This window comes from Rhodamnia argentea, chromosome 3, assembly GCF_020921035.1.
Source record: "Rhodamnia argentea isolate NSW1041297 chromosome 3, ASM2092103v1, whole genome shotgun sequence".
Classification (NCBI taxonomy): domain Eukaryota; kingdom Viridiplantae; phylum Streptophyta; class Magnoliopsida; order Myrtales; family Myrtaceae; genus Rhodamnia; species Rhodamnia argentea.
This window is the reverse complement of record NC_063152.1, coordinates 4,300,929-4,419,890: the sequence shown is the minus strand read 5'-3', so window position 1 is coordinate 4,419,890 and position 118,962 is coordinate 4,300,929. Positions and strand designations below refer to the sequence as shown.

Sequence of the window (118,962 nt, the reverse complement as noted above, 5' to 3'; positions counted from 1 at the left end):
AACACCTTTTGACATAACAACAATACTTTGCTGTGGAACTCCAAAGTTAAGCATGATCAAGCTAGAGTATTATCTGGGTGGGCGACCTCTTGAAAAAGTACTTGCTTGTACAGTAAAAGACAAACCGTGAGGTTCAGTATGGGACAGGCCAAAGCGAACAATATCTCAAGTGAGTTAATCCAAAGATGTTACAATTATGATGGTGTGATGATCTACTGACAATGATCCCATCACTAATTGATCACATACTCAGATGAAGGGAAAATTACAAAAAAAATAATAATAAAGTCTTAAATTTATTGCAATTGTGTAGTTCAATTCTAAACATTTTGTATTTATACCAATTCAGTTAATCTGGCCCATTTTGACTAGAAAATCGCCCGCCGTCTTACGTGGCTCTGCCGGCTTTGATGTGGATAATTTTTAACAATATTTTTAAATTTTTTCCATTTTTTTTCTTTCTCTTTCTTTCTTTTTTCCTTTCCTTTTTCCTCTAGCCGATCGCTGGACCTTGGAGATCATCTAGAGGTGAGGCCGGTGAGATCGACCTTGCTAGTGGATTGTGAGGGCAAGCCTTGCCGGTGGCTACACGAGGCTCACCCTTGCCAACTTGGTGATGATGAGCCTGGTCCAACCCTTGGCGCCCAAGAAGGGAAGGAAAAAAAAAGATAGAGAAAGAAAAGAAAAATAGAAATTAATTAAAATATTATTGTAAATTGTCCACGTCAGCACCGACCGAGCCATGTAAAAATGGTCGGCGTCCATATTAGCGATTTTCTAGCCAAAATTAGCCGGATGGACTGAATTGGCACATATGCAAAATGTTTAGGACTCAATTGAAACAAATAACAAAAATATTTATGACTGAATTAGCACAATCGCAATAGGTTTAGAACTTTTTTTGACAATTTCTTTCCTCAAATGAGAACTTGAAGTTACACGAATCAAGAGTCTTTCGCTATTACTTGACCAAACTGGAAAGCACAATCACACGTTGTCAATTTGACGAAGCAAAACGGGTCTTCTTCCGATGTCTGGTGTCCAAAATCAGTTAAACTCGCACTATCTTTGGGAGTTATGCATTTCTATGGAGATGTTGTACACGTCTCAATTCGCCTACGTACTTTGACTGTACATTTGCGTTTTGGTCAGAATCTATATGTTAAGTTGTTAACCCACATGAACTTGAAAATCCGGTCGATCGGGTCAATGCTATCGCCTGTTGGGTCGGGTATCAATCACACACACTTGACATAAATAAAAAAAAAAAATCCTTTTTTTCCCTCTATGATTAAGATTAAAGAGGCCAAGAAAATACTTGTTTGTCTCTCGTTTTCATCGCTCGAAAAATCTATGCGTATGTACAATCTCGACGAAAATCTTTAGTAATCACATTCATATAAGGCGGACCCCGAGGCTGTGTTTGGTAAATGAAAACGAAAAAGGAAAAGGAAATACCTTTCATTTTCTCTTTTGGAATAACGATTTTGATTGCGATACTAAATTGTTAAAGATTTTGACTTGATTCGGAATTATTATGGATTTTAACATTCATACATTTTGAGAACTCGTTTTAAGAAAAGAAAAAGGGCAAAAATTAATTGAAAAAAAAGCAAGGATAGAAAAGTCATGACATCTTTGTCCATCATTTTTTTAGAAAGCTACTAGTCAACAAACTGACAAGATTGTTAGTTATTTTTTATTACATAATCTCCCAATTTTTTATTTGCCAAACTTTCTCCATCATTTCTCCATTCATCTCAATACTAAATTACTTGTGATTTTGTGTCGTCTTTGATGAATCATTGAGGCCAAAACCAATTCAACTGTCCCGGAATTGAATCGGCCGCTTTTTGGTTTTATCCAAGAACGGGATTTGGTTTTCAAAATCAAATAATTGACACTACAAATTATCTTATATGGCATACGACAAGTAAAATCTTGTTAGTCAGGTGGTTTTATTTTTCTACTTCTAGTTGGAGGTTGCAGGTCCTAGGGTCGAACCGGCTCTTCCACCGTAAGAACCAAAAACCAAGCCAATTAAAGGGCGGTTGCAATCGCACCAGTTCCGGCTCTAAGGTAGTTTGCCCTGGAACAAAGAATTTTGACATAAAAACCGAAAACCAAACCAATTAGGGCGATTTCAGAGTTTTGGAATCGAGAACTGAGCCGTTTCTTTCCTAAAACAATAATCGGGTTAGAACCGATCGAATCAGGCTAGTTTGGTCCACTCCTTAGATTGAATCGACCCAGTTCCTTCCCGCTAGACCGGGGACAAAGACCACCGATGAATAGAAACATTTCAAAGCATGTAAAAATATCCCACGCACGACTTCAATTCTCTTTGGGCCACTAGTATTCCGTGATCTGCTGCTTTTTGCCTTTTGCTTCCGGGAGGGGTTTCTGGAGGCAAATCGTTTGGCGTGCATCCCAAAAACGACACCGGTTTGACTTTGGAGGATTCTGTCTCTAACGATGATTCGGCGACGCAACACAAATCATGGAGTGATGAATGAACGCCACTTTCCTTTATTTGCGGAAAACGCCATTAGTTACTTTTGTTTTTTTTCCTTTCCCTATGCGTGTAGTTACAAAAGTTTTGGTTTGACACATAAATATATCAATGGAATAATGATACCAATGTGATTCATGAGCTTCAAATTTGTTTAAATGCGGTCTTTGGATTTTAGTCCAATATGCAGTGTCATCCCACAACTTTTGATTTGTTTAATATGACCTTTGAACTGTTGGTACATGTTCAATTTGATTTCAAGACCGACAACATTAAACATTTCCATAGTCTAGTAGCTAAATTATACATGTCCCAAAATTTCAAGAGACCACATTTAACAAATTAAAAGTTGAGAGACGACATTACACATTGAATAAATTTAAAGTTTAGTGATCATATTGTACAATAAATCAAAGTTCTGGGACCATTGGTATCATTTATTCTATATAAACCATCAAATGAGTACATGTAAAAGAGTGTGCATTTGTTCATTCTTAGGTTTCCAAAATCTCTCGTTGTGATAATGATATTCAAATGTCCAATTCCAATAAATCCTTTGGCGATTTTTCACATTCATGGGCGAGACCATGTCTATATCTGTATCTACATATTCATATCGAAAATGGGTTTTGTCTCATTTTTTAAATTTTCATTTATCTCTCACCTACATATTGCTTCAATATCGTATTGTCTGTTAGCCTTAAAGAGAGGGGGAAAAAAAGAGTAAAATCGACCAAAAAAGAAAAAGGCAATAAAGAGGAAATCGGAAAAAAGTTAACCACGTCCTTTCCCAAGAAAACTACATTTGGTAAAAGTCCTTTGATTGTCCTTACAGTGCAACAACCAAATCAGCAACTTCTTCCATATCTCATCTCGTTCTCTTTTTCTAAATTTTGTATGAATAAATGTTTATAGTTGTTGGAAGGGTAGCAGAATGTTCATTTCGAAGTTTGCTTCTTCGTCATTGTAGGTCTGTTTGACAACAAGTTGAATACAAACCAAACCTATTTTATGGATTACACCTTCTTCTTCTTCTTTCTTTTTTTTTTTGTAAATATACAAGGAAATGGAGAAATTGTCCATCAATTCTGAATCTAATGTATGAATGTAAATTCAGTCCTAAACTTTTTAATTTAATCAATTTAGTCCTAAATATTTGTGTGAGATTCCAATGTAGTTTTTCCGGTGAATTTTTGCTAGAGATCGCTAACATGGTAGTCCGGTCATCTTCGGCCGTCATACGTGGCACATCGCTGCTTCAACGGTTTCCAGTGAAATTGGTGAGAAGAGCTACACGGGAACTTTGCACAAAGATTTAGGGCCAAATTGACAAAATTGAAAAGTTTAGTACTGGATTAGCATCGTTCAATAGGTTTAGTAGCACCGATTGGATAATTTTTCTTATATTTTACAAGCTATATTGTGTGCGCTACATGCTGTTTGCGGGTTGCGAAACTCTGCTCCCTCACTCATGCGTCTCCACCCCCAAGTGAGAAGGGTGGCCACTAGGGCAGCCCCCAGTGGTTCCCTATATCAAACTGATTAACAAGCCAACGATATTCAAATTCTAAGTAAAATTTGGCTCGATCCGTCTCCGTTTTGCCAAACACCCCTAGGTTATTTAGCATATCATGCATCTTGATTTATAGCATCTCGTGCATCTTGATTTACTTAAAGTAATCTAACATTTATGCACTATGTAAAGTCTCTCACCATTGGAAGTGTAGTGCATTAGACTTGGTTTTGTCCAAATTCACAGTTTGTGCTAATTGCGTACTTAGACATATTTCTCATCGGTAATGTCATGTATTTCGAACGATAATATCAGCAGAACATTACATCTATTTGGTCTGTCAAATAAATCAATCTTTCGATATCATGATTATTATCCCCTTAATACGAAGGATTTTATTTTTATTGTTTTTATTAACAAATACTCACGTAATAACAGGGAGATTCTTATAAGATCTTACAAGACCCTCCTTTCTTATTAGCATCATCGAGTTGAAACACATAATAAGACCACGACGACCCAAAATTTAAGTGAAGTACTCTTTTTTTTTGGGCGTGTGTAATCTGCAGAACTATACAGTAAACCCTAAAACTGAACCAAACGAAAGCTCAGTTTTCACTTTCCATTCTTGTTCATCCATACCCATCAAGCGTAATCGCACATCCCATGGAGACAATAGACCCCTTTCTTGCACTTTATACCGCATCCGTTGCAGTTCTTGCGATCGAACATCGGATTCACGCAGTACCCTTTGCAACAGATCTCGTAGACCCGGCACTTGTGCCCGCACGCCCCGCAGTTCAGCCCGTCGGCCTTCACGTTGGTGCACGCCTTCTTGCAGCAATCCGGCCCGGGGCTGCTCTTCGCTCGGCACAGCTGCGGGAACTTGTTGCACGTCGGGGCCGCCGGCACCCGGGTCTGCTCTGGGAGGAACCGCCGCGACAGCATGTCCGGTTCGAAGCCGCCACCGTCGCCAGGATCTGTGGTGGCAGAAGCATTGGTGACAGCGACCACGGCAAGGAGAATGAAGAGGAAGCGCAGGAGCGGGCTCATGCTCGAGGGCATCGTCTGCTCCTCAGCTTCGAGCGAATGTGGAGATCTACTTTCGTGCTGCGAGGGTTAGGATAGGAACGTGAGAATTAGGGTTTCTTATACAAGAGAACAGAGGGAGAGTTGACCAGAAGAAAGGGGAAAGATGTGCGACGTAAGCCATGCGGGCATGCTTTTTTCTCTAATGCATGAGGCTGCTTGCGTTGCAATGAAAATCTCTGAAGAAGGGAAATGGTGGGATTGGATCAAGAGCATCTAGCTGCAATTCTGAATCCTCCCCCATAAATTCTGGGAGTAATATGTCAATTGGTTGAATCTATGTACGGTGAACGTTAATTGGAGTCAGCCTCCTCTTTGCTTAGGGTTTGAATTGCGTTGGAAGGTCAAAAAGAGAAGCTCGAATACTCGAAGGTAACAAATTGTCATATGTTACGTCAACTTGCGTCAAGTTAAAAGGGAAAGTTTACCGAAAAATTTCTAAAGCTAATTGATATAAGGTCACTACTCACTAGGAGTATAAAACATTTTGTATGGCGCTCACTTTAGTGGCCAAAGTTTTTGTCGATTCACTTCAGTGCCAAATCGGAGAAAAAATGATTACTTAGGTACCTCCGAGAAATTCCAGCAAAAAGTTTACACGACTTTTATAATAAGAATTTTAACATTACTTGGCATTTTTATATTAAAAACGAGTCCACGTGGACTTCCTAAATGACGTCGCGCGAAACGACATGGCTTGGCTTGCCTAAAAACAACGTCGAACGAAAACGACGTAGCATAAGCTTCTCTCACAATAGGCCGGAAAATTAGGGTTTTACACTTTGTTCAACGCTTTCGTTTTGTCCTAAACTATGAAGCTTTGTTCAAACGCTTGCGTTTTGTCCTCTCTCCCTCTCATTGTCGTTCGATCATCATCGTGATCGTTCGCTCACTTGCATGCCGTCTTTGTCGCTCTCGATCAGTCACTCACTGAAGGTTCGTTATCCTTTCAATTGACCTGAAATATTAGGATTCGCAAGGTAAAATTAGGGCTTGGAGGGAAAAATTAAGGCTCAAGGCTCGATTTACGGTTTATATTGGGGAAAAACATATAGACGATGTCGTTTAGGGATATATACGCTTACTGGGCACACGCTGGCGAGCATGGTAGGAGAAATTAACGAAATATGGCTATGCTATTTCCGGTTATGCAAATCGGAGTTGGCACTTAAAAGATTATTTTTTTAAACTTTTTTTTAAGTAGTACTCAAGTGATTGGAAAAAAAAAAAAACTTTTGGCACAAAAGTTAGCATTGTATGAAATTTTTGGCAATTATCGTTATGTCAAATTTATTTTACTTATGTCAATTCAATCTTTAACTTTTCAATTGTACTCAATTAACTTCTAAATCTTTTAACGATTTGTTCTTGTAATCTATCTGGCTAATTTTGGCCTCAAATTGTTGACATAAATATTGGCCGTCTTACATGGCTAGACCAGAGCTTATGCTTACAAATTTTTAATTTTTTATGATTTTTTTTGCTTTATATTTTTTTATTTTCTGTTCATTTTTTCTAGCAAGGGCATCGGGCCCTCGATGCGGTGGTCGGCCAGCAACCTTGTCGGTCCACAGTTGGGAAAAAGAAAGAAAGAAAAAGAACAAAACAAAATAACAATAAAAAATTTCAAAAATGTTCACGTCGGCCTTGTTGTGCCACGTAGACGATCAATGTCCATTTTAGTAATTTTCAGCCAAAGTTGGCTCGATAGACTATATTGGCAAATCGTCAAAAAGTTTAGCACTCAATTGACATAATTGAAAGATCTAGAATTGAATCGACAAAAATGTAATGATCGAGTCCTAGCTATGTTATGCCGGACCATTTGTAAAGCACAAAGAGCAAATGGTTGGACAACATTTTCTCCCTATTTAATGGGGCTATACTGCCTATACTTTCTGGACAAAGATAATCCATCATACAACCACGCACAGTACTTTCAAACACACATGAAATTAGTCGCCAAAAAAGAAAATTGAAGATATTTAAACTCCGCGCCACGAAATTTGTCCTAGATGTTGAAGCACATATTTTGTTTTCAGCGATAACATCGCCAAGTCCAACCATATCAACATATCAAGTTAGACATACCTTCACTCAAAAACTTAAACCAATAAATTACAAGCTAACTAAGATATATTAATTGCTCTACACCATATCAAATCACCGATGTGTGATTTCTCTACCACAATTCATACGATATATATATACACACACGCATATTGTTTTATCGTGAGCCCTGATTGTTTGGATCCCAAGAGGGTATCATGGTGAATTTCGACACAAAGTTGCCTCCTTGCTTTATGTTGAGACTTTCTTTTTTAAGTGCTCAACGACAATCCAGCCAAGTTGTTAGGGCAAAACCTGTAAATTTAGGTACGGTAAAGATTTCCAATTGGACAAGTTATGCACGATTGCCTATAATGTCTGCGTCCTCAACTTTTGGTAGTTGGCATAAGCAATTCGTTATCATATATATCTCAGGAAACAATTATTGTGAGAGATTCTCCACATTTTCGACAATTGGGCACGTATTTTTCTTGATTGTGCATATCCTCATTTTATTATCTTGTTACTTTAGATAATCATACTATAAAGTCTCTAAATAAATCATATACTCTTCATTATGATATGTACAGAAATTATACAATTCTATCTCATATATATTGATATCTTGGTATCAGAGCTAGGCGATATTGATGAATTTTTTGGTGCACCGTGCGAGCACTCGAAGCGCGCCCTCGCATCTCACATCATTGTCCTTCTACATTACTGCTGACACCCCTCTCTCGACTCGATTCTCAACATTATTCATCTCGTCCGATGGTGACGTCAGCAGCCACGTCATCGTGTTGTTACGTAACCTTCACACGCAAGACTCAAATGTCGTATGCAAACGTCGTATGCAAACGCATACCTGCTATGTCAACATTCACATTAGCATGTTGTAGGCTTGTAGCGTAGCTTGGACCTGTTAGACTTGATTGTGTATCTACCAAGTCAGCATTTTGTCACATAGCAGAGAGAGCTGGTTCGCGTGGTCTGTTAGACTTGTTCTCTACCATCGGTTGATTAGACTATTGATATGAGAGATGTATCTAGGAGATTCTTCATATCTCCATTGATTACACTCAATTATGTATCTCTCACGTATTTGTGTCACAGTATTGCAATATCTTGTTACCTTAACTGAGCATTTTGTAAAGTCTATAAATAGCACATATACTATAAAGGATTAATATTACGAAAAATCTCAAACTAGTACATCCGTGACAAATTTATCCTAAACTATTTTTTTACCATAAAAACTCCAAACTAGTACGTCCGTAACAAATTTACCTCAAATTATTTTTCTTTATCATCAAAAATCTTAAACTAGTGTACTTGTAATAAATTTATTCCAAATTAAATTTTTTGACCACGAAAAATCCCAAACCGATAGGCTTGTGATAAATTTACCCTTCATTAAATTGGGTTAATACCACGAAAAATCTGAAATTAATACATCTATGACAAACAGAGGGTAAAAATCCTAAAGTGGTACACTCATGAATTGTCACGTGCCATCTAACTCAGTAATTTGATGGTTAAATTTAACAAAAATAAATTGAGGCTAAATTTGTCACATGTGACCATATTGGGGTAAATTTTCACGTATGTATCGGTTTAGGATTTTTTGTGATAAAAAAAGTAATTTGGAGTAAATTTATCACGGATGTACCGGTTTAGGATTTTCTGTAGTATTAACCCTACTATAAAATACTATCTAGGCTTTGCAAGATGGCTATCTCGGTTAACAAATAGTAGTCAGATATGGATATGCTCAATCTTGAAAAATATGGAGAATTAAGGGAGATATGGATAATTTCCTAAATATATTTATGATGTGCCCTCAAACTTAAGGGGACATGAAAGAAGTAGATTGTGGAGGTTGATGTGTCTTAGTGAAAACATCAGTAATTTTATCAAGTGATAGTAGAAAGCCAATCGAGCAAGCTATGCGAACCTACTTAGTCTACTGAAAAAAGTATATGCTAAAAGTGTAGGTTGGGCATCAACATTCTAAGGTGGTTGTTGACGAGGCGGATATGCGTTTGGGTTTGACATGAATAGGCTACGCAACAAAAGACTAACGTAGCATATACGTGCTTTGAATCTTTGACGTGGCGGATACGAGTCCGACTCATCCAGGCTACACGACGGCAGGATGACGCAACCGCTGATATCCCCTTTTAATGAGACAAACAATGCTGGGGATCTACTTCGAGATAGGGATACTAGCGGTAAATAGGGGTAATCGGCTCTCGGTCCAGTCCGGTTCCCCTCAAGAATCGAGAACCGGACCGGTGGACTCGATTCTCAATTTTTCGAAATCGAGAATAGGACCACCGGTCCGATCCGATTCTTGAGCGGCTCCATTGAATCGGGCACATGCAAAAAAAAAAAATAATATGCATCATTCTTGACATGGAGTACATGAGCTTGGTTACTTTCAAAAAATAAAACAGAGTGTAACTAAGGGCCTGCATGGTAACCATTCTCATTCTCCGATTCCGATTCTGATTCTGATTCCGGGAACAAAAAAAGATGAGAATCGCGTTTGGTAACGCAAAAAAATTTGATTCCGGTTCCGGTCCCGTAATCAATTTTAAAGCCAAAAAAAGAAGCAAAAAAAAGTTGGTTCTTCAGAAAGAACCACTTTTACAAAACATTAAGGAAAATGGGATAAAACACAACATAACCCCTTTCTCTTCGTCACTTCTCCAACCTAAAAACACTTCCCTCTTTCTTGTCCGTCGTGGCTCTCAACTCACTCTCGCATCCGCCGCTCCTCGGCTCGACCGTCGCCCCTTAGTTCGACCGCCACTGTCCACCTCTTCGTAGCATGATTCCGGTGAGTTCCGCACGACCCTATTTTCTCTTCGTCTCCTTGCCAAGCTCGATAAGGGCATCCTTCCCCCAGATCGGCGAGGGCTACGCTCAGCCGAGCCCGATTAGGCCCTAATCGGGCTCGACCGAGCGTAGCCCTCGCCAATCCGGGCGAGGGTAGCCCTAATCGAGCTCGGCCGAGCGTTACCCTCATTCTGTGTTGTTTTTATTTTTGTTTGCGTGGTCGTATTTGTCTTCGTTCATGCGCTTTCCTCGTGCTCATCCACATCTATTCATTCTTTTTTTTCCTTGTTGGGAGTTTGATTCCGCAATTTTACTTGATCTCGCCAGCTTTGATGGTCTAGAGCTAGAATTTTGCGAAAGGTTTTCTTTTGGAGGTCAACTAGATGTTAAGATGAATAGATTGGTTGATTTTTTTTCAGTGGCTACTGGGTGAGATTGGCTTTAAAAATAAACTGTTGGTTTGTTGCGTACACGGACGACGAAAGAAGTCTTCGTCGTGAGGTTGTAGTGGCATGTTGATCGGAGCGATGAGATCGCGTCGGTTCCAAGATATTGCAATATGGGCAGGAATCTTTGCTGGGATTTATTCCGGAGAGTAGGCAATGTGCTTATATTGCGACCAATTAGTTGCTAAGTTTTGTGGTAAATGAAAAGAAAATAGACTAAAAGAGGTCTACTTCTACATTTCTCAAGTAGATTAGCTAAGTCATACGAGAATCCTTATACATGGAGCTAATTAGAGATATGGGTGTACCCGAACCGATTGAATAAATTTTGGGATAAGTGTCTGAAAATTTTCGGAGTGCTTTCGTTCTGCTATTAACAGGGGCTTCTAGTGGCCTGACTCTCATGGACTTTTACCTCCACTAAACCTCCCATCATTCTCCCTCCGGAATTCTAGAATGGATTTTGCTCTATTTCGATTACACTTCTGTTCTTGAGGACTGGAAGTTGACATTTATTTGACACATAAATTTATCAAATCTGTTATGAAATCTACATCTTGATGTTTAAATTCGTGTATAACTTTTTCATGACTTTTTGATTGTGGAAGAAGCGAGGAAGTACCTTGACTACTTACTTGCTGAACCAAACAACCTATCGATATAGGGGAATACGGGTGGGGATATTTACCTTAGCGGGAGATATGAATCATGTTAGAGAGAGAGAAGAAACACTTGATGATGCTCATATTTTGTGTTCGTCTCTGTTTGCTGTGGGTTGTGCTCGTATCCCTTTTCGAGAATTTGTTACAAAAGTTAATTTTGCTACGTGACATCGTTTTTGCAACGAGTATAATGTGTTTTTTTCTTTAATTTGTAAATGTTGAATACGTGTGTGGGTGGATACAAACGCAAAGTCTGAATCTCTATACCTTTTTCTTAAAAGAATTGTTTTAGTATTTATGTTACAATGTTATGACTATGTTATGGTTGCGTGTGGTAGTCATGGCATCAGAGAAAGATACATATAATGCAAAGTGGACCGACCATGTGACCAACATTTTTATAAGTTTGATGGTAGAAGAAGTAAAAAAGGGAAATCGCACCTTTTGTACTTTCAACAAAGTAGGGTGGAAAACTATACTTGCTGAATTTAATAGTCGGGCAAGACGCCAATATAAGCTATTACAAATGAAGAACAAGATGAACAAATTGAGAAGATTATTTGGCAATTTTAAGAAGCTTCTGATACAATCTGGATTTGGCTGGGATAATGTGAATAAAACAGTTGTTGTGGATGATCCAAGTATATGAGAACTTCACATCAAGGTATCATTTAACTTTTATTTATATTGTTCTAGTATAGATGTGTATTTTAAGAGGTTTGTTTGTGTTGCTGAAGTATATCATTATTGTGAAAATTGCGGGATAATGCTGACCGGGCAAAGTTCAAGAAGGACGGATTTCCTCAGCATTCCGCGCTGTCCATTGTATTTGGTAATACATATGCTACTGGCGAGCAAGCACTAGGAAATGCCGAAGATTTGGTGGAGTCAGAGGAAAGTGGCGATCATAGTGGTCATGCAGACGATGATCCAAACGACTTTGGTGAACAGCCCACCGATGAGGAAGTCTTTACAAGTGGACAACACAACTTGGATAGAACTCCAAATACCAAGAGGAGAAGAAAGAGTAAAGCATGTGAAATTTCCAACACATGCAAAGCCTTACAAGAAATGATTAAATCCAGGGCAAGTCAACAAAGTGAATTTGCTGCCACCTCACAAGTCACATTACCACCTGTAGACCCCTTCTCCATATCTGCTGTGATTAATCTCCTACTTAGCATACCCGAGTTGGATGCGGATCTTTACCATAAAGCACTGGAACGAGCAATGGATAGTACCACAAGGAGAACTTTCATCCAAACTCCAACCGAATTGAGAAATGGACTTCTCCAACGTCTTGAGTAGATGTTAGAAAATGTATCGGGGATTGCATGGGATTTCTATGTTTGGTTTTAATTTACTTTATGACTTATGTTACGATGTTATTTGGTTTTTAAAGATATTCATGTTGAGACTCTTTAACTTGTATGGTGGTATGGGTATGATATTTTCCTTTTGTGATTATTATATTTGATTTGCTTTCACTTTCCGATTTATGTTATTGGTTGTTATTAGTTTTTTTTTTCCTAGATATCTATATTAATGTTCTTGTATTTGTGTGATGGCATAGGTACTATGGAAGGGGGACAAAATAGCGAGTCCAATGGCCAAGTAACACCAGGTGATCATTACTTGGATGAGACCGATATTGACATAATATTAGCATGGTTGGGTATTGTTGTAATGGACATGTCCATGCATACGAAAGAACCTATTAGAGACAATCAATTATCGGGAGCCGAATGGGTAAGGGAGATTCTTTGTGGACATTCCGATAGAGTATATGAAGCCTTTAGATTGGAGAGACATATTTTTCCGAACCTATGTGATTTGATGAGGGTAAGAGGTTGGTTGAAAGATAGCCGTTATATTAAGGTAGATGAACAAGTTGGGATTTTCTTATCTTTGATTGGTCATGGTAACTCTAATAGAGATTTATGTGAGAGATTCCAACATTCGGGACAAACAATCAGCACGTATTTCACTAATGTGCTGAAAGCATTTTTGAAACTCACAAAAGAGATTATCAAACCACATTCATTTGATGATATTCCAGAGGAGATTCTTGTGGATCGTAACCATAGACGCTACTTCAAGGTATGATTTTCATAACTTTGTTACACCATCAAATACATATAGTTGGTAATCTTGTATAATAGTAGACTTTCATGAAATCGCAGGGCTGCATAGGTGCTATTGATGGCACTCACATTAATGCTTGTGTCCCTATGTCGAAGCAAATTCCGTATAGAGGCGGGAAAGGGACTACCACCCAGAATATGCTGTGTGTTTGTTCATTTGATATGAAATTTACTTTCGTGTATGTTGGGTGGGAAGGATCTGCGAACAATTGTCGAATCCTCTCGGCAGCACTAGAGACTCCTCGGCTACAATTTTCTCATCCACCACCAGGTATTTGCTTTGTCCATAACGAGTAATGTTCTTTACATTTATATTGCAACTGCATATCATAACAAATGTTTATATACCTTGTTATAGATAAATACTACGTGCTAGATTCTAGTTATGCTACACTTCCGGGATTTTTAACTCCGTTTAAAGGTGAACGGTATCATCCGAACGATTATAGGGGTAGAGGGAGACGACCCAGAACGGCAAGAGAACTGTTTAACCATAGGCACTCTTCACGAAGGAATGTCATTGAGAGGTCATTTGGGGCATTGAAAAATCGTTTTTTCCATTTTGAGACATATGCCTCCATTTACAGTTCGTAAGCAAGCACGTATTGTCATTGCATGTTGTGCTCTTCATAATTACATTCGTGACCAAGACAAGATGGACAAAAACTTTTCCCGATATGGTGATCCGGAGTACCCATGTGGACCTATACAAGAAGAGGTTGCAGATGATATTTTTCATGAGGAGGCCTTCGAGATAAACATGCTCAGGAAAAATATTGCAAATCAAATGGCAAGAGACAATGATATGGATGAAATTCCATGACTTTGTGTTTTTGATTTTTGTAATCTTATTTTTTTAGAACTTTGCAAGATTTATGTTTATTGTAGCAAGCAAAACATTTATTATGATACATTTAAGGTACAATCTACTAGTGAAAGTATATTCACTCATGTTTCATTTTTCTTTGGCTAATGTGAGCCAAGAGTTTTGTTATTTGATGTCTTCATTGGGCTACTAGAAATTCTCACTGTAGACTTGTGGACCATTGCCATTTCTGATCATGACACTCTTTGCCCTCATCTTGTTGGCTTGAGAGACCTTGTGCATGTAAGGCTAGGCAGCAACACTCTGAACAATACTAGTGACAGAGACTAAACAATTATGATAGAGATACTAAGAAGACTCACCAAACAGTTTTGTGTGAAGTTGGTATTTGGGTTGTTTTCTTTTCTTTGGTTTTTGACTTGATAAGGTATTCAAACATTTACTTCAACCAATCTCTAAAGACATGTCGTAATCACTAATTATGGTTTCATCAAGTTATAGAGTAGAGTGCCTAAATGTAGAAGGAGATAAAAAGTCGATGAAAGTCAATTTAGGATACTTTCATGGAGTTTGTCTTTGTCCAACTTTTTTTTTAATTACGTTTTCCGCTGCTCTAAGTTGAAATACATAGGCTACGGAAAATAGTTAATTTACCGTGTAGTGGAAAATTTAGTTATGTAGTTCATAATAATTATAAGATCACAAATTGATTATACAGGGCATTGACAATATGTGCGTCACATTGCTAATACCGTAGTTACATGACGCCAAAAGCCGAATAAGCTAAACAAAGAACCCGCATTTAATGATTTTGCTTCAAGTTTTTGACATGTTTGACTTTTGTTTGGGTTTAAACACCTCCTCCATATTACTCAGTGCAAGAATGGATCCACCTTCCATTATACTTGTCAAATTCTTCATTCGTATGCACATTTGAAACGGTTGAGCAAATGACTTGGCTTACATAATGTTGATTTCATTAGTTTTAGTAAAAAATTAAATCTAAGTGAAAAAATTAAATTATTTTTTTCAATTGACTTCAAACGTCGTCTATTCAAATTTGTATTTCATTTATGACAGGCTAAAAAAAAATAATGTATATTATTTTTTTTTTCATTTGACTGAAATGAACAAAATTAGGAAGAGAAACAGTTTTTTGAAACAGAAATTTTGTGCGATTATCAAACGCGTTTCTATTCCAGGAACAGAAATTTTTAGCGCTTATCAAACGCATTCTGATTCTCTAAAACTCATTCAGGAATAGAATCAGAAAAAATCATTTTAATCAGAATCGGTTCTCAGAATCAGAATGGTTACCATACGCAGCCTAAAAAGATTTCTACATAGGAGAATAAAAAATAAAGAGTGTCAATAGCTTCTCAATTTGATAAAATTTTTTAGACACTCTTAACAAGTAAAGAGATGGTAGCTTTTAAAAAAAAAATTCAATAGATCCGGTCCGAGCGATCCAATCTTAAGACCTTAGAATCGGGAACCGCACCGCTCCTTCTAGAATTGGGAACCGGACCACCAATCCCGGTCCCCGTTCGGTCCAGCAAGTCCGGTCCGGGTGGTCCGATTTGCTCACCCCTAGCTATAAGTGAAAAAGTAGATTACACAAGACGTGAGGTATACTCTATTTTTCTCGAGATTGCATAACTCTCATTATCGAAATTTAAAAGTCAAAATCATTCCACATAATTATAGGTATAAATTTAAAAAATCAGCACAAGAAACTATAAAGTAAATACTTGCTTTTACAAGTTAATTTTAGACGGAAAAGAAAAAGTTAATTTCATACATCCTTAGAGCATATTATTAACTAATTATCATTAGTTGAGTAATTGTGCTAAAAAGAATAAAATAAAAATAGCCGAGTGAAAACGCGACCATTGATGCGATCAAGACTCCAGAGTCCAGATGCCACATGCTCCACAACTGTGGTGAGATTGCGAATCGAACCGGGAACCGATCGGAAAATGGCCACGTCCTCGTCCACCGTCACGGAGGCCCTCAGGGCGGTGCTCCACCGGGTCGGCCAGGCCGCGGAGAAGTGCGGCCGCGGGTCGGACCGCGTCCGGGTGGTGGCCGTGAGCAAGACGAAGCCCGTCGCCCTCATCCGCCAGCTCTACGACGCCGGCCACCGCTGCTTCGGCGAGAATTACGTCCAGGAGATCGTCGACAAGGCTCCTCAGGTTCCGGACTCTAGCTGTTCCAAGTTTGATTTTGCCGCGTTCGGAGTTCCATTTTTGGTTGAGATGATGGTTGATTTTATTAAAACTCGGAGGCGAATCTCTCGAGTGCGCGGGAGGGATTTGGATGATCGGTGGTTAAAAGGGGAACTGAAGAATCTGACTTCGGTTTCTTCTACTGTGTTTGTTCTGAGCGGAGTATGTAGTGACAAGTTCGAAGCGACGCTAGTTAGAAGCTAAAGATGATCAAAGTCTCTGTTTTTCGGGGATTTGCTTCTATTAGCTTTGGCGATATGGAAATAGTATCGAGTTTTGCAAAAACGTATATTCTTTTCCAATTGTTAGATTCAATTCTTGATTTGCAATTGCAGCTTCCGGAGGATATCCAGTGGCATTTCATTGGGAATTTGCAGAGTAATAAAGTGAAGCCTCTTCTCAGTATGTTTCGATTAAATCCAAGTCTGGCTATTTTGCGTCTTCTGAATTGAGAAACATTATTGGGCACCTTTGTATTTGTATTTTGTTCTTTCTGCCTTCTTTCTGCCTCATTATGTCCCATTAACTCTTGGGTTCCGATCGCAGAAAAGAAAGATTCAGAAAACATTTTCCGAAAAAATGATCGCTTGTATCGCTTAAAATAATTAGTCAGTGGAAAATGTTTTCATTATTGACAACAGTTTATGTCTACTTGAGTTCCACACAGTGTATAGGAGCCACATTATAAAGCATTAGCAGTAATTGAATCTCATGGAGTTTTACTGATCCTCTGGAGAGACATTCGAGTTCAGTTCTGAGAGTAAGAAATTATGCTGTTGACAAGCTTGCCCTATTCTTTTTTCTTTTTTTGAAATTTGGATGGATCAGGTTGTCATATATAGTTGTAACAACTAAACTGCAATTATCTTTTGGTTATGAAAGGCAATTTCTCATATAGCAATTTGATACTATATCACCTACAGATCCTCTTTAACTGTAAATTGCTATTTGTGGGCTTCCTTCTATCATGTTAGAAACTTCATAAGTTTTTAAGGTTGCCCTGATACTGTTACCAATCCTTAGTTCTCTTTCAGTTGTTCACAATGTCGTCCCCAGTCCCTCTTTCATCTGATTGTAATGTCTATGTAACATGTCTTATTTTTGCAGCTGGTGTTCCCAATCTTGCGGTTTTAGAGAGTGTAGATGATGAGAAGGTTCTTAAATTCACTCCTTGTTATTTTTTTGAGGAATCTGAAGTTTGTGAATCCGCATCTGTATCTGGAAGGCTCTAACATAATTAACATTTGCCTACTACTCTGACACTGTCAGATTGCCAATCGCCTCGATAGTTTTGTGGCAAGTGCTGGAAGAACTCCTTTGAAAGTCTTTATCCAAGTGAATACCAGTGGTGAAGAATGTAAGCTATTTAATTTTCTGAATTTTTGTTGAACTGATAGGCCATAATTCTTGTCTCTCATGCTATGATGATATCTTCTTGACTACTTATAGATTAGGATAGAAGACATATCTTTTTTTTTAATGGATATTATAAATAGGGATAAGTGCACTGGAAGTTCTAAAACTTGTCACGAAAGTGCAATTGGGTCCTAAAACTTTCAAAACAATGCAATCAAGTCGTAAAACTTGTCAAGTTGGTGCAATCAAGTCCTAAAACTTCTTAGCATTTTCCGTTTGTTAAGTTTGATGGAGTTAGTGGAAAGAATTAATTGCATCAACTCGACAAGTTTTAGAACTTGATTGTACTTTTTGATAGTTTTAGGACTCAATTGCATTTTCATGACAAGTTTTAGGACTTTCAGTACACTTTTCTCTTATAAAATACTATCTTCTCAACTGTTTGTTCATATGGAAAACTGCAGTTTCTGATTTTTTTTGTTAGCAATTCTTCATGAGTAACTGATTTGCCCTTTGTAATGATTATCTCACGAGAACTATTCAGATATCGTTATGAATCCACTGCTAGTCAATTTCGTTTTGAGAGTTTGGACCATACATCCAAGCTGCTTCATTTTCCATTTGTATATGTCTATGTCGAACTCCTGTGTTTTGGATATCTTGCACTGCACCTTCTGTTTTCTAATTCCTAGAGGCAAAACACTTGGAAATGCTTGAACTCGGTGTAGAAGTCATTTAATGGATTGCATCCTCTAATTATTGTCGTCAACCAACAGTAAGACTAAGTTGCCAGTGTTTTTATGATGTATGGAAACTGCAAAATACCGTGGAGATATTTTCCTTATAAAAAAGGCATAATTTAGCTAAATCAACTTACTAAGTCAATACTTTTCTCTCTATATTAGGTTGCACTTTTTCTTCTCCTTGTCTCTATCTTTTCGTGATTTTCTCTCTCCTCTAAATATTAGCAAATATCACTTAATTAGAACAGTTATTCCTTGCATGCGTAAAATATTTTCTTTCAAAACTGAAAAATATAGTGATTGGGTTTTCCTTTTTATTTTGTAAAACAAGATTTAAATGAAGTGAGAAATAGATTGGCGTACAGTTTGTCTTAAGACGGAATGAAGGAAAGCTATTAGCATTATGGAGGGGCAGAATTCCTATGTTCCAGACTGTCATTTTTAGTCCTTTTCCCCTATACATATTTATATATTTTTATTTTTATATAATTATTTCTTTTCTCTCAATCGGTCTTGATTTTATTTTATTTATTTTTTGGTTCATAGACCGCCAACCTAACTAGTTTGGGATAAATGTGATGTTGATGTTGATGTTGATGTTGTTTTCCTTTTTATTTTGGTAAAATCTTACTGCATATTGGATTAGAAATGTGAAATTCATCTCTATGGGGTAAAATTATGTATACACTCGGGAGAAAGTTTGAGAAGTAATTCAGGTAAAAACTTGTGAGTGATAATTATGTCTACACCATTTAGTGGGTTTTTCTTTTAGACTTCTTTTTTGTTGGCTTAAATTTCTGAATCTTTCTAAAGAAGTGACGGACTTGTTCTTTTATTTCAACGTTGTGCATATAGATCCTAATCATAGACAATTAATTTTGCAGCAAAATCTGGTGTCGAACCCTCAGGTTGTGTGGAGCTTGCAAAACATGTGAACCAGAACTGCTCGAACCTGGAGTTTTGTGGTCTAATGACAATAGGGAACCTGGATTACACATCAACGCCTGAGAACTTGAAGGTGATATAACCTCTGACTCGGTTTTTGATGATTTGCTATTTTTTTTTTTTTGTTTTGGTCGGATAGGATTTGCTATTGAGAAGCTGACTTTTTACTGCCACTTAATAGTAACATTTTTTGGTAATTCTAGACATTAGCGAACTGCAGAAGTGAGGTCTGCATGGCACTTGAAATACCAGAAGAAAAATGTGAGCTGTCCATGGGAATGTCCGGTGATTTTGAACAAGCTGTAAGGAACCTTGCAATTCCCGATTTTATTGCTACAACTATTTCGCATATTGAGTAGGCATAACATGTGCATCTAAGAGATTTGTCAATGTCAGTTGCACCCGTAGACATAAACTTCTTCTGAGGCCTTCTCTACTAATTCCTGTCTAGCAAATGGTAATGCTAGGTTTTCCTTATTGTTTGCTAATTTATGCAGATCGAAATGGGAAGTACAAATGTAAGGATTGGATCCATCATATTTGGTCCAAGGGAATATCCTGAGAAATTAACGAATTAGTGTCCTCCCAGCATCCTGAAGATTTTGATCACTTGTACGTGTTTAAAAGCCTCGAAAAGTGTAACTTCTTCAGCATGGATGATCAGAATTACAGACCTAATGGTGAGAAAGGAGTTCTTTTGGATCAATTCATTGTTCCCTTCCATTGGGAATGGAAGAAGTTCTTGAAGCATCCTCATAAACTTTGGCTTCTCTGGCATTAATCTCTGAAACCAGGAAAGTGTTAAGTTCATTTTGCCGCATTAGATGTCTCTGTGTCTATAGTTCTCTTCAGCGTGGGAATTTGAAGAACCCTGATCATAAAGGAAGTAACCCGTCTTATTTTTGTGCGATAGACGAATATCTGCTAACTCGGTCAGATTTTGATCAATCATTGTACCTGCCAGACCATAAGATGGAGAAACATGCCATGCCAGACCTCTTAGATGAACTTGTCCCTGTGCCCAAGGGAGTGCAACGGGGCGGTTTTCTTAAGAACTTCGTTCTCATGCTCTGCATCGGTTCATTTTGCTTGCCGAAACATTTCATTCATTCACCGTGCTATATCTTTAGCTCGAGTCTATTCTCGTAACTTGGTTTTAGTTAAAACCTTTTGGTCACTCCGATTTATGTCGTTTGACTGGCGCGGTGTGTATATCGCAACTTTGGTTCGCAAAGTGTTAACTGACCGGTGGTTCTTTGTTGAATCACTTGTATATGTGGCAACTGTGGAAAACAGTCTTATAACCGCACGGGTTCTTCTTCTTCTTCTTTTTCTTCCTGCTGTAACCACCATTTTCGGCACATTCTAAGCATTCATGGCCAACTAAATCGCCACCGCTCAACTGATTCCTGATCCATATCATAAGTAGAGGGCGCGAAACGATGTTTGCACAGACGTGAAGTATATCATCATCGATCTTGGAAGGATTTCTTAATATGCTGACCCCATAGAACCGCCCATTTAAGTAGAGGACCCGAAACCACAAAGACCAATGCATATCCACGAACATATAAACATATAAATTTCGTGTGCCATTTTGAATTATTTGCTTGCGAAACATAGAAAAAGAAAAAGAGTTAAAGTCAGAGACTTTGAACTTCCAAACAAGGGGCAAAGGAACTTTTACCTAATCGGTTTAGCTCAGATGATTACGAAAGGCCCTCAACGAGGAAATAAGCATTAAACCTCTCTAAAATGCATTTAGTACGCACAATATGTTGATAACTGATTCTTAAATGATTTAGCACCATTTGTACCCGGCAATGGCATGGTGTTAGGTCCAATTTCCCTCTCATGCAACTTGTTTTGGGTCTCGTCGACTATGTGGATTGCGAGATGGTCGTGCACATTAAACTCTCGATTTCTAGGATGGATTTTAGGCAAGAGTTGAAGATTACTAGCTAACTGTGAATTTTTTTGACAATCTCAGATAGGTTTAGCTTGCGATATTAGCATCATGTGCCAACGAATTCGAAAGCCACTTGGAACTATGGCGTCCAATTCGTGCTTTGAAGAGTTAGTTGAAAACTACACAATTATGGGAAGAACTTTCCACATCACAAGGAGCAATTCTTGCTAGATGGCTCGTGACTTGACTACCGACATGCACCGCCACTTGGTAAAAAAAACCACATTTCGTATTGGCTCTTTGTAACATTTTACGAGACTGCCGACAACTATTCTAAAGTTGTGTGTTGAAGATACGGTTAGGTGCTCTAAAATTAATATTTGAGGAGGCAAATACGGAGACATTGAGATATTCGAACACGAAGGAGAGCACAGCGAGCATTTTGCATCGGTGGTCAACAATGGCAACTCTGCTGCTGGAGGAGAACGATAAGGCAGTCGCGAAATTATTGTACTGCATGCCTAGAAATGGAAGGAACACCATGGGTGTGGTTGCATTAACTCCTTACTTCAGACCCAACCCCACCCCACATGCTCTCAACCACAGAAGCTTTCCTCTCTCTCAACTGTGAATCTTACAAAGGAAGAGGAAACATGTAGCGGAAGATCATGATGATGAGGGTGATCAAGAAACGTCATTCACATGGAGCTTGCGTTTTTTCCGATCAACCCGTTGCTGTCAGCCTGTTTAGAGCGAGGGAAGTTTGCACGGAGCACACGCTTGTCGAGATGCACGTACAAGTCGGGTTACAGAAATCCCACGTCAGAGAACTTGTGTGATATGATGTGGAGCAGTCAATATATTCATGTTGGTTCATAAGGTGGGTTCAACCGGAGATGTTGACGGATTCGGACTTGAGCTCTCTTTTTAGCGCTTTCTCCCGAGTGTAGGTATCGTATTTCTGCTGCGCGTTCCCAAGTAACACTCTTGTGTGACGAAACTGGATAATGTGTTTTTCACCCCTCTAGTTGGGGACAATAACAACATGGGACCAGACAATGAGATTTCTTGCTCGAGTGCCAACTCTTTCCCTTTCACTTGTCCCTTGTCAGCCCCATTCATATGATCTCACTCTCTTCTCAAATCCTCATCTTCATTATTTCCTGCAACCGTCATTCACCTTCATTCCCCTATATAATTCTGGGGTTGGAGAGAGAGAGAGAGAGAGAGAGAGAGATGGGGGAGTCGCAGTGCAGAGGAATAGCAGCTGCAGCAGCAGCATTATTGATGGTTGTTTGGGTTGGGGTGAGTGATGGTCAACTGGCTTATGATTACTACAAGACAACATGTCCAGATGCTGAAGACATTGTCAGGAGGGAGGTGCTGAGCTTTGCTCTCTCGGATGCAACTGCACCTGCTGCCTTCCTCAGGCTCATGTTTCATGACTGCCAAGTACAGGTAGAGAGAGAGAGAGAGAGATCGTACAACTCAATATTCTTCAGAATGTCAACAATTATTGAAAAACCCTTTTGAATACATGTTTTTAGAGTTGGTATTGTGTTGAGAGTTCTTCTTTTCCGGGGGGATACCGAGAGTTTGTCATGCTTCAGTCAATTGATAATATCTCGAATTTGTCGCTTTCTTACGTCTCGTCTCATCTTGTAAGGGATGCGACGCTTCGATACTTCTCGACCCGGTCGGCGTGAAGTCAGAGATGAGATCGTCAAGGAACTTCGGCATCAGGAAGCTCGAAGAGATCGAGCATGTCAAGGCGGCGTTGGAAGCTGAATGCCCTGGTCAGGTATCTTGTGCAGACATAGTTGCATTAGCTGCAAGAGAATCGGTGGCTCTGAGTGGAGGACCGCACATTGCCATTCCACTTGGGAGGAAAGACTCGAGAGCTAGCAATTACCAGCAAGCCGATGCTCATCTCCCTTCTCCAAGTATTTCTGTCGATGCATTCCTTCAGACCTTCATGGCGAAAGGGTTGAATCTCGAGGAATCGGTCGCTATCTTGGGTAAGAATCAAATATCATTAACTTCGATAACGAGAGACTAAGTACTTAGGTAGGACTTGTCCTAATCAGCGGCATTAATGCATCTATATGTGCATAGGCTAAGCTGATAGACACTTGAAAAGGAGATTTTGGCAGTTCCGGCTAGTCCGCTATCGGGGTACGGTTTTTGCATTAGCTCATGTGATACCGACATGCTTGTTTTGTGACATACTTGTTCATAAAAGTGAAAAAGCACTTTAAGATTGACCTACCCTAATGTTTTGGGACATGACTTCGAGCTCCCATAACCCTCTCGCGACATGGAAAGTGATTTTAAGAATTCTGCAAGTCTTGCACCGATCCGTGCCAACAGCCGAAGTTTCTCAATCAAGCCCTGATCTGATCCGAAATATTCCATGTTATTTGTGAGTTCAATGTGGAACCGCTCTTTGCAGGTGCGCATACTCTAGGCGAGGGACACTGCCTGAACATCGTCGACAGATTGTACAACCCGAAAGCCGACGATCAAATGAACTCGGTGTTCGAAGCTCGGCTCAGACTGCAATGCCCAACTCCAGCTCCCCTGACAAATCTCACAACCGTATCCAATGACATAACCCCGACAATATTCGACAACCAGTACTACAGGGACATTTTGTTGGGCAAGGGCTTGTTTCTCATCGACTCGGGCATCTCGAGAGATCCTCGCACTTCCGATCTGGTTAAGCAATTCGCCATCGACTGGGACTACTTCTTCCGCGCATTTTCCTCAGCGTTCGTCAAGCTCTCCTCGACCAACATTCTCAGCAAGGCGAGGGGCGAAGTGCGGAAACAATGCGGTCGGGTGAACTAAGTGCACACAGAATTTAAGCATTCCCATTTCTTATCACGGCGAATGAAGTATATTCATCACAGATTTACTGTATGTGTGAATCCTTAGAAAATACTGGTGGTGTGATGGAATGAAGTCAAGAGGCTATATAAATGAACTCACATGCGATTGTTCCTCAACAACCAAGCCTACCGAGGGCTCCGCTTGCAATGTGCCGACTCATTTAGTAGTCGGCTACCTCAGCCATTAACTCGAGCTATGAAATTTGACATTTTTGTCTGCAACTGCCAAAATAACCTTAGTCGAGATGAAAGTTGAACCTGTGTGGAAGCACATATTACTGGATAGGAGTGAGCATGATCCGGATGGATAGATTTCATATTAGAACCTGAAACTTACACCGCTATAACCGATTCCCAATTTTTAAAATCTGGAACCTACCATTTTTGTCCTCAAATCTGTTTTGAAACCCACCTTGCTTTTTAGGTCGGGTTCCAAGGTATATTAAGAACCTATTTTTCTTTTGTTTCTATTTCTCATTTCATTTTTTCCGACAAAATAACATGAATAGCAACGAAACGATTCGAAATAAAAGATGAATAACAAAGCTTACTATCCGCCAAAAGCAATTGTCTTTACTATGGGCAATAGAAATTACAATCCACCAAAACAAAAAAAGTGAGATGAGGGAGACTAGATTTTTTTTTTTTTAACAGTAGCAAAAAATAGGTTTCAAAATCGATTCGGTCCCCGAGTAGGTCTTCACTTGGAATCAAAAACCGGATCAGCTCCAACCGGTTTCCAAAAATTAGAACCTATATCCGGACTGGTTTGAACAAAAATCGGTTCCCGAACCTATTTTTCGAGTGGTCCAATTTGGTTTTCAAGGAAATCTGGTCCGATTGCACACCCTATATGCTTGATTTAAAGGTGTCGGCCATAATCATTATATGGAGGGAAACTATCATAGACTGCATCCAGAGAAGTCAGAATTTTGTCGATCGTACTTTTCAGAAAATTCAATGACAGCCTAAGTTGGTACAAGTACTACCCCTGAGAAAAAAATTGCACATAATTGAGATCCCTAGCGGAACCAAGAGACGTAAGGTTGAGAACTAGTATAATGAACTGGTAACAATAAGAAAGGTGTGTGTGTGTGTGTGTGTGAACTCATATTTCGTAATTCTCGTGTCGTTTTCTCGAAATCCACGAGTTATAGCCGCTGTCACAAGAGTTTGGCGTTGGATAATGTAATGCTATTGTCCGACTCTATTACCTCTAGGCTTATCTGCATAAGTTCTAGCAGGGTGCTCCACTTCCCCTCCAAATTGGGTTGAAGCTGGTCAGTTGTTACTTGTTAGCGACTCCAGGAGCCTTCGGAAATAACTAGTAGTGCAGCTGATCAAGGAGTCGAATCTAACAATGAGGAAGCATCAAAACGACCAACCGTCCCCTCACTCAAAAGGCGCATGGCCGCTCCTTTTGAGAACTTCCTTGCAAACAAAAAGCAGGGAACAGATGACGAATTTGCACGGCACCACTCTGTCCTAAACTCTGTCTCATAATACACGTGATTGATTTTCTGCAAAACCGATGATACAAGCAATGGATCAGAAAATGAGATATAAATGAAAAAAGGAGAAATCAGGTGGAAGAATGTGAATATGTACCATAAGCAGTTTTAATTGAAAGAAGTAAATAGGATCAAGCAGTTAACCAAGAATTTGGTTGGTTGAAGGGAGGTTTTTGTTATTCTTCACAATTAGTTACCCAAATACCTATGTAGCAATCAAGTATTTGTACTTAGTATTTGTATTGCCAAATACAATTATTTGCTTAGTGAAAAACTACCACTTCTGCTGCAGGGAAGTCCATCATGGATATAAAAAAAAAAAAATTAAGCAGCAAAAGTTGGGAACTAAAGCACTAAGCAAGATTTGCTGTAGAACGAAAAGAAACATAATTTTCTCAGCCTGCCATCAACGTAATCTTAGAGAAACCACCTTCATTTTCAGAGAATGAAAACTAAAAGGGAAATGTGCTCAGGACTGACCTTTATTCCCTGGATTTGTCGCGGACTGGCATTTGCATAATTAAATGTAACAGGATGCCAACCTTTAGTATCCATCTTTGTAGCCGACTGGTTCCATGAGGTATACGTTACTGTTCTTCGTTCAAGTTCAGTTTCAAGCTCATTCAACTAGCACAACATACACAGTAAAAGATTTATGAGCCACGTGATATCCAGAGTCCAGTTAAAAGGTACTTGCAACGTGGGCTTTAAATGATCGAGCAATGTCTATTAGCAACAATTGAAGTAGAGGTCAGCCAGGTATAAGATGCTTAAAATGACCAATGTAGCATTAATGGGATGTAAACATGAAGGTGGTGATGAATATGTTTCTTACTGCAAGCAACGTCTGGACATAATGTTCATCTGGAATACAGTTGTGCTGCTTCTGAAGTTTCTGCAGTTGGCAATGGATCTCATATTAGAATAACTAGCAGTTCAAACAGACAGTTTTAAACAATCTAGGAATGGATTCGTAACCAACAGATGTCCCGTTTAGAAGCAATTGTGAACATCATGCATCAACTTCATGAGGTGCCATGAAACATCGAACTGACTTATTTAGCCATACTTAGATCCTTCAAACATTGCAAAACTTTCAAACATATTCAGCTATATGCTATTAGACAGCATGCAGTATCGAGTATTCAATCAACATTTTTTCTGTAGGATCTGTGCGTGAGAATTGCTTGTTCCTTGAAGAGCTCACACTGGTTTGTAAATTAAGTATGATCCCAATGTTAAATTAAGACTGGCTATGCACAGACGAAGCAATCCAGAAAACTACTAGGGGGCACAACTTCAGAACTCCAGGCTTCAGACATAACTTGGAATTCTCAAAAAACTGGAACATGAGAAGAGTTAAGCTTACATAACAAAAGTCCCAGTTTCAAAAGGGTAATAGAAAACATGCAGAGAAAAGTTAAGCTTCTAAACAACGAAAACAGCAACATTCCTGTGTCTTAAAGAATACTGACAGTTCCCAGAAAAAAAAAAAAAAAAAAGAATACCGACAGTTATCAGGACACCACTCGCAGTTGGTTGATCACGTAAACCTTTAGCATTTAATCAGTGCGACAGCAGGGAAAAATGTATATCATCCAATTGTCAACATGGTGAGGGGTGGGCACAGGGAGTGATCTCAATAACAAACCAAGCAATCAAAAGATTGAAAATTTCACATAACGTCATAGCATGTTAGAAAGTACGGAAATTGATAGTCTCTCTATGAGGGGTCAAAAGACTCGAAAATCACTCACAGAGTTCAGCTCTCCTTTACTGGCATCTACAGGTGGTCTTCGCTGGTAGGCAAGCAGCAGTAAATCGTGTGAGAAGCAGAAAACATTATAAGAGTGAGTGTAAACAAATTACGCATTACATCATCTACCTTGCAAAATTTCTTGAATGCTGGATAAACAACCTCATCATCTACAACCACCTCTGCATGCCTACGAACTAAGGCGATCCACTGCAATCATAGCAGCAATAAGAACATTAATACAAGGAAGGCCACGGAAAAATGCTGGTTTCCATCAGCACAAAATATCAGCTCAAGGGATGCATTATCATCGCAATCACAAAAAAACAAACAGAAATGGAGCTTGGGAAATCAAGGTGCAGTTCATAGACCAAAGAGAGGGTGATCCAGGTGGCCTGGAAATACGAAATATAATGATCGCTCCGAATAAGTTGATAAATAAAAAAACATCGACACGACAAAAGCTCCAGCATGTAGGTTTCAAAGACAACATATACACCAATGAAAGCTCTAGCATGTAGATGGACCGCATTTACTTATCTATGTTTCCTCTCTACTGAGAACAAAAACTTCCGGAATAGATATGAACAGAGGCAAGTCTAATTATATGGGGCTTTCAATAGCTACAACAAATGCTCATTGAAGTATCAGCTGATACATCTTTTGGGGACAGAAGACAAAGAAATAAGACAAAACACCTGTGACCCTTTTCGCCATCTCTCTTTCGGAATAACTGGAAACATTTCAGGGTTGTACCGGCCCTCCTTTGCATCAAGAAAGCTACAAATTGTAAGGAAATGCATCAATTTACAGATGCAATGTATCAATCGAAGCATGAAATCACCAAACACACAAACAATGCTAAGCACCTCAACTATCAAAGGCCTCCATCTACCTGTCCACAAAGCTCCTCGAAGAAGCCATTAGATAGTTGTATATGTAGCTGAAGTTGTACAAAGGAACACAACTGCAGCACCAGGAAAAGAGAAACTTCATATATGATCAAGTTATGCAAAAGACGGACAAAAAAATCCTATTTGACTCAATAACGACCTTAAAGAACTAGTTTAAGCCACTGTATATATCAACACTAAGCATATGTCTTTCTATTAAGAAAAAAGAAAGCCCAAAGGATATCTAGCAACAACAACCTTATGTCCACATTTTAGTGCAAATAGATAACAAACTGAAAGCTAAAACTCTCCGATCATAATGAACGGATCAAATGCAAAATTACATCAAAGGAGCAAACCATTATAATAAGCAGCAGCGAGAATGGCTTGGATTGAAACTCATTTATGGTATGTGGAAATTTAGAAATAGAAGGATGCTTTCTGGAAATTCAACTAGTTTAAAACTACATGCTTATCAGAAACATAGAAGGAAAGTTACTTTTTTTTTTGTCATAAAAGGAAAGTTATCCTTAGAAGGAAATGGCACAATGGGAATAGTTTGAGCTCTTCATTGACTAGGTATTTATTTAATAACCACGTTGCTTGTAGCAGAGACAGCATTCCACTAAATGCTGCTGGTTTAAGAAAATGATTGTTCACTCACCCAAAAAGAGGTCAAATTCAGATGCTCGTTCTTAATGCAGAAGAAGCTCTTAGCTTGCAATGCCCATGAGATAAAAATTAATTTATTTGACTACAAAGGACATCAACCTATCGGAAAGGAGAACAAATCTTTGATTTGCTGGATCCTCAAGTGCTGCAGCAAACAATAATCTCTCTGCTTCGATCATACTTGACTCTCCCCATGCCACCTGTTAAATTGCATGACATCCAAATAGATTCAACTTATCATGACGGACGAGTCACCACCAGAAACAAAGGAGGAAAACAGCTTGTCGAGTTCAAGAATTGCCCTATTGTAGGCCCACCTAGCAGCTAAAAACATCAAGAGAAAAGCATCACTCAACTTTCAATCAAAGCACTAATTTCGACCAAAATGCCAAAAAAAAAAAAAAAAGGAACATACAGAAACATCAAGCCTAGTGATGAATGATGATAGTTTCATTGAAACTGCAGACACTCCATTGTATTTTGTTCCATTCTTCTCGTCTCCAGTGACTAGATGGACAGTTAAAAATAAGAACTTTTGGGAGACAACGAAAATCCCATCAATCGAACTACAGATTCAACCTCAGAGAAGATAACTTTTGAGCTGAAAATTGTCATGTTTGAGAGAGAAACTGAAAAATGAAAGCCATGCATCTCCTCTGAATTCCATGAGTCACCTGAATGCTATCTCCCAACTGGCGACCATAGAAGAAATGCGACCTCGTCGTCGATTCATCGAACACAAACCCCGGCTCCGAATGGATGTATATCGAGAAATTCGCCACGTCAGCATTCTGCAGCAGAGAGAACACACAAAAAGAACTCGTCGGTTCCTGCGCTGCACAGGCAAAGGGGACCAAGAAATCTCACAAGAACACAGAAAAGGAAGACGGAAGAGATCATCGAAACCTCGAAGAAGCTTCCCCAGAGGAAATCGAGCGGGAGATTGCGGCGAGCGAGATAAAGGAAAGCGAGCTTGGGATTGCCGACGAAGCCGGCGTGGCGGAGGTAACGCGATCGCGCGCGATAAATCTCGAGATACGGAGACGAGGAGGAGGAGGAGGGAAACATAGGCTGGTAGTGGAGCCTGAGGAGGGCGAAGAGGCAGAGAGAGATTGAGAGGAGGATGACCAGCTTCCAGCCGGACCAGAGCACGTGCAGGGTCGGGGCTTGCGTGGACTTCTTCATCGTCTTCCTTCCTGCGAACAGCGAAGACATGAATTTTACAGAGCAGAGCAGAGCAGAGAGAGAGAGAGAGATTACATTTGATTGGAGAGAGCAGGAGAAGCAAGGAAAGCATTTGCACGAATTGGAGCATTTGAAGCTCGCACGCAGAGAAAAGCGGAGAGAGAGAGAGAGAGAGAGAAGAGTGGGAGCTTCGAAGGGAAACTCGAGGCAGAGCTCGAAGCTTTGGTTGTGGTGGTGGTGGGGGTCGTTCGTCGTCGTCTTCTTCCAGGACGCGAAAAGTGACGTGAAGAGAACGTTTCAGAAGAAAACGATGCGGCCTGAAACGACGCCCCGTTTCGGTTTCGGTTTCGGTTTCGGTTTCGTTTCGTTTAGTTCACATCATAACCTGACGTGGCTTCAAAGCCCAAACCCCTCCTATTTCTGAAAAATCATTGGAATACCCTCACTTAGTCCCACTCCATAAATATTCTATCGGGAGACCAACGCGTAAACGACATCTTATCTCTAATCGTGTTTCAATTTTAAAATTCGAATTATCTCACTGTTACCTTTTAAATAACCTTGCAAAAATAACCGAATCGTAAAATTTTCTCTTATTAAATACACGAATGTGATTTGTAATTTCTTTATACTATATTAAAATATTCTTTTCATTAAGATAGTACTCACACAATTCGTGCTAAGTCGACTTTGTAGGGTGTTTCAATTGTCAAATTTTTGCGTGCTCGCAACACCAATGCACACTTCTTTGTAACACTAATTCGTGACGTTTTAGACCACATTCCCCCAAAATTGACAAACAAAAGTTGCCATTCCTTCCAGCCACACGGGCCTCTCTTTTTGTCTTTTTGCTTATTTGGGGGTTAAGAATAATGATTAAACGGCACCGTCCAAGTATGACAAAGGGACGTGTCAACAAGAAGGGGAGAGAGACTAGGAAGATGGGGTTTCTTCTTTGTGAACATAGAGGTGGGAAAGCCATCAATGTCAGTAAATGCTGTGACCGTTCATTGATGGGGGTGGTGCCGTCTCTTGAGGAATTTGACTTGTGAGATGCAAAAGGGTGTCCGGTGAGTGGTCAACCTACTACGGTTCTTTGATTTTTGCCTTTTCTTGAAGATGAAATCACCTCCATATCTTTGACCCTTTCCATCTCTCTCTCTCTCTCTCCCTCACCTAATTGCTCAGCAAAAGACCATTTTGCAAATGATTAAGAGACAAAGCACAGAGATGGATTTGCTGTTGAAGGAGAGAACTCTGCTGCATAAAGCACTTTATACAAGCTGTTCCTCAGTAGAATGTGTACACTTGATACATCACAACCCACCTTATGGCAGCATTACAATCGCCTTATGCCGGTCTTTGCTTCGCCAAATCTGCGAAAAAAAGTTACTTCTCATCTCTGGGGAGTGCATGCTTGCTTTCGGGATTTGAACACTGGAATCAAGACTGACGGCAACGTGTCTGCACTCTCAAGTTAAACACCTACCACCACAACACCAATGCAATGCTTTATTTTTGTATGTGAAATAACAGCATGGGAACCACTCTGAGGAGATGATATATGTCGACAACCTAGCAGATCTCAACTGCTCTATATCTTCTTCTTTGTTGTTCGGTCTTAGGGAAGAATCTGGAATGTTGGGAGTCGGGTTTATCAGCAGACAAAAAATCACAGGATAAAACTTGAGTCTCTTTAATGGAACATGACTCTGTCCTGACACCGGTGTATAACCAATTTTAAGCTCAATACACACCTTGGCATTTACTTCTGTTGGCACGAGGTAACCGAGGACCAACTCCATAATGCACAGTCAAAGTGACTATTGAGCTCCGACCTTAATATTTTGGCGGTCCGAGATGACATTTAGGATCTTCCCAGGGACAAAGATCCTTTTCTTGATGGATTTTCCATCCAAATACTTGGAAAGTTTCTCGTCTTTCGAAGCTAATATGAAAGCATCCTCCTCGGTGCACCCTTCTTCGACCTGGATGGTACCCCTCGTCTTGCCGTTGATCTGAACTGGTAGCGTTATAGCCGACTCCTTCAAGTAATCGGGATTAGCCTGCCATTCAAAAACAGAACTAGGGAATGAATGGTGACTCGTAATTGAGCCCAAATATCCATGTTGGATCATGATGTTAGAGACCACAAGAGAGTCGATCAGAGATATGCTCATCCTTAATTTCTTTACATCTTAAAATCGACCATAGTCTACTCAGGGCTCTCACTACCATATAAGAACTATGGATTTTACATGTTCTGAGATTACATACAAAAAAAAAAAGGAGGAACAAGAAGAAGAAGACTCCTCATAAGTTGAAACGCTATTTGCATAAGCAACAATATTAGCAGAATTTTACTCCTTAAGTATTGTCATCTCTCACCTTATTGATGATACATACCTTTGGAAAATTTACATAAGCCAATGAATCTGAGTGCCCTAGGCGGGACCAAAGCTCCTCTGCCATATGAGGAGCATATGGAGCAAGCAACAAAACAAATGCTTCTGCGACTGGCCTTGGCAGTTTTTCCCACTGAATGAAAGAGAAGAAAGAAAATAGAGCACTGATCTCACAAAGAATAAATGCCATACTAATCAAAGCTGAGAAAAAGGAAGAAGTAAATAAAGCAACACTAAAAAAATAGCAGGGGCATTTCATTCAACAGTAGAAAAACAACCTTATACGCAGCATTAATGAACTCCATCATTGCAGAAATTCCAGTGTTGAACCGTGTCCCTTCTATCTCCTCTGTTACCTGTAAATGGTAGAGAACTTAAATTGACAGCTCCAGCATTCTAATGCTATGTCATCATTTACATGTACATGCTGTTGTCAAATTCCCACAGGTCCTCGTAAAGGAATTTAACCACTTCTAGTAATCTATTTGTCACTCCAAACAGAATACATGTGTGAATTAGCAAGAACTTAGCTAACAAACCAGAAACCAATAAGGCATTCTAAAAAAATGACAGATGATGCAACAGAAGTAAGACCTTAGCAATACATTTATGGAGAGAACGAAGCTGTTCTAGACTTGGTTCTGCATCGGTTGCCACTGTTCCCCCCTTGAATGTACCACTAGTTGATGGTGAACCAATAAGCAGCCTCCACGTTCTCGCCAGAAACCGATGAACACCCTCAATCCCACTGGTGCTCCAAGTTTTTGAGTCTCTGGAAGCCAATGGAAACAATAGAAACTTTAGGATGCCCCAAAATGATAGTAAGAGCCTAGATAATAGGATCTAGGGGGGAAACAGAAAACTGAAGGTATATGAATACCTAAACGGTCCCATGAACATCTCGTACAAGCGAAGAGAATCCGCACCATACACGGAAACAACATCATCAGGATTGACAACATTTCCCCTGCTCTTACTCATTTTGTAAGCACGAGCTGTTAGACGAACATTAGGATTGTCCTTCAGTACGAAAAATTCCCCAGATTTTGTCACCTAAGCAAAGGAGGTGGTATTGCTTAATGCACAAGATAATGTCATGATTTCTACCTGAAATGCCAAAGTTGGTGCAGGAAAGTAACTTACTTTTTCTTCAGTAACTACTTCTTGAGTATATTCACCCAATGAATCTGCAGCTTCTGCAGATACATAATTTCCATCAGCATCTCTGTATGCTGTATATTGAACCTGCCACACATGCCATTTAGAAAAGCACTCATTGATGGAAGAAAATACGGAGAAACAATTATTACTTACCTCGCCAAGAATGATTCCCTGGTTTATAACACACTTGAAAGGCTCTTTCGTGGAAACAACACCAATATCATATAGAACCTGAAGCATATCCAGCAGATAAGGATAAGACTGAAGTAAATAATATCAGCATAACACCAAACCATATTCCGCCTGATAACAGTGCACATGTTCCACAACCTAAAAGCTCTTCCATACTAACTTAACCCGCATAACTACCCAAGAGAGCGGATCGAGGTAAATCTAGGCTGATAAGACCCACTCAATTCCAGATATCTTAAGTTTTAATCTCTAGGCTGTCCTCCTATGGTCTCTGTATAAGACCAAGACTGCCCTAAGAACCATCTTCCTACAGAAAAGAACCACTGAAAATCAAGTTACGATGCTTTTGGTCAAGGTAATTTGGAATACTAAAGGGCATAACCACATAAGCACATGGTTTTTGGTATAATCCAGTTTCTTACCCATTGTTTCTTTCATTAGTTAGTTAGTTAGTTAGTTAGCATTACACAACCCAGCCAGATACAAAGGCGAGAGAAGTCCAAGTCACAAACCTTGTGCCAGAACCTAGAATAAAGTAAATGGAGTACAGCATGTTCCGCACCACCAACATACACATCAACTGGGCTCCAGTACCTGAGACAAGATAGTAATATGAAATTTAACATGGTAAAGCAAACGTAAGATGCATGATCCCTGCATTAGATCAATCAAAGAATATTAAACTGGTGGAAGAATATGAAGTTTAGAGGTTGATCTTACATTTCTTTCTCCTTAGATACTATATCTTTGGAATTCTTGGGATCCATAAATCTCAGATAATACCTGTTGATGAAGGAAATGCACAAAGTCAAATCCCAAGACTTTTACAAGACCATTTGATACCTGCACTTTACAAGTTCAAAAAGTTGCGGCAGACCACACCAAAATCATTACCAGCAAGAACCAGCCCACTGCGGCATGGTGCTTGTTTCTCTTCTACCAATTTTTCCGGATGATTGATCCCTGATTCGAACCTAAGAGAAACAAAATTCAGCAGAACCCTAGGGGAATAAGTTGGAAAAAATATGTTTCATAAGAGAAATAATATAAAATAGGTGACAGAAAACATACCCACGCCTCTGCCTTCGATAATGGTGGTTCCCCCGTCCCGGTGGGTGTAAAGTCCTCTAACTCAGGAAGCAAAAGAGGCAGGTCTGTTTCACTGAGTGGGACACTCTCACCGGTTTCATCAAAGAAAACAATGGGTATAGGTTCCCCCCAGTACCGTTGCCTAGCAAAGAGCCAATCCCGCAACTTGTAGTTCACCTGAAAAATTAAAATTGCAAGCAAATACAGGTATTCCAATCATTTCACGGTCAATTGGAACCACCCCCAGCCCAACCCTTATAATCACATGGAAAATGGATCAAATAAAGAGACATTGCACCTTCTTCTTCCCATTGCCAGTCTTCTCAGCCCATTCAGTGACACTGGAAGCAGCTTCACTGCTCGGCAAACCGGTGATGTCAAGCCCAGACGTCAAGTCCGAGGAATTAATAATTATCCCTTCACCTGAGTAAGCCACCTTAGAATCAGGGCTGCTTTCCCCATCAGGAGTCACAACCCAATGAATGGGGATGTCATACTTTAGAGCAAACTCGTGATCCCGCATATCATGTGCTGGTACAGCCATTATCGCTCCTGTACCGTAACTGACAGGAGCAGATAGTGTAGGTGATGCACATATTTTATGATGTGCTCTCTGGAAAGAGAACCAACTTGAAAACACAAGCAAACATGTCGACGAGAAGTAACACGGAATAAAAGTACTGAGACCATTTTCTAGAAAAATGCTTCCAATATTTTACTTTGGCAATGAGACATTCTCTAAATTTTCAAAAGAGGTGAAAATTAACAATCAACTGGTATTCATACCTCCCTAATACATAATCCGCAACCCATATAGGGATTGCTTCTCCATTAGCTGGGTTTATTGCGAAGCTACCGCTAAAGACACCAGTTTTTTCCTTCTGAAGCTCAGTTCTCTCGAGGTCACTCTTTCTCGATGCTACATCCTTGTATTCCTCCACCTATAGCAGCCAAATATAAAGTTATAATTCCGCTTACCATTAAAAAGAAATAAATACAAATTCAAAATCAGAAGACAATGAACATACATCACCATGTTGGGCTTCAGAAACAAATGCTGACAACAAGGGATGCTCAGGTGCAACGACTAAGTACCTGCGAGAAAAAGCCATGGATGAATGCATGCCATAATCCAACCAAATTCAGTATGGAGGGGTTCCAGTACAGTTAATATGAGGGAGAAGAAGTCTCACGTTGCTCCAAAGATTGTGTCGGGCCTGGTAGTGAAAACAGTCAGCTCTAGATTTCTTTCCATTCTATCACCAACAACAACACGGAACTTTAACTCAGCACCTTCTGATCTCCCTATCCAATTTCTTTGCATTTCTTTGACACTTTCAGGCCACTCGAGGTCATCTAGATCTTCAAGAAGACGGTCAGCATATTCAGTAATCTTGAGCATCCATTGCCGCATTGGCTGCTTGTAATAAACAATGACACTGTAAAATTATGAAACCATTCAAAATGATGAAAGATTGTAATCAAGCTAAAAAAGTCTTATTGTTTCCTAAAACGCGGTATATCATCATTTACCTTTCTTATGACTGGATGGCCGCCACGCTCACTCACACCATCTATTACCTCCTCATTAGCCAATACAGTACCAAGAGCAGGGCACCAATTAACTGGCACTTCAGCCTGAACAAGTGAACACCCGGACAATGACCATTTCAACAAATACTGAATATTCAGACAGAAGCAAGTGGTTTTAAGTACCTGATATGCCAATCCTCTCTTGAAAAGCTGAAGAAAAATCCACTGGGTCCACTTGTAATATTCTGGTTCTACAGTAGAAATTTCACGATCCCAATCATAGGAGAAACCCAGCGATTTAAGCTGCAATTCCAAATTACATGCAAGTGCCCAAATGTAAGACCATAGCCCGCCACATACTAGAAGCTTAGAAACTGCTTTAAACAGTGTCAATGATGAAACTCTAAAGTACCCACAAAAGTTTTCCTGCATCAGAAGTAAACAGAGAATATATATGAAGAAGCGTCTGCCAATGCTCTTACTTTCATTAATTGGATGCTCCATGAAAACATCCTAAAAAGGTTTAACTTTGGCCAGTCCTTCTCGGATATTCTTTCAGATTGATCAAGGCTATTTTAGCTGTTCTGACTACCACTAATAGTACCCTCGAACAATCCAATCCACTTTCTAAGCAATAAAACCAAACAGCTAGCACACCTCCCAGATGACCAAACCTCTCTTTGCAGTGTACTAGGACACGTGACTACGAAGCCAAAACAAAGTGTCTTCACCACAGAAAAGAGGTCAATTTTTTTTTTTTTTCCAATGGCCGGTGTAGGCCCCAGATTCTTTCCCACACAATTCAAATCAAGACCAGCTAATGCAATTTTATGATAATGCACCTACACTAAACAAGGAAGGTCGTCACCTGGGTACGAAATCGGTTAATGTTCCTCAAAGTCGTGATTTTCGGGTGGGTTCCGGTCTGCCAAACACATAAGCAAAGTCCTGTTACAAACCACTACACGACCGCAGAAGAATTTTTTAAAAAATGCATGTAATCATCAAGCCAAAATCGAAAAGAAAACCTCAATCGCATACTGCTCTGCAGGCAATCCAAACGCATCCCATCCCATTGGGTGCAAAACGTTGAAGCCTTGCATTCTCTTGAATCTAGCAAGAATATCAGTAGCAGTGTATCCCAGGGGATGCCCAACGTGTAATCCCGCTCCACTGAATGGAAAACAATCAAATAGCAAAGAAAAAAAAAAAACCTCACTTCCAAGGACACAACATGAAAACCAAGCAAAACAATGAATTCAGTCCGAATGGATAAACTTAAAATTATTGAACTGATCACAACCAACCCCAGTTGCTCAAGACACTCAATTGAATTGTGCTTCCCAATTCCCATCCTTGGCCTAGTGAAGTCACCAACAGTGATATCACAATTACTCACAAACGACGACAACAAGAAACTAGAGAGAGAAACCTGGGATAAGGGAACATGTCGAGGACATAGAACTTGGGCTTAGACGTGTCAATCTCATCGGGGGTTCTGAAAGTTTTGTTCTTTTCCCAGTATTCTTGCCACTTTGGCTCAATCTCATGAAAAGGGTATGCTCTGTTCACCAAAGGCCCTTGCTTCTGCTTCTGCTTCTGCTTCTGCTCTTCAACCTCAGTCAATTCGCCACTGACCTGACTCCTAATTCTTGCTCTACCACACGCATTCCTTCTACAGGTTGTACTGTCGAAGTGAATACCCAAGCATTTGTTCTTGACGGCGTTTCTGGGGAACAGTTTTCTGGGAAAGACTGGTCTCTCGCCCCAAGTGAAGCAGGGAAACGAAAGAGGCCGATAAGGAAACTGCGAAAGCAGCTGGTCTTGCAAATATTGAGAGCTTGTAATCATTTTCCTTAAGGGAGTGTGCTGAGAGCAGAGAAGGGGCGCGATAGGATGGAAGAAAGAATCAAGATAACGCAACCAATCCAATCGTTAATGGCGGGTAAAAAGCCTCGGCTTTTCCTTTTATCTGTTGTGGGTTTGCCTCCACATTTCAAGCCTTCGGCTTCAGCTTCTCAGCCATATGGGCTTTTTGGGCTGTGGCGTTTTGCGCTCAACGAGATAAAGGGACGAGAAGGATTTGAACTGTCGTTTTGGGAGCCATTTTAGGGAAAATTTAAATGAAAGACAGAATTTCGACTTCATTAGCTTCCATAGAACTCCACAAGCAAGATCCTTTGACCATTTGCTAATTTAGTTTTATCAAACTTCTTGGTATTGCATTATATGATAATTTATTACAACCGACGTATAGTGTTCATGTGACGCTTAGTCGGCATTAGAAATGATTAATCCAATATGCAAATTTATTTTCAGTTTATCCCCCGTGTTTATCCAGACCTGACAAGTTTCAACAAGTTGCATTGGGAGCAATTTGTATGCGGGTAGAATAGGCCCCTTTGCACCTCCGATCAATAAGGCGACGGCACATGTGTGCGTGCTTTGCTTCTGTCTCTTATCTCTTCGAGGGACAGAAGAGTAGAGACCTTTGGTGTCTCCTTCATTTAGACATGATAAATGGATGGACTATGTATCGAACCTACAAGTTCTTATTTAGGCTCACCCTTGATACAAGAAAATGTTATGTCTTTCTTAACAAGATGAACGAGTGTAGGCAGATCTGACCGAATCTATATGGTTGGAGTTGGGATCTATATGGTTGGAGTTGGGTTCAAGAGAGTCTAAGCTTGCTTAGGTCCGGCCATAGGTGCTTCGGGCTTGAAGGGCCCAAGTGGGCTCTACCTCAGTCAAGAATTGAGGCCTTATAGTCTCTAATCAATATGCTTTTCTCCTAAGTAGAACCGACACGACACAATCTGTCGATACGTGATTTCTCAAAAAATCAAAAATTCTGTCACATTGCGACGCGTTGTATATTAGATACGTATTTTTATATACACATGATAAAATTCTTATGTATATATAAAAATTTTAGCGTTAAGTTTCTTTTTATTCTGTTATGGATTCACAAATAGATTTTTTTTAGACTGGCTGGGTATATTAATTTTGTGGTGGCTAAGTATATGAATTAAGTGTGTGTGTGTGTGTGTATATATATTTCTAATAAATTTATATTTTGACCCTTGATTTATTAAAACCGCTTAAAATTGACTCCATGCGTATCGAAATGAGGTGTCGGGAAGCAAGATTCCCGTGTCGCTAGCGTGTCCGGAGCACCGATCAAGTGTCGATCGCATATCAAAGAGTGTCGAAAAGTGTCGGAGAGTGTCGGACATGACACGTAAGCCCTTCGAGGGTGTCGGTACTACATAGCTTTTCTCATATGCTGACTTACCATAAAAATCCTTCACAATAGTATTTTTTTTTTCTCTTTTTGATTCTTTAACTTCAGACTTCCTACATCTTGTAAACTTTGGGACTTGGATACTTTTGACTTTTTTAGGCAAAACATCTGAAACCTTTCCGAATATATAACTATTGACATATAAAAAACGATGTGATATTTTTCACAATAGCTGAAGTCCACAACATTGGTGACTTGTGGAACAAAGTTCACAAACAATAGCCAAAACCAAAAGTTTTTAGCTGTTTTACATTGGTTTTACTGATTCTTTTTCGGCGAAATATCGGTTTCATCGATGGACGGAGAACGTGAAGAAATGATCTCTCATTTCAAGAGAAATTTGCAGTGCATGATTTTCATGATCTCAAAGTAAACCATTATGACTAACAATTAAAAGGTGAGAGGCTTACAAATAAAACTGCAAAATGCCAAGATGAATAGAGCAAAGCAAGCATATATTCTGCTACCTTTCTTCTGCATAAACACATATTGACAGAAGGGAAACACTATTGACCTTGAGTCTCTTCAGGCCAAGCCAATGTCATCCTCCTTAATATAGTCTGTGATCCTGAACTTAGTAATATATAGCATATGTTTCTCTACAGTTGCATCTCGAACTTCCTCTTTCAGCTACATTCGATCTGGAGATGAAGACAATGGCAGGAAAAAGGTACTTGGCCTATGCTGCTCGATATGATGTTCACAGAGGACAGTTCATTCCAACAGCACGCCAAGTTGGGGCTTGTGTTCATGAAGCATGCTTCTTCTTTTTTCGGATGCCTCTCTAGGTACTACCTTCCTGACATAAGACTGGCAGAGGAATGGGTTTCACAGAAGGAACCAATGTCCCAATCATCTTCCGTAGAAAAAAGTGTCCTCAGCGCCACCACTACCGACCTCATGGTCGGTCGAAGTTGTGGATTTGCTTGGGTGCATGCCTTAGCAAGTGTGGCCATCTGCAATGCAAACACTTGAAAAGAGTTTTGGATATGTGGACAGTCATTTTAGTGAGATAGTTGAGTCCAATTAAAAAGCCTTTGTCAAATTCCATAGAATACCTTTCTCCTTTATTATCAGCTAAAGAACTGTTTAGGAATTAGCTAACAGCCCATCTCCTATCGATTTAACCTTTTGGGAAAAACGGTTTGTCTTGCACTACCGAAGTACCTTATAAACTGAGTCCAGCGGGTAATCGTCATCCAGCCTGGGATCGATGAGTTTGCTGAGGCTATCTTTTGGATTAGGCTGATTTAGAACATCCTCAAACTGCAAGACATTACTTGTCTTCAGCGCAAGAAAAGCTGCTGTGATGGTTAGGACGTTACTCCTGGTAGAATATAAGAGAGACATGAGGTCGAGGGGAAAAGAGGACCAACCAAAGCAACAAGTCCTTTTGCTTCACTCGCAGATCCATCCGACTTTATCACAGCTTGTTTGGCAGATATGAGTTCATAGAGCACGACGCCGAAAGCATATACATCTACCTTTGGGGAGACATCGCCATATTGAGCGTACCTGCACAAAAGCATTGCCGGTGAAATCCACACTTCAACCACAGGATCACAGACATTTCAGTCAGCAATAGCATTTGCGAATCTGCAATCTTTGGCCCTTTCAAATGATGAAATTTGCGAACGTTTCTGATAAACATGAATAGCTTGAAAGTATGTCTTACTCTGGTGGCATATATCCGAAGGTACCCACCAGACGACTGTGTAAAGAAGCGCTTCCGTACTCGGTCAGTCTCGATAAACCGAAATCTGCAACCTGTAGACAAAATTATTGCTTCAACGGTAGAGAGAATTTCGTGTCACAAACACACTTGGAGCAGAGCGTTTTCAAAACCTTCCCCCGAAAGTCTCTGTCTATCAGAATGTTCGCTGATTTGATGTCCCTATGTATGTAGACCGGGACAGTATTCTCATGGATATACTCGAGTCCTCTTGCAGAATCCAAGGCAATGTTCATTCTAGCTGGCCACGGTAATGGCTTCTTCTCTGTTGAGGAGAGCAAGTTTATGAGAAGAGAATTGAAAAGTACAAGATGTCCGATTCAAATGAATCCGGAGGATTGTCTTACCTGAGCCATGCAAATGTTGACATAAGCTCCCATTTTCAAGGAACTCGTAGACCAAGGACAAGGAACCTTCAATACAGTAACCTATTAAGCGTACCTGCAAAATGTTTTGAGTGCATATAAGCATGCTACTTAGAAATCGCTAAACATTCTGCTTCATAGAACCTCAGCATTCAAAATCAAGCAGACCGGGAGCTTTCTGTATTTTCCTTATCACAGGCTTAAGTAATTTTACTGCTATCCACCGACTACGACGATTCAACTCTTGAAGCAAATATCTTGATGTTCATATGGTGATGTCAAGTTCGTGCCAAATATTATATTTGAAAAGTCGACATTCCCAGTAGCTAGAACAGGATATACACCGACGAGAGTGAAGTCTCTCGACCAGATAATCAATACATGAATCTCAAAGATCAATCCCATTTACCAACATTAGATCCGCTTCAACCGGCACAGTAATTGACTAAGTTGCTATCTTTATCGATGAACTCCTCGAATTCTTTTAAGGAGAAAGTGAGTGCAAAGACCCCCCATTTACTGAGATTAGATCCGCTTCAACCGGTACAGTAATTGACTAAGTTGCTATCGTTATCGATGAACTCCTCGAATTCTTTTAAGGAGAAAGTGAGTGCAAAGAAACCCACACCCACCCCAACCCCCCTTCCCCCCCCTCCTTTAGCAGGGAGAAGAATATTCGAAGTACCGAGTTCACAAAATGATCTATTGTAGGGAAGTCTCCTACCAAGTTCAAGTGCTGAACATGGGTCAGAACCTTCAATTCCGCGAGGAATTCATTCGATGCGTGCATATCCATCTTCTTGATAGCAGTTTTCTGCATGTCAGCAGTAAAAAAAGATTGAAACTTCATCAAAAGAGACCAGCAGCACAGCTAAAATCAGAAAGAGAGGCAGGAACATAACCGATCCAGCACATAAGTACAGTTAGAAGCATAAATTTCGCTAAACGTTCAATCTGCATTTACTCTCACGTCTAACATCAGTGTTATCATCAGCTTCCATTAATGATTAGTCTCATGACTCTCCCCGATCTAAACTTGCTGTTCCTTGATTTCTGGTTTCCCAGTTTTGCCAAATTCTGATTTTATGTTTTTCAGAATGCCTTTCCCATTTTGGATCAGCTTTTTCCCTGCTGCTTAATTTGTGATAATGATGTTGGAGCGAGCTACGAACCTCGCCTCTCAGTTCAGCATAGTAGACAGATCCGAAGCCACCTCTCCCTATCACATTAGCCGCACTAAAGCCATTTGTGGCCCGGGCTAGTTCCTCATATGAGAACTCTACAGATCGGTCCGTGATACCTGAGAGCTTACAAGAAGCACCAGCAACAAGCTCCGATTCCAAAGTTTTTCCTTCTGAACCTAGATCCACATGTTATTTAGAATACATAGTCAAGGATCACACTCAACTCCGCGCTTACGGATAACAAAACCATGACAAATATGATCTAATTATTGACGTAGCATTTGCTGTTTCGCGTGAGATGAACAATTGGAACCAGATTTGATACCTTGTCCGCGCTCGAAGTAGCTCTCATCAGATGCTTTGAAAAGAGTCAATGCTTCCACCACCTTCTTCTTTCGATAAAAACCAGTGAAGAAACAAAAAGCGGCCAATGCAAACACAGCTACCCCTGCAATTGACATGCCAGCAATGGCTTTGCTCGAGATTCCTGATCAAAATTGGACCAAGTGTTACTTGCAGGATAAATTAAGGCCTATCCCGACACTTGATCTCAAGCAACAAGAGATCAAGGCAACAATAAGGGAAGCAATGCTCATAAAAGATCCAACAACCTTGTCTGCAAAAGAGAGAACAGAAACTTCAGATTATCTGTGAGAAACTAAGGAAGCATTGTAATGAAGCTCTAAATTCACTCTCTCAGACTCTGTGATACTATGACTCACCTTAACTTCAATGGAGGATAGTTCCCACTTGGATCTGCAACATTCATGCGAAATAGTATCAGGTACAACTCAATGAGAAACTGAGGATGAAAACTAATACCTTAATAAAGAAGAGAATGCATTCTCCTTATAGTCATAAGATCAGATTATACAGCAACACTTCAGGAGATCCTATAATCTCTTAAGCTTTTTCTCGCTCCGAGTTACAATCAGCATCAGCAATCGAACATTCTCCACTTCCCGACGTCATTTTCGTTTTGGTGAATAGTATACTCAGCATAGGCTACATTTCACATATGTTAAAAGTCTTCCATTTATGTGTTATGTGACCCATAATGCAACAGAAATGGAAAAACCAGAGACTTGTTTCTAGGACTAATTGCTGAGAACCATGTTCATGGGCTCAGCTGAGCTTTTCCAATGTCAAACACAAAAAGTCCCGGGAATATGGATATCCATGGCCGTGTATTTCAGTTAACCTATGTGGAAAAGGAAATATTGCAGACCAAATGGCATGTCAACATAAGAATTTTTGTTCACGAATTCATGAGACATTAAACCGTGTTGCTTTTCCAGGGCGATTTGGGTGCATGCGCACTCTGTTTTTATCCACCCTGTTCGATCCTGTGGACACCTCGCGAGACACACGTGATCTAACAGCTAGGACTAATTGGGCACACATGTACCCGGTCCACCCGACACTCCAATCTATTGGATGTTACCTGTTTTCCATCCACGCTATCGTGTTTTACGGCAACTGTCGAGTCTTTTATGGTAAATGATATCTGATGATAGTATTGATTAAACTGACTTTACCACGGTCTATTAGTAATGCAAGTGTGTTCATAATTGAAAAGACCGAATAAAGATACAACCTTTAGCCGGCACAAACACCAGCCCCGTCCCTCCACTAAAGTCTGAACCCGGGTTGTACAGCTCCAGCAACCGGGCAGGCAGGCCTGACTCCGCCGCCAACCCCGACAAGTTGTCCCCCGGCCGGAGCGGGTACGTCACGAAAGCCCCATAACTCCTGGACACGCGACGTTCCCCGCACGTGCAATTCACCGTCACGTTTATCACGGCCCCGTCGGGTATCTGGGTGGGGTCATACCTGTTGACCCGGACCATCCACTCCACTGTCGTCAAATTGGAGTACTTGAGCGTCGCGACCTTATGGTACGTGTCGTCCGACTGGGTAACGTACGTGAACGTGTGGCCGAGGAAGTCCCCGTTCAGGCAGTCGCAGGCGAAGGGCACGTTGACCCGTGTCCCGACGGGGACGGCCTCTCCGCCGGAGACGCTGGGGTTGTAGCGCCGGACCTCAGGGACTGGCCGGTTGAAGAGGTTGCTGATGTAAGTGAAGTTCGACGCCTCCCACGCGTAGTACGACGCGACGGCGAGCACGCAGCCGTGTCTGCACCTGGCCTCTGCTCCGAAACAGAGAATCAAAACGAGTTGGAAGGCCAATAGCATGAACCGGGTCGGCGTCGTTTTGACCGACGATCGTGCGCCGATCATCTTTGCGGAGCGAGTGGAGCTTCGAGCTCGAGGAGCAGTAGCATTTGCGTCCGGTGAGTCCACTGAGCTGGGATGAGTTGACTCGTGGCCAATGAAGGCTTACAGGGGAAAGAGAAGGTCAAGGATCAGCAGGTCGAGTGATGTTTGTCGTCACCTTGGTCGATGATTCGGTCTGAAATCTGATGTTTGAACCGCTCTAATCCTCCGTTCGGATTTGATATTTAACGCAAGAACAGGAATCGGGGGGATGATTGATACCGTCCAAGATCATGCATATATTTTATATTATTTCTGTAAAACAATCTTCTTGGCATGCATTATGAAGAATAATAACCTGTTTCGGTATGAATAGATTCAGACATTTAGGTCCTATGGTGGCCTGGAAGATTCCTTCAACTTATGTCATGACAGTCAGAATATAAAGTGGGACAAATCAAAGGCGGCCTCCCCAGCAATTTTTCGCATCGTGATTAATTTTGTTCACCACATTTTTTTTTTTTGCTAATTGTGTTAAGGATCTGATAAAACGATTCTTCTATCACTAGAATGGGAGTATGAGAAATGCATTACAGTTTTGGCCGACCGTCAAAGCGTTGAATGTTCGGGAAAATCAGAATTTATCTACAGGATGAGCATCTGGTTTTTATTCGCCTCGCATGATGTGCGAAATGAATTGTTCTACTTATATTCAACTCCACCAAGTGATGTTTTGCTCATTAGAGAATGTGACAAGGACAAATCTAAATCTTTGTACCGATTGACGAACAACAAATCTTGGGTTCGATACGATTCCAAACCATCAAAAATGAAAAACGGGTAGAAAGATATGTACACGGGGTAGAACATCTGTTATTGCTGAAGTCATGGGAACCAAACACCCTCCTCATTGCTATGAGTTCAGCTCCTGCACTTTTCGGGTTCGAATTCATGGGCTCTACTCGAATGGGTTTCAGAGGAAGCGATCCGCCGGGCTGCGAATAATATCGGCTTTGTTTCTGACGTGAAGGTTGAAGCTAAGGGTTTCGCCTCCAATAAGATAGGGAGGGCGAGAGCGACTCTAGATGTCTCGTCCCCATTAGAATCTGGAGTCATAACCAGCAATGAAGGGAAGAAAAAATGAATAGATTTTAAGCACGAGGGACTTCCCCATTTCTGCTGTTCTTGCAGAAAGATGAGACATTACGCCCCAATATTGTGAAGAGGTGGCTTACAATGTGGATGGTATTTCCTCAGAAAATGAATGCCTTTTTGGGTCAGTGGCTCAAGTCAGAGGTTCGTGACTATAGTCCCTTTTAGAAGTTGTTTTATGGAAGAAAGGATGAGGAAAATGCCGAAAATGAATTCATCCCAGAAACTATAGTGCAATTCGGGACAACTTGTGCCTTATGACAGAGGTAAATCCAGCCCACAAAAACTGATGAACAACCGGATCCGGACGGACCAGGTAATGGTAAGTTGTCTAGCCTGACTCGATTCCTTGAGCTCTTAGCCAGTCAGAAAGAAAAGGAAAAATGTGAACTTGTTGAGGAATTCTACAATCATCCCCAAACATGTATCCCCTAATAAGTATTCACACCATCAGCCCAAGCGAAACAAATGTATCCCCTGATATGTCCTCTATCTACGGGGTTTTCCATCCCTGTCACTTCTAGATCATTCAGATGAAGATGAGCTCTAAATTCCCGAGTCATCATCTGAGCTTCACTGTGCTTGCTGCTGCTGCTGCTGCATGGTGAGACGCGGCATGTTCTTCAAATACTCACGCAAGTTCTCAGTTATTCCGCCAAGTCCAATGGATGTGAGGAAGTTGATGGAGAATCTCGTGTTCTTTGGATTGTCTATAGGGAAAATCGATTCGAAACAGTCCTGCATCCATGGATCATTCAGGCGTTCATTAAGCAAACCGAACCCCAGATGGCCTGACAGCTCCTGAAAGAGGAATTTGATGAATATGCGCGATGAAGAAGTGGTGTCCTCCTCAGTCAATCGTATGTAGGCCAAGACATGCCATGGTAGAGTATCGGTGCCGAGCAAATACGCAAAACAATGTGCAGCATTTCTCAGTTTGTTTGTCTGCATTTCTCAAAATTCTCCTGATAGACTTTGTTGATCATGCAAAAAACGCTGCCCCAGCCGACCATCGTAGCGGCGGTAAGTTCTCTCTTGACTGCAACACCCCAACAGCATTATACATAACTCCATCTCTCGTCCAGCTTCTAGTTTAATCTTTAATAGCTTTCACAGACCCTTGTCTTAATTTATTTTTTTGTGAACAACGATTATGAATGCCGAAGGAAAGTGATGATGCATTGAGCAAAAGGACCACAAGCCTTATACTTCAATGGGTTTCGAAGTTCGTTTTGAAGGACAAGTGAGGCGAGATGCACAATAGATACATCGCAAAAATTCCACCGACCCTTGATATTTTAGGGAAGTTTCCGAAAATAAGTCATAAAGAGTGAAAAAAATTATAGACTCATCGGTCGTAAAAGTCTAAATTGAACATATATGAAAAGTTCGGATATCATATTAAATAAATTGAAAACTTAGGAACAACATTATACATTGAGCTAAAGTTCACGAGCTATATTGCAAACTGAACAAAAATTTAGCGATTATTTATGTCAATTATTTTTCTTATTAAAAGTGTTAAATTTCTTGAGAATATTACCGAATTATTACTTAGTCCAATTTTGTCCCCGTGCAACGTGGAAAATAACATGGAAAGTGTCGAGAAGGAAGCGCACTTTCCACGTGGGCACTCGAAGATATTTTTGCAAAGGCCGCCGCAGATATTTGCAGTGGCAACTCCCAACACAAAATCACTCGCTAAAGATAACGAAAAGTTCCAAGCTTTTGAACTCCAGGCCATCCATGGAGTCCTGCACGATCCTCCCGTTCTCTCGGAGTCTCTCCCTGTTTTCTCCGAGATCCAACGGAGACGAAGCCCGCCCGGGTTCATCGCTCTTCAAGCGTTGCAGCTCTCGCCCCACTCGCATCGGTTGCCAGAAGATGTACGTCGCCGGTAAGACGTTTGCTTACTCTCTCTCTCTCTCTCTCTCTCTCTCTCTCTCTCTCTCTCTCTCTCATTTCAATGGATTTGCGTTGCAGGGTTCGGAGAAGCATCGCCGGAGAAGAAAGCCGCGAACCATCTGCACAAGTTCTTCACTTATATTGCCGTCAGGATCGTCAGCGCGCAGCTTGAGGTTCTTCGTTTTTTATTTGCTTTACCAGCTTGAGGCATGAGAATTTTGACTGATGATGTATAGTCTTATCGGTGAACTCCGCCTGTTCTAGTTTTTCGATAGAATAACAATGGTGTCGGCTCAATTCGAGGGTTGTAACAACTACCGAGTGCATGTGCATGTTGGTCTCTGCTGGACCTTGGTGAAGATAATGGCGTGGATAAGTGGTTTGTTGGGTCAATCCAAGTTCATGTTTTTAAGGCAATTATGAACTTTCAAGAACTTTAAAACTATCAGAACTGCTGAATTCTACGCTTTCCCTGTTAAGTACTGTTGCAATTTTGTGAAGCGCCATGTATGTTTGGGGCAATTTTATCTGTTACTGGTGATTTCCCAGAGCAGAGCTATAACCGTGAAGCATACAACGAGCTGGCGGAGTTTTTGAGCCGGCACTCTTTGAACGACGGGGACAAGTTCTGCGCCGAGCTGATGAGGGAATCCTCAAGGCACCAGGCCTTAGGTTAGTTTCTTTCTTGATCCCTCTAGATTAATCGGTCAAGGAAATTTATCTTCCCGCCGACGTTATTTAGCTCAGACTCTAGGAAACCGATGATTCTAACATCGGATGCAATGTACATCTGTGTTTTGGTCTGTCCTGCTTCTGCTATTGAACTTGACTTGAGCTTTGGTTCTGGTGAATGATGGTGGTTTGTCTTCCGAACTGCAAAGCTTTGCGCATTTTAGAGGTAAGCCGATTCGCTTCTCTCTCTTCTTTCCTTTCGTTTTTTTTTCTATTTCACCATTCTATTTCACCATTTACCTAATCGACTAAGACAATGTTCCAGGTTCGATCGGCATATTGCAAGCAAGATTTCGAGTGGGATAACCTGAAACGAGTAGCTTCCAAGGCAAGGCAATTTTCTTCGAATGTATTAGTTCCCCATTTTGTAGGCCGGATCAATTTCGATGATTCATGGGTTGGTGATTGTTGGATTGGCAGATGATGGATGAAGCTAACACAAGGCTCATGAGAGAGTACGTGTTGGATCATGTGGAAACTGAGAGTGGGAAGTGATCAGTTTTCTGGTCCATTTCACTTGTGTTTTTCAGCCATACACAAAGGGTCCTGTTCGTCGCCATCGTACTATATGTATAGCGATTTTCGACTACGCATAGAAGGAGATCAATAGATGAAGATTCATACTTTCCTTTCTCCTACGATAAAGTCCGATCAAGCTACTTCTGCTTCCAAGAGGTAAACCAGTGAAGTTATTTGGAGACGATTTGAAGTATCAATTGAATCAGCGGCATAAAAGTTCTTGAAGTTTGGAGGATTGGCAACAATTCGAGGTCTTTGATGGAGAAATCGGTTCGGTCCTAGTTAGATTTGAAAAGCTTGGAGGTTACTATTTCATCATACCCTATGCCTCTGTCACCTTAAAATGGTACTTGTTAAGTACCTCAAACTTGTCTGAATGTAACAACACTTCTAAAGACTAACAAAGCTATATCAACAGCACAAGCTCGGAAATACAATGTACTATGGAGGGCAGAAACATCAAGTTCCTGTCTCAACATAAAAAGAGATGCTTCTACTCTGAAGAACCATCCAAAGGAATCTGCCAAGAGCAGCAAATATCAGATGATGAAAACGTTGTTTGGAGAAACGTAACACGGCCACTTGGAAGAATCTTGTTACTTGCAAGAAGATTCTTCCCAATGTTGGATATTCCCAGAACTTTTTGCGGTCTCTTAATCATGAAATTCCTCTTTTAGAAGATAGATTGTCATAAGGAACCGTTTTCTCGAGAAATTCCTTGGTGCTTCCGAAGAACGTCATTTTGTCCACTCAAGTCAACTTGATTGGATGAGGTGTTGTCTTCTCATATGTAATTAATATGACTCATGGACTTCTCTCGTCCAATTGCGAGTTTCTGGAGAAATGCTTTAAAAGGTCATATCTTAAACCTCCATTAATGGTTTGGAGACAATGAGAAGTACAATAGAGCACCTTGATTACTGGATTGCTTCCAAAGTTAAATGTTGCCAACATACCAGCGAGTTGATTGTGATGAGCAATCCTCTTGCATAACTAAGCTCGCCCATGTTCTCCCTAGGACGCACAAAAACAACTCCGTTCTCATGGAGGAATACTTGGATTACCATGCAACCTTCCCAGCTGCACTATTCATGCCTCTACTCCCTATAGACAAAAGCAGATCCACAAAATAAGCAGACAGGGAAGAGGAAAGCTTATTGGCAAACCTCAAGCTCTCAGTGCTGATAAATGCAGAGAACATGGTAGTCCAAGGAAAAAGAATACTACCTTTACATAGTAAAGAATGTCATCTGAGGAATGTATTTGCCCTGTACTGAAATATGACTGAGCATATTCCTCAATGTTCTCCAGCCTGCAGTTGATAACTTCACATCACCTTTCTTAAAATGATGACCAAATGAAAAACACTGAACTCGACACATGACTGGAAGTGGTAAAAACAAGTGCAACCCTATTTGCTGTGTTTTACGCTTTATGCAGTTTATTATCATCTGGCATAGGAGGGTGTAATCAAGTCGAGCCAAGCCGACACAGTACTCAATCAAGCTCAAGTTACTCGGACTTGAGCTCGATCTAGTACCTTTTTTCGTCCTTGAACTCAACTCGATATAAAGCTTGACATACTCAAGCCCAACTCGGCTCAACTCGATTTTAAGTATGTAAAACTCAACATATTCTATGTTCTTTTAAGCTTGATCGAACTACTTGACTCGGCTCGGAATACTAGCACTCGCCATTTTTGCTTGTGTTTAAAACTATATTAGCGGGTGAAGGGTAATTACATAGTAGAAAGCAAAATTCTAAGTATATTGAATGTCATATAAAAACATGAGATACTCTATCTAGGCTGGCTATCCAATTGAAGTCAGGTATCTTTAAGCTTGAATTCGACTTGACAAGCTACTCAAGCTCGAAGAAAATGGAGCCTATCTCAAATAGGTGACGAAGTCGAGCACGAGTAGCTCACAAGTAGCTTGACTCACTCGCACCCTTAGGCATAGGCAAAATCTGGAGTGAAGCCTGGTTATATTCTTCAGGCGCTGAGAAAGTATCTCAGATACGCTTCCTCATCCTTGAACTGCACTATGACGCAAAAAGTTTCAGGGACATTGGTTTGAGACAATTACCTATACACATAGTTGACCATAATCCCACCACTTTGACGCAGTCCTTTCTCGGACCGATCTGCCATCCAATTTATTCTCTCAACCATCTGTTCCATGTTTAATGACAAAAAAGGAAAGAGCGAGTTAATGGAAAATTTTGAATGCTTGTTTTACTAGACCATTTAGAAGTTTCAACTCTTGTACTAAGGATATAAGTTGAACAACTTACCGCTCCATTTTGCAAGTGAAAATTGGCCACAGAGTCTAATGCTTTGCCTCTCTTTTTCTCTTGCAAAAGGTACCTGCAGTCATTCAACCAACTTTCATTAATTTTATCTGCAAATGCCACAACTATCTGCACAGAAAATGAAACTGAATGACAGATAGTTGCACTTCACCAATTCCAGAAAATGACTGATTGTTGCCTTTTGCAAATCACTATTGTTCACAATATTATGTAATCTTGTTTTCCACCATAAAATTGATTTTATGACAACACCAGCCACATCCTCGAGTCTGGAGAGAAGAAAAATATACCTCGCACAAAGCCGCATGAGCAGAGGCTTCAGTACTGAAAGCATTTCAGGTGAGTTGGTCCATGTATAGCTATTTGTGGTCAGCAAATTAAACATCACTTCCATGCCATTTTTCATTGCTTTGCATTCCCTGCAACCCAACCCAAAGAGTTCATCTTGTGGTGCACAACAATTTATTATCATGAACAGAGAGGATAAAAAGACTAAGACGAGCAATTTATTCTGAAAAGGACATTACCAAACCATAACCTGTTGATTTAGGAAAAAAATATCAGACAAGCAACTAAAATATTTCATGAAAAAGAAAAAAACTGACTAAATTTTATCAAGGATGGACCAAGAAACAACAACGCTATCCAACAGAAAAAGAGATCTCCCTAGAACGTATAAAGCTTCCAAAACATTCATCTTTTAAATATAGCACTGATCTATGATCGACTAGTTAACTAAATATTTCCAATTAAGAGGCAAAAAGTCATTTAACCATGGAGGAACTCCGAGGTTTAAATGTTTCAATCTTTTACTGTTGCACATGTCAAGTACTAAGTAGAGGATGAATCGAAATCTTAATCACAACAAATGATCCCACATATTCAAACATTGCTTAATTAAGCAATGTTTGATAGTGTCATATCTCAAGTTCTGGGTCAATTTACCATTGCATAAAAAAGTACTGATTGGACATAAATCATGAGATAAGCTCCTTGAAGCTGCTTTAAACATGAACAATCTATACTTAAGACCAACCCATGTGTATGATATAGTACAACAAAATCGATGGATCAAGTCCACACACCATGCTTCAGAAGTACTTTATGTAATTAGGTGATAGAACAGTACTTTATGTAATTAGGTGATGACAGAAGCGTGATGTTTCATCATCCGTGCAAAAGCATCAGCAGAAGCTTAACGAGATTACACTTGAGGTTTCACGAACTGAGAAATGAGTGCACTAAAAGCTTACAATAGGGTAAAAGAAAAGGCTCACTCAGACAAGTTCAAGAGCGCCCTTTCCTCTTCTGGTTCAAGTATATTCTCCCAGAATGATGAACCAGATTGATCAGATGCACGTGTGGCATCATCTGTTTCGGCGAGCTTCAATTGAGATGCCAATTTAGAGAGGAGCCATTGCATGTAGCCTGGGATTGGGCTGAGAGTAGCAAATATCTACATGGAAAAGTAATAAGCTTCACGAGGTAGTTCAAAACATCTTGAGGTAAAAAATGATCAAACTGAGAAGCAAAGGGAGACAAAATCTTTCAAGAAGTTCTAGTTCTAAAGGGATTGGTTAAAAATCAAGATCCTTCTTCTTTGCTATTTTGAGGGTCATTAGCGTGGCACTGTTCAGAGGGATATTTGAAAAATAAAATATCAATCCACTTTCAGCACTTACGATTAGGGATTTATCTGATATGAACCTCAAGAAATTAGCTAAAAACTGCTTTCTGCAGGAATGTTACTTTATTTGTCGATCGATTGAAGATGTCGAATAACTGATGTTGGTACTCTTAACTGTCTAAATTAGAAGAAAAGAACTACTTTTGATTACAGAATGTAGATGGTTTCGGGGCTGTACAAAAAGTGTCCCATGAACTCTAGCACTATCTCATCGATTGATTCAAACCTGGCTCAAGCTCACCTAGTGTCAGTCTACTAACAAGTAAAGCTCTATATACAGCATTATACCCACTTCTTGGACTTGTACCCATCATGAATAAGAAATTCCTATCCTATCCAATGCCAGTGAAAGACCTTCATAAACTTTGTATCTATAGTTTCTAGCTATAGCAGATTAATGTGAATTGGTAAATGACTTCTCACGCAAAAGACTGTAAAAGCCAGAAAATTATGGAGAAGAAACAAACTGCAGCAATTCAATATTGGGGCCAAACAATTTAAACATAACAGGTAACACAGAGATGGAATTAATCGACTGACCATTTCTTATCTAAGCCAATTAAACCCAAGTAAAAGAGTACAACATTGGTTATTCAACTTCTCAGTCCTACAGATTGAAGAATAAGCAAACACTCTCATAGAAAACATCTATAAGTTCTAACTGATACTGGAAATACTCACCGAAATTTGAGGCATGTCTTTTTTCACCAGTGTAATAACTCGTTTAATAAGAAACTTTCCAAGGTTGATCCCTGTCAAACCAGGCTGCAACATTTCGGAGTATGCATATTATTAGGCATGTAAAAGCATCTTTTGAATTGGGTGATAGAACAGTTGATGCTAGTATATTCAGTGAACCACCATAGTGGTATTTTATCATATGCATGACTCACGGCTGCTTGGTCAATCCCCGGCACCAACTGCTATGGTTCAACCTACCTACTTCCGGACTTTTCTTGTTTTATAGCAAAAACTCGAATCATGGTCGTTTACAGTTGACTGAAAAGCCATAACTCCTATTGGCAGATCCCAATCGTTAAGTTCAGGCATCCAGATAAATCCGGATACATGCTACAAAGGTCAGGATTGAGATGAACATGATATCTCCACTAAATCCTGTTGATAGGTATGGATATTGACAATCACATGCTTCCTGTTAGTGAAAACTCAGGAACAGATAAGCCAACCTGAGTTGATGATATAGAGTAAAACAATGCGCATGTTGCTTCATGTTCAAGTATGGGAGGATCATCCCACAAAACCTCCTGTCATCCAATCAAAGAGGTAAATACAGAGATCTCAGAAAATAAGGAAATTCACATCATCTAAGACATGCCACCTGTATTGTCTGAGCCACATTTTTCAAAAGTGCAACTTCAATGAATATGAGAGGTTCTCCTGCAAAAGATCGCATGCAGGAGCAATAACTTTATCATTATAAATAATTTTAGAGAGAGAGAGAGGAGGAGGAGGAAAGATTCTCGCTGAGATCACTCCAGTCTGCCTCAACACCCAGAAATTCAAAATTTCATGCACTTGTCAAAGTTATTGCATTTGGAAGTTGGAGATCATCAAAATGTAAGTAAGCGATGCTAAATTGCTTTGGAGGAATGGGGCTCAAGGGAGAGGTACATTGCAACCAACTAATTAACAAATCAAGGATCCTAAGAAATAAAATATCATTTGATGGTTGAATTGACAATGTTTGACTGTTAGAATGGCCCCGTAAAACTAGCTGCGGAGAGAGCTATACAATAATTGCATCAAAATGTAGTCAAGCAATGCAATTTTTTAATCTGTATTGCTGATGGTGCATAACTAATGAGAAATGCCACAAAAGTGTTAGCAAAGCAAATTCCAACTTATGAAATCCTATACAGTTTTCAGTGCTAGCTGTAATTTTGTAATCGCCAAGGAATATGAGCAAAAAAACACAACTGGTAAATAAGTGCAGCAAAAAGGATAAGATAGGCAACCAATTGTTGAAGATCTAACCAGGTATTGCTGGATGTAGATATCCAAAACAACGACGTCCAATGCCCAACCGTCTCTTAAGATCTAGAAGATTGCTGATAGGATGCACAGCCTGTAGCCCAAAAAAAAAAACTTGGAAAGGCTCTTAACTATCACACATTCCAGAGGTAGGAATAGAATAAGACGAAAAAACCTCGTAGGCCACGATCTTTTCTAGCAAAGAAGCAGGATCATTCCATGTGATTTGATGAAGCTCTAAAGCGGCAGGGCTAAGCCAAGTGCCAAGTTTTTCCTTCAAATAGGAATCCAGTGCTCGCAACGACAGTATGTTTTCCTCTCTGTTTTTATGAAGATTATACCAATCAAAATCAGATCTCCCAATTAGGCCAGGAGCACTTGTCCCCTTAACTGGAGATGTCTGTGCCTCAAGATATATACAAATTTTAAAGTTTAAATAATAAAAAGTGCTATTTTACTGCTCAATAGAGTACAGACATCAATTAAACTATGTAAAAGAACCGAGTTCACCAGAAATTTAGAAGTTGTCCAGGCCATACATAAACAAATCATTTACGTAATATGAGCCATAACCTTACGCGAGAATCGACAGAATATCAGCTCGAAGGATAGACAAGAACTTCAACCCTCCAGGATGCGTGTTCAATCTCTCAAAAAGAACTTCATACATTGGCTTAAGAGCATGTCTCAAGTTTCTCTCTAATCGATAGAAAGCAGAAAGCGAGCTTTCCTCCCCGACATTACCCTCATCAGCTGCATCAGCTGACATGTCAAAGTTCTAAACCATCACTTAATTTCCAACAAGAGCACATACAAGAAAGATGATTACTGAGAGACGCATGCAAACCAAATTGCTAACCTTTTGGAAGCTCAAGTCCGAGATACTGCTTAATCAATTCCCGCACTTGTGCTCTATTAAGATCATACTCTTTGGCAAGCGAAAGCAGCAATGCCTTCCGGCTTTCTCCAGAAAGGCTAAAATAACCCTACATTTTGCATCTTTGACACTGTCAGAACCAGATAAGTATAAACTGTATATTGCCTCGCAAATTGATTAAGAATCAGTCAAACCACTCATCCCACCTCTGTGAAATCATTGAGCACAGCATCCAAAACCTCTGTTTTGTTCATCGATATCGCCGAGTGCATCGACTCCTTCACAAGCTCAAACGGCCTGCCCGCAAAAATCACAACACTATTATCTCTTCATACCAGGTTGAAGAACTCGACAATGACCACGACAACCAAAAACTGAACCTTATCCCACCAAGAGGGCTCCAAAAAAAAAGACTCAAAACCATTTCTTCATTTTCTTTAACCAAAGAGAATTAACGGAAAACCTCTCGTTTCGGCATGAGAAGTGGGTCTGTTCATTTCCTTCCTCTGAAGCTGGCTCCATGCCCCTGCCACCAGATTGATTTGCTTGATTATCAGGCGCCACCCGGTTCAATGTCTCCTGCTGCGCAGTCAATTCAAAACAGAACAGCTTCATCATCTTCTCAAATCACCCCGAAACAAGAACAAGAAACAACGAAAAAGTTCCAACTTTTGCAAGGCACGTTCCAAGAAACATCAAAAGGACTTCGACATGAGAGAAAGATTGGGAAGTGATTACGGCGAGAGGGGAGAGAGAGATCTTGCTGGAATCACGGGGTCTCATCCGGGCTCTCATGAAAAGGGCCAATCCCTTCTTGTTCATGCTTCGGGTGATTTGACTGCAACTGCTGCATGTGAAGAGGTTACATTGATTGGTATGCTTCAACAGCGAGCGCAAGAATTCGACTTTCTTGGACAGAGCATCTGTCTGTTCACCCGTCGTTTCCTCCAACTGCCATCCCGATCATCCGCTGAAATAACTCTCTCTCTCTCTCTCTCTCTCTCTCTCTCTCCTCTCCGTGGCAATGTTTTTCTTTTTTGGAAACTTCGGATTTTACTCCCGAATTTTGAGAAATTTTGCACTTCACGCCCCAAAATGTGAAGTGCAACTCCTCTTGGCCGTTTATTAGTGGAATGATACCATATTAAGTAATGAGTATTGGTTTTTCCTTTCACTATTCATGATTTGTATTGCTATTTGGAGGAATTGGGACTACCGAATTTTTTGCGGATGAAGTGTGTTTTTTCTCGAATTCCGATGTTCAATTTGTAGAACTGATCCATTCTTCGTTTGCTTTTGAAAAAGATTGGATAAAAGCCATGCAGAATGAAGTGGGTTATCGCACCCAATTACTAGTGTGCAAAGATATACACCAGCATGAGTCGAAGCTATCTCAAATTCATGAAGAACGAATCCAATCGAATTACCAAACTTTGTCCTTTCTTAAATTTACTTGATTGGAAGTTAAGATTCGTGAAAACGTCAATAATCACAAGTTTTCATGATTTCGAATGTGCTTTAAAATTATTGAGCCATACAAAAATTCCATACATTAAAAAAAAAAAAAAATCTGCTTTTGCATTCTTAGATGCTGAATGGGATCCATGGCATGCCTTGAGGGGTGTCATCGCTCATTTGACTTTATTAGCTAGCGTGATTTTTACTAAGTGAATACTAACTTGAATATCAAATCATCGATTGAAAATTAATATTTGCTTTGACATTCAAAGCAAATATTATTTCAAAAATTATGACATTTGAATTATTGAAAAAAGGTTGACAAAGTGGGTGGCATATCAAAATTATGATATCAACAAGGAGTAGAGACTAATTTTGGAATTACGATAGTCAAGTAATCGTTTATGGCGTTTCCCTCCTTTTCAGTGCAAGCTCATTGCCTTTGATGAGACTGCCTCAACGTGTCTCCACCTGCGTCCCCAAGCAGACGATAAGGAACGTAGATTTTCGGACAACGAAAGAAACCGACCACACTTTTAGCTGAATCCGATTTCCAAAGAGCCCCCCCCACCTCCACTCAAAAACCCAAAGCGAAAGGAAAAATTATCATTTGGCAATTTGCCATTCTCAAATCGCACGGGCGTACTGATGATGTTTCGACACCAGATCCTGTAACTCAGACACCACCCGCATCTATTGCCATCTTGTCCTAGGAAAGAAGACCCAATCCTCCGAAAAAGTCAAATCCTTTCAGGTCTCAGCAAAGGACCCTTCGCTACGATCACCCCAGATCCAAAACTATGAGATGGAAAGGTCGAACGGTGTAATCAATGATGTACCCGACGAAGAAAACCGGCCCGTCTCGACCGATTTCCGGGCCGGCTCGCTCCACCTCAGGTCCCCGAGGAGCAGCCCAGCCGAGCCGAGCAGCCCCCAGCCGAGCCGGTTCTCGAGCTCCGACCCCTCTTGCAATGGCGGGTCCTCGTTTTCTTGCGTAAAGATGGAAGCTTTGGAGTTCCTGTGGGGCCGTGAAAAGGAGCTCTCAAAAACTCAGCAGAGGGTGAAGAGGAAGATGGCGAGAAGGTGGAACAAAAGAAGGGGGGTTGTTATTGTGATTGGGTTGATGGCTTGCTTTCTCTTGGGGAATTGGTTGATGTTCTTGAGCTTGCAAGATCGAAAGATAAGCATTGAAGGTGGAGTTTCAAGGAATTCGTCTTCTGCAGTTTCATTCCATATCAAGGTGCGTGTGCAGCTGCTGTTGAGATTCAATTCTTCGAAAGAGTTCTATTAGTTGGATTATATACATGAGCATTTCGTGGTTGTGAAGCTTCTCATTTGATGTGTCACTAAAAAGGGAATGCTGGGAAGATTTGAATGGAATAGCTTTGACGTGTTCCTAATGCCACTGATGAACGTGGGAGAATCCTTTATAGTGTTTAATGGATGAATTCTTCTTGGGACCTCGTAATTGGGCTGTCATTAATTATTGATCCATCGAGGGAAGTAGTACAATGAACCTAGGTGTCTATATTAGTATGGTATTTGATTCTGCCAAGGTCCAGTGTTGTCGTCCAAGAATTTGCATTGCATTTGTGTAAACTAGCTCACAAGCGTGGTCTCTCCTAACAAAATAAAAAGTTATTGTAGTTGGAGGGAAGCCAATACTCTGAAAGTGCCTGGGAGTGTATTCTATGTTGAAAATCTTTTGTTTTGTTCTACAAAGAGGAAGCTCACCTTAGTTTGGTAAAATATTAGACAACAATATTTGCTTGTGCAGCTGAGATTAGCATCTAGATGGCAATGTAGATCAACATTTTAGTCCATTGATCCTGTTTGCTTTTATCAGAAGGGAGATGCGAAAAGCATCCGGAAACGAGTGAAACCTTGGAGGGGTGTGTATGGAAGGTTGTTGGCTTTGGCTGCCCATGCCTTGGCGGAGGTACATTTGCGCTATATTTTTACTTTTTCAGTTTGGCCTTCAGAGAGTGGACAGCTTAATCATCTGATGGTAGCTTTGTCACGTGTCCTCTGGCTATGTCAAACAGGGTCACAACAAACCTGAGCCAAAAGATTTATGGCAGGAACCATTTGTTCCAGCTTCTGCATGGAAACCTTGTTCAGATCAACGTAACTGGAAACCTAGTGGTAAGCTCTGTGTGTGCGCACGCTTGCATTTTTGTGTGTTGCATGCACACTTGTGCAGATACATTGGTTGTGTGCACTGGAATGGTGAGGTTGTAAAATGTGGAGGATGATGGTGCCGTCTTCTTTGTGTACATGAAAACTATTTGCGCACCATCATGAAAAATAAACTGTGAACAATGCTTTGGGCTATCTACTAAAGGCCTAATTACATATCTCTACTTCTACAGGTGGAAACAATGGATACATAATGGTCACTGCAAATGGTGGGATGAACCAGCAGAGAGTAGCTGTAAGTAGTCCCTCTACTAAATTGTGGCACTACTCTAATTCCAGTGATGGCCAAATTGTAGCAGCTTGTGTCTTTTGTTTACTAATGTCTCAACTTGGTTTGAAGCAGGTCTGTAATGCTGTTGTCATTGCAAGATTGCTCAATGCAACTCTTGTTGTTCCACGATTTTTATACAGCAGTGTCTGGAAGGATGTCAGGTAATTGGCTACCACCTCTTTCATTCGTTCTCTGCAAGTTACTTTCCTTCAATCTACACAGTCCTCTGTGATCATTGAAACTGATAGTTTGGTTTAGATATTAATTTGATGCCTTTACCATTTAGGTGGCAGTTCATTCTCAGTTTCTGTCATCTTAAATTCTTCTATAGAAACTCATCAAATTACCTGTTTCTTCTAGATGATGTTATTTCCTATCTTAGGAAATAACTTTTTTGAAGTGAAACTGTAATGGAGGGTCACATTATACAGTCATTGTCTATTAGCGGGTCAATATACTATGCTTCTGGTGTTGATTCATTGTTGATATCCATGGTGAATGTTGATCAGCTACACTGTCAAGTCTGAAAGTTTATTGGGCTCAACATTTGCACAATATGCAATCTTTGTCAGATATTTGCCTCTCAATCCTTTATCTTTCTCATCAGAAAGTAACCCTTCAATTTCATTATAGTCAATTCAGCGATATCTATCAGGAGGAGCACTTTATTAACTACTTGACTCCTGATATTCGGATAGTGAAGGAGCTCCCTGAAGAGCTACGATCATTAAACTTGGAGGCAATTGGCAGCCTTGTGAGTTTCTCACTTCAAAACAATGCCGGTGGCTTTCTAATTAGCATTGTTAGGCATCATCTTTGGTGGTGCTAATTACGTGGGCATTTTTCCAGATCACAGATACTGATATCAGAAAGGAATCAAAACCGAGTTTTTACATGAAGAATATTCTTCCTATTCTGATCCAGAATAGAGTTGTCCATTTCCTTGGATTTGGAAATCGTCTGGCCTTTGACCCCATACCATTTCAATTGCAGGTAATGGTTTAAGCTTAGATAAAGTCATCATAGCATGACCCTACGAGGGATTCTTTCTGAAAAGTTTTTTCATGCTCTGTAAAAGTCAATCTTACTTTACTTTTTATTGTTTCCTTCTTTATGCTTGCTCTTCCTAATTGAGGAAACTTCATCTAGAGACTTCGTTGCAGATGTAATTTTCACGCTCTTCAGTTTGTCCCAAAGATACAAGAAACTGGCGCTTTGCTTCTTCGGAGAGTACGACAGCGTCCACGGCCTGGATTGCTAGACCATTATCTTGTTGGTCCTTATGCAGAGACAATGCTGAAAGAAAAGGGAGGTCATTCTGGGAAAGCTTCTAAGTATCTTGCTCTACACCTGAGGTTCGAAATTGACATGGTGGCTCATTCCCTGTGTGAATTTGGTGGAGGCGAAGAAGAGAGACAAGAATTGGAGGCATTCCGTGAAGTCCATTTCCCTGCATTGACTCTTTTAAAAAAGACCTCGAAGTATGAGTTATTTTGCATCCTGCCATAAATTTTATTTCCGTTTACTTTATAGATGGCACTTTCCTGGTTTCTGTTTGGGGAAACAGCCTCACATTTTCCTTCTGGTTGGAATGGCCATTCTCATTGACTAACTAAACTGTTTGTCGAGACAGGTTGCCTTCTCCTGCTGCCCTAAGGGAAGAAGGCTTGTGCCCTTTGACACCTGAAGAAGCAGTGCTTATGCTAGCCGCTCTTGGTTTTAAAAGACAAGCATACGTATATGTCGCTGGAGCGAATATATATGGGGGGAGGTCGAGGTTGGTTGCTTTGAACAGCTTGTATCCTAATTTGGTCACCAAGGAAACTCTTCTTTCAGCAAGTGAACTGGAACCTTTCAACAATTTTTCGTCTCAGGTATATAGTCTGCATGAAGTAGTCGTCTGTAGCTCAATTTTATTAGCTTTCTCTACATTTTATTTCTCTTTTCTTCGTTTTCATGGGATGACTTGAGAAGGATGCAGTGATTTATGGGACTAAGCTCTGTCACATCTATTGTTAGTCTGATTGTTTGCTGCCTTTCCCTGTAATTATTTAAATTTCTGCAGTTAGCTGCTTTGGACTTTATAGTCTGCACTGCAGCAGATGCCTTTGCCATGACGGACTCGGGAAGTCAGCTATCATCCTTGGTCTCTGGTTACCGAATATATTACGGTGGAGGAAAGATGCCGACAATAAGACCGAACAAGCGAAGACTCGCGGACATCTTTACAAAGAACAACACAATAGAATGGCGCGTGTTTGAACAAAGGGTGAGGAAAGCGGTGAGGCAAACTAAGCATGTTCAAAAGAGGCCAGTGGCAAGGAGTATTTACCGGTTCCCGCGCTGCAAGGAGTGTATGTGCATTACCCGATAATATATTCGAGTAGGTTCTGTTGATTGTTAGTTGTTTATTGTTTTAACATTCTTTTTCACATGCTAATTCAATTGAATTTTGTAACAACCATGAGCGGTCATCAGATCAACTGAGAAAGTTCCTTAGAGAGATCTCCAAACATTACATTTTTGGAGATGATAGCATCGTCATTACTTTTTCACCCCCATAGCATCCAACTTCTCATGCCCAATTTATGCTCTTGTTTACGCAAACGAACCTCTTTCCTCTTTCTGGTTTTTGACTTTGTGCTTCTTGAGTCATCACCTCGTCGTGTAGCTTTAGAGATTGTCATTCATCTCTTTATTTGAGTCAGCAACTCACGTACAATTCATTCATGAATCGATCGAGAGACTACACTTAACTCTCACTCATCACGACCTCTGAGAAAGTTGAGGCGACGAGGAGCAACATAATGCCGCTAGAAGCCCTTCCCGTGAACAGAGATCTCATGCCGAAGCGAGCCCAGTGAGATAGGAACCAGGAAGTATGAGTTTTAAGATTCTATAGTACGTGGAAGGTTTGAGGTTTATGGTAATGGACAGAAGTTGAGAACTAGTAAGCCATGGATGCCCAAGACTCAGGTTTTGACCCTTCTCTGATGGGTAAGTACCTCGAGGATAGCTTGCATCATGTTGATGAAGATGATGAGAGAAGCCGAGACGACTAAGATAAATGTCCGTGATTGGGAAAATAGGTGCGCTTCAAGGTCGCCCGGTTGCTGTAGCGGGGGGATTCTATGTCCCTGAGCTGGTCAGAGAGATAACAATCATAAACATCTAATGTGGTTTTCTCCCGGGGTCTGCTTAAGCTATTGGCGACTAGCTGGAAAACGTCATGACGATCCCATCTGAACAGAGAAGTGCGATGTCCCGCAGTTGGTTGACCAGGCAGCTCATGAAAGCGAGATAATCAGCACCATCTATGAGAATGGTGCTGGTGAAATCGTCAATAGCGGTGGAAAGTATTTCCAACACGCGGTTTCGGAAACTTATCTCTAGGAAACTATTGGCTTTAAGCTTGATTCCTAATCACCTGAGGTCCGTTACACCTGCTATGGATTGCTCTGAAGGGGAGGGGCCAGCCCTGCATTCAGTCGCAGCCGATCCCATCTTATGGGAGTAGACTCCGATAGAACAAGCAAAGTGCGTGCCTGACCTTCAGATTTTCGCATTTCTCGGTGATCTCTAAGGGTCCTGGGGTCCCTATCACCAATTGCTTGTGGGATTGTACCCATGCAGCAATTCATGGTTCTTATGAAGGAAGGCTGCCATTACTAGGATGAGTGACTGAAAAGTTCCATTCGTTTAATCCAGAAATTTGTGTAAGAACATCAGTTTGTACACTTTCAAATTCCTGTTAGTGGTCTCCCGCCCTTGTGATAAGGGCCTATGGAAATAGCCTCAGGATGCTTGGCCTTGTTATTGATCCCGCAAAGAGCAGTAGGAAGTCTGAAGAACGAACGATCTGGGTTCGGATTCCTCGTTATTATTTGCACTCCCTTTCGTCGGATTTCGCTCCTAACATTAGCCCGCCATTCATTGATTATATTCTCCCAAGTCACCTGAGTCCGATCTCGCATCAGCATCAGGACCGGCTCCCCCCATGTTCAACTGTGTGGGGTCAATGAGACGACTCTGCAACGGCAAACGCTTTCCCTTTGTCTGGTCTTGGTTCATCGGGTCCTTGCTCTCTCTGCTTTGTTCATCTGATGCCCATCACTCCTCTCTCTGAGCTCGGCATGAAGGGTTTGAATGAACACAGCAAGAGTGATGGGATTACCAGCACGGCATGGAGGAGCTAAAATGTGCGGTCATAATTGACTGCTTCCAAGGACTTGCCTAGATGACTAGAGCTCCCTCTGACCAACCCAGGTTGTCAAGGATTTATTGAGAGTCAACCTTAATGATCTACTGGAGTAGTATGTAGTACAATCGTATAGAAATTTGCTTTGGTAATGGTAAGCATACTCCAAGTTCAGGGCCTTCTAGGTTTCTGACAGCGGGGTGCCTCGGTGCCCATTCAACAAATCATTTTCAAACTACTAGCCAAAAAAGGATTCCTCGATGACCAATTGGAGAAGAAATCCATATACAGTTCCCAACCTCGACTGCCACCGAAGCCTCTTTTAATTTATTACCTGTTTGGTTGATTGATGCTTCTCAAGCCTTTTAATTTTGATCTTGGGAGTGGGGAAACTTAATTTCATTAATGTAAAGGAAGCAAAGAGCGATTCCACAGCGGAACAGAACCAATGGACTATGCAAATGACAACAAACAACAAATTTGGCAATACTAATAAGTTATTCTGAAATTTATCACAGCCTCAAAAGTGTATAATGAGTCAATACAAGCAAGCCACAATAACATAACTGACACCCAGCACGTTCATTTCCTTGGTACTCTTGTTAGAGGCAGGGTCTAAAACTTCTGGATGACAACTGAATTGACGAGGCCTGCCTGCTCTATTGTCTGGTCGAGTTCGGTCAGGAGCTTGGGAGGAAATCCCATCATCTGCAGTTGGTAAGTCCTGGAAGCCCCAGGTCTAGATGCATCAATGAAGGCACGGATGTCCCTGACAGTATGGTGGTGATTGAAACGTCCGATTGTCCGGGTTCCATCAGCCAATCTAAGCTGGATTGAAGTCGATGGCATCGTCTCGTCCACAACGACGCCCGTTGATGGGCTGTTAAGAGAAGCAGATGCGGTCTCAGGCGCTGCCATTGTGGGGGTAGAGCTGTTTCCTAGTGTTCTTCCAACACCCTGAAATGGAACATGACGCTTCTCTGGTTCCTGCAAGACGATGCATTTTAACTTGATAATTACAGAGTTTGAAAGGACTAGATATAGTATTATGGTGGTGGTACCAAGGGGGTTTCTTAACGAGTACCAAAAGCAGAAATACATGGATAAAAATACATGACTTCATGAAAGAGACTTATTCGTTAGTCTCCAGTATCAGCTAAGTATATTCCTCTCTATTAATACGAGGAAGGGAGACACTGCAATAAGAATGGCAGTAGAGAAATTACTCACAGGGCACTTCTCGTCCCTCCTTATGAGATTCACATGAACAGAGGATCTCCTGTCCGCAGGCTCGAGCTCTTTTGGACACTCAGACTTCCTAATGCTCTGCATAGAAAGAAATAAGAGATGAGCAATGCAGCACAAGAAGAACTGGAAAAATAAATGAAGTTCTATCCAGGAAACAACTATCCATGAGATTACCAACATAGTTGTTGTCCAGATCCAGGAATAAGATTTCCCAAAAATCATACCAAGGCCTTTTGATTTAGATGAAAAGAACATCAGCTACTCCTCGAAATAGAACAACACTTAAGGCAAGAAATATCAAAGTTTTGGAACGGATTCCTGACCAAGTTATGGAGTTGATCTCCAACGACAGCACCAACAACTAGAAGAACAAATTGGCTCTATAGAATTTTTTACGCCGATGCACTCTATTAAGTATCAAGTCTTCCATAAGAACTGATTACTCTGTATCAATCCTTCACGTCTCTTCCCACTTGGAGGAAAATAAAAGGTGCATACACACACATGATAAATACTTGGTGCTCCTGACCAAAAAAAAAAAAAAATACTTGGTGCTCAAATTTCAATTAGTTTTTGTGCTCAGTTCAAGTAGAATTATCTGATCTTATACCTCAAGGAAAGATGCATTTTCAGGATCGTCCAATCTCCTTAGAGGGCCGCCATTCACAGTGAACCCATTGCTCCAGAAAACAATATTGTGAATGACAGTCTCAGGTGTCTGAGGAGCCGACTGCGCTGTTTCTCCTGAAAGTCGTCGTCCAGTTCCAGTAAAGCTCCTTGAACTTGAAGATGGAAGAAGGTTATCTATAGGACCTTCTACAGCACCCATTTCTCTAGCCTGATTAAAAATTGAATCCACATCATTGCCTTTGGAAGGATCTTGCACGAGCATCCCACTGCAAGTTATATATCGTACAGTGTCAGCCTTCAGCTGTGACAGTCAATAACATTGTATTCTGATGCACACACAAGTGCCAAATATTTCTTCAGACAACCCACTTGCTCAGTCATACTGAAAACTAACTGCTCAGTCATCACACTGCAAACAAAACCTGATTTATAAATAAATAAATAAAAATCCATGTCATTCAGCAGGAGAAATACCACCGCAGAATCAGCAGTACATAAATATTGAATGATGAATAAACAAATCCAAGATCAAAAAAGCAGTTGATCGACACATCAGCCCTCAAATTCCAGGTTGTTGCAGAGAAAAGTAGCCTGTACATTCTCATGCATCCCCCATTTGTCCTTAGCCAGCAGGAGCAAGCGCTGAAACCTTCAAGCAAATTCTCATCAATGACAACCTATATTCCTGTCCTAAAATTCATATAACAAAGACACCTATTAAACACTGTGGAATCCGAACCTCATTTGGAGGCTTCACGCTACATTTTCCTACAAGCCCAGTGCATTTGAGACTGTGAAACCAGAATTAGCCACCCCAAATATAAGTGGGCAGAAAAACATAAAAACCCAGCACTTGTCACTTGGTGTGTAAGTTCCTAATGAAACATAAAGTTAAAAAAATTTCAACCTTTTGTTTTCATAGACCAATGTATTAGAACTGTGAAATATATCTAATCAGCCAACCAACACAGATACTCCAAGTTAGCTCCACTAAGGTATCAAACAATTATCGGCCTTATGTTGCTAAATGAGATGCCAGTTTCTTTCATGGGACTGCTTAGCAGACAGCAGAACCACATAACTTGGGCATGACAGTTTAGATTTCAATGATTAGCAAAATGACCTAAAGAATCACCTCGCTACAGGTAGACTTCATCCAGTATCTAATTGCATGTACACTCCCGATTACCTTGATGCTACTTCCCCAAAAGTGCTCCACTCTACATACCTGGACCCTTTATGCATATAGCTTATTCAGATTCAAATTCAGACTATCATTGGTCATTCTACTACTTTAACATCACTAAAAACTTTGAAATGGAGTTACTTCTATTAATTTTTTCAAAGACCACAGAAAACCAAAGTAGAAAATCTAGGATGACTACATCCATTTATGCTGCATCCAAACCCCAGATGCCAAAATCACCTCACGAGCCAAATTTTCTCCCTCTGAACCAACCCATCGCCATCACTACCACGTCATTATCGACTGGGGATTGCCTGTCAATCTGCACATGCAGTTCTTTTTCCTTCGCTAGCATCTAATTCATTCCTATCGGACACAAACGAATTTGGAACACCCAAAATCGACTTTTCTTAATAGAACAGCAGGAGCAAAATGCATAACATACTTCATAGAATGTCTTAGAGACGGTGATTAAAACAAAATCTTTAAAAACAACAAAATCCCAATCTTCATCCTCAGTCAGAGCAAGCAAAGTCTATCAAAGCGAATCATTTCCCTGGGCCAAACACCTTGAGACGAATCTAATCTAATCTAATCTAATCTAATCGGAACAAACGGAGCGAAATCAACAGAATCGATACGGGGAGAGGACGGATTAGGGTTTCGAAGGAGCACCTCTTCTCGCCGCCGGTGTAGTACTCCTGAGGGTTGTCGGAGTCGCTGTCGGAGTCGGGTCCGGATCGGCGGTTCAAATCGGAGAGGGTGCGTATGCCGCCGGGCCGGCTGCTGGAGGGCTTGGCCGGTTTCTTGTCGCGGGAAGCCATTTTCCTCTCCCGCGGTCGCTGGTGGTCCGATCGGATCAGCGTGTCGCAGAGGTCGAGGGGGAGGGAGGGAGGGAGAGATGTTGACAACGATCCTGATTCTTTTCAGCTTGCTGCTTTGGCATCTGTTTTAATTATTTTATTCATTTGGCCAAAAAAAGTGTCCAATCATTATTATTAGGGATATGTTCTTTAGAAATTATAAAATTTATCACGAAAATTTAATTTTTTTTTTTTGGTCCAACACGAAAATTTAATTGAGTCTGAAAACTTATAAAAAGACGTCACGTCATCGCCACGCAAGAGGAAGAAAATATTTAAAAAAATCACGTCAGCATTTTTCATTGGTCAAATTGAAAAGAGCTAATTGAAGGGCTTAATTGTACCAATTTGACAAGTTTTAAGACTCAATTGTATTTTTTGTAAATTTTAGAATTCAATTATACTTTCACGAAGAGTTTTAAGATGTTTAGTAAACATAGCAATGGTTTGAAGAAGACAATCAAGCTCTATTCAAACCTCTCTTCCTCATCCTTCTTCACGGACTCAACTTGTCAATGCAAACTCCCGCGATCGCAAGAATTTGAGCTCAGAAATCTCAAGAGGCCTCCGACATTCTCTCTCTTTGGCTACGTTTTGTTCATCATTCTCAAGGGACTCCAAAATCAATTAAGAAGTGTCTAACATGAGAGTTTGAGTAAAATGATTTACAATTTGCAATTATATCGTACTTTAGGTTTTATCTTACGAAAAACAAATTATTTAAAAAATATTCTCTTAAGAAACCGCTCATATCGCTTAAATAATTATTCAATAAATAATATTTTTATTACTGTGAATAAGTTATATCTAAATATTTTCATGAATAATAAAATAATTTTCGTTCATTTATTTTTGTAAGTGATACGAGCAATTACTTCGAAAGTATTTTTCTTCTGCAAAAAAAAAAGCCTAATCTTTAATATTAGACCTTTGTAATCGATTTGCAATCTACAAGATTTAGGATTTTTAACACAGCTATCTCTTTTTCGACCCAAAAAAAAAAAAAAAATACACAGCTATCTCTTTATTTATTTACTTTTTATTGAATTGTTAAGACTCGGTTGGTGACGTGGCACGCCAGCGATGTACGGGACCGATTGAAAGTGGAAGTGCGCTGAAAAGAAAAAGATAGAAGGAAAGCTTCGTCTTTTCATCCCAAAAGCAGAGTCGAACGGGGAGCGCGCGCACCTCCACTACCTCCAATGGCGGATCCCTCCCCTCGTACCCCACCGGACAGAGACTCCGGCGGCTGCCTCAAAAACGCCGTCGACGCCGGGCTCTTCTCCGGCGCGCACACTCCGAGCGAGGACCCCGGCGGCGACTCAGCCAGCTCCGACGCGGCCGGCGAGTCGCCTCGGTGGACCGGCGTGGCGACGAGCTTCAGGCTGTTCTCGGAGTCGATGCTGAGGATGGAGCTCGCCGAGGTGGAGATGGCGAAGGCCAGGGAGGCGCTGAGGCTGGAGGCGGAGCGGAGGCGCGCGGAGCTGGAGGGCGAGATGACTCGGATGCTGCTGCAGACGCAGCTGCAGATCGCGACGGTCGTCGCGGGGAAGAGCCAGAGCGGCGGTAGGAAGCGGAAGCGGGCCGAGGACGAGGACAGGGCATCGGCCTCCACCAGGTAACGCACTGGTTACCCGTTCGCTACTCACTGTATATGAGTCGACTCGTGGACTTCACTGAACCGCTGAATTCGTGAATTTTCCTTCTTGGTTTTTGGTTGCGGTCAAAAATTGCAGGGAAGGAGCTCTCTTGCTCAGCTTGCTTCACTGTAATCTGCTCTTCTGAAGTTGGGTAGATGCAGGCAATTAGAAGGAAGTGTTCTTCAGTTGCTACTTTTGTTCTCGTCAGCCGTCTGTGATAATCTACAAGGTTGACTTGAAAAAAAAACAAGTGGAAAAGGATGTAACTTGAAGCTTAGTTCATGTACATGTACATGTCAATGTCCCGAAAATATTCACCTTGGTCGATCTTATAAGATTCCAAAGTGTGCATTTGCCGCCCCGGACCAGAATGACTATGAATTTCATTGTGGCCATGAATAACTAGATGTGATGCAATTTACAGTAGAAAGGAGTCGGAATTAGATAAGCTGGACAAAAGAGTAGAAGGGACGCATTCCGGTTGGATTAACTCAAATCCAACTGGAATTTCTTCTTGCGAGTGTTGGAATCTCCGGCCATCTCTTCCGCGACGCTTAGCAATGCATTCCGCCGGCTCGCGGCGCTCCAGACGTACTCTTGCATAGGTGGGAGAATCCCTTGCTCGTCCTTGTTCGCCTGGCCACGAATTATCTGCAAAATGTAACGAAATTAGTTAGAGACGCCAAGTAAGTTCAATTTGTTTCCCCCTTCTATGGCCTAGGAAGAACTCGATGTCCAAAATCACGAGACGAAGCGACGGATACCTTTGAAGCCCATAATCTCTCTGCTTGTTGACACACATCTCTTATGTCCCTTCCAGACATCCTGGTTTAACAGAACATCCAGATGAGTTGAGCTTCACAGAAAAACATTTGGGAACGAATAAAAGGGAAGAAAGTAATCTCCAGTACTATGAATTAGAATGCGAAAATAAAAAATACGACGGAAGAAGAAATGGATTTCTCGCTCTAAAGCACCAAAACAAGAAGTTGCTATGCAAGATACACTTTGATGGGACTAACCCTTCAGTGACTTTAGCGAATTCAACCAACTCAGGTTCTGTCAAGTGCTTTGCATACTGAGCTGCTATTTCCTGGCGGTTCCATCGATCGGGAAGGTCAAAGGTGATCATTGAATCAAATCGACTGCAAGACCGCGAGTAGCACATCATTACCAAATGAGTGGATCAACTCATAAGTGGCACTTTGCAGACGCATGCACCTACTTTTACCTGATTAATGCAGGATCCAGGTCTTGCTTCCTATTTGTTGCGGCGATCACGACCACCTTCTTATCCTGTTCAAATCCATCAATCTGCAAGAAGGGAAAACAATTTACTGGGAGTCCTGCAATTGCTAGGAACACTAAAGGCAGGTGTTGAGAAAGCATATGACATAATAGCTCCGCAAATTGTATAAAGTGACGGAATAAAGAGATAGGACCTTCAAGGATTTACTTGTTTACGGTAACTTGCAGGATTGGCCTTATCATCAAGTGGCAAAGGACCAAGATGTTCTAACATTAAAGTTTGGATTATTCAGCTAAACAAACGTCTCACGAGAATGGTATTCTTGCAAATATAGGTTGACCTTGGTACTAACATGATTTGTTTAGTCACATCTAGATCATCGAGCAAAAGTATTATTCAGAAATGATATTCACATTAGTGATATTCTTTCACACTGGAAGATCAGATGACGGAGATGAACGGGTTAGGCCTTTCTTCAAAAGTGTAAACCTAGGGAAATACACTCTCCTACCTGTCGCAATAACACTGATAAGATCCTTCTTGTAGCTTCATGCATTTCACTATCACGAGCTGCAGCAAAAGAGTCGACCTTCAAGGAACAAAGTTACCATAAGCAGGAGCTTGACATCTTCAACTGATAGGACATAACGTGTATAAGATAAAGAAATATATGAAGAGTTGTGGTATTCAGGCTCTATGAGCTCTCTCTCTCCATGCTTGCTAGTTGACTCTTCCTTACGAGGCATAGAAAAGTATGATGTAACACACATGAACTCTCCTACAGAAATTTTCTTCCGCAAGAAGAGCTTTCCTATCATCCAGACATACCTCATCTAGGAAAATGATAGCACCATTTAGTAACTCATTGGCAAGTGAAAACACTTGTCCCAACAAGCGTTCGCTTTCACCATAGTACTTTGACAACACAATCTCCAACGGTACATACAGTAATGGAACACCCTGCAAAGACATACAGTAAGCATTTATCACTATATCAATTCAATCACTAGAAGGAAAACAAAATTCGATCCCCAACGTCCATAGCCCCTACAAAGAGCAGCTAGAATTTAGAGCAAATGCAACTTCAGCAACATAACTTCAATGAATCAGTATTAGCCTCAATGAAAGAGAAAATCTTGCTTAACCCTCCTTTTACGAGCTATGCCACAACAAATGCACCCAAACATGCCACGCAAATTATTAACTACTTAGCATAGTCATCATAAGGAGAGAAAAATATCTTTTGGCTTGAGGGCAGCATTAAATACAACAACCAATTAACTGAGAGCACAATGCAGAAAGCAAAAGCCATGTCACATAGGTAAGATAGCAGCTATGAATGTCCTTATCAGCTGATGTGGTTTCATACTGCTTGATTGGCGATAACACGAGCACATGATGTCTTTCCTGTACCTGGAATTGGACATGTACCATAGTTAAGCTTTGCCAAACTAATATGTCATACTAAGCAAGGACAGAGAAACGAGATATGCCAGAGAACTTTTTAACGCATGTAATTTGTTCCAATGGAAGCAGCCTAAATTTTGGACAAAATAATTGATGCAACTTAAGGTGAATTTTCAACAACCCTCAAACTCTAGAACTTCCCTTTTTTTTTCCATTTTCATTCAAAGTGATGACAATGATAAATGAACAGGAAAAGCTTATTGCCACTCAAGCATAAAAAAGATACATGCTTTATAAAGTGTTACTCTTTCTGCTGAATTTCGGAGAGTTTATATGTATTTTAATAACTCATGAAGCACTATTAGGAGAATTAACCCACTTGTTAGCTCAAGTGGTGACATTAAGAAGCATCATATGCTTTATTTAGGGGGCGATACAGTCTAAAAATCTCTTTAATGTCAGCACTCAAGCTTGTTTCCAATAAACAAAGGCAACACCATTAAACGACTGCGAAACCTCAGCAGCTTCTTTAACTTTTCCATTCATAAGTGCACTTAACACTTGTCACGGACAAAAGTCATCAATAGGAAATCAAGCAAATTTAAAAACATTTTGCCAGGCTTCTACTATGGTCACGGCAACAGGCAGAAAAATACTGTTGTGCCAATTGTGCACTCTAGCACGATAATTACATATCGCCGAATATACCCATTTTTATCAGTTCAAAGTGCAGTATCAATAATGTGCACCAAGGGTTGCCAGCCCATGTACACAAATAAGCTTGTCGATTTAACAATGTCAACTTCTCATGCAGTAGCAAAATCTACTCTTCAACCCAGAGTGCATTATACAAAAATATCCAAAATCTGATTAGAAGTTTATTCCTTAAATGATCTCTGCTCTTATCCTTTCAAGTGAAACCCTAGCCAAATATTGTTCAATAACTACTTCTCCAAGGCCTCAAAAATGAAAAAAAATCCCAGAAAAAAGAAAAAGAGATAAGTCAGGGACCTTAAATGGTCAGTCTCCAAAAAAGTACGACTAGAAAGAGGTTAGTCCTCTGTCAAATGTCAATATCTGAATATCAACTAGTTCAGTAATCGCTTGCCACAAACGCTAGTTCACTCAAATCCTTTTGACTAACTGAATCATATATAGAAGACAAACCTGGCGGACCCTCAAAGAGCACTGCTCGTGGCCTGTTTGACTCGAACTTGCACCTCGTTCCACGAGCAATATCATCATACACCTCTGGACTATGTAAAGCCAGTAATATAGTGTCCTCTATCTCCCTTTACGACATGCATGTGAAAGATAGTGTTCATAAGTAACACATGTGACTGTGATGCTATCCAAAGGAAAATGGAAATGATGCAATAAATTCTGATAATACACATATTAAATAGACTTCAACCGGTAACTTGCTGTGTAGTATAGAAGTCTTTTAGGATACCATTGACAACATGATTCGATAATTTTCCTCTATGGACAAACTTGGATCATAAAACCTATGAATAAAGAAAACGCTGACAATGGTGAGCTGTCCTTGACTTCACAAATCTGTATCCTCTATTATAACATATGATCATTTTGCACATCCACTTGTACACGAGAAGTAGGACTGTGTCACTGTGTCACTGCCTTCATTAAATGCCTGGAGAAAAGGCAAAGTAAAAACAGCTAACTACATCGATGTTAATCCATCTTTAACATGTCACACATCCATTCTATTGCTGTGGGCTAAAGCATAACGATTATGACACAAAATCTCCAAAATTTATAAGATGTTGCATCAGCAAAGCATCATATAATACATTTATAAATTTGCATCTTCAAGATGGCCTCCCAATATGAACACAATAAGCTACACTGAAACTATACGAATGAGGAATTTAATAAATGTAATGCTTCACATACCGTTTTTGCTTTTCATACCCAGCAATGTTGTCCCATGATAACTTCTTGTTTTCCACATCAACAGGAAATTCATCAATCCCATAAATTCTCACTCCCATTGACTCAAGACTTGTAATCGCCTTTTCTGGGGTTGTTTTCCTTTCAGTACCTTCCCTTGGTCTACTCTCCAAAAACTTATCCCTCCCCAACTTTTTACCTGCCAATTGCAAGACAGAAACGAAAGCTTCCAGCTCTTTTGAAGTCAAGCTTCCCGGCTTCATGAACTCAATTTCCTGCAACAGCTCGTGAGATAAATATTTTACTAGTTTTTCAGCTCTGATGCACACTAATGAGACAACTACTAAATTCCATCAATTAGAACTGACTACTCACCGCTTTATCTGAACTGATAAGAGAGCGAAATATAAGAATGCATAAGTCACCCTCCTGTTTCTTTATATTTTCAGCACGATCCTCTTGCTCTGCTTCTCTTTGCCTTTCTGGAGGATTGATCATCAGCTGCCAAGCAACTGCACTGGAAAAACATGCACATAGCATTCTTAAGTAACTCATCGCAGAAACATCAAACTCCCAAAATAATACGAGGAAGCGAAAGGAAACACTAAATGAACTGCACTCAGTAATGAGGGCAAGAGAAGAAGTATGTCCACCCGTCAAAGGCAATCAACTTACCTGTCCCAACCACGCAATAGCATATCTGAACCACCACTGTGTTCCTCAGCCTTCACTCCAAGGTTGGAAACAAGGTTTGCAATTAGTTGGGATACTTCACAAGCAGGAGGGACCTGAAACTTCAAAGTTACCTGCAGTACACAACAAATTTTTTTTTTTTTAAGAACGTCAAACTATGCAGCTACGTTAAGATGGAATCGGGGTCTATGTAAAGCTCAACAGAGGTGAGGGCAGGACATCCCATAGAGCAACAACATGTACTGGTAAACCATAAGTTGTGCCAAAGACAATAAACTTTTGTTCAATTAACGAGTAATCTTGTATGTTGATATTACTTGACTATACAACCACAAGTTTAAATGATAATGCATGCTGTAGCCAGCTGAATCTCAAAACCATATTTTCAACTCATTTTCAATTACATAGTACTTGGTTGAATTCAACTTCAAAACCATGTATTTGAAGATAAGACAAAACCATGTATTCAAAGTTAAGTGAAAACTATATCCTTTACACTGGAAAATAATATATATTTTTCCTATTATCGAAATATGCTGAAAAAGTTCATATATCACTCACAAATATGGATTGCTTATTAAGTCATTCTACACCTCACTCTACCTTCTCCAAATCATACAAGATTAAGAACATTGATCCAAAGCCAACCATAAATCTTCTTCAGAAGTATCAATCAATTCTATAGCCAATGCCAAAAATCCTGACAAGCTCCTTCAAGTCGGCCAGAATTTAATTCTCAAAACCACACTATAGAAAAGAACCAGCACTATTACGCCATGAATAAGAAAAATTATTGTGAAGAAAACATCCCCCTGAATTAACCTTTTGACCTTTAACACCAACGGAAAACCTGGGGTAGGAACCATAATGCATTCCTTTGCTTTTGAGAGACTCTTCAACGCGCCGTCGCTCTGTCCTGGCGATTTCCTCCAGCTTTGCACCGCCTGAAGGTGTCTCTGACAGCAATGGAGGACTCTCGACAGGCTGCACAAAGCAAAATTAGGTTCTGTACGATAATCAATACAGACAGTCATGTAACAAAATTTACACCGTACTTTGGCAATTACATCAAGAACCTGAAATTTTAAGTCATGACTTAAATCTGATAAAATAGGTATTAACTTGGCAACAAGGCCAATTCTGGATGTGTCAGCATAAGCAGGACACATTGGTCTCTCCTAGCTAACTTATTCGCAAATAAAAATTGTCCTTCCCATCAGAACATTCAAATATCAAAGAATACAGTCTTTCAGTTGAATTCCTGATCAGACCTTATCAGCATCTGCATATGCTACTTCCACAGCTCCAGCTCCAAAGAGACCGGCTAAGACAGCTGGCAATAGAAATTGTGTTCCATGAACATTGCGAGGTGAGTTAGGCTCCTGGATCTTATCCGTATTAAGATTAACAAGTTGCTGTAGTGCCCCTGCATGTGTCATTACTGGTGAAAAGCAGGACCGACAGATAATCAATTCACTGATTGCAGAGACACCGAAAAAGGATTTCATAGATCTTTTTATGTCATCAACCATGATAATTTTACTCTTGGTTCCTGAATACAAAGGTATGCTGTCTGCCGACTCGCATGCTGACAGACTAATTTATGTCTGGAATGAACTCACTAAAGCGACCCATATTCCACACAATATAAGAAAATTAATTCAGATTCAAGCAAGTCATCAAGGTGCAAGCCAGACGCTATACTGAGAAAAGAACATCTTTTATAAGAAACTAAGTACCACAACTCAGTTGCGCAAATACCAAACTGAAGAAACTCCAAAGGAGATTTTGTGCTGCTGACCAACAGAAAGTTCGAAGCAGCAGAACGGTAAAGGACTCAGTAAAAAGTTTGCACTTTTGACCCTCTGATCAGAATGCGATTGATGCAAATTCTTCGTAAGAAAAAGCCAAGACATAAAGCGCCGATAACCACAAACATCCCACGTACATCCAGCAGAAGCAAGCTCATACAACGAAGCTAAAAAGGACAATGACTAAGTCTCGAGAAGACTAAACGAAGCGCTCAAAAAGAAGAAAATTCCCCTCGCACGATCTCACACGACACATCGGAATGCAAACTCGAATAGAAGAGAGGAATCGGGCGAGCCAGAAGCACCAATCCCAGCTCCTGCCGAATTCAGCGGAAGCAGCGAGCCACAACAGTTTACACCTAAACGCGAGAATAAGCACACTCGTCGGAGGCTACGGAGGAGTAATCGAAGCAAATTGAATCTGCACCATCACGAGAAAACGCAACGACGAGGAGGAGGATTGGAAGGAGCGTCGTTACGTGGAGCGAGCGGGGGAGGGAGATCGCGTGATCGAGCCCGAGATGGTGACGCTAGGGCTCTGGAGAGGAGCATCGAGCGGCACGAACGAGCTGAGCTCAGCAACTTCCTGGGAACCGACATGGTTTCTCACTCGCCGAGTCTCCGCCGGAGAAAATTTCAGCCTGTGGAAGAGAAGCAGAGAGAGAGAGAGAGAGAGAGAGAGAGAGAGAGTATTCTCAGAGTCGGTCCGGAAAGTACATTTTTTAAGTGGCAAAAATGTAATTTAGGCTTTCTGAGAATATTATGCATGGGACTAAAGTTCCCGCTAATTCCGCCCCAAATCGGCTCCACATAATTTACACTCTTAGCGGTGCACCCCCCTTCCACTGTCGCTCGATTTGCTCAGCCTCGCCTCTCGGCCGGACCACCCCCCCGCGCCACCGTTGGCCTTCGCACGCTGCCTCCGTCGTATTTAACTCTCGCTTGTCACTTGCCCTCGCCCCCGGCAAACGGAAATTCATGTACCAAATTAGAAAATTGAATTCTTGAATTTAAAGAGATCGAAAACTTTCGAGAATTGCTTCTCTTGATTTTTTTTTAATATTTACAATTTACTATTTATGTTATATAATTATTTTTTTTTCTTTTTTTTTCTTTACCATCTGCCGATCACGTGGCCTCAGAATGAGCCGATGAGCTTCAAGCCCGCTAGATCCTAGCGAACTTAAGACTATTTGTTTATTTATTTTTTTTCTTTTAGCTTTTTTTAATTTTTTTCCTTTCTCCCTACGCCAATTGTCGAGCCTCGGCGACGGCCGATGAGCTTCAAGCCCGCTAGATCCTAGCGAACTTAAGGCTATTTGTTTATTTTTTTTTCTTTTAGCTTTTTTTACATTTTTATATTTTTTTCCTTTCTCCCTACGCCGATTGTCAAGCCTCAAAGATAGCCGGTCGATCGGCATGCCTTGAGCTAGTGAGATCCCAAAGAGTCTGAGCTCGGTCGAGGCCATTGAGCCTTGAGCTTGCCCACGACGGATTTGGATTGCCTAACATTAGAACTTTCATGACATGCATGACATTACTCAAATCAGGTCATTCAAATGAAAATGGACGGCCTAATTTGAGACATATTATATGTTGAAAGGGAGGAAAAAAATATGGGCAAGAATTTTTTCGAGGTTCAAAAAATTTTGAATCCCAAACGTGGTTCAAATCGGGCCGTCCATTTTCATTTGGACGGCTTGATTTGAGTAATGTTACGCATATCACGAAAATCCCAATATTAGGCAATCTAGATCGGCCCATGACCGCTACCACCAGCTAGTCACCGTGAAGGAAAAAGGGGAAAAAAAAGAAAATCAATAATAAATAACATTTAAAATTTTGATTTTTTTTCCTGAGATAAAATAATGAGACTCAAATCATTTTCCAAATGAGACTCATTCATCTGAAAACATTTTTCATTACACATTGCCAAACAAAGGACAACTAATCATTTTTCTGAAAAATAAATTTTTTGAAAAGCATTTTCCACCAACATGAACTTCTCAAAAGAAGGTTCTTGAAGGAGACTGCAAGGTGTCCCCATGAATTTCAGACAACGAAAAAAGATTAGGCAAAAACTAATATAACTCGTGTATGAATTTCCGTTCTGGGGTTGGCACAATCGGCGTCACGTCACGACCAAGGCACTACCTTTGCATGGTATGACAACGAATTAGTCATTCACTAAAAACATCCGAAGCCTGCTGCGCTACCTATTGAAAGTTACCAACACATTCGAGAAACCGCAGCTACAAAATTTCCGTGCACATTTAAGATGTGATCACTTCCGCCTATTGAACCGCTGCCTGAAGACGTGACTCAGAATTTTACTCTTGTACAAACCGATGCCGACCAATCATAAAGACGATCTCGACGAAAAGTCTGATTGGCAGCTCATCAGGCATTCCAATATCATCTGCCTGGCATCGTCCAATGATCGATTTATTGGCGCAAATCATAAATTAGTTTCAGAGCTACAACATGAGCAAATAATGAGTTTGTCACAAAGCAGAATGAGGCCATGAATCTAAAATGAACACCTATAGATACCAAGTTGATGCGAAAAGCCTTTGTGCCATCATACTTGGGACGACACTTCTAGCCAAACTCTAAGTTCTACAAAATCCAATCCAATGCAATGACAAAACAAACATAAAAAGATCACGAGTTGAGCCAAGCAAAGTTTGAGTCTCTCCAGGAGCTCGTTGCCACGAGATTGTTCAATTATCTAAGCTTGAGCTCCAAGTTCCAACAATAGGGTGCGGTTGACTGCATCCGATGCTGGGCCAACAAATTGAATGGGACCTGCATTTAAATGCAAAAGGGAATATAACAAGGTACCAATAGAAGAAAGGAAATGCATGAGAATAAATGACAATGAAATAGCAAGCATGAATCAAACAGATCATTCGTAGTGACCAACTTTCTGAAAAACCACACATTCTTAAAGGGGGACAAAACCTACCAGGACTGATATATCTGTTCTTGATGGCCCACTCATCCCGCATTGAGGCAAATTTCTTGAACGGTGCACCTACATCAATAGAACTATTGCTTAGAAGATCCAGGTTTGCACTAGCAAATTTAGTGGGTATACGGCACGCAGCAATTTATACCTTCAAGCTCCACCATTGCCTTCTTGATCACAGGCTTGAACTTACCTGGGATAAGATAAAGATTTTGGACTCAGCTTGAGCTGTGCATTTAAGGGCACAGATACACATATGATCACACACACGGGGAAAGACAGACAGGCATAACAGTCATATTGCGAGCCAGAAAAGGTAGACAGGTAAGAGCAACAAACATGAGCTACTAAAAATAATGAACTGCCGGGATATTCGGATGGATAAATCAAAACTGAACCCCACTCAAAAAACCAGCCGAGCTATCAACGGAACAGGGATAGACCCAGTCCATGGTCATTCTCTCTGTCGCTTCCATGAAGCACACAATTACTAAATCGGAAGATCTAGCTTCTGTAACAAGGGTACAGCAACCATACAGTCTCAGAAAGGACAAAATAGGTATCATCCTACATGATGTTATCAAAGAATCTCAATAAACTAGTGTACCATGTCTCCTCTCAACGTCCATCAATGCTGTCAATGCAGTTCCACCAACAGTCCACTCTGAAACTGGGGCAGCTAAATTTGCCACCTGGAGACATATTATGCTTGTGAGCTCCATCAGTTTCGCAGATGAGAAAGACCAGTCAACTGAAAATGACAACCATCCTCAAATATAGGGCAAACTTTGCCAGGGGAAAAAGACATACTGAAGATATCAACCCGGTTTTCCCGCTCTGGAGGAGAGCTCCTGCAGCATAACCCAAAGCGTAGCAATATGTCGAGTCAAAGTTGGTTGGCAGACCACATCTACCTTCATACCTGAAACGCAATAAGCATGCATTAAATAAAGAGTAAAGGTAATATGGTCAAGGTCAAAGAAAAATCCGAATAGAATAACAACAGGTTTCACTTATTTTACAACCACCAGAAAAGAGGAACAATTACCAGAAACCCTTCCTGAATAGACCTTTCAAATAAAACCACAAAAGAAATGACACAATTTCACAGACAAATCCGTATTACCCGAAAAAGTGGGATTGTCCTTTGAAGTTGCCCTTGTATGTACCTTCATGCTTCCTCTTCTCCAATTCAGTTTCAACCATTTGAATGAGCATCTTCTCTGTCTCAATTTTAGCAACCTAAACAAAGAAACAGGTTCGACCAAAAAAAAAACAAAGAAACAGGTAAGAATGATGACAAAATCCAGAGGAACTGAATATTAGGTGAAACGGTTGAAGATGATGACAATTACCTGTACATTTCCATGTGGGTCTCTTTCAAGCATCAGTTGTTCTTGAATTGCTTGAGGTAAAAATTCAAAGAGCTCCAAAGACTGACTGTTGAGTTTCTTCTTCCAAAGCCCACCTCCATCCACGACATCATGGGCAAGAATTTCGTTTAGTTCTGAAATAAGCTGCTGCACCTGCAAATAGTACAGTTCAATTAGTGTCTACCATAGACGTACTTCACTAATCCATTTGACAGTCCTAAGAAGAAAATTTAAAAGGTTTGCAGATTACATCTAAAAGAAGTACAAGTTTACCTCTGGAATGAAATCAATAAGCCCTTCTGGTATGAGGATGACTCCATAGTTGTAACCAAATTCCGCACGTTTGCAGACAACATCAACAATGTAGTCGGTGACATTTTTAAGAGTCAGCTTCTTGGCAGCAACCTGCATCAAGATGTAATCATATGACTAGTCATTCAGCAATTACCAGAACGATATATCTACAAAGAAGGCTTGTTAATGACACTTTTACTTAGTTATTGTGTAAGTATGTCCATGTAAAAGTGAACACTCGACTAAATTAGAAAAGATTGAGTTGGAGAATCAAGTTGATAAAAAAGGTAAAGCCTGAAGTTAGTATTTATAAAGAAACGGTCTAGGACAAAAAAGACAAGATCCTCCAGAGTTAGGCTAGAAATACGAAAAATTGCCTTAGAATCATCAGCAAAAATTCAAGAGCATCCTAAGCATGAGGGAAACTGGAAAAGCTTCTTCCAGTGCACATAAATGTACTAACGTAAAACGCCAAAAATGCTTCAGGACATAGATTGCAGACTGATACACTCAATTAGGGGTGCGCCATGTATTTCTCTTCTTTTCAAGCACCGTTGAGATGCCTAAAGCTGAAACTTTTTACCATAAGGTGATCATTATCGACAAAATCAGTCAACTGATGGGAGTATATATAAATATAATAGACAGAGAATTAAAGTGCAAGAGAAACTAAAACAATTCTTATTCCTCTCATCTAGGGTACGCCATTTATATATCCAAGCAAAATGAAAGACAAGAAAATTACCTCTTCTCCAATAATGGTGATATTGGGATGAGTTTGCAAAGCACATTCTAGAGTGATGTGAGAAGCTGCACGTCCCATTAGCCGCACAACTGCATATGAAAGTAGATAATAAGGGAAAAATAAGATAAGCATATGAGAAAGGATCATGCAATGCATCATGACTCTGACAAGATAACACAGCATATCCAATTCTTAAATGAATGAAGACTGCAGATGCATTTAATTTGAGACCAGAACTTGAGGGAAGGAAACAAACAGTGAAAGCAAATGACACTAGATATTGGTTAGAGAGGACCACCATCAGCAATGAAATCGATCATACAAGAAATGGAGAATTGTTGTTTAGACCGAGATAGGACCATAAATAATAATAACTACAATCATTCCTAGAGGAAAAAGAACAGTACTGCAGCACAAAATATTTCAGAAAATGTGAATTGAATTTACGAATGTCATAAAAAAAGGATGCAGAAGATGCATAGTTGCTGTCAGAACAGGAAGCAATTGTTAGGTTGAACAATGAATTCTCAAAAGGAAAGCTGATGTTTTAAAAAGTGACACCGGATATAATTAAAACAACACAGGAGACAATGAGTGTTTGACATTACGGGTGGAAAGCGAGGTGCCTGAAAGTCTGTGGGGAGAGGTTGAAAAAGGTTGGTGGTGCTTCGCTTATAATCGCAAGGAAATCAGCAATATCCTAAAACATTGGAGTCACCATATGAATTTGACATCTCTTTTGGATTGCTATAACTTTCAAAGAATTAAACATATGAGTAGAACAAAAGTAAGATCTGCTTGAAGTGATTGACCTGACCTGCTACTTATATGTTGTTCGCAATGTCCAGCAAATTTACAAATATTAAACACTGATGTTGTTTTAAAAGAGGAGACTGAGCAAAGTAGAAATTTCAAGATTGTTGACATAATCATATAGTAACTCACACGCAAATGAGGTTCTTACAGTGGTAATATTTTCCCGTTGACCGAGCATCTACCATGACATTGCCAATCTGTTCGGAGTAGATCTGCATGATACATATAGACCACATGAGAAGCCCCCCCAAGATGGAATTACAACTATTTATTCTTGTTGGATCTCTATCAAAGCATCCCACATCAGCACAATGAGCATATAACATGATTAGAACAGTTCAAATAAAACACCAAAGTAAGAACAAGGAGTACGGCATCACATATTTAGCTAAAGTTTACCTTGCATGCAGTATCAAACCCAAAACTCACGGGAACCTCTTTGCATTTGAGATCACCATCAATGGTTTTGGGGCATCCAATTACCCGAGTTTTCATGTTTTTACTCCTGCATGTACCAATGCCATCAAAAGAATCAAAAAATGAGTGAAAGAGTACAAGCAGAAAGATAACCAATTCCATAAGGCAATAATTACAACCAAAATCATAAGGAAAGCATACCTGAAATTTTCAGCAAGGAGGCAAGCATTCGTATTTGAGTCATCTCCACCGATGACAACGAGGCCATCCAAGTCAAGTTTTTTTGCCGTTTCCTCAGCTTGTTTAAACTGAAAACAGGTCAGACGTCGTCAGCCTCACCTTCTCGCATAAATGATTATCTTATTCAAACAAGAGAGTGAAAAGGACGAGTCTGACCTGCTCTGGAGTTTCAATTTTGTCTCTCCCACTGCAGATCATGTCAAAGCCACCCTAATTGAAGCAAGAAGAAAATAGTATGAAGTGCTTAGCCAGCTTGCTCAAAACAACATTCACTTAACAAACATGTGCATGCGTGGAGCTAGACAATGCATGACTATGCAGTCAAACTCTGTGATTGTTTTGCTGCCTACATTTTTAGATATATGCACCTAGCTTCACCGTGCACAAAATAAACCAGCAGGCACCCAACTATATGCAGTCAAACTCTGCAAATTGCACTACCAGAAAGACTTATTTCCATACCAGAAAATGGATGGCATTATTTCTTTTGTACAATTAGACAGCCTCACCTGGTTTCTATAAGGGTATATATACTCTGGAGTGAGTTCCACATATTTGCACTTCATGATGCCAGCAGGACCACCCCGGAAACCATACACGGTGCTGCCTTTTACACGATCTTGCAAGTAATCTAGCACCACATTTAAAAATTATCACTAGAGGTGCATTCTTAGAGACAACCGTAACTGAATCAATCGCTTGAATGATGAATCACACAAGAATCAACCAGAGCATCATGAGGTTATTATGATTCTCACCGAAGATTCCAGCAATCACATTGTGCCCACCAGGAGCCTGGCCTCCTGACAAAACCACTCCTATCTTCAACTTCTGCGTTGGTCCATCGGAGGTGGAATCACCAGGCACCACCACTGCTGACGGTTGCCCAAAGAGACACGGAAAGAGCTTCGCGATCTCCCCTGCGAAAACCACCACGCACTCTATCAAATCCACTGCAACGGAATCTCAAATCTGAACAGCGCTCAACTAGCAAGCAGGCGACCGAAGGTGGAAGAAAACTACGTAACGTCAGTCCTCAAAATGCGAAGTGCTCAGTTTTCCTCGCAAATCACGCGCACGCAGAATAGAAACAGCACCTCTCTATCATAAACGAGAGCAATGCAATCCGACAACTCGGATCAACAACTCCCTAACAATCGCAAAGACTCTACTCTACAGCCAAGCTAAAATCGAGGCCTGTGCGCTAACATATCTCCAACTCCGACGACGGACACCAACTGATCTAACAGATATATAGCAAGAGAAGAGGACCTGGATTCCCCGCGGCCGAGCTCGGAGGGCCATCGACGATCTTAATCGAGCCCTTGAGCACGGACGGCAAGGGGAGGTCGTGATCTATGCGGCTCGTCTGGACCTCGCTGTACACGGAGGCCACGCGGCCGGTGCTCCCCGGCGGAGCGGACTTGCCGGCGGCGGCGAGGTCGCCGTTGAACACGAAGCTCGGAGACATCGGATTCGGGTGGACCTAACACTGGGAGACTGCGAGAGTGAGTGTGGTCGCGAGGGAGACGACCTTCTTCGGGGTCTGGTGAGACCGGAAAACGTGAATCTAGCGATATTTGTGACGCGTCATCAAGGGCAAAATGGTAATTTCATGCTTCGGTGTCTCCGCCGAGGGATAGCCAGAGAACGTTGGTTGCCCATCGGACACGAGGGTAGTTTGGGAATTCCTGGGGAAAAGTTGGATGGTTTGGTGCGCGTGCCATAAGATGCTGAGTAATTCTTGGGATTGTATGACAAAAAAAAGAGAAATCTAGGGATTTAGCACACAGATTTTCATATGTTTATCTGAAGAAAAAAAAATTAATTAGCAGTTACCAAATTTGAATGATCAATTGCTGGGAGACCCATTCGAATTTTGACACGAATAGAGTTCTACTACATCGGCCATCTTAATATAAGTGTCAATCACTTGATATAATGTCGACCTTGAACTCAATCTCATGGAAATTATTCGTCACGTCACTCGAAAAAAAATTAGGTTAATTCATTCTAAGAATTCGGTATTTCGACACTTCATTTCATCTATGCATACTGTTTCGATCTGACGCGTCAGTTCTCCATGTAGTATATGCTCCCCTGCAGCACCAATTCGCCTATAATAAAAGGATGGTTGATTGTGAACTATTCAGGCTTAATTTGTTGTCATAGTTTGGTTGATGGGTCAGTTGAGATCATGAAATGTGGGCCTAGTGCTTACCTAACCTTCCTCTTGGGTTGGTATGGAGGGCTTTTGAGAAGCAAGGAAAGGGAATATTCCTTGGGGATATCATACCATAAGATTTCTCTCCGAAAGAGGATTAGATTGTGGATTAATTGCCAAATTGGTCATGATGGTGCTTTGATCGGATCTCCTTCAGTGAAAAAACTGCCTTTGTGGTGATAATTGGGGTTGGGATATGAAATTGGGGACATTCCACATCAAATTGCGGTCAATTTGGGTGGGGCCAATTTAAGATGAGATGTTGCTTTTTCCTTTGTTGGTGATGAGCCCAATGACAAGGATAGGTAATTTGGTAACTTTGGTTGTTGGTTGTCTAGAGGAAATCACAAGGATGTTAGAATTTCTTGATTTAACTTAAGTTGATCCATATTTCATGGTTTAGTTGAGATAGTATGCCACAGCTTTTGTGACATAATAGTTCTTGTGATATTTTTTTTTTTTTTTGGGCCCATTAGCATCATGGATGGGAGGACGAGAGTACCACTTGGGGCATTTTCTTATTCGATCAGGGATACGAGGATGCAAATCTTGGTAAAAAGGATTCGATTAAGGAAGAGATTGGTCTCTAACCTCGGTAACAATTACGTAACCGAAAATAAGGTAAATTGGACTGATGCCGGTCCTTGGTTAACTTTAAAATTACATCATTGAACTTCGATTTCAATGCTCGAAGAACCGAATTAGTTGAATTTTTGGCAACCTTCTTAGACTGGACTTTAGTCAATTTTTGCACTGATGTGCTTTGACCGAATTTCGCCCCCATCTTTTTCCGTACATGTCCGCCACGACGGCACTTCACCAGAAAAGTTGACCAAATTCCCGGCTGACGTAGTGAAGTGCACCAATTGTGAAGAGAAAAAAAATGGTTTAGTGCATTAGGTGATTGAAATCAAGAAAGTTCTGAATACCCAAATCTTTCTTAACGTTAGCTCGAATTAAATTTTACTTCTGAAAAAATTTCAAATAAGAATTTGAAGTGAGATCATTTTCTCAACAAAAAAAAAAAAGATGGCTCAAAGTAGACTTGTTTTAAATAAGAGCCTAAAATAATCAAGTCAATCTCAAATAAGGGTATGAGCTTGTCGGTTAGCCAAATGTTCGCCGGTAGACATTTTCCGACGATTAGAACAAGGGCAATATTGTCCGAAATTCGCAATTGGGAGAAAAATGAAGAGAATTCACACATTGAATTGGGATCAGGTCTTCCCGTCAAATTTTCACGTTTCCTCCCTCTCCCTCTGCTTCTCAAGCAAATCGCTATCGCCCGGAATGATAAAACTTGTTCATGAGGCAAAATTACCTAAGCATCATGTGATTCGAATGTGGCTCATTTCGACTCTATAACTCAACAGAATTCCCCTCATAACTTCTACTCAAGCCCTAGGAGCTTCAGTAATCCTATTGTTTCCAAATCAGTCACAACTTCCAGAAAGCATGCCACCAACCCCTACCCTATAAAGGGAATCAGATGCTTTGAGATTTGTCCACACCATCATCAGCCATCACAATCCCAATTAACAATCCACACCCCCTCCAATCCCCTCCAAAAGCTTTTTCCTCCCCAACCACAGCTTCAGCTCCTTTTGAAGGGCATGTACCACAAGTTACCAACTCAAGACACAATGATTCCCAATGAGACCCACTTGCTATTTGTGCTCATAAATGGTTTGTTTCTACGAGAATTTCCTCAGAAAGTTCCTCCTCCATGACTTAGGATGCGGAGCTCAAGGACATCCCTGAAGCAGAGGCTTCGCAGGAGAGGGTGCGAGTACTTGTGTTGCGGTCGCAGGCTCAGCGTTTCCTCGTCGGAAGAGGCTGATGAGAGCAGCGACGGTTCGGACCGGGTCGGAGCAATCTCGAGCGTGGCACACGCCATGGTTCAGGAGCAACTCGACCAAATGATAAGAGAGAGGCACGAGGCAAGGCATGCAGAGCAGAGGAAGCGAAGAACGGGAAGGACCGAATTCATTTTAATAGTCGCCATGGAGATGGAATCCGATGATCCTACGCAAGATTTCAAAGACTCCATGGTCGAGATGATAACAACAGCCAGGATCGTAGATGCGAAAGGTCTTCGGCAACTATTGGATTGGTACCTCTCTGTGAATTGTGAGGAGGAGAGCAGGAGCATAATATTGGAGGCATTTCATGAGGTTTGCTTTAACTTGTTTGTTGTGAAGTAGTAAATCAAATTGATGGACTTGTGGATTGTCCAAAGCGAAAGGCTCATGCCGTTGGGCCTACATTCAAATCATATTTACATGTTGAAATCTTTTGCTAAGAAAGAGAGGCATCCTGGTTCAAACACAAACTTAACCACCTGATCTTGACAAAGGAAAACAGAGTATGCATGCAATGAGATCCACAAGAAATCATCGTGGGAAAAAAGGTGAGGTCCAACGAGATTAACTACTTGACGAATAACCTTTGAATCAAACTTTAAATGCACAGCCGTTCATCTGCGGACCGTCACGCTATAGAATGAAAGATTATCAGTAAAACATTTGCACGGCTGCAGAAAGAAACCTTTGCACTTGTCCAAATCAGGGAAACAAAAGTAATATAAGTATCTTTGATCAGATTCATCAGCTGATAGATCAAAGAAACCTCATCTTCCAGGAGATGAATGTAGTGCATGGGTATCTACTGAGGTCTGCAGACTGATAATTTGAGTATATGAGTAAATTTGAGTAGTCAGGGCTTGCCAGAGTTGAGGACATTGATCCAAAGGACAAAAAACCATTGTTTTGTCCGAAATAAATTCATGAACAAAATTAGGTAACTGAGGAAGTGGAGGAGGTAAGGCTTTGAAACAAAGAATTAAGTTAATACTCTATCCTGTCTAAAACTCCTTTTAACTTTCAAGAAGACAAATGTTCTATAATATGATATGAGTTTCACAGACAAAAGCTATAAGTTCGGCTCTCGACTACTAACAACCTCTTTGAACACTTAGAGGACTATGATCAGATGTCTTATTTCATAAATAATATTCTACATACACCACAGCTTCAAACATAGATATCCTCTCAAACGAAGTACATTGATCACTAAAAGGAGTCTTCACTTATTAGTCAATTACGGTGACAACAAGGAGCTACCTTCCTTGATAAGAACGAAGACGCTTCCACCATCTCCCCTTGAGATACGGAGTTCCTCATCGAGGTAGGTGGTCAGTAGCCATGACTCGGCATTGCTGTTCGAGAGAGAGAATTTGATGGGTGGTTGGCTGGAGATGGTCTTTGCAACAGAGGAAGCAGTGTCTTGAACAGAGTTAATTAAACCTTTGAAAGGAGCGAGGTCGATCTTTTGTCCTAGAAACTCGACATTCTCCGGTAAGACGATTGAGTCGGTTAGCTGGGGGGTTCCAATTATGCCTTCTTCGAACTTGATCTGCAATAACAGAGAAGAGAATACATGACTGCAGTCTCTGCATGAAGGTAGGTCAGAAACATATTGAACAAGGAAGATATGATTGTTGATACCTAATGATGCTGATACTCTGGAAATGCTTTTTGTACAATTAGATGTCTATCTTTGCATGGAAATTTCTACTTTTCGCATGCTTGTATTTCGAATATTCTGTCTTTTCTTCTCAATTTTGGTTGACATCTTTATTACCACGAGTAGTACTATATGAAGCACTTTCCATCCCGAATTCAGTTTGTTTCGCTCGAATGGAAAGCAATTTTTGCAGTTCTTTAATTTTCTTCGAGCAGGTAACTATTGAAACCCCTCAAATCAAATGACCCTAGAGTTTTATCAGCGAGAATAACATTTAGGAACCAAGAATGAACCTGCACGCGCTTGGGGCTTCGGACTTCAAACTTGGCATTGGTGCTAAAAGAAGTGGTTGCCAGTGGGCCAGAAAATAGGACACAGTTCTGGGCAGTGAAATTCTCCGAATCAATGGTCTGAGATATCTCCTCCACCTTCACCAATGGCAGGGTACCTCTTGCCAACAATGGAAATAATGGCGCAAAAGAGGTGTACCTGAAACCACATAATTTAGTTGAACACACACCTATGTGCAGTTTGAGAGACAGCACATTGTCTATATGCAGAGCGAAGATGAATGGACACTCCGAAACAGCTAAAATGAGGTACAATCTCAAAGAGGAGAATTGAAGATACGACAGTTGGTCTTATGAAACACTTATGGAAACAGCAGAAGACAAATGGAACAAGTGCAAGCAATGAACAAGTACATGTGTACACAGACACACAAATTTTATCTCTGCAAGTAACCATTTTAAGTCCTTAAATACGGAATCGGCTGCACACGATTCCGGTTTGTAGATCAACTGCTTTAGACTCCTCTGACAAACTTTCTCGGAGATTATACCACTGCTATCGGAGAACTAGAACTTGTTTTTAGTCTTGGTTATGTAAAGCAAGCAACTCAAGCAAAGTTTGCAACTTGGAACAGTTTCTCCATATTCCAGCCTTGTCAGATGTCATTGCGATAAGGTACATTTCCTTAATGAAATCTCAATCATGAAGGAAAGTTTTGAGCCACAGAAACTATGTAGACAATCCAAAGAGACACCTCATCTGGAAAACACAACAGAAGCACTACACTCAAGCTGAGACAATAGGATTGAACACCATGATTTCAAAACAAAGCAGCAGATGCAAGTATCAACTATAGCAGCTATACGAAGGTCAAAGGAAAAGGTCAAAAAACTAAGACATGAGCCAAAACTTTGAGGAAAGACGTTCGGCACTTGGATCTTGTCAAAGATATGAATGGTTCTATACAAAATAAACTGTTGAGAAAGGATCATTTAACCAACCTCCCATGGAGGAAAAGAGCTTATGTGCTCGTCTTAGAGTAGCTCCACGGCATAAGCATAACAGTCTTGCCATGCTAGAATTTGATTGAGATTTTATTTACAGCTAAGCCAAGCAGTTCAATTTCATCATAGCTTAAGCAACCAAACGCAATTCGAAACATGATGGCCGTACATGAATCTAATATGATGCGGTACCCATTCTGTTTCTTTTTTTGAGGAAGTACACACCACGTTAGTGTTATTGGGATGAATGATTGGTACCGGTTGATAGTGACTCGACATCTTTTAGTTTTACTCACTGGGGTTAGTAGTCTTGCTAGTTCTAGTAAATACTAAACGAACTTATGACACTTTCTGGACACGGCATGTGAAACTAAAGCCGTGTTTGAATGGCCAAACTTCTTCCAAATCATCTATTACAGATCACATGATCAACCTGATAGTTCTCATATAAGCAGCCAAATCATATGAACCATCAAAACTAAGGTTGGATGAGCTGCTTTCCAAGACTCCAGTTTCCATTTTTCCCTGAAAGTTTTCTGAAATCTTTATGTTTGATTCTGCGATGTCTTCAAAGCTCCTTGAATCTAATGTTTTGTCAGAAATATTTTCTTCAATATTTAATTGAGTAACAACGTACACTTGAATTCAGTTAAGGCATTTCCTGGTTAAGACAAAGGGCTAACCACGATCAAGAAACATATTTTCCATTCAACTCCAATCATCCAAACACGAAATAAAGATCAATTGTCAAAATGCAAAAGCAAGAAAGGCACAAAGGAATTCCCACTCATCAGCCAATCCAATCCAAAGAAAACCCGACGAAAATCGAAGCTTACGCAAGAATCCACTTCCCGTTGAGCATCGTCAGAGCCTCCGTCGGAGCCGGAGTCGGGTTCTTCGCCTCGAGCTGCGTGATCAGCTCCACGATCTCCGCCCTCGTCTCGCTCGTCGCCCTCAGCCCGCGGTCCGTCCCGTAGAACGACCCCACCAGCTTCTTCTTCAGCCCGGCAATCTCCGACACCTCCTTCGGCAGCTCCTCCTCCGCCACCGCCACCGCAGCACCGCCGCCGGCCTCATTCGCCGGCTCCTCCTCATCCTCATCCTTCTCGGGCCCCCACTCGCCGTCCTCCGCAGCCCTGACCCGGAACACGGGTCGGGCGCGACCCGGGTCACAGAACTGGATTCTTGAACCGCAGGCGACCCCGGAGGCGATTCCGGGGCTGGCGACGGCGAGAACCGCAGGCCTGGGGGAGAATCGGTGCTGGGGTGGGTTCGACGAGAGGGACGTGCATGGAAAGTGGATGAGTTGGGAGATGGTGGACATTCTGGACCAAGAATTGGATCCCTGACGATTCTTGATTTCCGGTGAGAAACAGAGGAGGTCCTCGCTGAGCAGGAACCAGACAGACGAAGGACAGAGGAAGGTCCCAGAACGAAGGATGAGCTTTCGTTCCAAGCCGTATTCGCGAGAAGGCGAAGCGAAGAATGAATGACCGACCAAAGAGACCGACGACGATCGAAGACTTGGAGAGTTCCAGGTTCGAGCAAAGCAGGGTGATGCTTATAACTGCCCAAATGAGATATCGGGGGCTCTGGCGGAAAGACAATTTTGCCCCTAACTTAGCACTCTATTTTTTCAACCCTTTATTTTTGGGAGCAAATTAAAATGTTGATCACTCTTAATTCGGTAGTCACACTGTCTTAAGGGTTGGAATGTGAGCAGGTAGATAAGGTTCCATCTGTTCTAAAATAAAGAAACCTATTCATGAAATATCTTATTAATTCACAAGATCGGTAGTAACGTAAGCGTCGGTCACCCTTCATATGGTAACGATACAAATATTAGTCGATCTTAATTTGGTAGCCATACTAAGAGTCAAATGTAGTGCGTTGCTAGTTGGCGGGAATAGGTAGATAAGGAGGCCATCTTTCCTAAATAAACAAGCCCACCGTGAATCGGATCACTCTGAGTTATGAAGTATCTCAATAATTCACTAGATAAGAAATGCATTTATCAAAATACGAGTTAATGACTTGCCACGAAGTTGCATTTCGTGGTGTACAAAGAATTGAACATACCCCGTGTGTAAATCGACCAAAATCGAAGAGGCATCGGGTCAATTTGTGCCGACTTGTGATTTTGAAAGAAGATGTGGACGGCGATTCGATGAATCAAGAAACTATGAATTTGATGCTTAAATATGTCATTATGCAATTCAAGTTCCTACTTAAATCATCGTATTATGTCTCCGAGCTCTATTCTTTCGCAATATTTGCCAAATATTTTATATAAAAATACCTAAAAAAAAAATCACCGACTTTCATTCCATTCTAAAATATGCCCATCATCCAAAAATCACAATCGATTTCTTCAAAATTATCAACATCGGGAGTTTCTTGTCATTCCACACGTGGGTGAGAGTGTTAATTAAGACGCGAAGTTATGGTAATGAACCTCTAGCGGGGCGCCAACGTGTTCATGTCGTTTCCTGTTTTTGGGAAGGAAGAAAACGATGCGCTACGAAAAATTTTGCGTGGAGGGTGTTTTGGTCATTGCGGCTGAGGTGGGGACCCCCCGGGAAATCAGCGGGAGCTCCTCCACGTGAGGCCTAGTGTTTTTGACACGACGTATTTTCTATGCGCGGTTGGGAGTTGACGTCGTAGTTTTGTCTGAACCCGGCAGCAATACAATGCCTTTGGCATGACCATGAACTCCAGAACTCTTCAGGACTCTTATGGCAAAATCTGGTTTCTCTGACCAGGTTTCCGAGCACATCCACTGATTCCCATTACTTATACATCATATTCGGGGAATGCATCCGGTCCGATTCGATTTGAGAATCGGACCGAACAGGCCTAGACCAATCGGTCCGAGGCTGACTCTAAGAAGCAACGGTTTGGTGAACATAGAACAAGCTCTTGCCCAATAACTCATTCGAACCGATTCAACGGGAGAAGTGTCAAAAAAGTTTAAACCTATTGCATTTGTACCAATTAAATCATAAATCTTTTTTTGGTGCCAATTCGATCATAAACATTTTGCATTGATATCAATTAAGTCCTAAATCTTTTATTGGTGTCAATTCAATCATAAATCTTTTGCATTGGTATCAATTCGGTCCTAAATATTTTATATTTATGTCAATTGAGTTAATCTGGCTAATTTTAGTCAAAATAACTAACATGGACATCAATTGTCCTACGTGACATGGCCGGCGCTGACTTGGACATTTTTTTTTCATATTATTCTATTATTTTAAATAAATTTTTTTAAGTATTTTTGGGTTTTTTTTAAATATTTTAAAAAACTATTTAAATATGAAAAAAATATTAAAAAACATCCGCATTAGTACCAGCCGTGCCACGTAGGACAATTGATGTCCACGCCAGCGATTTTCGATCAAATTGGCCGAATTGACTCAATTAACATAAATACAAAAGATTTAGCACTAAATTGGTACTAATACAACAAGTTTAAACCGAATTGGCATAAATAAAAAGTTTAAGACTGAATTGGTACCAATGTAAAAGATTTATGACTGAATTGGCACAAAAAAAAAAGTTTATAACTGAATTAGCACTAATATAATAGGTTTATGACTAATTTGACACTTTTCCTCCAATTCGACTGTCTAAACCGATTTTGGAGTCCCTTTTAAAAAAAAAAAAAAAACCACCGAGAATCAAACCTTGGTTTTCGACATTAATGAACAACATAATCACTTGACGAAAATATGTTATTATAGCGCAACGATATAACTTCGTATTTTATCGTAAGAATTTGGAGTTTCACAAAAAAGGAGTCGATCCTTAACAATAGAACCAAGGAACCGAATCGGGAACATGCAGTTCTCAAAATATGGACCTCGTATTTGAGAAATTGTATGGTAGCTCAAGAGTTTTACCATCTAGGGAAATAACAAAATTATTATCAGCAAGTGTTGGAGAAGGATTGGAAACTCCCCGTGGGAACAAGGCTATAGTTTTCATCAGTGATGAAGGGATATACCTAACAACTAAATTAAGTGCTTGTTCACCATTTGTGGTATTATAATTGAACCTAATGTGGCTCAGCTACCAGTTTCAAGCGGATGAAGATTTATAAGGTTATGCGTTTTACCATTGTTGAAAGCTCCTGTTGATTTTTCTACACACTCTCTTGTTAATTCTATACCTCCTTCTGAACTTGATTAGGCTTCTTTCTTCGGCCCCGCCATTTGGATACCATTTTCGGCCGGTCGGGTCGCGCCGTCCCGATCATGAAATTTCTTGAGACGGTCAAGGCTTGAGTAAGTGGTTTTAGGGCCTAGCCAGATCTGCTCACACCAATTTTTATCTTTGTGTTATAAAATGTGTTTACAAAAAAAGTTATAAATATATTGCACTAGTACCAATTCAGTCATAAATCTTTTAATTGGATCAATATAGTGCTAAATCTTTTTATACATGGACCATTTAGTCCATTTGGTCAATTTTGATTGGAAATTCTTGGCGTGGCACTAATCATCCTACGTGACACGATTGGCGTTAAAGTGAAATGTTTTTAATTATTTTTTTCTTTTTTCTTTCACATTGGCCGACGAGGGTTAGCTAGGCCTCGACAGCTTATGTGAGGGTTGCGGTCACAAAGGCCCTAGGCGAGGGCCTTCAAGACCGTGATGGCCTCACCTAGGGCCACCACAGCCTCATCGGCCGCACGTGACCTCGCGAAGGCCCTTGCCTTGGGCCTTCGAGGCCCTTGCTCAGATTTGGTGATGGTTGCAATTCTTGTAAGTTACGGAGATCGGCGAGGGCTAGCCCGCCCTCATCAACAATCTTCGAGAGTCAGCCCGCCCTTTCTAGTGACCGATGAGGGTCGGCTAGCTAGCCCTCTCCCAAGGGCTAGCGAGAGCTACCAACCACCCTTGCCGGCGACAGTGACAAAAAAAAAAAGAATGAAAAAAATAGAAAAATATTTAAAAATAATCAACATCAACGCTAGCCACGTCACGTATGACTATCGGCGTCCACATCGCTTATTTTCAACTAGCATTGGCTCAATATACTGAATTAGTATCAATGCAAAAAGGTTTAGGATTAAATTGATCCAGTTGAAAGGTTTATGATTGAATTGGTACTAACCAATGCAATAGGTTTAGGATTTCTTTTATACTTTTCTTGTCAATTTTCCTAGGCAACTTCTTTTTTCAAAAAAATGATAATTATTCTATGAACGGCATTGGGTTTGGACGCTAGAAGGTTGATCCCTAAGGCCTAAGCCCAACACAAACAATTTGGGTATGAAATGTTTCATAGGGGCCTGTCCCGAGCTCCCGTGATAGGCCAATGAATAAAAAAAGAGTTCTTTTCTTCTTCGTTGGGCCTAGTCCTCGGTGAGAAAAGGCAAATTGTGTCGTTCATATCGCCTGGTCCTTGGGCTTTTGTGTCGCTCATCTTTGCTGTCACCTATAGTAATTTGGAATGAGGGTGATTGGTTTCAAAGCATGTCGATTCTTAGGCTAGGATCGGGAATCGACCACGTGACCTCCGATTTCAAAAGATTGAAATTGAAAACCGAACCTATCGATCCAAGAACTGCCGGTTATATTGCAATATGTTGAAATATCCCACATGGCATGACTATTGGGCTCATATACTTTTCAAATATATGTGGAGTCCACCTATCAGTTTAAACTTTTAGGTTGGACATTTTAACATGATATAATAGTTAGGTTCTACACCAATTTTATTTCGCTTATGTGTCCACATCTTGAAGGGTGGAAAAGAATTAAAAACGGGTTTAGAACCGGTTCAATCGAGGAATTGGACCGATTGAACCGGCGGTTTCAGCCTTGGAACCAAGAATCGAGTCGGTTCTCCTCAGAATTAGCTCGGTCTAGGCTAGATTCCCGATGGAATCGGATCCGATGCCCACCCCCTAAATTTTGAATGCTAAATGCTGAAAAATCGTTCCGCGATCCGGGAGCATACGTTATGTATCCCCACATGTGAGATTGACTTAAATCTTCTGGAATCAACATGTCATATGCCAAGCTCCACATATGAAATTGGGCTATGGAACCTCTCCAAATACGTATTCCCCTTCGTGTCCCTAAGTCAAATCCAAATTCACATCTTTGGACAAAAGAGAAGAAAGCGGTAACGAAAAGGACCAGACACCAAACTCAATCCCAATCATTGATTCCACGATGTCATCATCCCCCTTCAGGCTGCCGTTGGGGAATATCTTTGACCAAAGGCCAAAGCGGCAGGCCGTTTTGAAATTGAAAATTGGAGCGAGCGAAGACTCCGGAGATGGAGGGAGAAGCGGATGATGCTGCCCTTCATATGATCAGAGAGGGGTCCCGTCAATTTTTGGTAGGGCCGGCTTTCTTTTTTCTTCTTTTGAAGTAAAGAGATCGAGCGATTACTGACTCCTACTATTCCGGGGCTTTCCCTTTCGGCTAATCGCAACCCGAATAGTCTCTATCCTAATCATATGGTGTTATCCGTATAGTTGACGCTTAAGTGCCCGATTAAGTTTTTATGTACATGCCAACGTTATCATGGCAAATTCCATCCAAATGAGAATTTGTTGAGATGCACGTGTGAGTTGTGTTATAAAAGTCTCACATTGAAGAATTGATATGATATTGAATAGTTAATATATCCTAGTTGGTCCATAACTCATTGACTTAAATTTTTTAGTGAATGTGGGTCTAACTAGATATATTAATGGGCTCGGACTTGGGCTCCCTCTTGACAATCTTTTCAGATGAAGATCGGGCTTCTACTATGCACTCCCAATAGAATTCATCTCTTGCTTGTGGGGATGGTTTCGCTTCAATTTGACAATCGGCTTTGATCACTAAGATTTGAACAATGGTCTCCACCGTAAAGAAACTAGGTTATTTCGTTCGAAGATGCAATTTTTTGAAATGTTATGGTAAACTCGTAGGCTTTTACTTAAAAAAAAGAAGAAGAAGAGAGATTTGGGGACCACAAATCGGCGCGTTGAGCATTGACCAATTCAATTCCCGATTCGGATTTATAGAAATAGGGAAGCATAGAATTGGCTCTCAATTCTAGGTTAAGAATCGACTCACCATGGAATTGCTCAATCCTACTCAAAGAGGTTCCCGACAAGATTCGAACAAGATATGATCAAACTTAAGGTTTTGAACGCAAACTTGAATTGATGATGATGGGAGGTGAATGCCCGGGAGTTGGACGGAACTCACTTGGGTGCTATCGACTCAGCTCGACTTGATCACTTATAAATAATTCAACGAGTTATAGCCATATTAAAACAAGATAACTATGACAGACTTTTTGGCTTTGTGATTTCCTCGTTTTACTTATCACATTTGTACAAGGTCTTTCGACTCTGATGCTCCGAGGACATTGGCACCTACTAACACATCAAATTTAAGGAAAGAACTGTATATGATGATCTCAATTCATTTTAATATCTATTTTTAATATTTATAAGACGATGGTTAAGATATTTACAGACGTCATTAAATTAATCCATTTTTTGTTCGCTAACATATCCAAGCTTAGCTCGAACCCTAGTCGAATGCTCTTTTTCTAAATTAAGACTTCGACCAAAAACCGTCGTAGAGGCATAACTATCTGTCTCATGATACCCAAAGGGATTAACCCTACATTAATCCTCCTATCAAGCTCTAATCAATCTCCTGCTATATATCCACACCTCAACATTCCATCTGCGTAATATATCCTCAATCTACACCACTTAAAATATCGACAATTCCATCTCTTTAGAACATGCCGGTCGGTCCGACTTTTGCCGCCGCTCCCGTCACGTGCTCGTACCGTCTCAATAAAGCGAAAGGCCTGTTGGATTTCATCAAGAATTGTACGTGTGGTATACACACATGACATTAGAACGATGTTGCTTCGTGTATGGAAAGCTCTCATAGTACGAAACAACTTGAGTTGACAAAGAAAACCTAGCTGGCTGCAATGTGCACATAACTACTTACATCCACTATTTTGATGTTAGACAGAAGCCACTAGTTGACATTGCGAGTTAACTAGGCTTTTTGTTAAGTTCTATTCAAGGGTCAACTACAATGATTGGGTACTAAGTCACACAAAAACAAGCAAAGCGTGCCCTTCATCTCGAAGGTATCCTTCTCTTTTAATCCTTTGGCTCCTTCAATGAATTGGCCTCCACCCCAATCTATTGTTTTGAGAGCTCGCAAATCAAATTAACCCGTGAATGTTAGACTAACTTCCGGTCCGTTTGTTTCGTCGGAAGCTTCACGTTGCTCGGAAATATGTTCGGGAGATTCAATTTCAGAGAAAGTAGACCATTTTTCGGTGCTTGTTAGTTTTAGCTCTCGAGAAACATTTTCCACTAATTGGATAGTATCCCGTCATCCAAAAGCTGAAGAAACCGAAAACAAATTTCCGGAGGTAATTTGCCGTCATCCAAAAGTTCTATTCGAGGGTCAACTAGCATAATTGGGTACCAAGTCATACTTAAACAAGCAAAGCATGCCCTTCATTTCAAAGGCATCCTTTTGTTCCTTCAACGAATTGGCCTCCACCCTAATATGTCGTTCTAGAGAGTCGGCGACTCAAATTGACCCGCGAGTGTCGGAATAGCTTCGAGTCTGTTTGTTCGAGATGAAAACTTCTCATCGTTGGAATATGGGTTTAGACCATTTTCTGGCGCCCGTTAGTTTCAGCTCACGAAAAACATTTCCCGTTGATCGGATAGTATTCCGTCGTCCAAAAGCTGAAGAGGCTGAAAACAATTTCCCGGAGAAAATTTTCCGCCGAGCAAACCGACTATCGAGCTCTCCCTACCGGCAGTCACCTCGTTCATTCAATTCCTTTTTTTCTTTTTAATTTTCTTTTATGTTGCCGTCAAAAATTCTTACGAAGCAATTAAATAAGAAAAAAAAAAGATTTTACAATTCATGATGCAATGTGGACTTTTTTATTAATTGAAAATTGAACTCCGCCAACCGAACGCTTCGAAAGAGGAGTCTCCGCAAAACGGACGATTCCATTCCCGCCACCCACGTGGCAAAATGAGGGGGAGGGCGCCACGTGGCGAGGCCCCTCAATTCCAGAGCCGGCTTCGATGGCTTTTTGATTTTGACCTCGTTTTCGGCCGGCGAAAGCTCGCATCTTCGGCGCGAAACCGACACAAGAGACGAGAGGAAAATTGCAAGCGAAAACGTACGAAAAAAAAAGAGAAAGCTAATCGATGGAAAAGGAGAGAGACAGAGAACGAGGTCAACAGTATTCTTCTTTGTCTTTACGTTTGATGTCGAAACTGAGCTCGACAATGTCCTTGGGCTTTCTCTCTCGCTTCTCTCGCTCCATGACAGACCAGCAGGAGATGAAACCGATTTAAGATCTCTCTCTCTCTCTCTGTCTCTCCACCCTTCGCTTCTGTTTTGTCCTTTCTTCGCTCTCTGCCAACTTTTTATTCTCTCCTCCTTCCTTCCACGAGACAGAGGTGTCTCTGCACGACTAACTAGTGCCCACCCTCTCTCTCTCCCGCTCTCTCTCTCTCTCTCTCGCTGAGTTAAAGCAGAGGTGGGCTCTGCTGGTGCGCTCTATTCTGTTCTGTTCTGTTCTGGGTTGTGTCAATTTCTTGAAGGAACTCACGGGACTTCCACCGTAGGCCCTCTTTAATTTCCCTCACAATCTTGCACTGACTTTTACTGTTCTTCGGTACATTTGTATTTTGCGCGAAAGATTTGCTTTTTCATGTTTGTACATTTAAAGAAGAGATGTTCGTTTCTGTTTATGGCATTCTTGATGTCTTTCGGCTTCTGGGTGTGAGCCAAAATGAGCCAACTCGTGGTGGTGTTGCAGGAGCCGGACCCCAGAAAGCGACGGTCACCGACAACGGCGATCCTTGGCCTGCTGAGGAGAGAGAAAATGGACGGCTTAGATCAGATGAGGAGGAAGAAGACCCTGAAGGAACGGCTGGGATTGGAAGGCATGGGATGCTGCGGCGGTCCAATATGGGGCTTCCGGTCCACCACCATCAGCGTCCGAGACGACGACGAGGGCGACACCGAGATCCACCACCAACTGCCCCAACAACCACCCCCTCGATATTCAGACCCCACGAGCCTATCGGGTCCGGAACAGGCCTACGATACGATCGACCGGGTTCTGGATCCAGGCTGCGGAGTGGCGGAGGCGCAGCCGGCCGGTTCGGCCATGAACCTCGCGGCGGCGCTGGCGGCGGAGCGGCAATACAGGGCGTCGCACGAGCCGGAGGGAGACGCGAACGGGACGAGGACCCGGCCGGACAGGGTCGCGGGGTTGACCGACCCGGGCACGCCGCTGAGGGTGTCGCTGATGAGGCTGCTGGAGGAAACGGACGGCGTATACGGGGAGGAGGGAACGGACGGCGGGGATGGCGGTGGGGTGGGGAGCGAAGCGATGTGCTGCGTGTGCATGGGGCGGAAGAAGGGGGCGGCGTTTATCCCGTGCGGGCACACCTACTGTAGGGTGTGCTCGCGGGAGCTGTGGTTGAACCGAGGGAGCTGTCCCCTCTGCAACCGCCCGATCCTCGAGATCCTCGACATCTTCTGAATCCGACGGTCCCCCCACACCTCTATGTTCGCGATTGCGTCAATTTGCGGGGGATTTTATTTTTCCCTTTTTCTATTTTCAATTCTATTGATTTCAGCAAAAGTTGAAAAAAAAAAAAGCGAATTTAAAGGCCAAAGGGAAAAGACATGAATGCTTTGTGGGTGAATTTGGCGTTGCAACATTAAACTTGGTCGGACCAAATCCCCAGTTCATTGTGGGACGATAATGTATTAGCCATGTAATACGACCCATGTTGACAATATACAAATTACATTGGATTGAAGTGATTGAAATTGCCGAGGAATTATGTTCGATTTAGTTTTCAATTCGTAGGACCTTTTATGAAATGATATCTCGGTTATGAAAGTTATGATATCTTATTCGTAAGCGATGTTTCGACATAAGATATTAGCTCGCGATCGCTAATTCTTTCATCTATTCATTGATCAGATATGGAAAACATGCTGGGTAGCTAGGCTAAAGCCTAACCCACTAGAATTTCTCAATAAGTATGCATATTGGGATGTCGGTATTCAAGGTTCTAGAGAGTTATGAGTAAAGAGTACACCTTTTGGGAGTATTGCTACCATTATATTTCACACTTAACCGTCGCTAAAAAAACAAGCAAGCTTAGAAATTGAGGGTCGGGATCTTTTTGAAGCGTGCGGAATTGAAGAAGTCTATCAATTCCTAGCCATCGGGGGTATAGTGGTCCATATATACAAGAAGTACTACTTTGCATAATTATGCGATTAGTGTGAAAATTTGGATGGGGACAAGTCGGCGGTCAAATAATTTAATCCCATGTGATGTATGATGGCCAAATTCCAGGGCTTGGACCACGTTTTAGCAAAACGTCTAATCTAATTCCGTGATCGACTAAGGATTTTGAGTTGAAAAGTTACCAAAATTTATTTTATGTCTATAGTCAAGATGTTAAATGGGATCCTAGGTACTAGATATGGTTTGGAGCAGAGCATGCCTATTAATAACTCTTTTGATGACGTCAGGCATCGGGGGAAAAGCCGGGAAACACACTGAATGAGCAACCGGGTACGTTCAATCCAGAAACCAAACCAAATTGGCCATGCCGTCGTTGATTATTTTAGACTCTTTGTTAGAAAAAAGATAAATATGTTGGAGATGGATTTTGAACTTGAGAAGATTAGGAAATCACCAATTATTTCAGGGTACATGTTCCTAAACTAATAGTTACATTACTTAAAGTTTGTTCAGCTAGAAAGGTTCACGGATCGATGCTAGAACCGGCTGATTCGGTTCTTGGCCGATTCATCGGTTCAACTCCCGATTTTAAAATCGCGAACCGACTTTTACATGATAGATTCTAAGCTCTAGATATGAAATTTACCCACTTTGAAATTGAAAAAATTGTCCAAAAAGTCCAAAATCTATTGCACTTTTGCTAATTTCGTCCTAAACATTTTCATTTTGCCAATTGAGGTTTTAAACTGTTACATGTTTTGTAAATTGAGTCCATCCGGCCAATTTTGGTTGGAAATTGCTGACGTGAATGCCGTCCGTCCTATGTGGCGTGACCAATGTTGACATAGATTATTATTATTTTTATGTTGTTGATTTTTTATTATTTTTCTATTTTTTATTATTTTTTCTTTCCGACTATGAAACCGGTGAGGGTTGTTGGGCCCTTGCCGGTTGCGGTCGAGAGTCACAATGCCCTCGTCGGCCACGACCCTCGCCAGCAGCCGGCAAGGGCCCGGTGACCCTTGCCCAGTGGCCGACGATGTCCCGACGACCCTTACCATCCACTGTAGGAAAGAAAAAACAAAGAAAAAATAAAAAATGGAAAAATAAAAATATTAATAAATAAATTCAAAATTAGTATCAAAATATTGTTAAAAATTATCTACGTCGGTACCAATCACGCCACATAGAATGGCTGGCGTCTACGTTAGCCATTTCATACTAAAATTGATCGGATGAACACAATTAGTAAAATGCAAAAAGCCTTAGGACTCAATCGATAAAATTAAAAGACTAAGAACTGAATCTATAAAAGCGTAATAGGCTTAGGATTTTTTGGAGAAATTTTTTCCTTCGAAACTGATCACGTCCAAATACGACGTATACCCGATCGTGTATCATTGGACGAGAATAGATAGAATTAAGGGAGACAGCTAGGATTGAAATGTTTATGTTTGTATTCTTTTTGTCCACATCAAAATCGAGGTCTTATTCAAGCCTTCAAACCTTGGTCACTTGTCAGAAAACTATGCCGAGGGCAAGAAGTTAATTTTCCAAGCTCTAAAGCCCGTTAATTTGAGTGAAAGGATTTTTTGCGAATTAATTTCCTGGAATTTCATGAATTTGATTTGTCGAAAATGATCGGTCAACGAAAAATCACTTACGGTCAAACAATATATGCACGCTTGACGTAAGGGAAATGAGTTCCGTAATCTGAAAAATTAAAAATATTTTTCCAAAAAATAATTTCTCGAAAAACATATTCATTTATCACGATTTTTTTTTTTAACTCGTCAGTTTGAGTGGGGTCGTGAAGGGTAATACAAAATTGTTCTGGGCCCAAATGTCCGGGTCGGACCGGGCCTGGCCTAAGACCAGCATATGGGTCATATCCAAGTTCACTTGTGACCCGAAAACACCTATAATCTTAATTTTGTTACAAAGTATTTTCTGTTATAACTAGCCCAATCTCGTCCATCTTATAAATCATGTGATCAAGTCGAGTCCGGCATACCCTCGATGACCCCCCCCCCCCCCAAAAAAAAAAAAAAAAATACAATTATTTCATTTTCCCACTTTTGTTAGTGCTTGTTAAGATATTTTTGTTATCATTTATGCGACAATAAGTATTAAGTTTCATATATTACTACGATAAAAATATTTTAAATTAATCTTCTTTCAATAGCATTGCTGTGATTCGCCTATTAAATTGATTTACTAAGTGATGCGAGACTTCGCAAGCGATTCTTTGAGTGGAGGGGCTCTAGTAAGTACCGAACATGAATTTGCCGTATCGAGTTGTGAACGAGTTCAGTGGACGGATCTCAGCACGTCTGGCGTAGACACAATGCACCAAGTAGGGATGCGACGTACTCCCACCACCTTAGTCGGTATATTCCGTCCGCGTCACGATCACAATATATCCGGCTCATTTGCCGAGGAAACCTTCATTCACTTTGACTCCGTTTGTTTCCCGAAAAAGGAAGGATTCGTAAAATGTTTTTTTAAAAACGATCGCTTATATCGCTTGGAATAGTTAACCCAATGAAAAATGTTTTCATGATTGACAATAATATATGCCTACATATTTTCGTGCACGGCAAAAACATCGTTCGTTCATTCATTTTTATGAGGTATATAATCGACAACTATCGGGAGAATGTTTTTCACTGTACTCATTTTTTTGCGAAACAAGCGGAGGCTTTGTTAATTCGAGCATCCTTTGGTCCACTACTTTATCATGCACTTTAGGAACACCCTTGAATTTAGCATGAAAATATGGGCGGGAAAGGACGGATTTTTCTCACCTTTGATGGCACGAATTCAAACCCTCTTTCTTTCTTTTCATCCTCGCGTCAAAGAATCGATTCAGGTCATGATTCGCGCTTTCATTCATTGTCTACTCAAAAAGAGCAGACGAGTGAGCGAGCAGTGATTATTGGATCGGCTAGGCAAGGCTCCGATCCGCTATCGTGTGGGCAAAAGCTAACCTAATGTGCATGAATGGACAGTTTATCTGTATTCCTCGTTGTAGGGATCGGTCGGGTCGCGAGGTTCGGATACCTTATTATGAAATGAAAAAAGAATAAAAAAATATTTGAGCGGGGTCGACGTAGATCAAAAGTGCAATTTGAAAAAGAAAAAAAAAATTGTCGAGAGCTAAAACAAAAGCCAAGCGGACACTCCAAAGGGCAGAGCGAACATGATTCGGAGAGAGTATGGAGCAGATGTTTCGGGCGTTACGTGCAAGGCATTGTGTTCGAGATGTACGTAAAATGCTCTCTGCTTTAGGGCACAGTGGGTCGTGTCGGACGTGCATCGGATGTGTTCATCAAGTCCAACTTTGGGGACAAAGCACGAAGAAGAAAACAGGCTTCTCCTGCTGTATTTTGTTCTCTCCGGTAGCCATCATGTTGAACTCAGCATTCGGATACAACAGTTGCTTCCATTTTTCTCTTTGCTTTAAGCTGATGTTGACGCACTGGTGTTCCTACAACGACAAGAGTGTCCGAGAGCTCGGCTTTGGTCTCTCTCTCTTGCAACCTTTGTTTGAGCGTGTTCGTTACATTGATCGTTTGAGATCGCCCGTATCCGATTCCGAGACACATCGAGAGAGATTTCTTGGTTTGAAGAGCATAGCATAAGGTTCGCATTAGAATATCGAAAGTCGTATGGAAAACCGTCTGCTTTAAAAGCTTGAAAAATGGGATGAGGAGACCGTTGAGAGTGAACAGCAGAAGTCCGACAATTTCACCGGGGAAATCATCTAGATGGAGCCTAAGTTTGAGCCCGTCAACATATCCAATTAAACCCACATTCACTCAAAAGTTTAAGTTAATGAGTTGTGGATCAACTGGGATATATTAACTACTCAACCCTACATTAATTCTCCAATGTGACACTTTTATAATATAATTCACATGGGCATCTTAACGGATATTGTCTGCCTTGGTTGTGGCTCTATCCGTGCAAGCATGACTTTGAAATGCGCTAAAGCTAATTTGAGATTGCGCGGAGTTGATCTATTAGCATCACATAGACAAGTGATATGCCACTTCGATATAACAATGCCAATATTCCCGATGGTACTTTAATTGATTATACAAGTTCTTAAATAATAATCCGCGAGTATGAGAGTTTTCCTGTGCTATAACCTTCTGCAACACCATAATATCATGGCAATGTAGAAGAAAAGCAAGTTAAAATTGTGGAAACATTACTAAAAAAAGTCGTAAATCTATTGCACTTGTGCCAATTAGTTCCTAAACATTTCAATTATACTGATTTAGTCCTAAAACCTTTTTACATTTTGCCGATTTAGTCCGGAAATTGATGACGTGGACGCTGACTATTCTACATGGCGCAACCAACACTAACAAAGATTTTTATTTTTACTTTTTCTTTTTCTTTTTTTACTTTTTTCTTTTTTTTTTAAATTAATAAAAATGCAAAAAAAATTCTTTTAATAATTTTCACATCAACGTCGACAGTGCCAAGTAGGACGATCGGTGTCCCTATCATCACTTTCAGCTAAAATTGATTGGATAGACTCAATTGACAAAATATGAAAAAGTTTAGGAATAAATTGGCACAATTGAAATGCTTGAGACCGAATTGTTATAAGTGCAATAAGTTTATGATCTCTTTGGTAACTTTCCCTAAAATTGTAATTGTACAAAATAAAATGGTACATTTGTCCATGGCTGAGAGATTGTACCAAATAATTATGGGAACTGGCATCAATATATAACCTTCTTCGTTATCCATCTTAATATCCAGAGTTAGAGCCTAAAGTTCAACTTCGATCCGTTGATCTGTCCTCTATATGAGTTTTCACACCATATGCGATGAATCGTTTTCCATACATGATAATCCGATACGACCGATCGTATCGACGTGGTGACAAATTATTAACAAACCCAAGCGCGCAAATACGATCAACAACAAGCAAATCGATCCACAAACGGGCTCAAAGGCATAACAATCGCGTGCAGACGAAATTCGGGGCAAAAACTCTCTCGATGCATTACCGAAAGTCATCGGAAGCATATTACCTTCCATTTAAGCATGACAAAAGTGCTGCCTGAACCCTAGGTGACCCAGGATCAACCCCAGGCAGCATTAACCGAAAACTGGTAACAAAAGAGAATTTAACAAAGGAAACGAGGTTGAATATGACTGGCCTAAAACTCATTCGAATGCCTTGAGAAGTTCTCGATAGGAATATGAACTTCTCGATAGAAATATGCTTATGGGATAGTTTTTCATCGATTGAGATTGACAAGATCTTTGTGGCCCACAAAAGATAATAAAAGATTGTTGTGAGGTCCATTTTTTAAGAACTTGCGGTCCACAATGTTATTCTCACGGCCACACGAAAAAATCGTTACGTTAACAAAGCCTTTTCGATAACCACGTCATGATTAGGGGCTGAAATATTAAGGAAGGAAATGGAGTCAACCTCATCCATTTAAACCGAGAGGATTTTGTTTTTTTTTTCAATCTATTGGTCAAAGGAACCGAATGATCTTCAATTTGAGCCACACGTGTGGTCAAAGAAACAAATTCTACAACTTCGTGTACTGGCGGTCGAGCAGTCCACGGTCGTAAGATGGGACCACGGCCACCATTTCAAAGGCAGTTGACCAAGAATAGCCAAAGACGAGAAAGGCAACCGGGTTCTGCGTGCCTTGATGCACGGAGCCTTGAGCTCGATCCAAACTTGGTGAAACGGCACCACCAAGTTGAATAGAATTGTCGACATGCGTGTCGTTTTTTATGTGCTAGCGACGTTTGCATGTCTCGACATATGACATCTTATTTAACCTAAGTCGACTCTTTACGTATTATCTCGACAAAGGAAAATCCCGGGACGATCATGATCTTGTTCACGTAACCTAAAAGATAGTAGGAGAAAAGAAGCACACGTTAATAGTCCTTTCATCAAGCAATGGAGTCACTTTCTCAGATCATATTTTTCTAAAGGATTAATATCACGGAAACCCTAAATTAATTCGGAGGTAAATTTATCACAACCGTAGCAGTTTAGGGTTTTTGGTGATATTAAATCCTTTTTAAACCCTCTTTCAGCTAGTAATATAGAGAGACGAAAAATCATATCGAAGAGCCTTATTATGATGACTTTAACTTCTATGGATTCCGACGAACTTTGTTTGAACGCTAACCCGTGTAAGGTTCGGTAAATATTTCGTGGTAGACATATAGTATTAGAGGTGACCGACTCACGTGAGACTTATGTTTAGTTCAAAAACCCTAACCACTGTTTAGAAACATGCAAAAGCATGCAAATCGAAGACTTCCTATTAGAATCGTGGCCAACCGAGAGAAGACTCTAGGGTTTAGAAATCACGAGGATTGATTAACTTACTATTGAAGCTGGATATGTCCTTTCCTTTTTTGGCTCCACGATTGTGGCTTAATTTGGGCACAAAGAGGGCCGCTTGTCACGACTTACAATAGGAGTTTTTAGTTGTAGGAGAAGGAAAAAAGCACGGCTAGGGCTACCATATCGATGGATGTTTTGACTTTGCATAATTTAGGTTTTGCGAGGAACTAGAAACGGCATCTCTTTTGTCAATGACTCCAGACGTAGTAAAACGAAAAAGGAGTCACTTTGAGGTTCGCTATGAAATGAGTCTCGAGATTTTTTTTCTTCCTTTTTTTTTTGTAAATAACTCTGGACAAGCTTATTTTTACCCAATGTCTGAAATCGAGAGTAATTGGATATCGGGAATTTTTTTTATTTTTATTTTCTCACACGATATTGCACGCCAACAAAACAATGAAAATCTTTTCTCAAGTCCATAATGATCAAAACAATTGTCCTTCCCCATTTACTTCGCTTGGCCATCCCACCTTTCTTCCTACTTTCTTGCTTCACCTCTTTGATGGTTTTCTGCTTGGCATGCGTTGGTTTTTACTTTTTACTGTGTGCGCTTTCCCCGTGATGTTACAGTTGGTCATCAGTCATCACCATGGAAATCCCATGGAAGGAAAATCAGAAATCAAAAGAACAAGATTGGATCAGATCAGACTGGCAGCGATAGGATCTCCTTTGATCCAGCATGCTTCGTTGCTCAATTATTGTCCTATTTTCACGTGGTGGGGATGAAGACTAGCGAGCTTGTATGGACACATCTCATCAAGAGATTCTCAACCATTTTAGGAAAGATGATCATGCGTGCAAGAAACGTTCCAGAAAATAGAATTATCGCTTTGCTAAGGGGCGTCGAAACAATAATGCTCCGGAATTCAACTTAACCTTTCAAATCAATGCGTCATTAGGGTTTCATTTGTTTCGCGAAAAAAAAAAATTATTTGAAATTTTTTTTAAAAAAATGATAGCTTGTATCGCTTAGAAAAATCAACGAATAAATTTCTTTCATCGTCCACGAAAATATTTAATTGTTGTCTACAATGAATTTTCTTAGTTAGCTAATTATTTTAAGTGATGAGAGTTATCATTTTTAGTAAAATATTTTCCACGTCATTCATTTTCGTCGAAACAAACGGAACTTAAGATAATATGAAAGCCTCAGACATATTTATCTGAAAAAGGTGACATGGTCTGTTTTATAACCCAATTAAGTGCCGAAAATTAAAAGTTCAGCACTTTAAGAGATTAAGCTTGATTGATATTGAATGATTGAATTGAGTCAAAATCCACTTAACCTGGTAAGTAAGGAATGTTATACTTAATTCGTTTACCATAAGAATAACCGAAGGTAATTCGGATCCATCCAAATATATCGATATGACTTACCAATATTGTCCATTTTCTATGTTTGTTAACAGGGGTGAGCCAAAAGAACCGATCGGACAGGGAACCACCAGGGGGTGCGTCGATCCTGTTCCCGGTTTCATAAAGTTGGAGCAGGCAATTGTCGGTTTGATTCTCAATTTCGGGGATCGAACCATCCACCCGCACCTAATCAACTATTTTTCTAATTTAAATTTTATTTTTTAAAGTTATTTGAAGAAACCATTTAAAAATTTTTAATTATTAAGTAGTACTTCTCCATATTAAAAATGTGAATATGTGTTTCAAGCACATGTAACCCGTAAACTCTTTTCCACACATGGACATCATAGACTCTCGGATAGTACATATTTGAATTTAATCTCAAAAGAAAAAAAGGAATCACGCCTTCAAAAAGGGATTTAAGGACAGACATGCATTAAATCATAAGTTTGTCTTTGAAAGTACGACTCTTATATTGATGATGCACTGCCAAAGAAAAGGCTTAGAGAGTGTAAACATCATCTTCTTTTTTTCTTGATTAATCATGAATTGCATGGTCCTAAGCATGACCTTAAAAGGTATCATCCGAACATCTGAAATTTGATATGTAAATCTTTAGAGGGTATTCCCCGATATGAAGAGAAGGAAAATATTTTTTCTCAACTTGAAAAATGACTATGGGGAAAGTAAACTTCACTTCGACTTTGGTTGGCTACCGCCGGATAATAGGTATAGTAGCCTCCCGCGTCTAAGATGAGTCATTAGAGTTTTGCTTCTTGCGAGATTGGTCTGTACTTCGCACAATATTTGTTAACCAGCTTGCTGGCTGTGTATCCAGTTAACACTATTTTGACTGGCTGATAATTGAAAAAGAAAGCAAAAAAAAAAAAAAAAAAAAGAAAAAAGAATAGCTGCTCCCACGAAGGTCAATTCCAATTTGAACTTTACGTCAGAAACCAATTAATAAAAATCGAACCCCCTTGACTGTGACTGAGAAGATAATAATAGAGCCGTCCTGAAAACGTACATATCTCTCACCTCGCAAGCAATTTGAAACGTCTGCCTAAGGGTAAGACGTGAAAGTTGGCATCAATGGAAGGCAAAATGGCCATCCATGTTAAATTTTTTCATACCCATCTAAATGTTCAAAGAGAGAACTAGATGGGACTGGCCAATTTTCTATTTCTCTGACGAAGATAGTGAGGAAAAATACGAAATTTTTTTTTTTTTGAAAATGACGCGAGCCCGACCCTCACCGAAGCTAAGGCAAGCCTCGTCGGCCTTGTCGACGCTCCCCCTCGGCCCGGTGAGGCAAACCCTTGCAGGCCGGTGGCTGGTAAGCCATCGGCAATAAGAACAAGGGAAGAAAAAAAGGGGAAAGAGAAATAAAGTAAGGGAAAAAAATAATAAATTATTTAAAATGACTAAAAAAAAATTCACGTCAACGCTTGCTGTGCCACATAAGACAGTTGGCCTCCACGACAGCGGTTTCTAGCCTAAATTGGTCGGATATAGTGAATTGGTACTAATACAAAATGGTTTGAGACTAAATTGATCTATTGGAAGATTTAGAACCGAATTTGTATCAATACAATATACTAATGACTTTTTTGGTACTTTTCCCCTCATTTTTGACCTAATGACCAATTTACAAACTTTTATGTTTGCGGTTCCCATTGACATAGTGTAAAGAATAAATCGCTCCTTACAGACCCATTTTAGCATCTTCATTAGGGTTTAAGTGGTTTGATTTCAGTTGATTTTGCTTGTAGGGTGGGTGTTAGAATTCAGGATTTGGGAAACGGGCGATTTTGGGAAGAAGAAATGGCATTCTCGTAAATATAGACACAAGGTCAATAAAGGTCAAGTTTCAAAGAGGTGAAACTCAAGATTGGCCCCCTTCAACAAAAAAAAAGTAGAGGTGAATGGTTCCCAGTCCGGGTCCCATGAGGTCTAATGAAATCAATAGATTATTAATAAACGTGAGCCACACGGACTTTACTTTTAATATATTAATTAAAATATGATTTGCTGTAAGAAATAAAAAAAATAGCCGGCGAATTATTAGATTTACATTTGATAGATAAAATAAATAAATAAATAATAAATAAACGGTCTAGTCTAGTCTAGTCTGATCCGGTCCGGGAGGTCCGATTCGTCCTTGGAATCCTGAAAAATCCCAAAAACCTGGCTCGTTTATGGATAATGGGAAGAATTTGCAACTTCGTTTTGAGAAAAAGCCAACAAAAACTCTAGGCTACGCCTATTGTGACACATTTACCCTCAACTTTTTTCTACGATACCGAAAGTTCCAAAAGAAAATTTACAGTAAATGCATCGTGAAGGGCATAGTTCGGAATTTTCCTGGCTTTTGGCCCTTTGTTTTTTGGGTCGTGCACATCGAGAAGAAATGAGGGGCAAAGGGGAGTGAAGTGAAGTTGCACCAGAACGGGACCCAAGAAAGCCAAACCCGACAAAGGTCAATTGACCAAAGACTAGCGCTCTCAGGGACGCAACATGGTAGGGGTCCATCATCCCAAGCGATGTGATCACGTTCATTCCCCACGAGTTCAAATCCCCTTCCTTTTAACTTAGATTCGGACCTGTAAACTTTTGCTTTTTCCCATTTTGATTCTGCCAACTGCTCAATTCTCTTCCTTGTTGATCACACTTACTTTCGGTGCGGATACATAATATCAGATATAATCAATCAAGGATATGCAATATCAGAAGAAATAAATGCATAATCTTGACAGATGTGTAGAATAAACTAAATATCTTTATATCTCTAACACTTATAAATATCACCCTCCATTTCTTTCAAACCTCTTACAACTACACAAGAAACTTCAGAGAGAGAGAGAGAGAGAGAGAGATGGAGTCGTTCCCTGTGATTGATCTGGAGAAGCTGAATGGTGAAGAGAGAGGAACCACCATGGCCAAGATCAAAGATGCCTGCGAAAACTGGGGCTTCTTCGAGGTAATTCGGCTTTTATTACACAACCCATTAAGTACATCATATGAACGATTTCATTAGGACGAACTGTGTTTTGTCGGGGCGGTGAATAACAAAACATTTGGATGTGCTGTAATGCTGTGTAGTTGGTGAACCATGGGCTATCACACCAACTGTTGGACAGTGTGGAGAGGCTGAACAAGGAGCACTACAAGAAGTGCATGGAGCAAAAGTTCAAGCAGATGGTGGCAAGCAAGGGCCTCGAGGCCGTTCAGTCCGAGATCGACGACATCGACTGGGAGAGCACCTTCCACCTCCGCCATCTCCCGGTCTCTGACATCTCTGAAGTCCCCGATCTCGAAGAAGATTACCGGTGACTAACCACCTTAACTTAACATTTCTTTTAATCATGCCTTTGGTGTCACCCAACATTGCTCGCTTTGGTAAGACATAGTTTTTGTAATGATATGAAGTACCCCCAGTTATGGAGCCCCTTAGTCCAAATAGTCATCTAACTTGATGTCGATGATTCGGTTTAATTTTCAAATGGCTCGCTCTCTCTCGGGTGATTCCAATCCTCGTAGTTATGTTCGATTTCGTGCACGAAACACCTTCCTGTACCTGAAGATCTCTATTTCATCACATTTTACTTGAATTGGCAAAAAATTTTATTCTGATTCCTTATGAACTCTTGACAATTTGAGTATTTTGGGACTAATGATATGTCCTTATTTGTGATTACAATGAACAGGATGGCAATGAAGCAGTTCGCGCTAGAGTTGGAGAAGCTGGCTGAGCTGCTTCTGGATTTGCTCTGTGAGAATCTTGGCTTGGAAAAAGGTTACTTGAAGAGAGCCTTTCACGGGTCTAAAGGCCCCACCTTCGGCACCAAGGTGAGCAACTACCCGCCGTGCCCGAAGCCGGACCTCATCAAGGGGCTCCGGGCCCACACCGACGCCGGCGGCATCATCCTCCTCTTCCAGGATGACAAGGTCAGCGGCCTCCAGCTCCTCAAGGACGGCCAGTGGGTCGACGTCCCTCCGATGCGTCACTCCATCGTCATCAACTTAGGCGACCAACTAGAGGTATGTCTGCTTCGACCCATTAATAGTTGAGATCCTCCCAATTTGAGGTCACAAATCAAACTTGATTTCGTGGCAACCGAAGGTCATTACGAACGGCAAGTACAAGAGCATTGAGCACCGGGTGATCGCGCAGAGTGACGGGAACAGGATGTCCCTCGCGTCGTTCTACAACCCCGGGAGCGACGCGGTCATATACCCGGCGCCGGAGCTGGCGGAGAAAGAAGAGAAAGGCCAAGTGTACCCCAAGTTTGTGTTCGAGGACTACATGAAGCTCTACGCGGGGCGCAAATTCCAGGCCAAGGAGCCGAGGTTCGAGGCCATGAAGACTATCGAGCCATCCCTCAATTCGGGTCCAATTGCAACTGTTTGATCACATTCCCTAGGGGAAGGAATGACTTGTCTCTTCACTATTGTCTTAAATAAGTCTATGTGCCTAAGTGAAGATCGCTATATATGTGGGCGTCTGCTTTGTAAACTCTTGGACTAAAAGTTTGCCTTGTTCATGACATAACCTAATAAAAACGTGGCTTCCCATTGTCATAGGATGTCACCTAACTCGATACTTGCAAAGATTTTTTCCGATTATGCTTTCTGGATGAGTTTCTGAGAATTAGAACATGTTTGGTAATTGCACAAAATTTTTGTTCCCGGAATAGAAACGCGTTTGGTAACCGTACAAAATTTTTATTCTCAAAAATAATTTCTCTTTCCAACTTTCGTCGTTTAAGTCAAATAATTACGTAGTTACTTTGTGAAATTTCATCATACATTTCAAATTAATTGAATATTAATTCATGTTGATTCTCTTACATGACATATTACCTATAACATTTTTCATGCCATTCCATCTAATTATTGTGTCATAACGAGTCATTTTAAGCTCAAAAAGGAGATCATGTTGGGTTAATATGTGATTTTAAATTAGCTCGGGCCCTCCCAACCTCCCAGGCCTATACCAAATCACAACGACGAAATATTGGATTTGAACTTAGTAAGATTGGTGGCATGTGTATGTGTACATGTAAATGAAGTCGCCATCGGTTTTTAAGGAAGGGAGACCGAAAACTTTACCAACTTTTTTTTTTGTGTTTGTTTTTGCTGCAAAACTGTTCATGGGAACATAATCAGAATCAGAATCATTTACGTTACCAAACATGATTCTCATCTTTTTTTTGTTCCGGGAATTAAGATTATAGAGAGCCGTAATCGTTGTCATATATGCCCTTAGTCTTCTTCTAATTGATCGAATCCCGCGCATGTTTCATTATACTTGCATCGCTTATGGAAAATAGTTTTTCCAAACTTACGATCCATCGATCGAATACTCGATCATCTTATAATGAACTAGCTTGTTGCGGCTATTTTGATCCTAAGAATCTGGATCGGTTCGCCCTCTAGGATTTGCCATGTCGCTCACACCGTACATGCTTAAGAAATAAGGAGCATGACAAGAAATCACGATTCTCCTTTTTTTTTTTGCAGCTGAGTTGGATAGATTCAGCTTATGATTTATCTAACCAAGAGACCCCACTGTGATCGCACACTTGCTTTTTCCTACTTTTGCTGATGTTTTAAAGTCATCTTTTTGTCATCGGATTCGTCTTACCATGTCTAGCGTGCAAACTGTGCACAGTGAAAGTACCGAAAAAGTGTTGATATTGAATCGGTATCCACTCAATACAAAACCTTTTAATTCGGCCAATTTAGTCATAAAACGTTTTGCATTCAGTCTCAAACATTATAATTGAACCAATTTAGTCATAAAACAGTTTTGCATCGTACCGGTTGAGCCTAGCCAGTCAATTGTAGTCGAAAATCGTTTACGTGTGCCGGCTATCCTACGTGATATGGCATGAGATGACGTGGACATTTTTAAATAATATGTTTGATTTATATATATATTGGTTCTTTTTCGTGATGCCCTTGCTCGATCTGGGCCAAGTGAGCGACCTAGCCGGCCCTAAGCGAGGCCGTGACGCTAAGATCAAGTGAGGCCCTCGCATGTGGTCGGCGATGGTTGGCCGGCAGCCCTTGCCTCAGAGAAAAAGAAAGAACAGAAAAAGAAAATAAAAAGATTATAGGAAATTAAAAATATACCATAAAAAATGTCCACATCGGCGTCAATCGTGCCATGTAGGATGGTCAATCGTCCACATCAACTATTTCAAGCCAATGGACTCAATTGATACCAATGTAAAAAGTATTTGAGACTAAATTAATCCAAGCAAAAAGTTTTGGATTGAATTGGTACCAATTCACAATCTCAATCACAATCTCAAACGGCCACAATCTCTCCATGACTTGCGCATCAAGCACAATCTCAATCAGCTGTGAGCTCTCCACCAATTACTCATCAATCAAGATCAATTCTTTCCAAAGAGAAGAGATCATGATTGCGTCCTTCATTGATTTTGTAGCTCTAACTTGTATTACATAAAGACACCACATTGCATAGCCGATGTATATACAAAAATCTTATCTGTGAAACACAAAGTACTTATTGGCAATTGCCACTCAAATCTCTTATTCCTAGTTCATTGCTTTTACAATCACGATGTGTGTGGCAATTCAAAACGATCTTCGTTTCGTACTCGTGTCGAAGAATCGACTCTATTCGCAATTCACACTTTCATTCGATGTCTACTCAAAAGTGCCCGAACATTGCTTCGATCTCTTCATGACAACAAAGCCCCCGAAAACATGTTCGAGTGCGCGCCGAGTGTGCCAACAATAATGCATCAAGGAAACTAATTTGATCTGTCACGCCATACTCGATAACCGAAAAAAGGAAAAAGAGAACTCGTTCGCAATGGGAAACACTGTGAACAATGTGGCACACAAGAAAAAGGGCAGAGCGAACACGATTCGGACAAGAGCATGAAACAGACGATTCGTGGGTAACGTGGGAGGCATGTCTTGATTACATGTATATACGTGAAAAGCTCTCCCTTTTAGGGCTTAGTGGGTCGTGTTGGACGTGCATCGGATGTGTTCATCAAGACCAACTTTAAGGACAAAGGACAGAGAAGAAAACAGGCTTCTGTTGTATTTCGCTCTCTCCGGTAACCATCATGTTGAACTCAGCATTCGGATACAACAGTTGCTTCCATTTTCTCTTTGCTTTAGTCTGATGTTGATGCATTGGTTTTCCTACAACGGCAAGAGTTCCAGAGTTTGGCTTTGGTCTCTCTCTCTCTGGCATCTATCTTAAGTGCGCTCGTGATTCGATTGCTATTGCCCGTATGAGATTCCCAAACACACTGAACAATTTCTCGATATGAAAAGCATATCTCGAGATTTGCATCAGAATGTAAGTCGTAAGCGCAACTGTTTACTTCCATGGCTTAGATTATTAGGGTGACTATGCACTGGTTTTCCTACAATGGCAAGCATTCAAGAGTTTGGCTTTGGTCTCTCTCTCTCTTTCTCTCTCTCTCTCTCTCATCTATCTTAAGTGCGCTCGTGATTCGATTGCTATCGCCCGTACGAGATTCCCAAACACACTGAACAATTTCTCGATATGAAAAGCATATCTCGAGATTTGCATCAGAATGTAAGTCATAAGCGCAACTGTTTACTTCCAGGGCTTAGATTATTAGGCGTAGGGTAACTATGCACTGGTTTTCCTACAACGGCAAGAGTTCAAGAGTTCGGCTTTGGTCTCTCTCTTTCGCACCTATCTTAAGTGCGCTCGTGATTCGATTGCTATCGCCCGTATGAGATTCCCAAACACACTGAACAATTTCTCGATATGAAAAGCATTTCTCGAGATTTGCATCAGAATGTAAGTCGTAAGCGCAACTGTTTACTTTCGGGGATTAGATTATTAGGCATAGGGTAACTATGCACTGGTTTTCCTACAACGGCAAGAGTTCAAGAGTTTGGCTTTGGTCTCTCTTTTTCACACCTATCTTAAGTGCGCTCGTGATTCGATTGCTATCGTTCGTATGAGATTCCTAAACACACTGAAAAATTTCTCGATATGAAAAGCATATCTCGAGATTTGCATCATAATGTAAGTCGTAAGCGCAACTGTTTACTTCTAGGGTTTAGATTATTAGGCGGAGGGTGACTATGCACGTGTAAGACCTAGTGCAAAGAACCAAGTAACTGGAGTCCTACGAAGTACCTGGCAAAACATATGGACCAGTTAAGTCTATGCATTTGGCCTGCGCATGTGGCCCTTAACTAGACAGTCCGCGCACAATTGCCGGGATTTGAACTAGCCGACATCTAATTCTCGAGTTGGAAATCCCTCGGCGGCCCAAATCAGATTACACAAATTATGAGCTGGGCGTTCACCTAACATCTTTGATAGTGGTTAGACATTTACCTTCTATTAAAGATGCGAATCTTTGGACCATTGGTTAGACATTTGCTTTCTTCTGTTCTTGCATCTCTCACAATTCGATTCTTACCGCTAAATTGTCCATGGCTAAGATCTTCTTGCTTTTTTGCAAGAGGTTGCTTCATCATCAGTGAGGAGAACTGAGATTTGTGTGTATTTGTAAGTAGTGATTTCATCGTTGGTTTCGGAGGGTCCCACAAATCAGGGACAAAATTCATTTCTATCATGTGGGATAAAGCCAAAAAAAAAAAAAAAAAAAAAAAAAACAAAAACCAAAGAACCACAGGAAAAGGAAGCGGCCAAAGCTCAAG

General features: G+C 40.7%; 16 protein-coding genes and 1 long non-coding RNA gene across 27 annotated transcripts; 8 read left to right on the top strand and 9 right to left on the bottom strand.

Annotated features, from left to right (window-relative positions):
- Positions 1 to 15,973: 15,973 nt before the first annotated feature.
- Positions 15,974 to 20,466, top strand: LOC115757040 (pyridoxal phosphate homeostasis protein). Its single transcript, XM_030697125.2, has 7 exons — positions 15,974 to 16,280; positions 16,649 to 16,715; positions 17,421 to 17,467; positions 17,583 to 17,670; positions 19,297 to 19,430; positions 19,561 to 19,659; positions 19,855 to 20,466. The coding sequence occupies exons 1-7, from the start codon at positions 15,981 to 15,983 to the stop codon at positions 19,933 to 19,935; spliced, it is 816 nt and encodes a 271-aa protein (XP_030552985.2). The 5' UTR covers positions 15,974 to 15,980; the 3' UTR covers positions 19,936 to 20,466.
- Positions 20,467 to 22,469: 2,003 nt separating this feature from the next.
- On the top strand, positions 22,470 to 24,277 carry LOC115757039 (peroxidase 29). The gene is made up of 3 exons (XM_030697124.2): positions 22,470 to 22,724; positions 22,933 to 23,284; positions 23,719 to 24,277. Exons 1-3 carry the CDS (start codon positions 22,503 to 22,505, stop codon positions 24,114 to 24,116), a joined length of 972 nt encoding a protein of 323 aa, XP_030552984.1. The 5' UTR covers positions 22,470 to 22,502; the 3' UTR covers positions 24,117 to 24,277.
- An 804-nt stretch (positions 24,278 to 25,081) lies between these two features.
- Positions 25,082 to 30,517, bottom strand: LOC115757038 (glycosyltransferase BC10-like). Its single transcript, XM_030697123.2, has 11 exons — positions 30,250 to 30,517; positions 29,896 to 30,185; positions 29,664 to 29,780; positions 29,089 to 29,189; positions 28,320 to 28,391; positions 28,123 to 28,204; positions 27,554 to 27,634; positions 27,426 to 27,467; positions 26,504 to 26,563; positions 26,149 to 26,295; positions 25,082 to 25,677 (listed from the first exon to the last, which is right to left on the bottom strand). The coding sequence occupies exons 2-11, from the start codon at positions 30,172 to 30,174 to the stop codon at positions 25,498 to 25,500; spliced, it is 1,161 nt and encodes a 386-aa protein (XP_030552983.1). The 5' UTR covers positions 30,175 to 30,185; positions 30,250 to 30,517; the 3' UTR covers positions 25,082 to 25,497.
- Positions 30,518 to 31,390: 873 nt separating this feature from the next.
- LOC115757035 (leucine--tRNA ligase, chloroplastic/mitochondrial) lies at positions 31,391 to 38,511 on the bottom strand. Of its 2 annotated transcripts, XM_030697115.2 has the most exons (21): positions 37,987 to 38,509; positions 37,583 to 37,727; positions 37,423 to 37,479; positions 36,738 to 36,857; positions 36,555 to 36,659; positions 36,215 to 36,438; positions 36,050 to 36,116; positions 35,808 to 35,962; positions 35,320 to 35,584; positions 35,004 to 35,198; positions 34,827 to 34,906; positions 34,653 to 34,715; positions 34,445 to 34,526; positions 33,894 to 33,971; positions 33,723 to 33,824; positions 33,460 to 33,632; positions 33,174 to 33,351; positions 32,858 to 32,935; positions 32,581 to 32,712; positions 31,932 to 32,240; positions 31,391 to 31,807 (listed from the first exon to the last, which is right to left on the bottom strand). In XM_030697115.2, exons 1-20 carry the CDS (start codon positions 38,403 to 38,405, stop codon positions 31,998 to 32,000), a joined length of 2,961 nt encoding a protein of 986 aa, XP_030552975.1. In that variant the 5' UTR covers positions 38,406 to 38,509; the 3' UTR covers positions 31,391 to 31,807; positions 31,932 to 31,997. The 2 variants fall into 2 exon arrangements, with proteins under 2 accessions (XP_030552975.1, XP_048131778.1); XM_048275821.1 differs by lacking the exons at positions 31,391 to 31,807; positions 31,932 to 32,240 and having other exon boundaries at positions 33,185 to 33,351; positions 37,987 to 38,511.
- Positions 38,512 to 40,221: 1,710 nt separating this feature from the next.
- On the bottom strand, positions 40,222 to 45,581 carry LOC115757036 (chitin elicitor receptor kinase 1-like). The gene is made up of 12 exons (XM_030697116.2): positions 44,740 to 45,581; positions 43,865 to 43,898; positions 43,754 to 43,758; positions 43,468 to 43,629; positions 43,131 to 43,318; positions 42,683 to 42,772; positions 41,941 to 42,034; positions 41,707 to 41,858; positions 41,537 to 41,628; positions 41,238 to 41,376; positions 41,029 to 41,127; positions 40,222 to 40,817 (listed from the first exon to the last, which is right to left on the bottom strand). Exons 1-12 carry the CDS (start codon positions 45,380 to 45,382, stop codon positions 40,653 to 40,655), a joined length of 1,863 nt encoding a protein of 620 aa, XP_030552976.1. The 5' UTR covers positions 45,383 to 45,581; the 3' UTR covers positions 40,222 to 40,652.
- A 2,593-nt stretch (positions 45,582 to 48,174) lies between these two features.
- On the top strand, positions 48,175 to 50,177 carry LOC115757041 (chaperonin-like RBCX protein 1, chloroplastic). 2 transcript variants are annotated; one of them, XR_007197827.1, is made up of 6 exons: positions 48,175 to 48,407; positions 48,494 to 48,588; positions 48,970 to 49,087; positions 49,297 to 49,313; positions 49,413 to 50,018; positions 50,116 to 50,177. XR_007197827.1 is itself a non-coding variant. In XM_030697126.2 (6 exons), exons 1-6 carry the CDS (start codon positions 48,257 to 48,259, stop codon positions 49,640 to 49,642), a joined length of 519 nt encoding a protein of 172 aa, XP_030552986.1. In that variant the 5' UTR covers positions 48,178 to 48,256; the 3' UTR covers positions 49,643 to 50,177. The 2 variants fall into 2 exon arrangements, 1 of the variants encoding a protein (XP_030552986.1); XM_030697126.2 differs by having other exon boundaries at positions 48,178 to 48,407; positions 49,413 to 49,475; positions 49,568 to 50,177.
- A 298-nt stretch (positions 50,178 to 50,475) lies between these two features.
- LOC115757037 (malonyl-CoA decarboxylase, mitochondrial) lies at positions 50,476 to 57,570 on the bottom strand. 3 transcript variants are annotated; one of them, XM_030697120.2, is made up of 16 exons: positions 57,274 to 57,570; positions 56,999 to 57,114; positions 56,742 to 56,832; positions 56,518 to 56,644; positions 56,237 to 56,420; positions 55,834 to 55,978; positions 55,662 to 55,752; positions 55,006 to 55,064; positions 54,854 to 54,931; positions 54,348 to 54,431; positions 53,257 to 53,435; positions 52,270 to 52,398; positions 51,962 to 52,034; positions 51,754 to 51,839; positions 50,900 to 50,978; positions 50,476 to 50,783 (listed from the first exon to the last, which is right to left on the bottom strand). In XM_030697120.2, the coding sequence occupies exons 1-16, from the start codon at positions 57,355 to 57,357 to the stop codon at positions 50,727 to 50,729; spliced, it is 1,662 nt and encodes a 553-aa protein (XP_030552980.1). In that variant the 5' UTR covers positions 57,358 to 57,570; the 3' UTR covers positions 50,476 to 50,726. The 3 variants fall into 3 exon arrangements, with proteins under 3 accessions (XP_030552980.1, XP_048132159.1, XP_048132158.1); XM_048276202.1 differs by having other exon boundaries at positions 50,476 to 50,770; positions 57,274 to 57,569; XM_048276201.1 differs by having other exon boundaries at positions 50,476 to 50,770; positions 50,894 to 50,978; positions 57,274 to 57,567.
- Positions 57,571 to 58,403: 833 nt separating this feature from the next.
- LOC115757078 (O-fucosyltransferase 15-like) lies at positions 58,404 to 63,045 on the top strand. Its single transcript, XM_030697172.2, has 10 exons — positions 58,404 to 59,233; positions 59,840 to 59,932; positions 60,039 to 60,138; positions 60,366 to 60,427; positions 60,536 to 60,624; positions 61,097 to 61,217; positions 61,313 to 61,456; positions 61,613 to 61,944; positions 62,097 to 62,337; positions 62,529 to 63,045. Exons 1-10 carry the CDS (start codon positions 58,799 to 58,801, stop codon positions 62,835 to 62,837), a joined length of 1,926 nt encoding a protein of 641 aa, XP_030553032.1. The 5' UTR covers positions 58,404 to 58,798; the 3' UTR covers positions 62,838 to 63,045.
- Positions 63,046 to 65,132: 2,087 nt separating this feature from the next.
- Positions 65,133 to 68,673, bottom strand: LOC115757045 (plant UBX domain-containing protein 4). Its single transcript, XM_030697131.2, has 4 exons — positions 68,401 to 68,673; positions 66,520 to 66,805; positions 65,892 to 65,987; positions 65,133 to 65,648 (listed from the first exon to the last, which is right to left on the bottom strand). The coding sequence occupies exons 1-4, from the start codon at positions 68,547 to 68,549 to the stop codon at positions 65,277 to 65,279; spliced, it is 903 nt and encodes a 300-aa protein (XP_030552991.1). The 5' UTR covers positions 68,550 to 68,673; the 3' UTR covers positions 65,133 to 65,276.
- Positions 68,674 to 69,703: 1,030 nt separating this feature from the next.
- Positions 69,704 to 70,539, top strand: LOC115757046 (uncharacterized protein At4g22160). The gene is made up of 2 exons (XM_030697132.2): positions 69,704 to 70,206; positions 70,325 to 70,539. Exons 1-2 carry the CDS (start codon positions 69,791 to 69,793, stop codon positions 70,371 to 70,373), a joined length of 465 nt encoding a protein of 154 aa, XP_030552992.1. The 5' UTR covers positions 69,704 to 69,790; the 3' UTR covers positions 70,374 to 70,539.
- LOC115757043 (outer mitochondrial transmembrane helix translocase) lies at positions 70,483 to 78,031 on the bottom strand. Of its 6 annotated transcripts, none has more exons than XM_030697128.2 (14): positions 77,782 to 78,030; positions 76,763 to 76,917; positions 76,314 to 76,475; positions 75,474 to 75,604; positions 75,174 to 75,315; positions 74,802 to 75,073; positions 74,052 to 74,176; positions 72,847 to 72,890; positions 72,306 to 72,437; positions 71,989 to 72,066; positions 71,460 to 71,542; positions 71,251 to 71,373; positions 70,993 to 71,053; positions 70,483 to 70,879 (listed from the first exon to the last, which is right to left on the bottom strand). In XM_030697128.2, exons 1-14 carry the CDS (start codon positions 77,900 to 77,902, stop codon positions 70,715 to 70,717), a joined length of 1,794 nt encoding a protein of 597 aa, XP_030552988.1. In that variant the 5' UTR covers positions 77,903 to 78,030; the 3' UTR covers positions 70,483 to 70,714. The 6 variants fall into 6 exon arrangements, with proteins under 6 accessions (XP_030552988.1, XP_048131695.1, XP_048131697.1 ...); XM_048275738.1 differs by having other exon boundaries at positions 76,763 to 76,938; positions 77,794 to 78,030; XM_048275740.1 differs by lacking the exon at positions 76,763 to 76,917 and having other exon boundaries at positions 77,782 to 77,923.
- A 1,700-nt stretch (positions 78,032 to 79,731) lies between these two features.
- Positions 79,732 to 85,728, bottom strand: LOC115757044 (pyrophosphate--fructose 6-phosphate 1-phosphotransferase subunit beta). The gene is made up of 16 exons (XM_030697130.2): positions 85,431 to 85,728; positions 84,917 to 85,078; positions 84,668 to 84,789; positions 84,315 to 84,368; positions 84,120 to 84,226; positions 83,901 to 84,006; positions 83,650 to 83,713; positions 82,686 to 82,774; positions 81,920 to 82,051; positions 81,629 to 81,799; positions 81,400 to 81,515; positions 81,084 to 81,195; positions 80,881 to 80,965; positions 80,422 to 80,466; positions 80,271 to 80,339; positions 79,732 to 80,110 (listed from the first exon to the last, which is right to left on the bottom strand). Exons 1-16 carry the CDS (start codon positions 85,627 to 85,629, stop codon positions 80,034 to 80,036), a joined length of 1,710 nt encoding a protein of 569 aa, XP_030552990.1. The 5' UTR covers positions 85,630 to 85,728; the 3' UTR covers positions 79,732 to 80,033.
- A 2,158-nt stretch (positions 85,729 to 87,886) lies between these two features.
- On the top strand, positions 87,887 to 88,688 carry LOC115757075 (probable transcription repressor OFP9). The gene has a single exon (XM_030697168.2). It carries the CDS (start codon positions 88,119 to 88,121, stop codon positions 88,584 to 88,586), a length of 468 nt encoding a protein of 155 aa, XP_030553028.1. The 5' UTR covers positions 87,887 to 88,118; the 3' UTR covers positions 88,587 to 88,688.
- Positions 88,689 to 89,268: 580 nt separating this feature from the next.
- On the bottom strand, positions 89,269 to 92,731 carry LOC115757072 (plastid-lipid-associated protein, chloroplastic-like). The gene is made up of 3 exons (XM_030697165.2): positions 92,039 to 92,731; positions 90,201 to 90,396; positions 89,269 to 89,796 (listed from the first exon to the last, which is right to left on the bottom strand). Exons 1-3 carry the CDS (start codon positions 92,524 to 92,526, stop codon positions 89,482 to 89,484), a joined length of 999 nt encoding a protein of 332 aa, XP_030553025.1. The 5' UTR covers positions 92,527 to 92,731; the 3' UTR covers positions 89,269 to 89,481.
- LOC125314266 lies at positions 91,299 to 91,780 on the bottom strand. The gene is made up of 2 exons (XR_007197825.1): positions 91,475 to 91,780; positions 91,299 to 91,405 (listed from the first exon to the last, which is right to left on the bottom strand). It is a non-coding gene; the product is annotated as an uncharacterized LOC125314266 (long non-coding RNA).
- Positions 92,732 to 100,222: 7,491 nt separating the features above from the next.
- Positions 100,223 to 102,093, top strand: LOC115757074. Of its 2 annotated transcripts, XM_030697167.2 has the most exons (2): positions 100,226 to 100,847; positions 101,046 to 102,092. In XM_030697167.2, exon 2 carries the CDS (start codon positions 101,112 to 101,114, stop codon positions 101,775 to 101,777), a length of 666 nt encoding a protein of 221 aa, XP_030553027.1. In that variant the 5' UTR covers positions 100,226 to 100,847; positions 101,046 to 101,111; the 3' UTR covers positions 101,778 to 102,092. The 2 variants fall into 2 exon arrangements, with proteins under 2 accessions (XP_030553026.1, XP_030553027.1); XM_030697166.2 differs by having other exon boundaries at positions 100,223 to 102,093.
- Positions 102,094 to 113,088: 10,995 nt separating this feature from the next.
- Positions 113,089 to 114,688, top strand: LOC115757066 (1-aminocyclopropane-1-carboxylate oxidase-like). The gene is made up of 4 exons (XM_030697155.2): positions 113,089 to 113,242; positions 113,365 to 113,591; positions 113,970 to 114,303; positions 114,386 to 114,688. Exons 1-4 carry the CDS (start codon positions 113,138 to 113,140, stop codon positions 114,671 to 114,673), a joined length of 954 nt encoding a protein of 317 aa, XP_030553015.1. The 5' UTR covers positions 113,089 to 113,137; the 3' UTR covers positions 114,674 to 114,688.
- The last annotated feature ends 4,274 nt before the right edge of the window (positions 114,689 to 118,962 follow it).

Coding starts and splice junctions, on each gene's coding strand:
- LOC115757040 (XM_030697125.2), top strand. CDS start 15,981: ATGCGATCAAGACTCCAGAGTCCAGATGCCACATGCTCCACAACTGTG. Junction 16,281..16,648: donor TCGTCGACAAGGCTCCTCAG/GTTCCGGACTCT, acceptor TTGCAATTGCAG/CTTCCGGAGGATATCCAGTG. Junction 17,671..19,296: donor GAATACCAGTGGTGAAGAAT/GTAAGCTATTTA, acceptor TTAATTTTGCAG/CAAAATCTGGTGTCGAACCC.
- LOC115757039 (XM_030697124.2), top strand. CDS start 22,503: ATGGGGGAGTCGCAGTGCAGAGGAATAGCAGCTGCAGCAGCAGCATTA. Junction 22,725..22,932: donor TTCATGACTGCCAAGTACAG/GTAGAGAGAGAG, acceptor TCATCTTGTAAG/GGATGCGACGCTTCGATACT. Junction 23,285..23,718: donor GGAATCGGTCGCTATCTTGG/GTAAGAATCAAA, acceptor CGCTCTTTGCAG/GTGCGCATACTCTAGGCGAG.
- LOC115757038 (XM_030697123.2), bottom strand. CDS start 30,174: ATGAAGAAGTCCACGCAAGCCCCGACCCTGCACGTGCTCTGGTCCGGC. Junction 29,781..29,895: donor TCTGGGGAAGCTTCTTCGAG/GTTTCGATGATC, acceptor TCTCTGCTGCAG/AATGCTGACGTGGCGAATTT. Junction 26,296..26,503: donor ATGTCCAGACGTTGCTTGCA/GTAAGAAACATA, acceptor ATGTTGTGCTAG/TTGAATGAGCTTGAAACTGA.
- LOC115757035 (XM_030697115.2), bottom strand. CDS start 38,405: ATGATTACAAGCTCTCAATATTTGCAAGACCAGCTGCTTTCGCAGTTT. Junction 34,907..35,003: donor TATCGAAGGCAGAGGCGTGG/GTATGTTTTCTG, acceptor TGTTTCTCTTAG/GTTCGAATCAGGGATCAATC. Junction 34,527..34,652: donor GTATCTAAGGAGAAAGAAAT/GTAAGATCAACC, acceptor ATCTTGTCTCAG/GTACTGGAGCCCAGTTGATG.
- LOC115757036 (XM_030697116.2), bottom strand. CDS start 45,382: ATGATCGGCGCACGATCGTCGGTCAAAACGACGCCGACCCGGTTCATG. Junction 41,859..41,940: donor TCAACATTTGCATGGCTCAG/GTAAGACAATCC, acceptor TCTCCTCAACAG/AGAAGAAGCCATTACCGTGG. Junction 40,818..41,028: donor CGCTGGACTCAGTTTATAAG/GTACTTCGGTAG, acceptor TTTGCATTGCAG/ATGGCCACACTTGCTAAGGC.
- LOC115757041 (XM_030697126.2), top strand. CDS start 48,257: ATGGAGTCCTGCACGATCCTCCCGTTCTCTCGGAGTCTCTCCCTGTTT. Junction 48,408..48,493: donor CCAGAAGATGTACGTCGCCG/GTAAGACGTTTG, acceptor TTTGCGTTGCAG/GGTTCGGAGAAGCATCGCCG. Junction 48,589..48,969: donor TCGTCAGCGCGCAGCTTGAG/GTTCTTCGTTTT, acceptor TTCCCAGAGCAG/AGCTATAACCGTGAAGCATA.
- LOC115757037 (XM_030697120.2), bottom strand. CDS start 57,357: ATGAACAAGAAGGGATTGGCCCTTTTCATGAGAGCCCGGATGAGACCC. Junction 55,979..56,236: donor GATATTCTGTCGATTCTCGC/GTAAGGTTATGG, acceptor TCATAAAAACAG/AGAGGAAAACATACTGTCGT. Junction 55,753..55,833: donor AAAAGATCGTGGCCTACGAG/GTTTTTTCGTCT, acceptor TTTGGGCTACAG/GCTGTGCATCCTATCAGCAA.
- LOC115757078 (XM_030697172.2), top strand. CDS start 58,799: ATGGAAAGGTCGAACGGTGTAATCAATGATGTACCCGACGAAGAAAAC. Junction 59,933..60,038: donor CTGCCCATGCCTTGGCGGAG/GTACATTTGCGC, acceptor TATGTCAAACAG/GGTCACAACAAACCTGAGCC. Junction 60,625..61,096: donor AGTGTCTGGAAGGATGTCAG/GTAATTGGCTAC, acceptor ATTTCATTATAG/TCAATTCAGCGATATCTATC.
- LOC115757045 (XM_030697131.2), bottom strand. CDS start 68,549: ATGGCTTCCCGCGACAAGAAACCGGCCAAGCCCTCCAGCAGCCGGCCC. Junction 65,988..66,519: donor AAAATGCATCTTTCCTTGAG/GTATAAGATCAG, acceptor CTTTCTATGCAG/AGCATTAGGAAGTCTGAGTG. Junction 65,649..65,891: donor GGAGGGACGAGAAGTGCCCT/GTGAGTAATTTC, acceptor ATCGTCTTGCAG/GAACCAGAGAAGCGTCATGT.
- LOC115757046 (XM_030697132.2), top strand. CDS start 69,791: ATGGCGGATCCCTCCCCTCGTACCCCACCGGACAGAGACTCCGGCGGC. Junction 70,207..70,324: donor AGGGCATCGGCCTCCACCAG/GTAACGCACTGG, acceptor CAAAAATTGCAG/GGAAGGAGCTCTCTTGCTCA.
- LOC115757043 (XM_048275738.1), bottom strand. CDS start 77,902: ATGTCGGTTCCCAGGAAGTTGCTGAGCTCAGCTCGTTCGTGCCGCTCG. Junction 74,177..74,801: donor GGGTATGAAAAGCAAAAACG/GTATGTGAAGCA, acceptor CATGTCGTAAAG/GGAGATAGAGGACACTATAT. Junction 72,438..72,846: donor GTGTTATCGCCAATCAAGCA/GTATGAAACCAC, acceptor ATGTCTTTGCAG/GGTGTTCCATTACTGTATGT.
- LOC115757044 (XM_030697130.2), bottom strand. CDS start 85,629: ATGTCTCCGAGCTTCGTGTTCAACGGCGACCTCGCCGCCGCCGGCAAG. Junction 82,775..83,649: donor AACGGGAAAATATTACCACT/GTAAGAACCTCA, acceptor TTTCATATGCAG/TTGTGCGGCTAATGGGACGT. Junction 81,196..81,399: donor GGACAATCCCACTTTTTCGG/GTAATACGGATT, acceptor ATTGCGTTTCAG/GTATGAAGGTAGATGTGGTC.
- LOC115757075 (XM_030697168.2), top strand. CDS start 88,119: ATGCGGAGCTCAAGGACATCCCTGAAGCAGAGGCTTCGCAGGAGAGGG.
- LOC115757072 (XM_030697165.2), bottom strand. CDS start 92,526: ATGTCCACCATCTCCCAACTCATCCACTTTCCATGCACGTCCCTCTCG. Junction 90,397..92,038: donor AACGGGAAGTGGATTCTTGC/GTAAGCTTCGAT, acceptor ATGTGGTTTCAG/GTACACCTCTTTTGCGCCAT. Junction 89,797..90,200: donor GAAGCCCCAAGCGCGTGCAG/GTTCATTCTTGG, acceptor CTGTTATTGCAG/ATCAAGTTCGAAGAAGGCAT.
- LOC115757074 (XM_030697166.2), top strand. CDS start 101,019: ATGAGCCAACTCGTGGTGGTGTTGCAGGAGCCGGACCCCAGAAAGCGA.
- LOC115757066 (XM_030697155.2), top strand. CDS start 113,138: ATGGAGTCGTTCCCTGTGATTGATCTGGAGAAGCTGAATGGTGAAGAG. Junction 113,243..113,364: donor AAAACTGGGGCTTCTTCGAG/GTAATTCGGCTT, acceptor AATGCTGTGTAG/TTGGTGAACCATGGGCTATC. Junction 114,304..114,385: donor ACTTAGGCGACCAACTAGAG/GTATGTCTGCTT, acceptor TGGCAACCGAAG/GTCATTACGAACGGCAAGTA.